The 144,179-nt window shown below is 37.6% G+C and overlaps 2 protein-coding genes across 8 annotated transcripts; both read right to left on the bottom strand.

Annotated features, from left to right (window-relative positions):
• Window positions 1–87,001: 87,001 nt before the first annotated feature.
• On the bottom strand, window positions 87,002–123,154 carry LOC306870113 (ubiquitin-associated and SH3 domain-containing protein B-like). 2 transcript variants are annotated; one of them, XM_079417186.1, is made up of 14 exons: window positions 122,577–123,154; window positions 100,665–100,718; window positions 100,083–100,269; window positions 94,369–94,567; window positions 93,998–94,167; window positions 93,491–93,699; window positions 92,825–92,975; window positions 92,610–92,727; window positions 92,224–92,346; window positions 91,712–91,804; window positions 91,424–91,568; window positions 91,133–91,239; window positions 90,903–91,012; window positions 87,002–90,406 (listed from the first exon to the last, which is right to left on the bottom strand). In XM_079417186.1, exons 1-14 carry the CDS (start codon window positions 122,702–122,704, stop codon window positions 90,269–90,271), a joined length of 1,932 nt encoding a protein of 643 aa, XP_079273312.1. In that variant the 5' UTR covers window positions 122,705–123,154; the 3' UTR covers window positions 87,002–90,268. The 2 variants fall into 2 exon arrangements, with proteins under 2 accessions (XP_079273312.1, XP_079273313.1); XM_079417187.1 differs by having other exon boundaries at window positions 94,369–94,525; window positions 122,577–122,873.
• Window positions 123,155–124,050: 896 nt separating this feature from the next.
• Window positions 124,051–140,207, bottom strand: LOC306870333 (junctional adhesion molecule A-like). Of its 6 annotated transcripts, none has more exons than XM_079417546.1 (10): window positions 139,976–140,181; window positions 131,507–131,554; window positions 129,691–129,753; window positions 128,996–129,112; window positions 128,760–128,900; window positions 128,261–128,463; window positions 126,346–126,448; window positions 125,310–125,421; window positions 125,016–125,076; window positions 124,051–124,850 (listed from the first exon to the last, which is right to left on the bottom strand). In XM_079417546.1, coding segments are annotated over exons 1-10 (885 nt in total). In that variant the 5' UTR covers window positions 139,977–140,181; the 3' UTR covers window positions 124,051–124,814. The 6 variants fall into 6 exon arrangements, with proteins under 6 accessions (XP_079273672.1, XP_079273671.1, XP_079273674.1 ...); XM_079417543.1 differs by having other exon boundaries at window positions 124,058–124,850; window positions 125,314–125,421; XM_079417545.1 differs by lacking the exon at window positions 131,507–131,554 and having other exon boundaries at window positions 125,314–125,421; window positions 139,933–140,207.
• Window positions 140,208–144,179: the final 3,972 nt, after the last annotated feature.

Here is a 144,179-nt window from a genome sequence, read left to right as displayed (position 1 = left end):
AATGTTTAAAAGCAAAATGTGTCCTGTGTCTAGTATTTTCCTCAATATTTCAAATTCTGATATAAGTTTGATGAGGAAATCTTGACGTCATGATCAACCTGCAGAAACGGACAGCAATACATTTCTTGTCCACTAGGGAGCAGCATACACTAATAGCAGGTATGCCTGAGTTTAGTTACAAACCCAATGTAAAAACAACTAAATGCATTCATTCTATACAACGCACTAAATATAGAAATACACCCATTAACAAATAGTGCATTCAGTCAGTTAATATAAAGATATTCAATGTGTGCGCATATGTGCTCTTGCATACAAGTATCTCTGTGGCTCGGCTAAATTGGGAGCTCTCAGATTTCCCCTAATCCCTGCACATCAAACAGCAGGCACAGCAGAGCAGATGCAGACAGACAGAGGCACTGCTCTCCTGTGGTATCTCGACCTGCCGGATCTTCTTTCCCCGTACACAGTGCTGTTATTGTCCCTGTATCTGTATGTGTGTTTGTGTGAGAGACACAGCATAGGTTGTTTGTCCCTGTGTCTCTCCATTCCTCTCTTTTTGGGTTTAAACACTGTTCTGACTGGTAGCAAACAGACAGTGACCTGTGGACACAGATGCTACACATCCACACTTTCTTGGTCAAAAACCGAAATTCAAAAATAACTAAAAATAGAGTAAAAGACTGACTGACTGATTAACTGACTGACTGACTGACTGACTGAATGACTGAATGATGGAAAGCAGCGGCGGGACGTAAACCAATACACTAACCAGGTGGTGGCCACAACAAAGACAGCTGTGTGTGTGTGTGTGTGCGTGCGCCTTGTTGCCCTGCAAATCCCACTCAGACACCTGCACTCAAAGCTTCCCGCTGCAGAACCTCCACTTCAAACAACTACCGACACATCGAGCGGAAACACATATCTATGGAGAAGGGAACAAAAGACTGAGAAAGAAAGTAAAGAATAGTATTTCTGCAAAACTTGCCTAACACTAGAAGCCTAACACTTTTCAGAAGATTGTTACTGCAGGCACATGTACTGAAATGTCTTTATTTATAGCTTTGATGAACAAATGTCCATATGTGTATCATTGCAATGCATCTAACATTTGAAAATGACCTCCATTTGATTAGATGTCACAGACCAAAACACCAGATGTGAAGTACTGTATCAGATCACTCTACAGGACAGTCTTGTCCAGTGGTCCTGTAGATACCTGGTGTTTATGAACCGAAGACTGTAAAATAACTGTTTATTAATTTCTTTGAGAATATAATGCAAAAAGCAAAAGTCCAGAGAGAATGTAATACAATAAATATGATTCAAAGTCATTAAATATATGAATACGAACCAAAAAATGAACTATTTTATTAGAGAAAATTCTAAAATCTGATTCAAAAGTTTATTTGATAGAATCATCATATTCAAAGTAAAAAAAACAAACAAAAAACAATGGCATTCAGCTCCTGTTGATAAAAATTAAGCGTAGCATTAGTTCTGGCAGGTCACGTGAGTCAAGCTTGCATCAGCTGACTCTCAACTGATCATATCTACCTATAGGGATACGACACCTATCGCAGCATTCCTATATAAGCGCTATTCAGTATTATTCAGCAGCTTGCTTGCTCGGGAGCAAATTACCCTCCTCCATCCCCAACTCCTCCTTTCGCCACAGTCAGGATTTGGCTCCTGACATTCCTGTTGAATCAGATTCTCTAATCTTGAGTTATGTGTTACACTAAATATAATTAAGTACATTAATGATATCTGCTTGGTTCTGTTCCGTTAACCCTTGGGGGGTTATTATTATTGCTGCTCTCCCTGCTCATGACAGGCTGCATGGATGGGCAGGTAGTTTTTGCCCAGAACAGAACCATACCGCCAAACCAAACTGTATGCTAAGTGTCTATCATTGACGATAGTGGTCCTGATAGAACTGTTGTTTCACCTCAAACTTTTGGTAAAAATAAAAAATGCATAAGTAAATACATATTGAGGTTAACTTCAAACCAAAGATGGAGTTAAGGAGCTAAATTTTAGTGAAATGCTTCATTGTCTCACTTTGAGGTTGGTAAGATTTTTTTTTCTAAAGAAGACTTTTACGCTCACCAAGGCTATATTTCTTTGATCAAAAATACAATAAAAACATTAATACTATGAAATATTATTTAGTTAGATTAAACATTTTGATTAGATTTACTGTATTTTGATCAAATAAATGTAAATTATTTATTAAAATTCAAAGTTTCATATTTGTTAACATGTCATATATCCCTGTAAAGTCAAAGTTGCATTTTCAGCAGTCGTTACTCCAGTCTTCAGTGTAACACGATCCTTGAGAACTCATTTTAATATTCAAATATTTGGCTGAAGAAACATTTCTTATTATTATTACGAAGATTTACATATACTGTTTATATATATATATATATATATACACACACACACACACACACACACACACACACACACACACAATACATTCATCTAGTATATGTTTTTATAGGCCAGTTTTATACAATGTGTAACTGGGGATCTCTGCTTTATCTCTCATATCCACCAATGGGGTCCTTGGCCAGAAAAAGGTTGAAGACCCCGGGTGTTAAAGACTGAAGATTAGAGAAAAATGCCTCTGTCCTGTGTCTTGTATTATATGCCGAAACATGAGGACAGGAAATGAGGGTGTTTGCAGCTCAATATCCTCCAAATATGTGACCCTGGACCAAAAAACTTTAAGTCGCTGGGGTATATTTGTAGCAATAGCCAAAAATACACTGCATGGGTCAAAATTATTGATTTTTCTTTTATGCCAAAAATCATTAGGACATTAAGATCATGTTCCATGAAGATATTTAGTAAATTTCTTACCGTAAATATATCAAAACTTCATTTTTGATAAGTAATATGCATATGCATAGTCGTGGCCTAATGGTTAGAGAGTCGGACTCGTAATCGAAAGGTTGCGGGTTCGAGTCCCCGGCCGGCAGGAATTGTAGGTGGGGGGAGTGAATGTACAGCGCTCTCTCCACCCTCAATACCACGACTGAGGTGCCCTTGAGCAAGGCACCGAACCCCCAATTGCTCCCCGGGCGCCGCAGCATGGCTGCCCACTGCTCCGGGTGTGTGTTCACGGTGTGTGTGTGTGTGTGTGTGTGTGTGTGCATTTGTTCACTACTCACTGCTGTGTGTGTGCACTTGGATGGGTTAAACGCAGAGCACCAATTTCGAGTATGGGTCACCATACTTGACAATACGTCACGACTTTTTACTTAGCTAAGAACTTAATTTGGACAACTTTAAAGATGATTTTTTCAATATTTAGATTTTTTGCACCCTCAGATTCCAGATTTTCAAATAGTTGTATCTCAGACAAATATTGTCCAATCCTAACAAACCATACATCAATGGAAATATTATTTATTCAGCTTTCATATGATGTATAAATATCAATTTCGAAAAATTGACACTTTGGCACTTGTGGTCCAGGGTCAAATATGAGTGAAGTGACATACTGCCAAGTATGGTGACCCATACTCGGAATTCGTGCTCTGCATTTATCCCATCCAACGTGCACACACACAGCAGTGAACACACACACACCGTGAACACACACCCGGAGCAGTGGGCAGCCATTTATGCTGCGGCCCCCGGGGAGCATTTGGGGGTTCGGTGCCTTGGGCACCTCAGTCGTGGTATTGAGGGTGGAGAGAGCGCTGGACATTCACTACAATCCCTGCCGGCCCGAGACTCGAACCCGCAACCTTTGGATTACGAGTCCGACGCTCTAACCATTAGGCCACGACTTCCCCTTATGTGAATGTATATGTGACCCTTGGGGCATATTACAGAAAGATCCTAACTTTAAAATCTTATCTTATCTGGGCTGCGTTTCCCAAAAGCATCGTAAGCCTAAGAAGTTCGTAAAAATTATCGTACGACTGATCTTAATATGTCTGTTTCCCAAAAGTAACTTAAGTAGCACTTGAAAATCATCGTAGATCTACGAGTGCTCTGGAGTAATCGTAAATTCCTACGTGCATCGTAAGAAATTATGAGGTCACCTGCAGGACAATCGGCAGATTACACCTTTAACTTTATTCAAGTGCAATGAGATTAAAATTAAAGCTTTTGATTCTACTTTATTGTACACTTTAGCACTCGTTTTTTTAATTTATATAAAATTAAATAATTAAAAAGGGCACAAAACAAAACAAAAATACACATCTAAATTAAATGACTGAACAAAAAAAATGAATAAAAGAAACTAATGTCGGAAATATGCTTCAAAGACCGGGAAAAATAGGTATAAACTCATAAAAATCTGTCAATGGCTTGCTGACGTTCACAAAAACCAGCCATGTATTGGACCCGCAAATAACGTCTTGCAGATATTATATACAATAATATATTATTATTATATATTATATTATATTAACATTTAAATTTGTTAACATTTCAATAAATGAGCATGTACTATAATTACGAGCCATTCTATAAATTGACATTTCAGCACTTGACCAACGGATAGCGCCTCCTAAGTAGCACTTAAAGCACGGCTAGTGTAATTGTGTTAAGTGCATTTTTGGGAAACGCACGTGAAACAATAATGAACGTTCGTAAAATGACTCGTAGAAAACGCTCTTAAGTGCTAAGATCAATCGTTATCGAGAAACCCAGCCCTGTTTGGTAACCATGGTAATTTCAGTTAGGAACACATTTAGGACAAAAGCTATTACAGAACAGCATTTCCTAAGTGCGTTATCTTATCTTAACTACAGATAGGAAAGGGGTATTACAGAAACCTCCTAACTTGACAAAACCCCCTAAAAACTGTCTTAACTTCAGGACAACCCCACAGCTGTCCTAACGTCAAAATTATTTGAAAGCTAATGGAAAAAACGCTTACAACTGTGCTGTCCGACAATGGTAGGCTATTACATTTATTAATTATTGAAAATGAAGAACGAAGATGTTTAATGGTAGAAAGACTCTTGGAGGACCCTGAAGATGTGTTATATTTTGATGACAAGTAATTACAGATTGCCGCACAACATATTACAGTTAGCACAGGAACTGCAACCAGCATTATAGAGACCAACAAAAGTGTCACGGAGCATTACTGGTTAGTGCAAGTGACTAATACCTTATGTTTTTTTTTTGCAAAAGGCGATTTTCAAAGTGAAGTAGCTTCTATTATTTTGTTTACCTCATCAACAGCTACGTAGTGTTGGTTGCTTGGTAACAGACCTGAGAGTGGATTGTCGAGCTTGATTAAGATTTCCTAACTAGAGGTAAGATACTATTTTGTAAGATTAAGAATTTAAGAAAAGTTAAGAATCCCAAATCAAGTTAAGATTTGCTTCTGTAATACGAATTTGCGAAAAATCCTAATTTAACATATATCTTAAGTTAAGATCTAAGATAAGAAACTTTCTGTAATACGCCCCCTGGTCCACAAAACCAGTCTTAAGTAGCAGGGGTATGTTTGTAGCAATAGCCAAAAATACATTATATGGGTCAAAATGATAATTTTTTTCTTTTATGACAAAAGTCATTAGGATATTAAGTAAAGATCATGTTCCATGAAGATATTTTGTACATTTGCTGTACATACCGTAAATATATCAAAACTTAATTTTTGATTAGTAATATGCATTGCTATATATGCCTTATAATGACTTCATTTGGACAATTTTAAAGGCGATTTTCTCAATATTTAGATTTTTTTGCAACCTCAGATTCCAGATTTTCAAATAGTTGTATCTCAGCCAAATATTGTCCTAATATACATCAATGGAAAGCTTATTTATTCAGCTTTCAGATGATGTAAAATTTCACAAAATTGACCCTCACATATGTGTTCTTTCTATTTTGTTGACAACAAACATCTTTGATGTCTTCAGTTTCAGGCTCAAACTGGGGAGCGGATACAGCGGAAACGTTTTTAACAGCAGACATAGGAGTTGGTCACTTATCATATTTACACTGATGGCACACATTTACTTGTGTACAATAATACTGGACGCAATTGGATGGATTGGAGTGAGACGACAGTAATATGCTAATGCATAAAGAAGAAAGCTTAAAAAATTATTACAAATAATTTCAAAATTACATATTTCTGTTAATTGTGTGTGTACTCATGATACTCATGATATGTCATAAAAAGAAACACAAGTCCAAAAAAAGATGACAATAAAACGATTTTCCCAGTAGTAGTTAAGCATTTGCCCCTTCAATGTTTATGCAAACTTCTGCTAAAACAAATTTTCACTTTTGTCCACTAATACAATGTAAAGCAATGCATATGCATACAACATGAAATCTAATCTAATTATTTTTCCACAAAAACATTTAGTAAACACTACACATCAGTCCTGCTTGACATTGTAACAACACACTGCTGCTTAATCATATTGTTACAACTATAGAAGTGAACAAGACTCTAGACACAACTACAAAAGCCCTTTACACCTAGATTTGTGACTTAATATACAATGTAGTAAAGAATCATGCTTTTTAACACACCAAAGTCAAGCATGTTAAAAAATATTCTAAAACTAGAAACTGGATATTGCATGCGCTGTTGCTAACACCTAGTAGCTACACACCTTGAAATGACAATGAATTCCCAGGAAAATACAACAAGACTTATAACAAGACATAAACAGCAACATGGACTCTATCCTTACCATTTTTTTTATCAATACATTTTACTCTTCCACTTATTTTAAAACATAAAACATGGTTAACATATTAATCAGGTCTTCTAGTGTGGCCCGCTCTCTCCCTGATACCAGAGCTCTCTGATTGGATAATGGAGCTACTTCTCGTAGCCAATAAGAGAGGCCTGCACCTTTTTTCTCCTAGCAACAACAGCAACTGTTTCCTTTCAGCACGACAAACGAACACCCGTAATATTACAATGCGAATAATGGGAACTGCGCAGCTTTACGGAGGAGAATTTTTCTCTTTTCTGCCATTCCGCTCTGTATTTCAACTCCTGCTGGTTCCTTTCTGATTCCTGCTCATTCTCCGTCATCCCCTTGTTTTTCCTCTCATCTTTGGTTTCTTCCTCTTGCAATCTTTCTCCTCCTTTTTCTACATTACCTTCGTTTCACTCTTGCTGTACCTCTCTATCCTTCCCACCCCTCTCCTCAACTCTTTCTCCACCCCACCCCCCACCTCTCCCTCTCTCTTGGCTGACTGCGTCTCTGGTAGGGGCACACAGCCGGCTCCTGTTTCATGCTCTTAAAGGAGCAGCATGTTTTTCGTTTCACTGAAGGACTATGCTGAGGGATTCTGGGTAAACAGCATGCACTCGCTGACCCTGAGAGAGGTTCTGCACAGGCAGCCGCTATGGAGCAAACATCCCGCCAAACTCTTACACACACACACACACACACACACACACAGTTACCTTACACAAACTGCACACTGCCTGGAACTAGGCACAAAGTTTATAGTCAAAAACATAAATCAGATATACAGCAGTGCAAAAAAGTATTCGGATATTAAAAATGAATGAATGTCAATGCATTCGATTCAAAATATCAGATGAAATATGAAGCTAATGATGACAGAATAAGTTTACTTTTCACTTTTGAAATTAAAAGGTGAACATAAAATTTGAAATCTGCAAACAAACGAAACAACTGCTTAAAAAATAAAAATACTGTGTGCATGTTAGTCACTCTTACAGTTAACTGAGATATATTTTCTTAATATATAGGTAAATGTTTTGAGTAGATGTAGATGATGCAAATTCTATAATTTAACATCTGTAAACCTGATCGCAAATCAAAATATGCAGTAGTAGATTTTTACATGGATTTTTTTTTTACTTCAGTAGTATGGTGGTCAAGCTTAATAGTGATTTCAATCTTGTAGATCATTTCTAATTGGTTAAACTGATTCTTTTACATATCCCTTCTATAGAAATATAACTTTTTAAAGTGTCTTACAGAACTTGTTCATTGTAAGAGTGGCCAACCTAACCTAAATGGAAAAATACAATTACAATATTAATCTTCTCTCAAAAATGATAGTTGTGGCAATATTATAAGCCCCTTATGTTTGAGACTAAATAATTGCATTTCTTCCTGTTAGCATATGCCACTTTACTTTTATCTAAGAAAACAACCATAACATTTTTTTTCTTACATGTTCATTATTTTTTTCTGTCCATGTAAAAATATTAATGTTAAATGTGGAAATGTGTTCATCATGAACTGAAAATAAATAAATAAATAAATTACAAAAAATAAATAAAAATACTGTCAATATCCAAATAAGATTAATTTTCTCAAATGATTAATCATGTATTTACGTTGCAACTCAAATGGAAAATTACTGAATACCAATTAGTCACAAAAGCCCTTTTTAAAAAGGTTATTTTTGGAGGACCCTTGAAATGATTTCTTAATATAGTAAAAAAAAAAAAAGAGAGAGAGGTGAAGATTTACCTTTTACTGGTAATTACAATATTTTTAAAAGTTAATTTGGTATCAATTCCATGTTGATTCATTAATTCCTGCAGCGTGACACCTCCCACATATTAGAAAGGGACATTTTCAGCATTAATATGCATCCAAAAGCCAAATTCTTATTTTTTTGTGTACACGGGAGACTAGCTATTATCAACCAGGTGTGAAAATAGCTTAATAATGTGAAGCGTCCTTCAGTTTGACTGCAGTGTCCTACCATTTGATATGTTACAGTCTAAAATTATTTTTCTAATAATGTTATAACACAAGTTATAATACCAGTTACGAGATTAGATGAAATATGGATCATGGAACTTTTGAAAATTAATAGCTTCACTGGAACATTTAAGCAGACTGATGTTTTTTTTTTTTTTTTAAGTTTCTAAAAATAATTTTTTTGTGGATTTACTAGTCCAAGAAAGAGTAAACTTCAAAAAGTTCAAATGCACCTATTGTCATCTTTCCGCTCCTTGTTTTCATCTCGCGATTGAAACTTACCACCCAACATTAATTGACCTCACTCTCTCCCTCCTTCCAGCTCTTTCACCCTCCTCATCTCTGCTCCAGAGGAATTCTGCCCCTGGGCTTTTTAATATTCCCTGTGCTTCAGTGCGGCTCGGCCAAAGCGAGCTGACACTACAGATTAACCACAGACAGAAGGAATGCCGCGGCGCTTTTGTGCCACGTGGAGAGCCGCCAACTAAACGCCTTTGGCCAGGTCGGACTGTAGGAGATCTCAGAAAACAAAGAGAGCGGGAAGAGAAGAGAGCGAAAGGACCGAGTCTAAGAAAGAGTGACAGTCATGAAGTAAAGATGCTGCAGACAGCCCACAGTCGCCCTGGACGGGAGGCGTTAGCCTAATTTGTCAGCTGCTTAATGATGACCTCAAGCTAGCCACAGGAAGATGCATGGGGAATTTGCTAATAAGCTGCTGGCAAGAGTGAGAACTGATGCCAAAAATTGAATACTGTAATGCCAATCGAAGACAACCTTTGACATCTCATTTTGATTTATCAAAAACATTTTTCTCATTGCAACAAAAATTCCCTTTTCATGAAAAGCAAAGTTCAGTAAGTTAAAAAATCCCTCAGTCCCCTGCCAATGTGCCCTCTCAGAGACAAGGAGGCATCATGGGAAGAGTGTAGAGTGAGACCGCCCATGCAGGGAGGGGCCGGAGACCCAGAGGCGTCAGCAGTATGTCTTCAGACACCTGGCATTTTGTTGGTGGTCAGGGTTACTATGGCAACCCGCCAAGACTTTGCCAGGGCCCCAAAGGCAGTGTTGGACTGCACAGGTGCACACGTCTATTAGTTTTGCATTTTCGGTTTTGTTTAAAATGTAAAGCTCTTTAAAGTCAAACATTTAACATTTCAATTATCAAAGAAAAAACAAAGGATTTGGGATCCCACAATGAATTTAGACATGGTTAAATACAGAAAAAGCGTGTGTGCGAGCAAAATTAAAGCGTAGAATGAAACAAAATAAATATGAGCAATATAATAGAAAGGAAACAATGGAAAAAGAAAGTAAAGAAGAAAAGAAAGCGAATGGACACACAATAGGGGAAAAGCTGTCTCCTGCAGATGAGCACAGTAGAGGACACTGCAGCAATGAACGATTTGGGGGCAACTGAGCAGAAGGAGAAGGAGAAGAGAAGTTAGAGAAAAAGACATACAGATTATGAGAGGATGATGAAGAGATAGAAGGAAAGTAATGGAGGTATTTGGTAAAATTAGAAAGCTGTTCAGTCAACTGTGGTACAAAAAGGATTTTAGGCATATGAGAAAGGGGAGAAAATATGAAGAGAATGAAAAGCTTGCACAAAGGGGCCAGGGAAGGGAGACCTTACTAACAACAACGAAACAACGGCAGATAATTCAGATGAAATTGTGTTGCCCTCATAGAATCATCTTTTTTTGAAAGTTTAAGTTACCATAGTTTGAGTGATTTCTCAACCTGACAAACTGAAGCTAATCAAGTTGAAGGGGATTCCATTACATGTAAGTAATTGTTAATAGATGCAATGCTTTATAGATATAATTTTACAGATATATACACTACCGTCCAAGATTTGAAATTTAATGCTTTTATTTCACTGCATTTATTTGATCTAAACTACAGTAGAAACTGTAATATTATGAAATATTGTTATAATTTAAACTGTTCTAATTTATAACTGTTTTCTATTTGACAAGTGAATCATTCCTGTGATGCAAAGCTGAATTTTCAGCATCATCACTCCAGTCTTCAGTGTCACATCATCCTTCAGAAATCATTCTAATATGCTGATTTGCTGCTCAAGAAATGAAAACTGCTTAATATTTTTGAGGAAACTGTGATATATATGTTTTTCAGGATTCTTTGAAGAGTAGAAAATTCAAAATAACGGCATTTATTTTAAATATTTTGAATCCTTATAAATGTCTTCATGCAAATGTATTTATAATAGAATAATTATTAACTATAGCATTAACCTGACTATAATTACATTTTCAAATAGCTAATAATAATATACTTATTTATATAGACTGTCCAATATAACATAGTGTACAAGATTTACCAGTCTGTAAACACAAGCTTGCAAATAAACACAACAGAATTAAATATGATTTTGTAGTTGCATGTAAATAATGTTTGTCTTTCCCTGTGTAGACACTGTAATCAAACAGATTTACATGTTTATTCAAATCGGTTGTGCTTGTAACAGGTTTATATAGTTTCCATGTCATTTGCAATAAAAGGGCTTTGCTGTGAAGATTTTCATAGCCTGACACACACTCATACACACACACACCGCCATTCTCATTATCACCACAGCCATTTCACCTCTAACAAATGCAAACACTTGCCACAGCACTAACAAATGTAATTGTGTTTCATCTGCCTGTGTTGATCTCTGTCTCACCCCTTCACCCCTCTACTGTATCTTCACTCCACCTCGCTTTTAAATATGCTAATCATTTTACTATTTCAAATGACCACATTTTATAGAGCTAAATGTGACCCTGGACCACAAAAGTGTCAATTTTTCGAAATTGAGATTTATACATCATATGAAAGCTGAATAAATAAGCTTTCCATTGATGTATGGTTTGTTAGGATTGGACAATATTTGATACAGAGATACAGCTATTTGAAAATCTGGAATCTGAGGGTGCAAAAAAATCTAAATATTGAGAAAATCACCTTTAAAGTTGTCCAAATGAAGTTCTTAGCAATGCATATTACTAATCAAAAATTAAGTTTTGATATATTTACGTTAAGAAATTTACTAAATATCTTCATGGAACATGATCTTTACTAATGTCCTAATGATTTTTGGCATAAAAGTAAAATTAATAATTTTGACCCATACAATGTATTTTTGGCTATTGCTACAAATATACCCCAGCGACTTAAGACTGGTTTTGTGGTCCAGGGTCACAAATGTCAGGAGGATTCCTACTTTATGCGGTAAAATTTCATTCCTTGGTATTTTTTTATAGCTTGCGTTAATGACACTATGCCAACTAAGAGATAGTGAATATGGTATAAGATATTAATATTTATTTAAAAGCCGTTTTTTATAAAGGAGAATAGTTTCTGTAGCTCAACTTCTAGCAACTCAAAGGTCATGGGTTCAATTCCCTGGGCAAGCACAGACTGATAAAAAGTACACTTTTTATTCTTTTAGTTACTTTTGATAACACAAATGTAAATATTTGCTTTACAAAGCCATTAATTGAATTTACAATTGAATATTGAAATGGTAAAATAGATTTATGTTTCTCTCAGCTCTGAGAACATGCACAGCATCAACTGTGAGAGTTAGGAATTCGTGAGAACGCTACATTTTTAAAAATGTTCTTTTCATGATATTATTTAGAGACAGTGTTCAAATTCCATTCCAAACGGTGAATGCATTTCACACCACAAAGTATCTGATTAAATGAATCATGCTTAGTATTAAAAAAATAAAAATCATTATTACCTTTTTATATCACCACTCTTTACAGCAGAATGGAAAATGGGGAAATTGTAAATGTTATTAAATAATTATGGTAACACTTTACAATAAGGTGTCATTTATTAACATTAGTTCATGTATTAACTAACATGAACAAACAATGCATTTATTACACTATTTATTAATCTTTGTTAATGTTAGTCATTATTTATTCATGTTTGTTCACAGTGCATTAACTAATGTTCAACTTGTGATTTTAATAATGCATTAGTATAAATGCTGAAATTAACATTAACTAAGATTAATAAATGTTGTAGAAGTATTGTTCATTCTTAGTTCATGTTTACTATAATACTGCGTTAGGCTAACCAAGACTTAAAATAGCACTTGCACGTTGTTGCTCTTTTGTTGCTTCTTATGTCCTCATTTGTAAGTCACTTTGGATAAAAGCGTCTGCTAAATGACTAAATAATAATAATAATACTAATACTATAATGTTGTTAACTAATGAACCTTATTGTAAAGTGTTACCAAAATTATTTATCATGGCAATACAGCCAAAAGAACAAAATGATGCCTAACTGCACATGTATTCCAGAAAGCACCAAATTCAGGACTGATTTTACAGTGCTTGAGTATACGTGTCCTGCAGTCCTATCCAGTGCATTAAACATATGGTCAGAAATGAGTAAGTGTCAAGAGAGCACAGTGACCTCTGACTTCTCCTGAGGCAAGAGCACATAATGTACACCCCTGCCCACCCACTTCACTCCCATGATGCATCTGAACCAACGACCCCACATGAGAAGTACTGTGTGAATGTACCACATTTACCGGAATACCACTGACAAACAACAGACAAGCATACTGTATATACAAACATTTTAAATGTACTTTTATGAGTTATGTCCACGACAAACCATTCAAAATGTGTCATTGTTAAATATCCGTGGTGAAACAAACATTCAGAAAACACCCCTGAGAAATAAGGAATAACGGAATAGGTATAACACAGGCATTTGACAATCTCACAGTATTTGTAATAGGGTTTTATTTAATCTTATAATTATATAATATTTTCTTGACTATTTATGTATACCATATTTTCAGTGTACTGTAAAAAAAATGAAAAGCTTTAGTGTGAGACAAGAATAAAGCAGCGCAACACTTGTTTAAACCTTTCAAATTATCTCAACAGAACAGTTTTTTGATTATGTTTTGAGACTAATGATTAATGTTCTTAGTGTTTATCAGTGGGTGATAGTCATTAAAAGATAACTTCAATAAATGTACAATTAATACAGCTGTGTTAACCATTCAGTGAATTCAGTTAAAGCAAAAGGGTTTTCAATTCAAATAATGCAGAAACATAATAGTTCTGTTCAAGTACGGCATATATAAAATCATTACTATTTAATATCTGGTTCATATACACTCGTACTGAAATGCTTATCTCTTCATATTTCATGTCAAGTGACCACTGGGTGTGTTTTTAAAGGGTGTATATGATGTAAATTGAACAACAATTATTTGATTTTATATAAATATTTATGAAATGTTGTGTTTAGTTAAAATCACTATTCTAAATGAAGCAGGTTCATTCAGTTTCTAACTGAAGCAGGTACTTGTGTAATATCAGTAAAAGATGAATTAATAAAGCCAACAACACTATTTTTGTGACCTCTGTGATTAATGGTTTCAAAAATGGGTTTATGAGTACTGTATTTATCAAAAGTAGAACACATTAATAGAAAAGAGATGTGTCATGTTTGTGTGTGTGTGTGTGTTGAAGTAGAAAAGATGTTAATAGAAGATGTATAGCAATTTTATTAGCTTTTTTCTTTCCAATTATCTCCTCTAACGATGTCTCTCATTTAATGTCTCTTTTCCCTTTCCTCCTTCCTTAACACACACACACACACACACACACACGTTTGTTTTTGTGAAAAGGGGACATTCCATAGGCGTAATGGTTTTTATACTGTACAAACCGTATTTTCTATCACCGTACACACGCTGGGGACGCTTCATTTCCAGCAATATTGCCGACCTTATTGCAAAGACACTATTTAAACTTATTGACACATTATTTTCCTTTTTTTTGATATTGTGCAGTGCTTTGACACAATTTGCATTGTAAAAAGCGCTATATAAATAAAGGTGACTTGACTTGACACACACCCTACACCTAAACTTAGCCCTCGCAGGAAACTGTGCATTTTTACTTTCTCAACAAAAAAACTCACTCTGTATGATTTATAAGCGTTTTGAAAAGTGGGGACATGGGGTAATGTCCTCATAAGTCACCTTCTCCTTGTAATACCTATGTCATACCCATGTCATTATACAACTTTGTTCTTATTTGTCACAAAAATGCGCACACACACCCCCACACACACCTTTTTTTTTATTTTAAAGAGCTTTTATTTGATTTTTTTTATATAGAGCTAGTTATAAATACAACCTAACACTAACTCGAACAAAAAAGCATTTTTACAATTTAAAAGAAAACGATTTTCATGAAACAAAATTCACGAAGTGTAAAGGAGTTGCACACACTCTAGTCATACCATGAATAAATGCAACTCAAAGATAATCTTGACAATCATTTATTTTTAGACAGTTTTAAAGACACAGTTGCAGTATACAGTATCTCATTGCCTTGTTCAAAATGCTTATTAATATTTAAATGGCCTGAATCTCTGAGAGATTACGCTATTTGTCTTAAACTTTGATATTATCATAATTATCATAACAAAATGTTGTTTTAATATACACAAAATATCCCTACAGATTGTGAATTAATGTCGAGTACAGAAGGTGCTGCTGAAAGAGCTTTGTACATGAAAATCAAATTCACTATCATTTCATACCACTCCATTTAAAATCCCACCCTTAATTTTAATATATTTTTTTAAAGCTAACAATTAAAAAATATATATAATGTAGGGGTGTGTGTGTATGTAATAGTTACTTGCATAATTGTGGCAAATGCCGGTCTATACACTGTCCCATTTTTATTTAATCTTTGTTCTGTTCTCTAACATGCATTAACATCACAAATCAAATTACAATTCAGATGGAAAATTTGTTTCTACTTCAGTTTTTTTGTCCTGTAAGTTACAACACTCTCCCATTTCCCCTAAAGATCATTGTAGTCTTAAAGTAATCATTTTTTTTCTGTATTCTGATTTAATGTTTCAACATATGCGATGCATTCTTTGTAATGTTGCTGTTCTGAAGTTATAAAATGAAATGACTTAAGTGCTCTCTTTTAAGTTATTGACCCAAGATTAACAGATTTTGATATGGCAGCATCGCACAGACCAGTTTGTTTTTGTAGCATTGAAGGATCAAGATTAAGCATTGAGAGGGAAAGTCCTCCAATAGGCCACAGTCAAAGCATCAAGATTGAAAGCTGAGACAAACTAAAGCACAGTAATGCAACTATATGATAAACATCACTCTTGTGACATCTGCAGGATAACGGTGCGTTAAGACCTGTTGCTATGGATACAAAACCAGGTCTACATTACACTTGAGAAATATCCTAATGCATTAACTGTCACAGGTTGCAGGCCACATTTATACAGGTCAAAAGTTGAACTATTACTAGCCTCGTAATTGCTCATGTGTTTCATATAAGAAAGATGTGTGATGTTCTGACCTCTCTGCATTATATGTAATATGGCCTCTACCATTTAATTTTACACCTACATATACTGCAATAAATATACATAGATGTTATTGACTGTTAGTACAAGCTACACACATCCCTCATGTAACTCTGGTCTGTCTCACATAACCATAAATGAAACTCAAATCAATAGTTCAACATGCATTTATTTATTTGGTATGTAGTCAGTCTTTGGTGTCACATGATCCTTAAGAAATCATTCTTATATGCTGATCTGGTGCTCAAGAAACATTTTATTATTATTATTATTATCAATGTTAAAAAAAGTTGTAAATATGTCAATAGATCTAAACTATACTTAGTATGAAATAAATATATTTTAAATATATTACTTTTTACTGGGGGTAAGAACAAGATCAAGAGATTAAGCAGCAAGCAGACAAAAACTTCATTCTGAGTAGGTGATACACGGATGCTGAAAAAAACAGATATTACAACAAATCCATAATTTGTTTGGTATGATTTTTAATTAGACCAGATATGACAAACTTAATGGCTTATTTTAAGTGTAAATGTGATATCACTATAGAGACTCATGACTATTGCACTCTTTATCTCTCGCTCTCGCATTGTCTTTCACTCACTCTGTCATGCCATTCAAATTAAACAGGATATGATTCAGTAACAGTCATATTATTGTTCCAAGCAACGCAAGTGACTCTATCATCTGAAGTCTTTGCCTCATTTTTGATCAGCCTCCACACATTTAAACCCTTACTGTCATCTTATTTGAAATGTTCAAACAGCTCATAATCAATATATCACATATTTACTGTATTCAAATTATCATTAAAATAAACAGAGCATGCATTATTATGGTTTTACTATTAAATTTTGCTCTCCACCATGCTACTTCTCTGTGCTCCATTCTGACACTTTTCATAAGAAACACCCTGCCCTATTGTGGTATTGCTATGGAAATTTCCTCAGAAAGAAATGCACATTGAGGGGACACAGACCTACGTGTGGAGAGGATTAGAAACAGCGCCGACTGTGAACAAGTCCTGGATAAAAAGCCACTCAGCCATGATAAGCTTAACTCAGTCCCCAGTCCCATATACACTCATTTTGAAACGAGATGCTGAAAGAAAGTGACCATAAGAAGGGTGTGGAGAGAGTTTTATATAAGGGAAAGGAGTTTATTAACATTTACATGGCTTTTATTGGCAGTAAATGTATATTCATCCACATATTTTCATTTCATGAGCACAAATAAGGCACAAAAACAAAACTGTAAAAAACTGTAAAAACACAACTTTACTATCAGGAGAAGGAGGAAAAGTTTAGCCATACATTTTATATTTATGCATTTTCAGACACTTTCATATACTGTATTATTAGTTCATGTATTTCATTTGAATCAAATCCCAGGTTTGACCATATACAAAATGTAAAAGTTATATTAGCATAGCCAGCTATCATTATCTAACTGTTCAACCAATATTTACTCAACTTTAGAGTTTTGATGAACTCTTAGAGTTAATAATAACCCCTCTAAAGGGAACCTTAAAAATAAGGCTGAAGCTGGAAGCTGAATGACAAGATAAACCACAAGTTAACCACACGAGTCTGCTGGGAAACATATATAATTGGTTTAAGAAAAATACTTCCTTTAGAGGAAGGGAAGAAAACTTTCTTCCATGTTCTGCATGGCCATGTCTAATTCTCTGAAAAATGCCAGAGATTAAATGAGATTGAGAGAGTCCTATGGTTTGACATCTGACTTGGGTTTGAGAAGCTAAAAGGTGATAAAGAGTGATTGAGGTGTAGGGTTGGGAACCAAGAATCACTTCAGTAAAATAACAGAACCAAGTGATTTTCATGACATTCAATTCTGTTAATACTTCCCTAGAATTATTCCATTTCATCTTGCACAAGAAAATACAGTGCACCCAGTGCATTCTGATTCGAAAGTAAACGATTCTTATGATCTGACTCGTTTTAAGTGAAGTGACATCCTGCCAAGTATGGTGACCCATACTCGGAATTCGTGCTCTGCATTTAACCCATCCAACGTGCACACACACAGCAGTGAACACACACACACACCGTGAACACACACCCGGAGCAGTGGGCAGTCATTTATGCTGCGGCGCCCGGGGAGCAGTTGGGGGTTCGGTGCCTTGCTCAAGGGCACCTCAGTCGTGGTATTGAGGGTGGAGAGAGCACTGGACATTCACTCCCCCCACCTACAATCCCTGCCGGCCCGAGACTCGAACCCACAACCTTTGGATTAAGAGTTTTTTGAAAATTATCTTTTTTTTCAGCTTGTTGATGTTTTTTACAGAGTTAAAGACTTATCTCCTGTAGTATATCCCATATATATTTTCTTATGTAGCATGATGCCACAGTGTGCATGAATGGTCACGTAATGCGTTTTCCTTGATCCAGACACATCAAGCATGGTGCATGTTTACTGGTTTACTGACATTGATGAGATTAACCCCAATTTGGTACCAAATGACAAGACATTTTTCAATACTCGATGGTATCAAGGCAATTCGGTCGGTGCCTAAAAAGTTTCGAACTCTAGCGAAAGAGAAAAACTGTGAATACATATTATGTTATTTGTTGTTTTACATTTATTATCTGACCAATCATAACACCTAATCTGCCATTTTTGTCTGACAAACAAACCAGACATGAGAGTAGATTAATGTTGGTGGATTTAAACGTGAAAAATGTTGTGTATTGATGTCTTTCCGCTGTTGAAACAAGATACCTTCTGATGTTCATTCATGTTTATTTCATGCTTTAACTAGTAAATAAAAAAAAAAGTATTGGTTCGTGTCACATGCCGCTTGAACTGAGGTGCTACAGCAATCTGGAACAACACATTAAAGAGGCGCCAAACAGTATTGTTTCAATTTCTTTAAAAAACGACAAAATTTGAAAGCTGAGACTAGCTTGAAATGTGATACTGACAAAACATAATATATTGATGTTTTATGGGATTTTAGTGATAACAATAATTAGATATTTTGCTGAGTGAGAAAAAAACGGCAATCTTTGTGTGATATTGATTGAACTATATGAAATGATATAAATATATAAATTTTCTGTCTCCATATCTTGAATTTTGTGATCATTCTAAATGCATTTTGTTAGACTGAATCATGCAGTGAAAGAACGCACTCTAAATGTGCACTTGCACTAGTCTAGACTTCACATAATGTATGCGTGTGCTCTGTAAAAAATGTTTTGAATGGTTTTTGCAAAATACTCAATGTCAAATCGCGCATCGTTAAAACAACAATTACGATATTATCGCAGACGAGACTAGCTGAGACTGTTTTACACCAGAAGAAACCTGTTCTGTCGCATTGTCAGTCTCTCAGTCTCAGAACATGTGTAGTGCGAGAGCAGCATGGCTTGTCGGACATTGCAACAGTAACAAAGGGGGGGCGTATCTTTGTGAAGACTCAACTGCATTTCTGTTTTCCAAAAAATTTATCAGAATCAGAACCATTCAGAATCATTCAGTTCCTTACAGAGGTATGACTGGCTCTGGAGATGTTGGAAAACAATGTGTGAAGACAAAAACCAAGATACTGTATCCCACTTTCATAATTTCCACTGATTGCAGGTGCACCTCCCTCGTCAGACACGCTCTCTCAATGCAAAGATATTAGCATTACTTGCGCCTAGCATCAGGCCTTATGCTGACAGATCAGCAGTCCTCAGAGTTCGGCCTCCATCCCTCAGTGCTTCCTGGGCAGGTTTTTCCCCTTTTTCTGTCATTAATAAGCTTAAATTTGTCAGGTGCTCAAGTCTGTCTCCAGGGCTGGCCCACACTAATCCTTTCTTTGATGATACATTGAACTGCTGAGGGGGAGGGGAGCGAGAGGCCTTCTAAAGGGCCGCAGGAAGTCTTAGAGCGCGCTGGTCCTCGGGGACATCCAAAGAGTGCTAAGGCCACTATAAGTGCTAAGGCCACGGGCACCATATACCGCTGCCTCTGAACATGTGATCTGTACAGACAAATGGAAACGAGGGCACAGCATTCACATTATAAATGATCAGCACCTTGATAATGTAGACTTTTGCATTTATTTCAAAGTAATTCGTGACACAAATGAAAAATAAATGCCTGCGTTGTGTGTCATGAGTGGACAATAGTTTAGTAGAATTCAATTAGGTTTGATATATCAGTCAAAGCATCGAGGATATTACTCATATAATCAAGTTTGAAATTATTTTATTATAAATGAGATAAATGAGATTTATTTAAGCCATTTATTTATAGATGCACCGATACGAACAGCCATCACATTCTGAGAAATATCTGCAAATTATTTTATTTTTATTAATGTAAACAATTAAAACATATGTATGTTTAATATATATTGTATATGTATATATAAACAAACACACACACACATATATATAATATGTGTGTGTGTGTGTGTGTGTGTGTGTGTGTATGTGTGTGTGTGCGCGCACATTTTTGTGACATATGAGGACACAAATTTGTATAATGACATGGGTATGACATAGATATTACAAGGAGAAGGTGACTTATGAGGACATTACCCCCATAAATCACCTTATAAATCATATAGAATAATTTTTTAGGAGAAAGTAAAAATGCGCAAAGTTTGCTTAAGGGGTAGGTTTAGGTGTAGGGCGATAGAAAATACAGTATAAAAACCATTACGCCTATGGAATGCCCCCACAATTCACAAAAACAAACATGTGTGTGTGTAAACGTGTAATCTGGATTACATAATAAGATTCTAAAAATTAAGTACTTGTAATTAGATTACATTACATTTGATTACATTACAAAATACTTGAAATGAGACTGCAGTAACTTTTTTATAGATTACATAATTACATATTATTTACACAAAAGCAATAATGTATTCAGAATTTATTGATTCTCCCTAATCCCTTTTTAAAATATTTTACTGCTTACAGTATATATACTCAGAAAATCTTCCAGTTCTGTGGATGTTCACACAAAGACCAGTCATCAGGTGGCTATACAGCCTTTGACCACTGGATTTACAAAAATCATTTCAAGAAGTGTTTCAACATTGCATCAACTAATGATGTATACATTATTTTTTATTTGAAGTATCACTCAAAGCACGTATCAAGTGGTTATTTTAACAGATTACTTTTGGTTATCTTTCACCAACTTTTTTGTCATCTAATCCTCTTTCACCTAATATATTTTTTATATGAAGTATTCCTGAGATTTTAAAATAATTATTTTAATAATTAGGTATCACATTTGCATGTTCAAATGACATCTGGTCACATGACATGAAGGCAAACAAATAAAAAGTTAATTTTTTTCAGTATGGCTTTTATTCTGATTCCTTTTAAAAATATTTGTTTTAATTGAACATTTTAATGATTTAATTCATTATAAGCTTTTCATTGAACACATAAACCCCCCGCAGATCCTTCACAAAGCCAGATTGGGAAACCTTGATGTAATATAATGTTTAAAGCTCTTCATGTTGTTGATAACAACAAATGAAATACATTTTCTTACTCTTTGTAATTTTATCATCAACACTGTGCAGGATTATCCTATTTAAATCTAAATCATTGTGAAAAACAAAGATAGGTCAAAAGTAATCTACAAGTAATCAAAAAGTAGTCTGATTATATTATTAATGGATTACATTACTAACTCATGTAATTTGGAATCAGTAACTGATAAAAATTTGTAAGTTATCTACCGAGTTCTGATAACATACAATAACAATACGGAACTGGTTTCTCAGATGAACCTGTTTGTCATATTAAGGATGCAAGGAAGCACAGGCAAATATGAAAGAACATGGGGAATCTGCTGTGAGTGTATGAGAAAGAGAATGAGGGAAAGTGAGAGGGAGGGTTTCGCCTCACATTCCACTGTCATTTGCCCCCTTGGAAAAAAAATAAAGGACAAAAAATACAGCAGGAACAGAGCTCCTGTCTGGTTACTATAGCAACCGAAAGGCTATTATCGTACCTTGCCATTCATTATGAAAGGGCTTTAGTTGACAGAGAGAGGGTTGGGAGGGGGGAGGTAGAGGGAGAAGAGAAAGAGAGAAGGAAGGAATATTCTCAGTGCTTGTAGCTGGGAAATGGAGTGAGAGGCAGGAGGGATGATACAGAGGCCAAACGTAAAATATACATAAGTTGGAAAAAGAAAACCAGAAAAAGATAAACAGGTCAGAAGATGAAACCTTCATAATTTCATAATATTGAAACATAAATAGCTCTGTCAAGACACAGAATGGTGATTTCTAGGCCCACATGCAAAGCAATGTAATGTCTTGCACTAATTATGATTATTCATTGAATACTAATGGAGTATTTTTAGATCAATTTACCGCATTTTACCATGTTTCAATCCATCACAGAATCGCACAGAAAATGAAACTGTGGAAACTGTCGGCAGATTCCATCAAGGCCACCTTACTCAGGGCATTGTGACAGAAATGACAGAAAGATAAACAGAGAAACACAAAGCATAGTTAAGGTGCACTCACACGTACATACAGTATACACACACTTAAAGGGGGCGTTTATCTGGTTCTTGCGCCTGCCTCTGACTGCGAATGCTGACTCCACTTTGCTCTGTTTTCTGTTATAGGAAAGTAGGCTGAAAGCCATCTGAGGACAGAGAGAGAGAGGGAGGGAAAGAGAGAGGGCACATGCAAGAGCCAGAGATTGAAAACAAGAGAATTTACGAACAAGAAAAATTGAAATACACTGCATGCGATTAATCCGCCTCAAATGTAGCACACTGACATAAATATAATCTCCCTGTAGACTACATACATCCACATGCACAGAATCCCAGCGTTTCAGCGGCTGACTGTTGCCGAATGCTCTGTTGGTGCATTGTGCTGGTTTATTTTAGAGAAATCAGCTGGACTGAGGGGGTGAGCTGCAGTCGGGCATGCCTGGAAAAAAACTGCTATACATTCCTGCTGCTTCCCTTTTTAAATGACAAATGAGCTTAAACTGTCGAGCTATTCTTCTCTCTCTCTCCTCTTTCTTGATATTTTTCCACTTTCGTCCAAACGTATTCTTCTTTGTTGCACGTTTAACATCTGACAACTGTAATCCACCATTATAAGTATGTGTTTGTTTTTCTGTTTGTGTGGAAGCACTCAGATGGACAGACTATAGAGAAATATGTAGGATGCTTTATGCCAGCCTTGAACATATGGCCATGTGGGACCACGTCTGTGAGAAAGGGACAACGGTGTCTTCTTACTGCAAAACACACAGACATGCACACATGGCCAGACACAAAACAAGAACATTATGTTTAAAAAAAATGAAACTTCAGAAGAAAAGGTTTTTGACCAACGAATTTCAACGACTTTGCCAAATATATAGACGTCGTTTTATAGCGATAGCTTGGCAGATCTCAAATTGGAGGGAATCTATTTAAATGAACATGCCTTTCAGGTCAAACTTTATTTTAACGTCCAATTCTCTCTATTAACAAACCATTAACTATGACTTTTGTCTCAAACTCCTAAATTGCTGCTAATTAATAGTTAGTAGGGTGGTTGGTAAATTTAGGTATTGAGTAGGATTAGGGATGTAGAACATGGTCATGTAAAATAAATGCTTCATAAGTACTAATAAACAGCCAATATGTTAATAATAGGCATGCTAATAAGCAACTAGTTAATAGTGAGGATTGGTCTCTATATCCCGAAGTGCTACCAAAATGTTTTCAGATAAATCCCTCAATATACAGATTGATGTTTCACACTGGCTTGCAGTCTTGTTTTACTCTATATAAGCACTCAGTATCAAATCAATAAAAAAATTCTGACCAGGGCAAAACTTGACAAATTTCTATTCACTACAGAAATGTATTTAATTATATTCAGTGTATACTACACTAGATAAATCACACTTTTAATACTCCAGGTTTAATATTTCCAGGTTTTCAATGACTGTGTGAACCTTGAAAAATATAAACAAACGATCAAACGATCCAAAAAATGAATTAAACCGGATGGCAGGCGAAAGCACGGTCTTTCCAAATGTATATGAGTGTGAACATTTCAGACATTTTAACTTTGCGCTATACATCAATACGCTACTCTCGGAGCTGATTAGTTCTCATAATCATATTGTGGGTGGAGTGAGTGTATGTGTGTGTGTGAGACTTTGTAATTGTGTGGTACTTTGTGTGTGTGGTACTATGGTACTGCGGTAAAATCTGGGCGTTCCTGGGGCGTGTGCTGGCACTGCAGACCAACTACCATGATTCTGACAGTGAGCGAGAGGAACGGTGTGTGTGTGTGGGAGGAACGGCGTGTGTGCGGATATTATCAGTGGAGTGAGACTTTAAGAAACCTGTAACTTCAGCAGCATTCCTCTACTGCACTACTGCATATGGACAAGAGATGCTGAGAAACACAAGGAGCAAAATTTCCATGCCAAACCCCCACGGTGACTAAAGCAAATATCTTCCATCATAACCGTCCTGCATTTTCACACTGACCTTGCAGCAGTTTCACACAAACACACACATACATACTTGTTTGACGAAGTGGGCTGGTGTGGTGGGTGAGGTGTGGTGCCAGAGGAAGACGAGTGCACCAGAACAATAGTCTTCATCCAGCACTGTGGCACACTGCAGAGGAGAGGAGGGGTGCCTGCAAGCCCTCGCCAAAGCTAAACACCACAATACACACAACATGCCATCCCGAACACTGAGATTGAATGCTGAGCCACTTACTTGAACAAACCCTCATCAATTTTTAGGTTTACTATAACAATCTCTGATAATAGAAAACACTACACTGTCTTAAATTTAGAGGCTTTATGGACCACTAAATGAGCCTTGACAAATCAAAGCAGGTATTTATATAATTGTATAATTTATACATTATTGAAATTCATTTAATTGTTGCATCATAAAATGTGTCCAACAGTTATAATAACTGCAGAGAGGATTACAAGCAGCTATTTTTATGGCTTGCCATTGCAAGTGGCAAAGATTCCTAATGAAATGTAAGATTTCAGCTTTAAAAAACTGAAAGTGCAACAATATAGAGTGAGTATTAAATATGAACTAATTTGGCAAGGCTTTAATAAAATGTTTCCGTGGATACATACAAAGAGTTTGTTTATATATAATATTAGCTCAGTACATAAGATAAGTCTTCATTACATTGGAAGAACATTATTAGTCTATTCTAAACATCAAATAATCTAAAATAAATGTGACCATTTTTATCGCCTTTAATAAATCACTGGCATCACATTAAATTAATAGCTTGAAACATTACCTTTCTGAAAAAAAAAATCACAACTTATATTTAAACTAATATCTTCGCCATAAAGACTATGCTTTAAATGATAGAGTTATTAAAAGACCATATTATCTGAGAAACCCAATACACATTTATTACATCAATGCACTGTATTCTGTCTCTTTGCCTCCCGTGACCCGATGCACTAACATATACAATATGCTCTACAGTGTAATAAGATACTGGAACATTCATCTAAGAACAAACCACACAGAACATACACATACATAAACACATATTCAAACACGATACAAACATTTAAAACATGAATGTGCAATATACTCATGATATGCCACATACTCAGTTATTGTTATCCCAATTAACACTATATATATAATCTACATACATCTTGATTTAGTCAATAAACCAAAAGTATCCTCTTTAGCTGTATTCAAGTATCAGAGAGGAGTTTTATAGATGTGCAACAACACAAACAAAGTATTCCAGTTATAATTCAAATTGAGTTTAATGAGCCACTTAATGATGTCAAAGAATGGGTTGTTCATTGCAACTCCCTTTAAATGACCTTTTTAGCAGCTTAATATGGCAACCAATCTTTGAAAACAAACACATAATTCTGCATCGCTGTATACTGACTGACAAATACCGCCAGGGATGAAGCATGACGCTTAATGTTACTTTTCTTCACTTCATGGGTTCCATGCACAAATATAAGGTAAACTGACATCATAATCCCCACCAGAGTCAGTCTTCCAGATAAAATCTAGTCTGCGGGACTGTTTAAGCCCAGGATGTACTCTTGCTCCCATTGGAAACGGCGTAGCCTCTGTTTGACTCTGAGAACATCAAGCACCATCCAAGAGTGAGGGAGATGAGCGAGATTTGGAGCAGTACCAGAGTGACGGCCAACTGTCTCACTCATGATGCTGCTGCTGTGTACACACACACACACATACACACACGCACAATGCGCTTCTGCTGCAGCCACACTCAAGGTGTCTGTCTATTTTATGTCATTAACATCCTGCGGGCATCACACTAACGAAACATACACTGCTGTAAACAATCGTCCGCTATATTTATACTAACAAATCAGTATGTCGGTCAACAAGTCGCAGTTTGTAACCCCCCCAACGCACACACTCAGGAAAATTTAGCCAATGGTTGAAAATAACAAGAAAACACAAATGCGATTATTTTTTATGTCGATGAAGGTTTGTATGAGGTCAAACACAAGTGTACCGAGCTATCGATGTCACGCTCTCAACAGTACTTTGTGCTGCTCTCAAACTGGTGGATAAAACTCACATGCATGCATAAAGTCACACCGGACACGTACATCTATGAGGACTTCCTGTAAGGAAAGAAATGCACTGACACACAAAAAGACGCACACAAATATGGGTGCGGAACGAGGGCGTAACAGATGCTGTGGCACAGACATGCACGCACACAGCCATTTCAGTGTCCTGACTCACAGTCTAAACATACGCTTTGTTTCGGCCAAACCCTCGATGGCCCAATGTCACCCCAACCTAAAAACCCAGATCCTTCACTCTCTCTTTCTTCATCTTCCATCCTTTCAACTCTCGAATCCACAGGCCCACACTGCGCCACCTTCTCCACACTCATCCCTATCTCGTGTCTCTCTTCCTGTCCGTCCTTCCGTCCCCACTCAATCTGCTTGAACAATCTCTCTCGCCGTGGATCTTCCTGGATGGGCGGATGACTGAGTGCCTCTCACAGCTCCCGAGAACCCAACCCGTGGACATCGAAGCAGAACGTCACAAGTTAGGGTCTCAGGGAAGGAGAGGGGCACGGTGCAGCGCAGAGAACCGAGCGATCGCCATTCTGATGTCCTGTCCGTCGTCTCTAATTCGCCATCCCTTCCACATTTACTGCGATCGGATACTTTAAAGCAACACAACATAGTTACACACACGCCCATCAGCATGGACTGCACACAAAGACATCGGGGCTCACACGCAAAGACACATGCGCACGGCAGACGAGGACATGCGTGGAGAAGCGGCGCCACACGCAGACCTCTCTCTCGCCGGCCACACACACACACATCGCACGTTAGACTAATCGAGCACCTGTCTTTCCGTTCACCGATACGGATTGTTGCAGAAGAGACATTAGCATGTGCGCAATAAGGTTTTAAGTCAATTATAAAGCAGACATGATGGAACCACGAGAACAGTGCAACACATACGGATACTATCGGGTCACGTCGGCTCTCGTATAAATCACACACACGCACTGATAGAAGGGAGTGAACTCACCGAGCTGGCAGCAGTGACTGACTGTACCTCGGGTGCTGCGGTCCTCTGCATGCCTGAGAGGACAGAGAGGGAGAGACAGAGAAAAGAACGAGTTTTACGTTGCTCATCCAAATGATGCAGAGCAAAACATCATTGAATGCAAAAAAAAAAGAGAAAAGAGCAAATAAAAAGACACGATAGAGGACCCTAACAGAATGATGTCTGCCCGCCGTCTGGAGCCGAGGACCGCAGAGTAGAGAGAGAGAGAGGAGGAACGTGAGAGAGAGCGAAAAAAGGTGGGAAATTCAAACGGCTGCAGAGCACTGCTGAAAAAGGAAAACGTGAACAAAGGAAACAAAGAATCTGGGGAGAAAAGGTATCTGGATTAATCAGCCTATAGGACAGAAAACTGAATGGGGGACGAGAGAGAGAAAGAAAAAGAGAGCGAAAAAGAGAGCGAGAGAGGCAGGGCCACGACACCGGCAACACACACCAGACTTCTACCCAGAGGGCTATAAGATGAGAGATCAGCAATAGGGGGTGGGGGCGTTCGCGCACACGCATGCACCGTCTCTCACCCTGTGTCACATGTGCAACGGGTGCATATTCCATCCCGAGGCGGAAAAAACAGGCGGAACATCTGATCTACGGAGTCAAAAAGGGGCGAAAATAAATAGCTGCGAAACGGCTGTTCCTTAGTTCCATTCATCTCTCTGTCTGAGCGGGCCCTTCTCTCTGCCGTGATACGAATCTTTTGAAAAGTCAGGCTCAAAGAGAAAGAGAGAGAGAGAGTGGGAGAGAAAGACTGGGATTGAAGTGATCCCTTCATTTCCTGCAACAGCTGACACCAGTTAAAGCAAGAGGCCCGCTACCCCCTGAGAGAAAGAAGAGAGGGAGAGAAATAAAAGGAATAGAGAGATGGGTAGACGGTGAAAAAGAAGAGATTTTCACCTCACAAATCTCCTTACCCATGATCTTTTCTCTGTTTCGGTGGAAGAAAAAAGTTTCCAAGCTCTGAAATTCCCCTCGTAGGTCACCATTATTCCGCTCACTTTTTCTTTCTTTTTCTTTCTTTCCCTCGCTCACTCCCTCTCTTTCTCTAGCTGAACTGAAGATTGGAGCAGGAGGGAGGGAACTAGAGAAAGAATAGGGAGAGAGGGAGGGAGCAGCAAAGGGAGAGAGAGAGAGAAAGAGAGAGACTGAGAATATAGAGAAAGGGAGGGGAGAGGATAAAAAGAGGCATGAACACATGAAAATATGATGTGCTTTGCTTACATTCGATACCGCCTGGCTAGCACCGCGGCCACAACAGAGGGAGACGAGGAAGAAAACAGAGAGAAAGAAGAACGAGAATGACAGAAGGCAAAGGAATTGGGGAGATGTAAAGTGGAGATGAGAGAAAAGGGGGGACACAGGGAAACTGCGGCAGAGGAGACCTTTGACGGCCCACTTTGATAGGCTCTAATCAGCGACATACAAAATTGTGTGTGCGCTTTACTCTCACACGTCCTGTTCACTCCTGATTGCCTTCACAGTAATTTAATCTCTTGATGTTCTTTATGTAATAAAGAATATCTGCATTAAATTCAGTGTTTGGCACGTTGGCATCCTGATTTGCCCAGAACACATTCATGCTGCAGTCTGTCATGTGGAAATGGTGTTAGACTTCCCTCTCCTGGACACAAGCAGCCATATATCTTACAGTCACCTCAAGATTCATTTTGGCCCATTTTACTTGCCGTACTTCACTAAAAGAAGCTACAGTGCTGTGTTAAGCAGACATACTCCTGCTCTCCTGAATCTATCTATATTCTCATGATTTATATCTGTGTAAATAATACAATAACTCAGGTACCAGTAGTAGCCAACAGGGGGCCCCCAACTGCACTTTCTCATGCAGGTGAGGGTCAAATACACACCCACACACATATCTTAAAAAAAAAAAGAGACATGTCATGTGGATGGTTCATAGTATCTTACTCAAAAGGCATAATAAGGGAAGAACAGGATTGTGACGTCTCAATCCTCATTCATGCACATACACACATACAGTATGTTAACTAATTCAGAATGTGTGGCTGTATTACTGACTAATTTACCAGACAAATTCACAGTAAAATACTCTCTCAATACTCTCAATTAAATATTTTGCATTAGTAAGCACAGTGGGTCAAAACTAAATTCAGACAGATGTCATATACATTACCATTCAAAACAGAATGATAAAAAACACTGTTTTAAATATTAAATTGTTTTAAATAAATGGTGTTCTTTTGAACTTCTATTAATCGAATAATCACGAAACAATAAATATTTATTAGCACAACTGTATTCCATATTGACAACAATAAGAAATGCTTCATAAGCACCAAATCAGCATATTAGTATGATTTCCGAAGAATCGTGTGACACTGAAGGCTGGAGTAATGGCTGCTGAAAATTCAGCTTTACAATCACAGGAACAAAAATAAAATGTTAAAATATACTGAAAAAGAAAGTGTATTTTAATTTGTAAAAATATTTCACAATATTACTGTTTTTATTGTATTTGTGATCAATAAATACAGCCTTGGTAAGCATAATTTAAAGACTAAACTTTTGAACAAAATATGCAATACCAATGCTCTTCAGTGTGTTAACTGTGATCACCCAATGCAAACACCATAAACCATTGCACTGTTTGGCATCTTTCTGATCAGATAGAATAAACCTAGATTTTTTTAAGCTTAGAGAGTGATGTCATCAGCAAAACTTGTTTTTTTGGGTCCCATCTCCTCCTTTAACACAAAAGCATTATTGTTTGCCAAGAGTATAAGCAGCATTAAGGACATGAATGACAGTGAGACAGATATCAAGAGAGAAAGAAAATATATGAATGTTGGTTATTGAGCTTGTAATGTTTTGGGAGTGAAAGGGCTGGAAATTCAGTTGCGTATTATCTAATAATCTGAAATCGCATTAATTTCAATCCACAAAAGTAGAAAGCTATTTTCTTCAAATTTCTTTTAAGCTCATAATATTTCACCATGGGTTTGACCTAGAGAACTTATTCACAAATAAGGACATTTCAGTTTTGAAAAAGTGGTCCACATCCAACACAAAAATCTATCCAAATCCAGATCCGTTATTCCGGAGCATCCTAAACTGTGCTTTAAATGTGGCTTGAGGTTTGGTTCTTTCAGTCTTTTTTAGCTGCATTTCTGGAGCTGTTTTTTCCACATTGACGGCACTGTTTTTTTGGTGAAATGAGGCTGAACTCTGCACACATTTAGCTCCGGTGCATCATTTTCTCTCCCTGAGGCATTCTGGGTGGCAGAGAGCTCATAACATTATTTATCCACTGTGTGTTTCTTAAGCTGCATTAGAAGTTTGCTGACTCACATTGTCAGCAAGGCAGGAAACGGCATATTATGTATAATAAACTGACTTCAAACATTTATTAAGGCTAGGCACTAAACCATATGCAATGTCTGGGCAGGCAGCAAAAACCAGACGTAGTTTATGGTGGAGAGTCTGGGGCCACCATTTTTTGCCATCGCCAATTTTGTCTTCACCACATTATTAAGTAAATTGCAGCAGGACTTCACATACAGATAATACAGATAATTATTTTTTCATAACAAATATTAGCATACATTAGATAATATAATTAATAGTAGCCTATAAAATATCCAATGAGTGGCAATCCAATGCAGTAAAAAATGCGGTTGTCATCAGTAAAGGAAAGTATCACTGTAATGTTCTGTCCAGCATGTCGCTTTCAGACAATCCATTCTATCAATTTTATACGGCGCAATTCTAGTGAAATAGCAACAACGATAAAATGCTAGCAACATAGCTCACTCCTCACATACATTGTCTGTAAGCTGTAATCTTGGTTTATTGAATAAAGTCATATGAGGAAAGTTATGAGGCCTTCATACTTAAAAGTCAAAACGTTACTGCTAGACCAAAGAGTCATACTTCATTTTCACATGCTGATCCATTCATTTATCCACTGACCTACAAAATCCCAGGATCAACCAGTGTAGAAATTAAACTGTCAAATTAAATTAAATTAATTAAAAGTCACAAGTTCATTTGAGCACTTGAATTGGTAAGCAAGATTGATTGCTTCCTCAAATCACTGCGTACCGCAAACTTAGTTATATGTTGAAAATTGCAACTCATTGAGCTGTGCTGAAATTTTTGCCTAAACGATCATCAGACATTTCTAATCTTAATGTTACTATTTAAATTTTAGTTTGGATATTAGCAAATGCAGACCTGACCTCCGAATCAATTTTTTTTTTCAATTCAACTATTTATCAAATCAGAAATAATTTCTGCATGACTACCATCCAAAAGCTTTAATATTTTTGAAGTATTTTATGTTTCACCAAGACTGGAATTACAGAAAAATATGAATTACAGTAAAAAAAAAAAAAAAAGTAATACAAAGTAATATTGACAAATATTATAATCTAAGCTGACTGTTTTCTATTTTAATACATTTTAAAATGTAATTTATTTCTGTGATGACAAAGCTAATTTTTCTGCAGCCATTTACTTCAGACTTCAGAGTCACATAATCCTTCAGAAATCATTCTAATATACTGATATGGTGCTCGAGAAACATTTCTTATTATTAATCAATGTTTAAAAAAAAACAGCTGTGCTGTTTAATATTTTTGTTGAAACCATGAAACATTTATTTTAGGATTCTTCTATGAATAGAAAGTTCAAAAACACATTATAAATGTGACCCTGGAGCACAAAACCAGTCATAAGTAGCACGGGTATATTTAGAGCAGTAGCCAAAAATACACTGTATGGGTCAAAATTATAGATTTTTCTTTTATCCAAAAATCATTAGGATATTAAGTAAAGATCATGTTCCATGAAGATATTTTGTAAATTTCCAACAGTAAATACATCAAAACTTAATTTTTGATTAGTAATATGCGTTGCTGAGGACTTCATTTGGACAACTTTAAAGGTGATTTTCTCAATATTTAGTTTTTTTGCACCCTCAAATTCCAGATTTTCAAATAGCTGTCTCTCAGCCAAATATTGTCCTATACTAACAAGCCATACATCAATGGAAAGCTGTCATCTTACTGGGCCCAAATTCTTAACGGTAGAGTAAATATTCACACATGAAGCCTTCGGCAGACTGCCTTGATAAATATAGACAATTTCTATGCATACAGACATGCTTGCATGTGTACTACTGAATCAAGCAGAAATTTACACTGTACATAACCAAAAACTCAACAAAAAACAACAACCACACTTAAAGCGAGCACAAACACCTAAGTCAAAACTCACAATACAAAGACACTGAGTGTAAAAATACAACACTTTCACGACAGGAGAGTCATTCACAACTATCTGCATACAGGCTGCCATGCGCTCAGATATTTTGTCTGATGCAGAGACTGCAGCTGAACCTGTGGCACACTGCAGATACTGCTTCTTACAAACTCAGTGTTGTACCAGTCACTTTTTTTTTTAATTCAACCTTTTTTTTCTGGTCCTCACTTTATAATTTCCATGTTTAGATATGAATAGCCACATATAAACACAAAAGCAAATATTTTTCCTAAAATAGCCATTGCAACAGTTAATGTCTCAATAGTATGGCATTACGACTCCCAAAGTGCACACGTCGTTGGTATGCACGCTGATAAAATTAAGCAAACTGTAATAGAATACAAACAGGTAGAAAGTTAAACATGTTTGCTAACTAAACTTTAAGTACCAACAGTCTACGGCCAGCACCTGTAAGGTCAAATTTTTACCTGATATCATTGATACCACTTAAGTTAGCGCTTACGCAAAAAAAAAAAAAAGGTTTATCAGTTTTAAATGTATTTTCGAAGCAGTAGAGAGACACAGTACATTCACTGGTCAAATAAAATCCAGAAGAAAATATCAGAGAACATAAGGCTTTCACAGTTTCCATGTGTATTTTAAGACATGGTGGTGTTTGTGGTGCAGAACACTGAAGGATACCATGTTAAAACATATTGTTGCAATAACTGTGTGGTTTTTATGATAGAAATTTAACATTTCTAGTCTCTGTGGGGATACAATGCAGTTTTTCATTAAATGCTGTATGCTTGTAGGGTTGGGCAACTACTTCGATGCTAGGCTACTAGCAGGTTATCAGCAGATTCACCAAATAAAATGATCACAGCTTTGGCATAAAGCTTTAAATTAAACAGCGAGAATTAAACACATTAGGATCAATCTGAATGTTAAATTAAATACAGGTTCTATTGGAACCAAGAAATACAAACATTTAGCAAACACGGTAATTCTGGCTAAAGGTCTGTTCAAACCAAGAACGATATCTATAATACATAAAAACTACAACGATAAATATAAGAGCGTCCACAGCAACGGATGCTAGCACTGTGTTTATTATAAGCATACGCTGTAGTTCTGTCATCCACTGCTTTAAATGCTTCTAACTGGCTGTCAATGTTTTTATTATTCATCAGCTGGGAAAAAAATGGTTCTGAAAGTGATTTCAATTATATTGTTTCCCTGTGTCATTATTGTTAAAGCTGTGGTGTGAATTTCCCCATTCACATAGAATTCAAACAATTATTTGAACTTTACAGTTATAGTTATCCTCCTCTTTGTGAACAGGCTTTAACTGTAGTATGCACTTGCCATAAAAATATCCAAATCAAAATGCTACATCTAAATTCTGTCTGACATTCTGTCAAGACCTTCACACATACGATGCTGAAAGTCACTGTTGTACTCCTCTTAGCACATGCTAGTTACAATGCTAGTTCATTAGCATTAGCAATGCATGTTGTACAGAGAAGGGCGTCTGCTCGAGGAAAGCTAGGAGGCTGTACAGTTATCTCCCATGTTGTAACTCTAAACTATACAACCTACTACCTCATCCCGAGACATCGCTGAAACAGTTGAAGGGGAGGAAATTAGAATGTCACCGCTGCTTGAGTTTGCGCATATGCAAGCATCCAAAACACCGTTACTTAATCTTTAAAATAGGTGCAATCAATTTATGCTCATAATTAGTTGCAAACTTAGATGCTACTGTTTAAAACAACCTTATAAAGTGTCAACGCTGAGCAGAAGTTTTCTAGTCAGCGTCAGTGGCTGCAGGGAAGACTGTTGCGTTCACCTCGCAGACACATACCTATAGACACGAGCTTGTGCACAGAGTCACCACAAGTTCGGATCTACGGGTTTGTGGCAGCTGGCATCACTGCACTGCGTCACAGCTACACCAACTCCACCTTTCACTGGACACCGAAAATAATATCCACTGCATTACGAAATGCTAATTCTTATGACTGTTGAATCGTTTTCCTCATGCACCAGTTTCAAAACAGTTTAACAAAGCAGTTAAAAACAAAAAGACAGATACAGACACACATGTTTGGAAGTTAAGTACTTTTTGGCTTGATATAATGGTCTTGCCAGGTAATACAGAGGAAGAAGATCATTACGTACATCACCTGAAATTCATGAAAAGGATGGATCAAAGATAAGATTAGGAATACAAAAACAGAGGAAGTATTGATGCTGTAAAATTAATTAATGGGGTTATATATCCAAATGGAAACTAAAAAATTAACAAATTTATTTTAGAATATTGCTAACATACAGAATAAGTCATGTTGATTTGATGAGTCAAACAACAAAATCCTAAATATCACTGCAACTTCAACTCTGATCAGTAACTGATCAAATAATTGGATGCAGAATTATTGGGTGTGGTTCAACGAAAAATTACTTTTCAGTATATCGTTTAATAACTAATAAGATAAACGATTAAGGTTAAGCTCTGACTAACATTTTTCACCTTAAAATCCTTGCATTTTGAATCACTACTGGTTTAAAACACATCCTTCAAAGTGAAGGTCAGTTTGAAAGACACAGGTGGTGTTTGCTGTGCCCGGATCAGACAACACCGCTACTGTTGGATCAAATATACTGCAGTGACTGACATTTGAGAATGCAGCAATAGCAGAAACGCTTTATTTATTTTTTAATATCTACACACTTAAAGTGCACAGTACACGCAACTTGAGCGGGAGTATAGAAATATCAAGTATCGAAATAATAGTAATAAATCAAACTTTTAAATTGATTTAGTGACTTTTAGTTAAATATATATTCTGTGCATCAAATATATTTTTGGTTTACCCATTACAGCCATTTAATACACAGAAATAATAAATCCCAAACTCTGCATAAAGGGCTTTCCCAGTGTGCACTACAAGTTGTAGGTGCAACAAGCTGCAATTAGAAATGCCATGATTCATGGTACAGTGCCACTCCCTAAGGGAAATCAAAGGTTATTCCAGAACAATAGAGTAAATGTTAAAGATATCTACATTATAATTTGACCTATTTCTACACGGAGACACAGTGTATTATATAATGACAACTGCCAGACAGAAAGAAAATAAGTTGTTGGTGGAACAAATCTTGAACATGCATACAGTACAGTCTCACATTTCAAATGTGTTTCCATGGCATCGTACGACCACTCAGAACCAGAATTGCTGTTATTTGCTTGCTGATTTTTTTAGCCACTAGAAACGAATGAATTGTGACTCGCCAAATATCTGACAACATCCGAACCAGCAAAATAACTTTTTTTTTTTAAATTACGTTAAATGTTTGACCGCAGTTGACCTACATCTATTTCGGAAATGACCTGAATGTAGTGGTCTTGTATTTCTTACTTCAAATCAAAAAGTAAAATATTACAAAATATTTGCTTATGAAGCGAAACAGAATGTGGGCAACTGTGATTTCGGAGCTTATTTTTACAGCAATGTGGACAGCTATCGCGACTTTTAAACTAAGAAGAAATGACACGACCCGATTTTAAATAAAATGCAGTCTAAAAACACGTTCTGAAAAAGTTCTAACTGAAAAAGAACTAAATGAGCGGACAGAAGAAAAAAGGGCATAGGAAAGCAGCGTACCGGTGGAGGACGTCTGTCTATGGTGCTGACCAGTTCGATGTCCATACCGGAGTCAGCCTATACCTGGCGGCAATATGGAGTCAGGCTTAGGGTGCAGACTAGGCCAATTCCGTTGCCCACAAAAAATCTGAAGCAGAAAAGAAAGACAGCACGTTAGAAGGAAGTACAAAAGTGCTCATTCACACGATTGAACCATTAATACACAAACACGTCCTGACATGAAGGAAGAACACATACAGCACCTACAAACTCAAAAAAGAAGCCAAAACGGCATCCCTGGTTCAACCAGAGTAAATCGCCAAGTCATCGGCAGACAACATTGAAACAGCCCCTGTCCCCTCTTTCGCCCTCCTGTGCGGCCGGTCCTATCCGTATTTACTGTGGGAAAAAAAGCGAAAACCCTCAAAAAATGGGTCAGAAAAGGTTCCGTGGAAGACTGAGAAAAGAAGGCGGAAAGGTCGAATGCGGTGAGATGTGGTCGAGGAGGAGCTGCGGCACTGCCCTGGCTACAGGGAGAGTGGAATTTGTGACCATGCAAAGGAAAGGGTGGTGTTTTCTTTTTTTCTTTTTTTTTTTTTTTGGCGCTTCGCTGTGCTAGGGTTTTTTGGATCTCAGCAGGGTCCTTGGCTGCAGTTCTGACTCCCCTTAGTGGTGCAAAAATGTGGACGTTTCCCTTTGTCTTTAACTCCCATGAATAAAACTAACTGAGGGGCGATTCAAAACAAGCAAGGAGCGGATTGAAACAGAAACAAACTAAGAGAGCAATGAAATAAAGCTATAAAAACGTTCAGAAAAAAGTTTATAACGAAGATAAGCAGACACTGAAAGAGAAGTAGAGCGTAGTGCAGAAAAGAAAAAGCAGCTTTACGGACGACAGAACAGTCTAAAGAGTGAAGACTGAAAAGGACTGCTTTCACACCACATTTCTCTTTCTGCAAATATGCCATCTCTCCGTCTACGCGAGCAGCACGCTCTCTCTCGCTCCTACTCCTCCCTCCTTCCTTCCAGTCAGCGTCCAATCCACGCCATGTAGTGAGAGAGAAAAGGAGATACACTTTTTTTCAATCTCATCAAAATGGCAGAGACAGAAAGTTACAAGCAAGAGAGAGAAAGAGAGCGAGCGAGAGACAGCATGGCTCACTGTCCTCTTCTGGAAAAAGCCATGGGAAGCGGTCCGAGCGCTGTATAGTTTCTTTCTTTTTTAGCCGCAAACTCACTCGGATTAACGAAATGACAGCGAAAAATATTTTCGTTATGCCCGACGATCAAATATAGTGCCCGCTGCAGATAGGGAGCTATGCCCACCATGATAAACGGATGCAATTAATAGCATTTTGTATCTGTCTCTCTGCCTGGGTCTGTCTGCTTGTCTCCATATCTATTTGCTTGTTTACATGGCTACCTAATCCAGGCATTGGCACAGTCTCTTCAATGCTCCCTGTGTGTGAGTCAGTGTGTCAGTTGGTCACAGTCTGGCTGGCGGTCCGCCTCTCCCCAGACAGTCAAACATATTTGAGTGCTATTACCTCACTATCAGAGAGACCCTTTCCACCAAAAAATATATATATATTTGTGTCCTTCTCTTTATGAATAAAACACTTTAGATTTCGTTATTTTGCAACCTGACGAAAATATTTTCATTGCCGAATGCTTTTCTACATGAAGAAAAGTGTATCCGCCCTCTGAAGTTGCAGAATCACATGAGAATTGCTCATGAAATGGTTCATGAGATCTCAATATGGCTTCCCTTTTATCCTGCAATGCAGCCCAACTCATCTATGGTGTGCAACATGGCAGGAGGGGAATAATTTCAGGGGTGCACATTCTGCAGCCAGCATGTGGTGCAACATTATATTCGTTCCCCACATTTTTTACTTTCCAAAGGTGCCAACGTGTTCTGATAATGAGACACAGAAAAGATAGTATCCTTTCCAGTAAAAAAAAAACTAATAAACGTGAATTTAGATCATGTTCGAAGATAAATAGATAAACAAAAGATTTCTATTTCAAATAAATACTGGTATTTTGAACTCTCTATTCAAATATCCTCATAGTAATAACCATGTGGGTAGCAATTCAGCATAGAATAATTTCTGAAAGATCATGTGACACTGAAGACTGTGGTAATGGCTGCTGAAAATTCAGCTTTGCCATCACAGGAATAAATTACATTTGAAAATATCTTAAAATAGAAAACCATTTTATATTATGATCTATATTTTACTGTATTTCTGATCAAATAAATGTAGCCTTGGTGAGGCTTTTTTCAAAACATTTGAAAAGTCTTGTCTTACCAACAGTATAATATTAAATACATATTTAATATTAAATAAACTAATGCTAATAAATATTTGAATTATTCTGGGTTAAATGTCAATACATTAGGTTAACATCTGCTCGCAAACAACTGCAACATAATGAAATTGTCTGTAGGAGCTTATAAGGGGGAAGAGGGGGGTACAAAGAGGCTTTTTAAGTCTCTTCCACATCCTGCTCCTCTTGAATCTAAATGAGCAGATTTGACTTTCAGGTGTCTGCCAAGCCCCCTTGTCTGCCCCTTGTTTGCCCTGTGCCCGCTCTTCTTCTCTCCCCCCTCAACCCTCTCGCCTGCCTTAGCCCATGCCAAGCTTTAAGAGTGGGCCTCCAACATAAGGTTGAACAAAGAGGGCATTAGGATAGGGGGTAGTGTCCGTCGCTGCTGGTTCCAACATAGGGAACAAAGAGGGAGATGAGACAGATACGAAAAGAGAAAGAATAAGCCATTTGAAACATTAACTAAGTGTACATAAAAGATTAATTGTTTAAAAAAGTTATTTTATTATTATTATTTTTTTTAAACTGTCATAAATTAGATTTATTTTCAGCAATGTGTGTTCAAATGTCCTGCACAATCTGCTAAAAAAAGATCAGTTTGAAATGGACCTTGTTAAAAATAAATGGCTTGTTTCTAATACTGGGATTCTTCAGAAGCATTTGCAGAGCGGCAGGTGATACACCAGCCTGGAAAAGCACAAGGTTTGACAGACAGATAGGTATAGTATATATATATATATATAGCTACAGATTAAACGCATTCACAGTGCTTGCCATATCACTTTTCACTGCGCTTGTTAAGTGCCACTATGGTTGTTTTATGTTTCAGCGAGACAGAGGTGCAACAAGATCTTATGACAGGGGTATGCAAGATGCCTTAGTTCTATCATCCCTTTGTGAAGGCTAACATTTTTATTTAGTCTGCTATATTTAAACTGTTATGCTTATGTGCATGACATTTTCCAAATTGGGTCAACTACTGAAAGATTCTTTAATTTTTGCATTTTTTTCCTCTTTTATCTTAATTTCCTTTACAACAGTAAGTAAAATAGGAGTACAAACCTTGTATACTCTTAATAATAAAGGATCCACAAGATGGTTTTCGCATTCATGCCATAGAAGAACAATTTTCCTCAACAAAAAAAAAACCTTTCAGTGAACAGTTCTTAAAAGAACCTTTTTTTTTCTTAGCGCGAAGAACATTGAAAATCTAAAGAACCTTTTTTCACTATAAAGAACCTTTTGTGGAATGAAAAGGTTTCATTGATGTTAAAGTTTCTTTGTGGAACCATAGATGCCATTCAAGAAAGTGTATACAAAATTTGCACACGCTGGCCATGAAAAAAAAAACCCGCCATGACAGAACAACAAGTAACTTAATTACACAATGAAATTAATTGCTCACAAAAACAAATCACCAGTGAAAACTAGACATAGACAGGTTTACAGAAAAGTGTCATGAAATCACCTGAGGTACCCTAATCTATGGGAGTTCACCAGTGGCAAAAGCTTTGGGACATTATGGGTAAATGTTATTAAAAATCTTTTGAGACTATATATTCCCAACAAGAGGGCAGGTCTTAGACGTACTAAGCAGCACTCGAAAGCACAACTGCCTATAACGACTCCATAGGGCACCATCAACCTCAACAGGAAGAACAATGTAGTCTTGTGCTCAATGGTTCCGAGCCTGTTTATGGTGACATACCGGTGAGGTCTTAATGGTTTTCAAAGAAAGAGCCTTGGCAGTGGTTCTGAGGAGTCAAATCCTCTGAAGCCATAAGAGAGCAATATAAGAGGGAACACCCACTCAGCACAAACACAGTAAGGACACAGATTAAGTGATAAAGAACAAAAATTATGAATCAGCCCATGAGAAGCATAAGCAATGACTTGGGTGACCACTTGAGTCATTAAAACCTTCTCAATCGGCTGCCTGGTCAGCAGGCAAACAACAAGCAGTGTCTAGTTTTGAACAGGTTAAACCTGTTTTGCATTCTTTTTCTTTCCCTCTCTGTCAAAAAAATTATTTGAAGAGGCAGAATTATTATGTAATTCACAAAATCGAATTATTTATATATCATAGCCATTAAACTCAAGTTATTCACTATTAAGTACAGAAACCTACAACAATTAACTAAATACGTAACATTACATTTTAATTATGCATTCAGAAAACAAACTGCTCCTGCTTTAATTACCAAAAAACAGATGTTCATTCAGAGGAAAGAAAATTACTGAGCCAAAGTGGGAAACTAGCGTATAAAAAAGATCTTTACATAAAGTTGCTAGTTTCCAAGACATCTATCTAAATATCAGATCTTTGCTTCTGCAAGACAGTCCAGCAATTATGTTTCAAATGGAAGTTTTGCTCAGGCCAAAAGTAACGTATGTGCAATCTAGTATTGAGTTAACAACAAATTTAGGCCAGTTTCTAGTTAAAATAAATAAATAAAATAAAATAAAATAAAAACGTACATTAAAAAATGTCAAATAGAAATGGAAATAAATCCTGATGCACCATCCATAGTAAAAGTCAGGCAACTTTAATTTATATTTTATAGAAATGATATCAACCTGACTGTCATTTTAAATTTACTGGATTAGATCAGGTAGCTTCTTCAATTTTCCAATTAATTTTCCTGTTTTTATCTCCTTTTTCTCTTTAAAACAACAGTATAAAGAGAGTGATTAAACAGCTAAAGCTTCTAATATAATACAAGCACTTTTGAAGAGGGTTGTAATTGTGTGCTGGTACTGAATTTTTTTTCTTTTTTCTTTCCCGTTCTAGGTCTCTCTCGTCTCTGATATTCTCCTCATGTGCTACTGCGGCACCCACACTCCAGTCCTCCCTATTAATCTACCACTCCGACACAGCGTTGTCACTGTCTTCCATTCCCAGGACGCACTGCCACAGAACATGAGTTAACGGCTAGAGATTACCAGAATCTTTACTGGAGAAAAGACAGTGCCATTGCAGACGGCTAATCTCATCACATTGTCATTTCAGTACATAAGCACTGTCTTTGGTCGATGAATGGTAGTTGCACTTCATATCAATGCTGTGCCATGAAACTCTGTAACTGACAACAGATTAGATCAGCAGCAAAGATGTTACAGCACTGATCTGATTAGAGCTGGTTAACCTCCTATTATTACCTTTTCTGTAATAAACCTTTAGGACAGAGAACATTCCAACAACTCAACAAAAAATTACAGTGGCCATTATAAAATAAATACAATATATTCCATAAAGTAAAGAAAAAAAATGGCAGCAACTAAATTTGCAATCAGCACTGCAGTGCATGAAACTGTAGCTCTGTACCAAAATTTAGTAAGCTCAATCTTCCATTGAATCTACCAGATTTCTCTCTAGTGACGTATTGCAGACTTCTCCAATCATTTAACGTAGTCAGCATAAACTCCACCCCTTTCTTACAGATCTGCCTCCATCCAATCATCACCTGATGGGTAAAAGAAATTCCCGCAATACATTTTTTTTTGTCAATAATACGTTTCACTAGGATGCACATTACAAAATGGAAGATATGAACTGTCACTATTTCAATTATATTCCAACTTTAAGCAACTAAATTGCTTTAATTTTTTCTTAATTCATTCTGGGATTGCATTCTTCTTGATGGATACATATTACACTGCCTTAAATTTTGGCTAAAATTTGTTAATTTCAGGATGAGGGATGCACCCTCATATATCAGCGCCATATCAATTTGGTTGATTGCCAACATTAGATATTTGGTATTTTTGACCAGTATTAGATATTTAATTACTTGAATCTTAATATTTAAGATTTAGATCATCATCTAGAACTAACTTAAAGTGACAGTGATAAATTATGACAACGATTTAACCAGCATCCCAGAGTTCCCTTAATTATTATGAGGGATTATTATTTTTACTAATTCAAACAGTATGCTCTAATTTATAATTTCAGGGTAACAGCCTTTGCTCGGTAATGTGCTTGTAACATCTTAAAATGTTGCCTATTAAGACAGTTCCCTAGATCACATAACTGTTCTTCACAGCCATGTAATGCAATATTTTCTCAATATCTAGTGGGTCAATATAATCAAACGGCATGAAAACAACAATAACAATCAAATTGGTTAATAAAATCTTCCAAAGTGGCATAAATAGCTAAATCCCTGTTAGACTGAAGCAGGCAGGTGGCTAAAGAGACACAAAAATAGAGACAAAGAAAGAAAACAGCCAGCGACCTTCTTAGAAAGGCGTGAGGTTGGACCAGGAAGAAATGGGAGGGAGGGGGGAACCTAATTATGATATTAATCAAGCTTTAATTTCAATTCATCTCCAGTAACCGTCACATGCGCTCACTAATCAGTGGAGCAACGCAGCCAACTACACAGTATTAACACATCTCAAGCCCTCGGCAGGATAGAAAGAAAGGGAGAAAGGGGCTGATGAAGAAATGCACACTGTCTCAGTGAAATCAAACTGACTGATGCCTCTCATCCAACCAGAAAATCAGCACAGCACTGACAGAGAAAAGGGGGGGGGGGGGGGGGGGGGGATCGGATTTATGGCGTGTGCCATAGTGGGGAAGGGGTTGGTTGTATATGGTGGTGAATATTTCAAAAGGATGCATCTTAAAGAGGGACTCTGAGTGCATTATTCAACAGACATTTATCTTCAAAACCACTAAAGCTGAAGGAAAACCTTTTTGATTACATCTCCATTGAATTCTGAAACTGTTGAATCAGTCTTTATAACAGCGGAGACTGTAAGAGCTTTTATTCAGTGCTATTTCATCCTTTTGCTACACCACTGACATTATTATTGCACAATTATACACATAAGCAATTATCTTGTGATTGTACCTGCGCTTTGGCAATAAATAACATAGCTTGAATTGAAATAAAAAGAAAATTGAGAGAAAAGGGGTTAGAGGCAAACAGAGAGAGCTGAGTAGGTGGTTGCTGGGACTCAAGGGGACACAATCTACTAATTCATCTCATGCCAGTTCCTTTTCCAGGGGCTGTAAAAAAGATGTCTCAGTAAATTTTAATAATAATATAAAAGCCCCTCTGGCCTCAAACTTTGGCCTCCCTTCTCCCCTCTCTCTTTTGAGCCGGGGCTTGAGTTCAGCTCAGATTTGGAGAGAAAAAGACTTCAGGAATGCTCATTGTCTGAGGTAAGTGCCTCTCTCTGTTGCTTGCTTGCGTTCTTACTCTCTCTAGTTCTGTTTTCCCTTGTCGCTTAATGTTTCCTTCTCTTTACCTTCTCTCTAACACTTTATCGGTGCCCCATCTCTCTTTTTTTGGGCTCTCTCTTTCGATTTCTTTTGTCTGCATCTCCGTCTCATCCTTCTCTCTTTCTCTCATTCTCTGTGTCATTCTCAGAAACGAACTCACTTTCTCTCCATGCTCTTTTCCTCTTTAATTTACTCCGGAGGAGAGCGGAGGGGGCAGCGCCATGGTTACCTGGCGTCGTGCCATCTCATTACACCGCCAATTGATTCTGGAGCACCGCCACGTCCGTTACCCCTTTTCCCTCCCCTCCTTCGGCCCTCATTCACCACCTCCCCCCTCTTCTCCTCTCCCCCAACAGTCAACCTCCCATTATGCTGCTGAGACTGTCTGCAGTGTGGTCTGAATACTGAGCACCATCTCACATAGATGCAGACACACATACTCAGAAAAACGAGGCTATCGGACCACTTTTCTAATTGAGCATGTTGGAATCTGTTATATCGTTTAATCTACTGAGTCACACACGTGAAGTGCCATGTACACATCTACCTGCGGTAATGCCACATGGTGTTTAGTTCAAAACATGTTCTGCAGAGCCAATAGGCCACTTCTTTTAGGTTAACATTGGATTTTGCTGTCTCGTCCAATCAAAGAGAAGCTAACCGATCATGTGACCGCTGGTCTGGTAATATATAGATGAAGCAAAATGAACATCAACCTATCAAGCACTCTCACTCTCTCCAGCTGAGTCTCAGGTACCACACAGCGCTTTGTCAGCTCTGCCAATGCGATATTTCGTAACTAAAGTGAAAATGGATATGCAACATATGACATAAATGTTTTTTTATGCCTTCATACTTATTTAAAATATAATCATTTTAAATGACAACAATATAATAATAATGATAAATAATAAATATGTCATACTCTAAAAACCAGAAACAAGTAATTAATTTAAAAATCTAACAAAAATGCAATGAAAAATACATAGATATACCTACATAATTTAAATATTTTCTATATAATTCTAATAATAATGAATATAAAAAATACCTGAGACTAGTCATTATTTAAAATAAAAAACAAAAGCTGAAATGTATTATATACTGTATTTATTACCGGATGCATGGATAAAGAGACTGAGAGAAGAAGAGTTTTAATACGGGGCAGATAATTGATTAAATACGAGCAAAAGTGCTTTTTATTTCTGTATATGTATATAATGACTTTGAATTTATTAAATGTATAAATATTTAATATATAACAAACACTTTAAATATATAATAATACTACTATATCCAAATTTCCTGAGACTATAGATATGCTGCTAGGAAATAAGTTTCACAATCCCAAAAACATGCATCTTTCTGTATTGCTGTGCTCCCATCAGAGGCCCTAAACTATATAACTATATTGTGGCTGCTCGGAGAGAAAGCGGTAGAGCTATAGAGCCCGGCTGAAGCTGAGGTGGGCCTCCCCCAGATCGTGGCCCCTTTCCTGTGCTCAGCTTGGGTTGTCTGAGGACACGGTGAACCGGGCCACCCGATATGAAGGAGAGGGCCCAGCTAAGGGGCCTGTGTGGGACGCAACGCCGCATCTGGAACTCTAGGAATCGGTATGCTCGGTATGATGGAAAGGGGAGGGAGGATGGGGCACTAGCTGATGTCCAAAGGAGAAAGATTGGGTAGTTTGGATGGATGGGGGGGGGGGGGATTTATAGAGATGAGAAGGGGAAATAGAGACAGAAGAACAATGAATTAGAAGGTAACGTTACAATGGACAAGCTCATTTGAGACTAAATAATAAAAGTACTATGTATCCCAACACATGCTAAGTAGGGTACTGGGATAGCTGGATGATAATTATACTTTTAATAGCAAGTCTGCAGTCTGGGCTTAATTCACACCCATTTTTGCTGATTAGTCATTCATAACGGTAATATGAATGTTTGATGTTTAAGCCTCCACAATCTCAGTTTGATCCCCTGTGCCTCTTTCTCTCACACTTTCCCTCCCTCCCTCTGTCTCTTTTGTCAATGCTAGGAGTATATGAATACCCTCACTGTGAGACTTTCTCTCTTTCTGTTCACACTGCTCTGCTCCGCACAGGGATGCCTGAGCGGTGAGGTAAGAGGGCACTATACCTCAGTGAGCCAGAACACACACTCACTTACACACACAAAATCGCACAATGCTTCTCATGGTAAATCACTTGCACACACAAAAAGATGTCTACATTTTCCCTTTCTTCAGCTCCAGGATTATTTACACATTGCTGCAATATGGTAAATGTTATCCCTAACACCAAAAATGAAACCAAAAATGCCAAGGAAACACATTTTGGTATACATGATTGGGCATTAGAATACTATGCATGTGCACACACACACAGACACACAAAGAATGAGTCATGCAGTGATGAAAAGGCAGTCTTTTCAGAATGAACCCTCTGACCCATTCTTCATGTCCAGGAGCCCATTCTCTTTTATCAGGCTCTGACAGATTTCCTTTTCAATAAAACCCATTTAGACACCCAGCAAACTTCTTAAACAAAACTGCCTCTTTTGCGGTGATCCTGGACCAGATGCCTCAACGCAAATCTTAGCCTCCACCTTCAAGATAGGTATATAAAACAAAAAGCTTAAAAGAGATTAAAGGGGGAACAAAACATGGAGAGGAGAGGCTACAATAAAGAAAAAGATGTTGCAGCAACCATAACTTTAATGACAGAGTAACGCACGCTCTTGTGGTCTGATTGATAAATGACAAGTTATGATTGACAAGCGGAGAAGTTAGTCCCAAGACAAAATAGTCGACTGATTATGTGCATGTCTCGAAATGAATCGGTGCTTAAATGGAGAGAAAAAGGTTTCAGAGAAAAGCCAATCATTTCATGTACTGAGGCAATCCACTGCAAACCCCAGAATAATAAACAAACTTTGACCCATTTCCACAGAGTTTTCTCACTCACGATCAACTGGCTAAAAGGACATGTGTGAAAATTCTTGTGATTCAGATCTAATCACAGCATCCAACAATGTAAATTAAATAATTTACACTTTGTTTTCCCCTTGGCAGTTACAAACTTACAAACTGGATGTTGTGATTATTTAGCAAAACCTCCCTGCCAGATATTGACAAATCTCTTTCAAATTTATCTCCAGAAAAGGTAAAAAATAAAGAAAAGCACAAACGGAAACATGGAGTAAATGAATGAACAAATTGGAACATCTCCCAACATCTTAAAAAACACCAGAACAAGAGGGACTGTTGAAGTGCTTCTTAAAGGAGTCTTTCATCCAAAATTAAAACTCTGTCATTATTTACTCATCCTCATGTCATTCCAAACCCATATGCTGTTTTTCCATGGAGGACACAAAGGAGAGATTTGAGGGCAGTTCATCAAGACCACAACTGTCAAAGTTTAGCGAAAACAAAACAAAAACAAATGCAACATACTATTTGCCTATGACTCATACACTATATTTCTCGAGACATATGATAAGTGAGTGAAGTGAGTGAAGTGACATACGGCCAAGTATAGTGAACCATACTCGGAATTCGTGCTCTGCATTTAACCCATCCAACGTGCACACACACAGCAGTGAACACACATACCGTGGACACACACCCGGAGCAGTGGGCAGCCATTTATGCTGCGGCGCCCGGGGAGAAGTTGGGGGTTCGGTGCCTTGCTCAAGTACACCTTAACATTGAGCACTACTCACAAGTGAGAGGACTTTACATCCTGAGGCGCTCTGCATTTACCACGGTACATGTTTTGGTGGTTGTAACTAAGAACAACTATGGAAAAGAACAAAACAGGATGACGTGAGTTTTGAAGCGACACTGTAGTGCACTACAAAGAGCTTCAGTGAAAATAGAGGTCAGTGACACACCATTTCCCAACACTTTGGAATACATTAAGAAACCTATATTTGTAAACACATTTAACATTTCTGGGACGGTGATTAAATCACCAGTGTGGTCAGTGTTTACAGTACCACTCTGAGATCCTAGAGAGTAGGGGTTTTGACCAGAGAGAAGAGTCAAACTTAGAGTGTGTTTACACAGGCTAAAGAGCTCTGATGTTTCAGCTGAGATGGGGCAGAAGTGCCTGCCGTCCCCCTAATGGGCCTCGGAATAATATCAGACAGAAAGTGCCTAATTATGACAGGACCACGATCCCTCAGCAACAGAACAGATATGTACACTCAAGATGGTGCCGCTGATGGCAGCCTCCGTAGTGTGCTCCGCAGTTGTCTTTATGTTTTTGTTAGTTTGTCCTGTCTTTAGTTCTATCCCTGCAATCAGTTTCACCAGAGATGAATTGCTGGACATTCGGCAGTACACACCACCCAATATTTCACCGCTTTTCGACTATTCTGATGTTTTGCTGGGCATTGTAGTTGGTGAAGCAGCAGCACTGATCACACGCTTCGGGATGCGCAGACGGGGGAAGAGAGCTGGTGCGCTCGTGAAGCTCAGACAGCACGGATTCCGAACAGCGCTGCCTAGCATCCATCTGGCGAATCTTCGCTCTCTACTCAACAAAACGGACAAACTCCTTCTGCTCTCCTGGACAAATAAAGATTTTTCAAACTCTGCTGTTCTGTGTTTGGAAACCTAGCTAAATGACACCATTCCGGACAGCGCATTAAGTCTGCCGGGCTTTTAGCTGTTCAGAGCGGATCGCGACGCAGAATCAACGGGGAAATCGCGTGGTAGCGGCACATGCTTTTGCATCAATGAGAGGTGGTCTACAGATGTAACAGTGTTAAAGAAGATGTGCTGTCCCAATCTAGAAGCGCTCTTCATTAACTGTAAGCCATTCTATTTGATGCGGTAGTTTTGCTCGTTCATTCTCGTAAGTGTTTACATTCCTCCGCAAGCGCATGTGAGCTCAGCTTTACAGAAACTCGCTGATCAGATCACAGACACAGAACAACAATACCCGGACTCTGTTTTAATCATTCTCAGGGACTTCAATAAGGAAAATCTCTCCTGTGAACTGCCAAAATACAGACAGAGACCAGAGACAGTAATATATTGGATCACTGTTACACAGTACATTCCAATACAATAAAAGATGCATATCACTATGTCCCAATGGCAGCTTTAGGACTCTATGATCACTGTTTGGTTCATCTTATACCGACTTACAGGCAGAAACTAAAATCAGCTAAACCTGTATTAAGGACTGTAAATAGATGGACTAATGAAACAGAGCAGGTTTTACAAGCCTGTTTCGACCTCACTGATTGGAAGTGTTTTTGAAGCTGCTACAAATGATCTGGACGAGCTTACAGAGACTGTAACATCTTATATCAGTTTCTGTGAAGATATGTGCATTCCTACCAGGACTCATTTAACTTACAACAATGACAAACCATGGTTCACGGTAAAACACAGCTCCGTCAGGCCAAAGAAGATGCTTACAGGAAGGGGGACAGAGTCTTGTATAAACAGGCCAAATACACACTGGAATAGGAGATCAGAGTGGCAAAGAGGAATTATTCTGAAAAGCTAAGGATTCAGTTCTCTTCCAGTGACTTCAGCATCAGTGTGGAAAGGTCTGAAAGACATTACTGACTACAAGACACTATCCCCCAGCACTGTGGAGAATCAACAACTGGCAGACGATCTGAATGAGTTCTATTGCAGGTTTGAAAAAGCACCCCACACCCGCTCTGAACACCTCTCCACACAACCATTAACACCTCCTGCAACCCCCCTCTCCCCCACACCTGCACCTCAGATCAGTGAAGACGATGTGCGACAGGTCTTCCGGAAGCAGAAAAGGAAAAAAGCACCAGGCCCAGACGGTGTCACACCAACCTGCCTGAAATCCTGTGCTGACCAGCTGGCCCCCATCTTCACACAGATCCTCAACAGATCACTGGAGCTGTGCAAAGTCCCTTCATTCCTCAAACGCTCCACCATCATCCCCATCCCAAAGAAATCCAAAATTACAGGACTAAATGAATACAGGCCTGTGGCTCTAACGTCTGTGGTCATGAGGTCATTTGAAAAACTAGTGCTGGCCCACCTGAAGGACATTACTGGACCCTTGCTGGATCCTCTTCAGTTTGCTTACAGAGCAAACAGGTCTGTGGACGATGCAGTCAACACGGGACTGCATTATGTTCCGCAACATCTAGACAGACCAGGGACTTATGTGAGGATCCTCTTTGTAGACTTCAGCTCGGCTTTTAACACTATCATCCCAAACCTCCTCCTGCCCAAACTAACTCAGCTCTCCGTGCCCACCTCCGTCTGTCAGTGGATCACCAGCTTCTTGACAGACAGGCAGCAGCTAGTGAGGCTGGGAAAATACACATCCAGCATCCGTACAATCAGCACTGGAGCTCCTCAGGGCTGCATTCTCTCCCCACTGCTCTTCTCCCTCTACACCAGCGACTGCACTTCAAAGGACCCCTCTGTCAAGCTCCTAAAGTTTACAGACGACACCACACTGATCGGCCTCATTCAGGATGGTGACGAATCTGCTTACAGACAGGAGGGTAAGGAGCTGGCTGTCTGGTGCAGTCTTAACAACCTGGAGCTCAACACGCTCAAAACAGAGGAGATGACCGTGGACTTCAGGAGAAACCCCCCTGTACTCCCCCCACTCACCATCATGAACAGCACTGTAATGACAGTGGATTCATTCAGGTTCCTAGGCACCATCATCTCCCAGGACCTGAAGTGGGACACTCACATTGACTCCATTGTGAAGAAGGCCCAGCAAAGGTTGTACTTCCTTCGCCAGCTAAGGAAGTTCAACTTGCCACAGGAGCTGCTGAAACAGTTCTACCATAATTGAATCCGTCCTCTGCACTTAAATAACTGTCTGGTTCAGCTCAGCTACCAAAACTGACCTCAGAAGACTACAGAGGGTAGTCCGGACTGCTGAGCGAATCATTGGTACAGCCCTCCCCACTCTCCAAGAACTGTACTTATCCAGAGTGAGAAAAAGGGCTGGTAAAATCGCCCTGAACCCCTCACATCCAGCACACTCCCTCTTTGAACTGTTGCCGTCTGGTCGACTCTACAGAGCTCTGAGCACCAGAACGACCAGACACAGGAACAGTTTCTTCCCTCAGGCAATCCATCTCATGAACACTTGACAATAAATGTGGAACACACAACACTATTTATACACTTATTTATCTAACACACATACTTAGTACACATTTCAAATTTGCACATAATATAGATGTACACAGAGATGGGCACAAATACATCAAAATGTATTTAAAATAAAAACACAAAATACTGTGTGGAAAAATTTATTTAAATACAATTACAAAATACTGTGTGGGAAAATGTATTTAAATACAAATACAGTATTTGGCCATCCAGTGAAGTAACACTATTAAGCCCTGTTTACACCAAGAACGATAATTATATAGATAACTATATTAGTGTATTCTAAGTATACAAAGCAGTTGTGTCATCTGTCACTTTAAATGCTTAAGCTCTTTAAAGCAGAAATGATTCCGATTCACTTAGATTTATGATGTACTAACACTAGGGGATCTGATCCATGCTTGAGCGTAATTGACCCCCAAAGTCCAGTTCATTTCACAAGTGTGACTGCTCAGTACCGTGTCCAGTAATGTTCGTTTAACCGTGCCCTGGCCCGCTTGAAGAGGTGGCTCGGGTGCGGTAAATGCGGTGGATATCACACTTTTCAATTAATTTAATTTGAGTACATTTAGATTTATAATGGGTCTGGATCTCATCTTATTGATTAACTATTGTATTGTATTGTATGGTATTGTAGTTTGTGAGTAAAGCTGCAAATTCCACCTGTAATAATCCTGAGATATCTGTCTGTTAGCTTGGGCTTTAGTACAAGGCAACTGTGCCTAGTGTGAGTACAATTTTTTTTTAAATATATATCTTCATTATTAGCATTATATTTATCTTTGTCTTGGGGTACACATACACAGAAATCTGCTTATTACTCATTTATTCATGTTTCTTCATCGCCGACATATATATTGTCATATCGCCATAGCAAGCAGTAATGATTAAATTTGACCAAAATCTACACCAAAAAAAACCTAACAAGATTGACTAGTGCTAATGGTATGTTCCCCTTGCTAGTGCTCTTTTTTACTTGCTGGGACAGGTATGCTTTTTTTTCTCACAGAAGCAAGATCACCTTGTTTTAATGTTAAAGTCATGCAGATAGTAGTTCAATAACCATTTCAAGCATTTTGTATGGTTTATACACAGCAAAACAGCATGTATTTGACTGAAAATCCAGAATCATCAACAAGCTAACTGTAAAGATAGCACTGTGAATGATGATATTGTTGTCAACAAATGGGATGCTACATTTTATTAAAAATTAAATATCGCCAATTTTGGCACTTGAATGCGACATGCTCTTGAATGCGACATGCTTGAAATCAGGACTTCTGAAATTGGAAATAGGACATTTTGATAGCACACGAAGGCAGTATTATTCCTCATTTCCTTACAGGAATCCAGAAAATTTAATTACCCAATTCTAGATGGAGTCATACAGCTGCAATTCACATGCATGAAAATGGCATGTTTGAACTAGTTGATACAGGAAATCAGCAGTCTAATAAAGAGGTTGATTGGCAAAAAGTGTTTTATGTATTTTGAAAATACAATATTACTAAGATTAAATGTATTTAAATACAAAATACATTTGATTTTTTCCAAAGGTATTTAAAAACAAAATACAAAATAGTATTTTGTATTTCAAATACGTATTTTAAATACATGTACTGTATTTAAAATACTCCCCATCCCTGCCTGTACATACAAAACATACCTGTACATTGTCAATTTGTATATTGTTATTCCTTATTTACTTGTTCTATTTTTTATTCTATTTTTGTTCTGTCACTGTCATTCTGTTGCACTGTGGAAGCTTCTGTCATGAAAACAAATTCCTCGTATGTGTAAACTCGCGTGTAAGCCCATTCTGATTCTGATTCTGAACAGGAGAGGAAAAAAGGAAGAGAGACTAAGTGGGACAAGATAAAGGGGAAAAAAGAATGAAAGAAAGAACAAAAGAATTAAAGAAAAATGAAAGATCGAAAGAAAGAGATGTTTTTACTTTTTTATTTTATGTAAAACTTTGTTTAATGTGTTTTGCTATATAACAAACTTGCCTTAAAACCTAAAAGCAGTCCGTCACCATCATTCAAATCAAAACAGAAAGACAAAGTTGGTTAGATGGCATGCTTTCAAATAATCATTTCTGAAGTCCCGATTTCAAAAATTTAAAAACTGAATAAAAGAATAGATACAGCAATTACACACTGATGAAATAAAAAAATGAACTCTTGGCTTTTTTTTTTTTTTGCATTGCATTGTATGGTACTGTCTGATAAACTAATGAACTCCACTAGCTGATTCGATTTGGGGCTGTCACACCTTCCAATGTTTTTGCTAAATTCTCACTCTCTTCTTCCAGGTCTGGCACATTCACCAATTAAGAATGGAGGAGGGGTGACAGACTAAACAGCTGCACTAAATTGATTTACATTTTGGCAGCAAATCAACTTGAAGCTAGCTGAAATATGCAAAAGTGCATCCTGCAAACATAAACAATATACAAAATTAGTTGCAATTCATGAGCAACTTAACAGCGTAAAAACGTCTCGGTTACGTATGTAACCCTCGTTCCCCGAAGGAGGGAACGGAGATGTCACGTCGGGTGACCAACGAATTGGGATCTCGCTTAAAGCGACCAATCTACTTTGAGTGTAACTAAACGAGCCAATGCACATTGGCATGCGATTACTGCATCCAGCTGCCGCTGATCACAGCGTGAGTATAAGTAGGCAGCAGGTGCAGCGCATATTCAGGTTTTCGCCGAGGAGCTGAGCCGGTGACCCGGTCGCTCAGCGGTTGTACAGCAGCCATGGTGACGGGACATGACATGACGACATGAGGGTTACATACTTAACCGAGACGTTCCCTTTCAGTCGGTCACTCCAAGTCACATCGGGTGACAGACGAATTGGGATCCCTACCAAAGGGCTACGGATACTGCCCCTTTCAGTGTCCTGTGGAAGCCTCCTGCGCCCCTACATTTTGGCGCCGGTCAGGGCTTACCACAAGAAGACCAGCTACTGTGCTATGGCACTACCCACTCAGTAAGATTGGATAACACTGGGAAAACGTACCCACTCCACTTGGAACAGGAACGCTGTGGAAGCCCGGAAGTCCGGACTCTCTGGAGCAGTTTTAGCAAGCCGACCCGAAACCAGAGCCTCCAAATCAGCTGAACCATCTGGGGATGGAGTCTCCACTCTCCGGGGAGCGCAGCTCGTGACAGCTCGTCGGCTGCCCGGTTAAGCAAACCTGGAATGTGAATGGCACGACCGACCTCAGATGCTTCTGACTCCAGAGGAGTAGTCCCACATTGTTTCAGTGGGACTGCTGTCCTGCTCTTGAACTTATTCAAGCAGTCCAACACTGACTGAGCACGTTCCTGCATGAGGTGTGCTGTCTGATCGACCGAATCCAACTCCATACCGAGAAAAGAGATCCTCTGCATCGGGGAGAGTTTGCTCTTTTCCCAGTTGACCCGAAGGCCTGAGTTCCTGTGTTCGCACAACTGATCCTGAGACTGAGCCAGTATGAACCAGTCGTCAAGGTAGTTGAGAATGCGAACACCCTGTTCTCTCAGGGGAACAAGGGCTGCCTCCGCAACTTTCATGAAGACACAGGGCGACAGGGACAGCCCGAAGGGCAGGAATTTGTACTGATATGCCCGTCCTTCGAATGCAAACCGCAGGAAAGGCCTGTGGCGCGGAAGGATTGACACATGGAAGTACACGTCCTTCAGGTCGATCGCTGCAAACCAATCTCGGGGAAGGATGCACCTGAAGATGCGTTTCTGCGTGAGCATCTTGAACTGAAGCTTGTGAAGGGCCCGGTTCAAGACATGCAGATCCAAGATTGGTCTCAACCCACCGCCTTTCTTGGGTACAATGAAGTAAGGGCTGTAAAACCCCGTCCTCATATCGACTGGAGGAACCGGCTCTATCGCATCCTTCACCAGGAGGACTGCGATCTCTGCACGCAAGACAGGAGCATCTGCCGCCTTCACTGAAGTGAAGTGGACGCCCCTGAACTTGGGAGGACGCTGGGCGAACTGAATCGCGTAGCCGAGTCTGATGGTCTGACAGACCCAACGAGACTCCAAGAAACCGCACAAGTGGCACCAACAAAACCACTGACGTACCCACGGGGGGGCAGCGAAGGGGAACACAGGGACCTGGCTCGGGCGGCTCGTTGACGGTGAGAAGCGGGGTCAACATGTGTGCAACACCAACCTGCGTTCTGGCAGAGGGTGCTTGAGTAGTACGATTGATCGCACTCTCGGTTTTGGTTACCACTGACTGTGAGGCCAGTGGCGGGGAAAAAAGAAAAAGAGATTCTCTGCCCGGCCCTCCTCCGGGGGAGGAAGTGGTGCGTTCACCATCTCCCGAAGAGCATCCTCCTCCATCTCCAGGTCGCCCGTCTCAGGGCCTCTTGCTGTTCCGCTTGCGACCAGTTTTGGCGGGGGTCTGGACGGGCGGGGCGGCTGCCCTGCGACCGGCTCCACGGCGCTGCTTTGATGGAGGCTGCTCCGTTTGCTGCGCGGGAGCGGTGGCAGAGGGCCACCCTCGGTGACGAGTAGACTGAGGTGCTTGCTGCCGGTGGCCGGGTTGAGGCAACAGCTGCACGCCGGGGTAGGATGTGCCTGATGGCCTCAGTCTGCTTCTGTGCAGCGAAGAACTGCTGGGTGAAGTTCTCCACTGCGTCGCCGAAATGGCCGGTCTGGGACATAGGGGCAATTATTATTCAAGAACCGCATCTTGTCAGACTCCCTCATGTCAGCTAGAGATGGCGTTCCTGGACCACCATAGTGGACATCGCATGGCCTAGAGACCGTGACTTTTGTCGCTCGTAGCGTGAGGTAAGCGTGAGGTAAGTAGCTCTTTGAGAACTTCTGGGTCGTTCCCACCCTCGTGCAGGTCCTTCAGTGCCTTGGCCTGATGGACCTGCAAAAACGCCATAGCGTGTAAGATGGAAGCAGCTTCCCCACAGGCTGCATAAGCACTGCCGGTCAGGGCCGACGAGTACCTACAGGCCCGGGAGGGGAGCGGTGGCAGCGGTATTTGGACACAATTGCATCGCAACCAACCGCTCCAGCAACGGGATCTCCATATACCCCCACGCTGCCCCACCGTCAAGGGTGGTGAGGGAGGACGAGCCACCGGGATGGTTTCAGGCAGTGAAAGGTGCCGTCCACCACCCAGTGAGCTCATCATGCACCTCCGGGAAGAAAGGTGGGGCCCTGAGAACCAGCGCGAGCCACCCCGAGAAACCAATCTTCCAAACTTGAGGGTTCGGGACGCGGTGCAGGTTTCCACTCGAGCCTGATCCCAATTCGTCAGTCACCTGACATGACTCGGAGTGACCGACTGAAAGGGAACTGAGTCACCAAGGGTAATGTTCTCAAACAGGTTTCCTGAATGTTCCACACCCCCCCCCCCCATTTTAAACTGGCTTGACAAACAGAGCTGTGTTGAGTCGGTGAACAGTCACACTGTTTATACTTTTCAGAGGAATCAACCCTCTGCATATTACACTGTGAAAAGAAACAGTATGCTCCTCAGCTTTAATTAAAGGTTTCCACACTCTTTTACTAATGATTTTCCATTACTTTTCTAACCCTGGAAAGCGCAATTTTAAAATGCTCTGTTATTTTCATGACCATGGGGGAAAAATAATCACCATCTTTGAAAGTATTAATAAAATCCAAGATCATTTAGAGAGAGACATTCCACCACTTCACAGATGGCCTGTCCTGTTTTAATCATATCTTGGCATGAATCTCATGTCTAAAAGCCACTTGTGTTTCTGTTTTCAAGAGAAGTAGTCAAGAAATGTTGTAAGGTTCTACATTTTGGCACATTTTAGGACCTCAACAAAACACTAATCCAGCCAAGAGTACTATATCATTTAAACATTATCACACATTACTATAAGGATTTATATCACACCTGTCACCTATTTAATGTCAGCTGCAAAATCATTTTATATAAATGTCTGAACAACGCTAGTAACAGTTTATATAAATGAAAAATCATATATATATATATATATATATGAAAAGTGTACCAGCAGTTATGGATGTGTCAAATACTGACTAGTTAAATACAACTGTAATTTTAAGTCCATCTGTTCCCTCCACGTATTACATTCAATTTTGGTTAGTCTCTGCATATAAGACAGAGAAGACAAGTGCAGGCTAAAATCTGTGCGAGAATGGGAAGTACTCTTTTTTTTATCAGCTCTTTTTTAATCTCTGAATAATGCAAATGTTATTTGCATTATATTTAAGCATTTGAATTGTCAAACTTTTGTGTATGCACAATGAGGCAACGCAAATGTACAATAAATTTGCAATCACGTCGGAATTTCGACAATATGCTAATGCCTCTAGTCTTCAGACTCGGTGCTTGTTGCCCACCTGAATTTCTCTGTGCGCATATCATCTCATATATAGAGTCTCATCAACTGTAAATGTAAGCTCTTTCTGGCAAGACATCACAAAATATGATTAAACTTAATATTAAAATAAATTTTACATGCATGATTTTTCCTAAATTTCTTGTTATCATTTGTTTTCTATTTGGATGTTCAATCTCTTCTCTTGTGAGTGAAAATGCTCTTTTATGACTACATTTCGGTACATATTTAAATTGTCAAGCCTGTCAAAAAGTTATTAAACAACTGTCAGTCCTCTGTTGTGTGTCATGTGTTCCCGCCTCTTGTGTCCATATTTGGTTTGTTTCCTGTCCTCGTCTAGTGTGATTATGAGTTAATTCTTGTCCAGCTGTGTTTGTCTCGTTATCTATGATTATCCTGTGTATATATAGTCCTGTCTAGTCAGTTTGACTTGGTGTGGTCTACTCATTACTCCCCGGTGTTCCTGTCTGTGTCAGCCTTGCCTTGTCTTGCCCTGCTTTGATGTCGTCATTAAAGACTATTATTTTGAGTTACAGTCTTGTCTGTGTGTTCCTGTATCCTCCTCGTCTGTGCACCGTGACAGAAACATTGTCAGCTAACAGTTTACTGAAAACCTCTGCTTATTAGGGCTGGGCTTTGACACAAATGTCACGATTCGATTCAGAAGCTTGCGATTCGATTTGATATTTTGGATATATATCAGGTACAGCACATGCCAAATTTTCTCAAGGAAAAAATCTCAACTATGCTGAGTCAGCTGGTAATACATTACCATAATATTGAAGGTTAAAATTAAACTATTTGTATACAAATGCTTAAATTACACTCAATTAAGTTTTTATAATAAAATTACAATTACATAATTATTTCTAATCCAATTGGTTTTTTGAAATAAACATTTAAATGGTGGCTGTCATAAACACTTTACAGATTTATTCAAACAAATTAAACCCTCCAGAACAGTAAAAATTATAATGAATGTGTTATATGGTGCATTTAGCAAAATGCTCCTCTCAAGTTAATTTTTCTAGCTGACTAATGAGTTTATCGTCACTGAATATGTTTTTTGTTTTTTTTCTGATGTAGGCTAAATGTGACAAGCTGTTACACTGACGTCTTTGCTCGATTGAAACACTGCGCTGTAAAAAATTTACATTTTGAAAACTTGCGGGAACTGACAAATAAATATTGACTCAACAAATTGCTTCCCAATAATTCTCCCAAAACAAAAAAATGCATTGTAGTAATTTTAGCTGATGGTCTTAAGTTAAATTTAAAAATATACATTCACCGAACTTATTAAATTGTGCTCAGCCAATCTCTCAAGCAGAAGCGAAAAATCTGTGTTAGCCAAACAAGCTTTGCAGCAAAAAACACGTGTACGCACGCGCCTGAGAGAAACCATTGCTGTAGTGAATTCAAATTCCTGTGCGCGACAGAAGGGCGACATAACATCATTTACAAACGTATTTTATATCATTAAAGTTATGGTGAGTATACTGAGTTTTGTATTTATTAAGTCATGTTTCACATACTACGTTGTATTTTGCAGAATAACAGTGAATTTACACCTTTATTGGTGTCATGTTGGCGTTTATAACTTAGTTTAGCCCATACTGATATCTGGTAGGGGTGTGCGATATATCGTCTGTGATAATATTGCAATTGTTGTTTTAACGATGTGGGATTTGACATTATCCTGTATATCGCAAAAACCAAATAAAACACACCTAACTTACAGAGTGCACGAATACATTAATGTTATGTGATAAAGATTAGACTAATGCGCGTGCACATTTACAGTGCGTTTTCCCTCTGCATTATTCAGTCTTCACAACAGTTCAATAAACAAGATGCGTTTTAGACACATTATTGCCTATTTTTGCTCTATTTCGACAACAAAAATCATTCATACCAAAGTCTTTAGGAGTCGGCTGTCCACGGTCGTCCTTAAGATACCAGCACAATAACACACGCAGCAAAATATTGTCTATTTATTATTATCGATAAAATCCCAAAAAATATTGAGATATAATTTTTGTCAATATGCACACCCCCATCTCTTAGTTACCTAAAGTTATTGAACTAAATTATTTTTATCTCACTTTATGATGAATATATGAAATGCATGAGACACGAGGAATATGTTTCTGCAATAACTATTTTTTTGTTCCCATTAGTTTAAGACCACCATGTTAGGTCTGAGCTCACGAGGCACCATTTGGTGTAGAAAATGAACCACTACGAATTTCACTGTGAGTATTTAACAGTAGTTTTTATTGGATATATGTGCAATAGTTCAACGTCACGTTTCACCCCAAAATCAAAAGGGGGGAAAAAAATTATATTTTGCTTTATGGCATTATGATGTCATATACTATTTAGCTCTTAGATGTAATTTGTGAGGAGTTGCTTTATTGAGTGTTGCCATGAAACATGGCTCAGCGTAATGTAGGCTGCTAATTCTAATGTAGACTTAGTATTGACATTGCTATTTTATACTTTTATTTATTTATTTATTTTTACAGAGTACAGAGCCATTGGAGAACCACACAACTGTAATGAAAACGGGACTTCTTGAAATAGTAAGCAGCAGCAGTTGCACTCCAAGGGCCCTGTCAAGTGAGCTGAATGTCACCGTTGTCCTGGAAGAGGAGGTGGTGCTTGACAACTTAGGACACTTTGTAAATGCATTTATTGTACTTTTTTGGATTATTGTATGTCCTCATCCTGGAGTACAAGAAGGACTTTTTTGATGAAATACGATGATGAAATGTGTTTGACTAAATTTTTGATGTGGAACGACATGAGGGTAATTAATGACAGAATTTAACCTCAAAGAACCTCTTATGAGTTTTTTTGGCAAACATTTGTAAGATGCAGTTTCATGAGCTCAAAGTACCTCTTGTGAGAATGGTAGAGTTCATGTGAAATTACTCTAAACACTGGGTGAAGTAACCTCCCCATTACTTAAATTTGATGGTGTTTTTGACATTTTAATATGTAAATGTATTTGATGTTTAATGTTGTAAATAGTTAAGATGCAGATTCATGAGCTCAGAGTACCTTTTGTGAGAATGGTAATATTCAGTGACATTAACCTAAACACTGTCTGAAGTAACCTATTAATAATAACTATTAATACATTATTACCATTATTAATAACATTATTATTATTTTATGGTGTTTGACATTTTTTTGCATGTTTGTGAACGTATCAATGTATAAGGTGCAATTCATCAGCTTTGTGTATCTTATGAGAATTAAAATGCATGATTTTGTAAGGTATACTGTGTAGAAAAGTTCAATGTATTTATAATTTTAAGGTATTTTCACAATATTGTTGTATATTTCATTAAAAAGTATTAAAATGTGGCAGTGTTTAGTGTATCATCATTTAATCATTTTTTTCCCTTTTCTTTTGGGACAACAGGGAATAAACAATTTAGTAAGGCTGCTTTAGTAATATACATTTACCAATATACATTTTTAAGTTAGGTAAAACACAAAATGTATGCTACTACTATTTAAAATATTTAATTGGGCCAATAACATGGTTTGGTAGACTTCTTTTTTCCAAAATGGCTGCAAATATTATTTCTCATTGAGCCAATGTTAACAGACTGTTGCCACAGTTGATAAAATTCAGTTAACAGAAATCCAATTGGGCCAATGGAAAAATTTAGATGTAATCAGTCACTAGAAAATTTTGAGTTGGGGAGGTCTGAAATTTTTTGCAGTGTAATTGAGCAATTACATGAGACAGGATATGGATTTTAGTAATTTGAACTCTTTGTTTTAAAGGGTCATGAACTTGACATATAAGAGGTCATTGTACTATTAAAGCATCCTGTTAGAGCTCAAAACTTTGTCGTTAGTCTAAAAACAGCTTATATTGAAGGCAGTCTGCCAAAACGACAGCTTTTGGAATGTTCTACTCTATGATGTAATAGTGTGGATAGGCACCGCCTTCGCAGAAGAAGATCGACATCACTGCCTGTTTAGCCCTGCCCACCATTCGCGCATGTAGGTGAACGCGCAGGTCTACACAGAAACCGGTAAAGATGGCTCTGAAGACAAGACACTGTACAGTGCCAAGATGCGGAAAAAAAACTGTCCTTGCCTTCCTTCTGATCCCAACATTAGGAAAGACTGGATGAACTTTATTTTTAACGAAGATTCAGACCACGTCAGTAAGAACTCGGTCCTTTGTTCACTTCATTTTACAGCGGACTCGTTTACAAACAAGGCACAATGACTGGATTTTCAAAAATATTGAAAGTAAAAGACGATGCTGTACCGACTATATTGGCATAAAATAGCTTAATACTTCTAAATTATGTTTGATGATGTAAAAATCTTGATAACATTACAAGTGGACCTAAGAGAACAGTACAAAATAAAAAACTTTCAAATACCATACACTAGTCTGAAAAAACACTATAATTTGACAGCCCAAAATCTCAAAATTGACAGGTGCATGAAAAACAGCCTAGACTAATCGATTCTTGGAATTTAAGGATCAGTATTGTTTCGTAAAAATGAGAACTGATTAAAATTGATAAAAAATACTGCTTATGCACCTTGAGATCATTAAACTAATTTCAACTTAAGTTTACTTTAATGTAAATGAAATTTCATAGTCAGAATAATGTTATGAATATATTACCATCTAATACTGATGGAATAAAAGGGCTGTTTTAAATCATAGTAAATATGCTTACTAATGAGATTTGGGTGAGGTCTCAGAGTTCACTAAAATAATTATATAAAACACTTCAGCACTGACCAAAACACTAGGAAATGTATATACACAGCCAAAATGGTTTCATTAGTTTGTCACAACATTTTGCGTACGTTACATATGAGTAGGCTTATGTTAGCATCTTTTGGGAATGAGTGGACCTTAACTTCAATTAACTCATTTCACAGATGAAAGAAACTATTTCGAAAAACAAACAATCCCGTTAGGCTTTTTCCCTCTGAATTATCTCATGTTTATAGCAAATTATCTTGCGTTCAGTGAATGATGGCCCTTGGGGTTATATTGTTTGTGTGTGTGTGTGTGTGGCTTCATCCTGCCTTTCTGTACGAGTCACAGAGCACTTTCACTGCTGGCTCAGACTACTGAACAATGCGATTACTCCAGTTGTCATTAGAACACCCAATGCATGTCTCCTGAGTCACATCCTCTATTTGAACCCACACACATACCTCATGCCTGCTCATATCCAACACTGAGTCATACCTACAACGCACACATTTTTACAAGAACACACCCATACAATCTGAACCACACACACACACACATCGGTTAAAGAGTAATTCGTTACTCACTCAAACACTTTTGCAAAATCATACCAACGGATCAAATCAGCACACCTGTCGTTCATCACTTAAATCTCCTATCTTACCACTCACATATGCTTGGATTAACAGTACTGTCTCTTTCTCTCAATTTCTATCACCACTTTTCCTTTGCATTCGGTGAAAAAGTCAGTCAGAGGGATATAGCTGGGTGGAGGGTGAAGGATGTGCTGCATTCTTCAGCAGGCATTCTTCAGTGGGATAATGTGTTGGTATGGGCAGTATGTGGCGATCTGCCCGATCTTCCAGTGCAGCCTTAAAGAATCATAAAGTAATAATAAAAACGCTGATACAGATAAGAACAAAGATATGGGTATATAGACATTCAGAACTATCCAAACAAACAGATATGTGCATAGTCCAACAGTAAATACTGTGTGCTCTGCTACTATGAATTATTGTGCATTACATGATAACAGTAAAACAGTGCCTGGCATATAGAAGCATGACATTATGGTCATACAAGCGGAAACATTCAAAATACCATCAAAGGCAGTGGTTCTCAACAGGAGTGCCTCAGCAAACTTCCACAGGATGACTTGAAATTAATTTTATTATTAAAAATGTAAATACTACAAACTAACAGAAAATTGAGATGTAAACAGAAATAACATCCTAGTTTTTTTCTTATAAAGAAAATACAAAATCAGAATCTTTTATTTTAACAGAAACTTCAGGGGAATTATATTACCTTTCTTTACATTTTAAGACCTTATTTGTTACCTTAAAGCTGTAAATATGTAAACTATGAGTAGGTAATAGCTTTGCAAGCTACCATTTCAAGGTGGCATCTCAACAGTGATCTAATGAAAGTTGCACCAAACAAAAATCAATCAAACAAATATTGTAAAACAGTACAATAAAAAAAAATATTGCATGTTCTAAGATGTGTATTTTTGCTTGATGCCAAGTACTTTTATACCAACTCAATCTAAAACATCTGCTAATCCTATGATGTAGACAGTCCTACTGAATTTACATATAAACACAACATTTTGATCCATCTTGTACAGACCTTGTAACTACATTTTACTAAAAATTCAACATGCCGTGAACCTCATAACCTTTGACTGGAAGTCTCTGAATTTGCCAAAGTTCTCATTATAACAACCCAGTAACATGTAAACATAACTTTGTTTCCTGGCAAGCCTAAAAAAATTGGTGCATCATGATGGAAATAGCATGAGCACAGTGATTCAAACTGGAATCTGTGAATCTAGGAACGCGTTTGCCACGAAGACAATCGTCACTAAAGACAGTCAACAAATATTTTTTTGTATTTGATCACGTCCATCTTGAGATCTTCTTTAACATAGACAAGATGAAGACTGCATATGTATTGCAAAGTGCACCAAAGTGCAACACAATGAGAAATATCAAAGTCTATATACACAAAGGATATAATGCTATGACATAAATTCAGGCAAGACTGCGTTTCTCAAGAGGACCCCTGAGTTGGCCGAAAAATATTAGGCACACTGTACTTTTAGGGGTCTAAAAGCTTGTCACTGGGATGATAACCTCAAAGGTGCTTTATCCACTTCTAAGTGGTGCATATTAGTAGTACCTTAAAGATTGCATATTACTAAGGTACCAAATGCACCAGGTATAGAAAGGGTACAGCTCCAGTGACAAGCTAAAGGTGCAATTCTTAATCTGTGAAACACTAGTTACTACCTGACCTTCTGCTTTGTATAATGTTGCACCAATGGATGTTTGTGAATTTTAAGTCTGTGTTCCTGAATGTGTTCTGTTTGTGTGGTGTCTGAGAGGACTCTTGAGAAGATAAAATAGTAGCCAGAGAATGTAAGGAGGACAGAAGGCAGAAGGATTCTGCCGTTGTGAAGCAGAATGCAAAGCACTGCAGCTGAACTCATTCAATCACCCCTTCGCTTCCTCTATGGAAACAGACAGAAGGATAGATAGACTCTGAGTGTGTGTGGGAGCTCTACTCTCTGCCCATTCCTCCATCACCTCCGCTCTGCCTGGGTCATCCGTCTATTGATGGCTGGAAAAGGATGAGCGATATGAAGCGGAGGAGTCGGCCTGCTACACTAACCAATTTCTCACTGGTGAGTGAACTTGGTGAATCTTGGCAGGAAGATGCATTGAGTGTGTCTGTCTCCTGCCCTGAGGTCCAGAAATCATAATGTGGGTGTTCCTATTCAAAGAACAGTTATGATTGTTACAAAAATTGTATGTCTGCACAGCGTTTGAGTGAATCAGATAAACGTCTCTGTGATTGTGCCGGACAAACAGCGTTTGAGAGCGATCAATAAGTGCAGCAACAGTCGATACTCGTTGCTTCCTATCCGAAAAACTACATGTTCCTTTATCCTCGGTCTACCTCGATCCCTACTTTTCTCCCTCGTGCCAAGTCAATCCCTCCATCTTCCGTTTCTTTTGTCTTTTGCCTTGTCTCTCTATTTTCCACCCCACCTGCTTGCTCTACTGCAGTGTGCTCTGATTGGATGAAAGCTCGTCTCGAACCACTTTAACTTTGTCCGAGTTGGTTATACCATTGGCTATCTCAACCAGACCTGGGTGAGAGAAAAAGGGAGGGCAGGGGGCATTCCCCTCGGTCCTGTACCCACTGCGGGGTGGGCATGACTTCGCAAGCTAGGACTGGCGGCCTGCCTGGATAGGACTGGATGGAGCCGGACCAGCTTGTTTGGCCTGGAGGCCTTTAGAGATTAAGGTTTATTTGATCAGGCACATCCATGGACAGCTATCCCACAACAAAGATGGGCCCTAAGAGGGTGCCAGGAGACTGCTGAGTCATGTTTTCTTTCTCTCGCTTCAACACAATTACTATTGTTTCAGAAAGCAAATATTTTGGCAGGTTTATTAAACTCTCAATATTTTATATAAGCCTGTTTCCTCAAAGTAAACTGAAACTTTATTCTCATAACTGCAACTTTTTATTTCAAAATGTGCCTGCAAAATTTACTATTGACTTTTTATCCCACTCTATTGCAGTATCTCACAACTGTAAGTTTGTTTCTCGTAACAGCAACTTTATTTCTACCAAATTATAATTTTACAGTTGTGACTTTGTGTCTTGTAATTGCAACTTTATATTTCAAAATGTTACTGAATACTTAATTTTTTTTACCAAATTGTGACTTGATATCACAATATACTAAGCTGCATCTTGGTTTCCAATAATTACAACTTTGCATTTCAAAATATATACAGTCATGGCCAAAAATATCGGCACCCTTGGTAAATATGATCAAAGAAGGCAATGATCAACGAAAATTAATCTGCATTGTTAATCCTTTTGATCTTTTATTTAAAAAATTCCCAAAAATCTAACCTTTCATTGGATAATAAGAAATTAAAATGGGAGGAAATATCATTATGAAATAAATGTATTTCTCAAATACACGTTGGACACAATTATTGGCACCCCTAGAAATTAGTCTAATATAAAATATAAAATAATATAAAAATGAAAATGAGTAAAATATCTCTGAAGTATATTCCCATTCATATTCACAATTTTAAGCACTCCAGGGTGATTATGAACATGAAATTATCCAGCCATGGCTGTTTATAAATAGGAATATAAATAGGAGGGAAAACAAAGCCCAAATTCCCTTAATCATCCATCACAATGAGAAAAACCAAAGAATATATCTGATGTGCAGCAAAAGATAATTGAGCTTCACAAATTAGTGAAGTGGGTTTAAGAAAAGAGCTAGAGCAGTGAAAATTCCCATTTAATTCCCAATATTTAAGAATTTCCAATCAACATAAAATGTTACGAAACTGCCTGGAAGAGGACGTGTGTCTATATCTTCCTAATGCATGGTGAGAAGGAGAGTTTGAGTGGCTAAAGACTCTCCAAGGACCACAGCTGGAGAATTGCAGAAAATGGGACTGGCTTCTATGGTCAGATGAATCTAAAAAATTAGCTTTTTAGCAGCTAACACTCAAGATGGGTTTGATGAACACAGGGATAAAAAAAGTACCCCATGTGTACAATGTAATATACTGCTGTTTTTTGATGTTGTGGGCCTATATTTCTGCTGGAGGTCCTGGACATCTTGTTTAGACACATGGCATCATGGATTCTATCAAATACCAACAGATAAAAAATCAAGAAGTGACTGACTCTGTTAGAAATCTTATAATGGGCCATGTTTGGATCTTCCAACCGGACAATAATCCAAACACAAACCTCAAAAACAACACAAAAATGGGTCACTGAGCACAAAACCAAGCTTCTGCTCTGGCCATTCCAGTCTTCTAACCTGAACCCTGTAGAAAATGAGTGAGGTGAACAGAAGAGAAGAAGCACCAACATGGAGCTGGGAATCTAAAGGATCTGGAGTGATTCTGGATGAAGGAATGGTCTCTGATCTCTTGTCAGGTGTTCTCTAACCTCATCAGGCATTATAGGAGAACATTTAGAGCTGTTAAACTGGCCAATGGAGGGTGCCGTTAATTGTGGAAATTTGTGTTAGAGAAAATAATTTCATAATGATATTTCCCCCCATTTTAAATTCTTATTATCCAATGAAAGGTTAGATTTTTGTGAATTTTTTAAATAAAAGATCAAAGGGATTAACAATGCAGATTAATTTTCACAGCCTTCTTTGATCATATTTACCAAGGGTGCCAATATTTTTGGCCATGACTGTTTCTTTATTTCTACCATTTGTGACGTTATATCACATAATGCTGCAACTGCAACTTTCTATTAACTGTGACATTATATTTTGTAAAGTTACTTTGTAATGTGACCATATCTCACAATTTGCTATATATTGCATTTCTCGTTATTGCAACTTTATTGCAATGTGATTCTCCCAACGTGATGTCATTTGACATAACTTCCAATTGCGACTTTGTGGGATAAAAAAACTCAAGAGAAAAAGAAAGTCGAAGTTACAAGATATATTGTCATATTGTGTTTTGTGACATTTTATGCTATCTTGCTATCAGACTATATCTTATTTTAAACTTTCTCACTTTCTTTTTTTTATTTACTTTTTTGGAAACAAGCTTCCATAATATTTAGCAAATTTTTACGTACAGTAACTAAATGCGCTTTCATGCTGTCCACAGTAAGAGCTGGACAGCACACATAAAAGAAAGACTAGAGTATGTGGATGGCTTTTCCAACTATAGAATCACACTGGACACTCAGAAATGAACAGCCGCTGTTCTTCTACCCAAATTATGATGATGATATCTGGTTGACTCATGGATTGTGACTACAGAGGGGTGGTGCCACCAACCACTCCCTTTTATAACACTGTTCTGCTGGGTCATGTTTTGAAGACTGTTGAACAGACAGCTACAACAGGACACTGGTGTGACAGTGTACCACCTGCAGGTTCACTACTGTACTGCAACCATACATATGAATGGACATATCACATCACTCTTACCTCTATGTGAGAAATATTCAATTCACTTTTGAACTTGCAGATTCATCTGTAAGGGAAATACAAAAACATACCTTAGTTAATATTACAGTCAAACCTTAAAAGAAATGTAAAAGTAAAGTGACGTTTTAAGCGGCTTGTCTCATGTCTGAATGCCTTTGTAAGCAAGTTTACTCTACCCCTTCCCCCCATCTCTTACTCTGCAATAATCTATCTTTATCCCTTCATTTATTTCTCTGTGTACTGTGGAATTATTATTTTCTCTTGTTCTAAATCTACCTTAGTCCCTCCCCCTGCTTTTCTCCCTCCCACGTTGTCCTCAGATGCCCCAGCCTGGCGCCCTGCTGTTTAGCTCATGCTGGTGCTTTTCCTGTCTGTCTGTCTGTCTTTGTATGTGTGTGTGTGTGTGTCTTCATGTTTCAATGTTTCATTCAGCTTCATTGAATGGCAAATATTTACATTTTATAGAAAAAGAAAAAGTGGGTAAGGCATTCATTATTATTCCAGAAAACATATAAAAGATAGAAAATAAGAAAGTAATATATTTTTCCCTGCTTGTAAAATGAAGTTTTAGTTTAATTATGTTGGACCTCTTTTCACGTACTTCATTCAACTTGTCGCAAACAGAGAAGAAATACGGATTCATCTCATTTCCGTTTTGTTTGCATTGTAGGCAAAGTCTAACCTTTTATCTTGTAGAAGCCATGGCCCCACCTACCCCCCGGTTATTCGCGGCTATTCCCTGCTTCCATTTTAATTAACGTTCTATCGCTCTCTCTCTCTCTCTATCTGATGAGGAAGGGGGTAGGAATTGGGGTGGATATCCGCATTGGTTGCTATGGCACCAGACAGCTCCATTTCTACCAATGCACATGAGTAAAGTGTGTGTGTGTGTGTGTGTGTGTGTGTGACTATGAGATGCTGTGAAAATTGTGAATGTCTGTGTCTTAGTCTGTCATTCAGCTCAGCTGTACTGAGACTAATTCATGAGCTACAGTTAGTTTTTTGTTTCCTAAAACAATCAAAAGTTCAGTGCCAGATACAAAAAGGCAATCAAAAATCGCCTGCGCCTTACAAGTGTGCAGAAGAGGGGGAAGTTAGGGGGAAGTCGTGGCCTAATGGTTAGAGAGTTGGACTCGTGATCCAAAGGTTGCGGGTTAGAGTCTCCGGCCGGCAGGAATTGTAGGTGGGGGGAGTGAATGTCCAGCGCTCTCTCCACCCTCAATACCACGACTGAGGTGCCCTTGAGCAAGGCACCGAACCCCCAACTGCTCCCCGGCGCTGCAGCATAAAATGGCTGCCCACTGCTCCGGGTGTGTGTTCACGGTGTGTGTGTGTTCACGGTGTGTGTGTGTATGTGCACATTGGATGGGTTAAATGCAGAGCACGAATTCCGAGTATACTTGGCTGAATGTCACTTCACTTCACTTCAAGAGGGTGGGGATGATGATGTCAATTTCGTGTTACTTTCCTGAAGATGGATTTAACCTATTTGGATTTCACTATTTTGGTTTCACTTCCATTAGAGGCTATTATAAGAGCACATCTGTTGCAAAGCTTTCTATTCCCCTTAGAGCAGCGTCTCTGATCTGTTGCTGGCCCTTTCTGCTATTTTTTCTCCTCTCTCTTTCCAGAAGAGGGCAGTATTGTTTCGCAGACTCCCCTCACCCAGAATTCTGAACTATGACCATGGATCTGAGGTCTTCAGGTTCAGCGTTATTGATAATGTGGTTCGTGTCACTCCGAGCTGAGAGTAATAATTACAGTGAGAAATGAAAAGGGTTTTTGGTTACTAGTCCTGTGCAAGAAAACAAGCAGAAATAGTTTTTCGGCTTTTTGGGAAGAAGCAACAAACTACGAAAAACTCTTCATGGGATCCATATTTAACATAAATTTTATAAAGGTGGGACATAAAACTGCGAAAAATACATTAGTCATGTTTTCATGCATTTTTGTAAATTTAGGGACACTACATTAAAAAAACATTTTTGGAAATACCAAAATGCACAAAGATTAATATGCTTGCTTCATGGTTAAAGTATTTTTCAGTGAGAAGATCAAATATGACTTCAAATATGATGAAAACACATTTACCAAAAACAAGTCCTAGAAGCATCGCAAAAGTCTCTGCCTCAACAAATCTGTGTAATTCTCAGAGAACAAGAAGAAAATATGTATTATAAAAATATGTATTCAAAATATTCATTCTGAAATGTTGGAGCCAATGGCTGTGTCAGAAAATGATTGCCAAACAGTTCTGAAAGGAAGCAGCCAATTTCCACAGAAGTGATGATATTTTTTTCCTCTTGAACATGAATTAGAAATGTCTTTTTTCCCATAAAATGTTTTTGCCACATTCCATTTTTCCGCCTAAATTAATTTCGCAACTTGCATGTAAACAGCTAATAACTGTAATAACTGAGCAGAGCCACTTCACTGCTTGCTGTTTCCTTGGAGCGTAGGCACTGAACAAACAGAGACACACCGTAACATTCATACACACACACACAATCTCTTACAAGCACATACATTGACTACACCACAGTGTAAACCTACAGTACTGTTGAAGGCCTTCACTTTGAGGATGATCCTCGTCACTAAGTTAAACAAAAGGGCCTCTCCAGCAGCCTGTAAGACAAACACTCTTCCTAGAGAAAACACTGACACAGTTACACTGTAACCCATACTGCGTAAGAGGACGCCTGCGCATGCACACACACAGCTGTGCAAAGGCCCCACGGAGAGGTACAACTATGCGGATGTCTTGAGCCCAGAGCAAAATAAAGACAATAGAGCCTTTGACAGTTCGACTGTTTCTGTATTTCACCACAGTCAAAATGTCTGTATTCCTGTAGTTGTCCTTTGTTTTTCTCTTTGGTCTCAAACTTTCAAATTATTTATGTTTCATAAAACTTATTTTATAATAAAAATATGTGTAATAATTAGATTTCAGTTCAAAAAATTTCAAAAAGTCAAGAGGTTCAAAATCATTGGACAGATTTATAAGTACTTGAGAATTTTATTGATCCATTTGTTCGATCCTTCTATTTTTGGCTTTACTATAGACAGTTCAGAAAGTTTGCTACAGGTAGGTTTTAAGGTATATTCTGTGCTCGGTAGTTAAGCTCAATCAACAGAAATTATAGCATAATTGTCGATTGTTGATTATCACACAAAAAAAAAATCCACATTGAAATACTTTCAATAGTACAGCCACAAGACATAAGCAATGGGTGTTAACATCATTTCAGTTTGAAAAAACTTATCTTCCATTACAACATACAAAGCCTAAAAGGACAAGTAAAGCTCAAATAATACACAGTATCAACTAAAGAATTGCTTTTATAAAACTAAGCATCACCTTTTGTGCTTTTAAAATCTCAAAAAATTTACCCCATTTACTTCTATTGTAAGTTTCTAAATGTAAAAGTGGAACAAAAAAGTTGACTTTTTTATGTGGTATTTAATTAGTCATTGCTAAACAAACACTGCATTGAACCCAGAATATTCTGGCCAACACAAGGAATCAAACCGCACAAAACAGCCGCGGGTTGGTTTCCACGCTAAGAGGCCTCTCTGGGTAGGTGAGTGTGTTAATGTATGTCTCTCTCAATGTATGTGCATGAGCACTGTAAACATACAGTGCTGCTCTGAAAACGCTGCACCCTGTGACCCTGGAAACTGCAGTGCAACAAGTTCATTCATATACATGCGTACACACATACACTCAGCAGAGGCCTCTCTGGGAGGAAACACACATGCCTTCTCCATCTGACACCGCCAGCAAACACACACATGTTTGGCTCCTTCCTTTCTTCAGCGGCAGATAAATGCAGGGAAAACACTGAACCCCTGCTAATTATTGTGCTCGTAAACACATAATTTCTGTCCATTACAATGAAGTCACATGTCCATTAACACTGATCATGCTGTACGTGGACTACATCTGAATTTAGAACAAACACACAAAACCATCTCGAAGGCCATTAAGGTACAGATCTAAATGAAAACACATAAACAGTCCCAGACACTGTTTGTTCTCAAAAATATTCATTTGGTCAAATAAGAGACATTCTGTGGTTCTAGATGACCAGTGAACGGCAAAAAAAGGAATGAAGAAAAATACCCCTCAACGAGTTTGGACTGTGGCCAGAAGTTCTGAAACTGTATCAACATACATGTTGCCTGTCAAACTACATTCCAGACCTGTTTTTTTTCTTTCTGGCTTGAGAACGGACACCTCAGTCATTTACCTTTTCAAGGGAACTCATAACTCTTTCATTGTTACTGGTATTTTGGCTTCTCAGTTTCCACAAAAATGGATGTCATAAGGGGAGTTGGGTTTCCAGTCTCACAACATTTTCTTATTTTCTGACAAAGATACAAGCCATTCCAAGATTTCTCTTTAACCAGATGCATTAAAGGTCTAAATCTGGCCAGAATAGCATTTAAAGTCAAGCAAAATGTATTCTATTTAGTATTTTATTGCATGCTCATGGTCTTATTATGATCAGTTTATCAGCACGTTTTTCAAAAGAAAAAAAAAACGGTTTGTTTTTGTAATATTTAACCAAAATACAGAACAACTTTCTTTTCTTCTAAAGCAACTTTAAACAACTCCCTTTCCGCAGATGTCACTAAGGCCTAGCGGGTAATGTTAATAAACAATTTATGCAAGTTATCTTAGGGATTATTTTAGCAAAATTAACTAAAATCCACATTTTTCTGATTGAGTATTATGTGTTTCTCTCAGAAATACACACAATACACACTGAACTGTTAAAATAAACCTGAAATCTTGTTATTTCTATAATGAGATATACATTATAGAAGTAATATGTTGTGAACAGCACTTCATGTTGTGTTTTGTGTGAGCACTGGTCCATTGGTGGATTTACCACATGCTTCTCTGGACTTTTACATAAGAAAGTATAATAAACACAGCGGTCGCTTAGCTTTCTTCAACTGCCCTGGCTGACTTTCATACACACAGTCTCATTCTGTCATGTGTAATGTACACAGAGAGGCACTCTCATGTTTTCCTGAGACATGCTGGAAGTCTAATGATGTGTTAGGAGACATTTCTGCTGCATAAAGTGAACAAACACAAGGTGACTGTTTCAGATCTGCAACATAAGTCTGCATAACAAAGGGAGGACGAAAGACTTGCACAAGAATGTTATAAACAGATGTTTCTGAAAAACATTAGACTGTGCTCTGACATTTAAGAGAGAGTTTACTTCATCTAAATGAATCTGTGAATTAACACTGGAATGTGATTTCTCTCTGCAGTTGGATTTACTGCTCAGAAAAACATATGGAACGTGTTCTGTGGCACCTCCCTAAAGCAGTGCTGCAGGAAGCTGAAAGAAACCGGGAGTGTGCTATTTCCAATTCGGTTCGCTGCTCTTTTTGCGTTTTTCTCAAGAAAAAATTAATTAGATCTCTTTATTATGTACGTACACAGAACAGTGTATATAACAATATTATATAAGAATATAACAGATGTTTCTATGAGACAGCAATGAGATAAAATTTAGTTTGCTTAAGTTTTCTCTGATTTTACTCCGTTGAAAATACACTAGTAATCTCATATAAATTTCAGAAAATAGTTACACACTGCAAAAATTTGTCAAAATATTAGAAGTCAGTCATTTCAGTGATTATGAACCATTCTCGTCATATTTTCCAAGGCCTAATTATCAAATTATCTTCTCCTAAGGAATCTTTATTTTCCCTGAGAAAAATACACGTGCACAGTGTAGTCCTTAAATGTAAAAGCTGAGGTTTTAATAAAACATCACAGATATTACAAATCTGCCCGATATGATAATCATCCTAAATAAATTAGAAATATACTAAAAACTACAATCAGTACTTTTTAATGCTTCATGTTCATTTAGACATTAGTCTAAAAAATGATATTAATTTTAAGATTTATATTTAATAGTGTTTATAAAGACAACTTTAACTGAGTGTTATATGACAGCACAGCTAATCCTAATATAAAATATGGGAAATGAGCATATTGTTGTGTCACTGAGTATTGAAAGGAAAAAAACACACATATAGGGGAACGTTTTACAATACAAAATACTCATTTGCGTGACTGTCAGACTGTATTTTCATATGTGAGAATTTGCATCACTAACGCTTATAATGCACAACCATAAACACACGAGTTCTGTGAGCAAAAGCAGTAGAGCAGAACTTTCTGTCCTTGTCACACCATTTGTCAAATGTCCCTCAAGAATCTGTGTGTACCAGTGCAAGCTGCTCAGTCTCTAGTCACACATACAGTTGACCCTGCCTGACCCCTGCAACCGTAGAAACCCACTTCCTGTCATTCTTTGGACTATTCTGGGATGCATGTGGATGCACTACTCTAATCCCTGTAGCACCATTAACAATCATCAACTAGAATAATTGTTGCAGGGGCAAATCCTTTTGTTATCCTAGCAGCCCTCCTCTCAATACCCATGTAACCCAATAAAAAACCCAGCCAAACCTATAAGAACACTGTCAGGACTCTATAGCGTAATTTATAGCACACTACTTCTGATCTATTTCTGGATGGAGAATTGTGTCCCTGTTTTGGTTGGAGGCACAGGGAGATAAACAGTATCTTTAATAGATGAGAGTGTGTGTGAGTGTAAGAAGAAATAGATGGTATTTTTACACAGCTGGGTCAGACTTAGCCCTAGGCATCTCTGTCTCACTCTCTCTTTCCTCCTCTACCACACGGCTAACAGTGTCAGATTCGAATTCAGAGTCTCTCTCGCTGTTTATCTGTCCTGTTTTCTTCTGAATTCTCCTCTGATCTTACAGCTCTTACATCTGTCAGCTACTTGCGTCAATAATTTTAATGTTTAGCCAATTATAATGAGGTCTACTTCTGTTTAGTGCGTCAAATGTAAACAGAGAAATCTTTCAAGATTTTCCATACTTATATTTAACATTACGTTCTTATGGTATGTGGTACTTAATATGTTGTGCTATTTTAGCTTCTGTTATAAGAATACTATCTTTGATTACTATACAGTAATAATTTAAGATAAACTACCATTCAAAAATCATCAGAGGCAATAAGATTTTTTTTGCATTATTTTTTTTTATAGAACAAATGAATATTTTATTCAGCAAGAATGCATTAAATTGATCAGTAAAGACATTTATAATGTTACTAAAGATTTCCATTTCATGCTGTTCTTTTGAACAGTTTCCACAAAAAACTTAAGCTTTCAGCTGATTTCAACACTCATAATGTTCATATTAGAATGATTTCTGAAAGATTATGTATCACAGAAGACCACAGTAAAGGCTGCTGAAAACTCTTTGCCATCACAGAAATAAATTACATTTTAAAATATATTAAAATTAAGCGTTATTTTAAATTGCAAAAATATTTCACAATACTACTGTTTTAATTTTTTAATTAAATAAATCACTTCTATAGCTTTAAGGTTAAACCTAAGATTCTTATTTCAAAAAATGTTATAACATTTTTATCAACCCCAACTTTTGAATGGTGTTCATACAAACATTTCGAAGCTGAACACATCTGGGATCATTCATATTGGCAAATCGAAAACCAGTCCTCGATATATTTCCTGCATCGCTGCTGTTCTAGCCACCACGCACTATATTTAAATACAGACTGTCAGACTTCATCAGGCTCAAACAATCTTATATGCTCCTTTGCATGAATTTTAATGCTTAGGACAGTCAACTTTGCACATGCGGCTAGCTGAGCTTCATTTGGCACATTCTTCTCTTCTGAATTTAGCATGCAAAATGCAAAGCACTTGCTAATTATGGATCGAGCAACTTGATGCTTGTTTTTTTCATAAAAGAAAGTGCTGAAGCGCTGCTTTGTATTCTATTACTCACATATGACAAAAGCAATTACGATAAGCGATTATAACATTTACTACTGGTATTATCTAAATAATAATATAGCCTAATTCTACTTTTATACTACTAAACAAGTTAAGAATACAGATCCTCAAGGGACTATAAAAGTGAATGACAACATTCAGTTGAGCTGACAATAACAAAAAACTATGTATTTTGTTCAAAGCAAATACAACTGGGAATACATGTGCCCACACAAAAGAGCTTTGTCCACAGGTGCAATTCTTTTCTTTCTCTTCCTATGAACTAACAAGAGAAAAAAGCAGAAAAAGAGTAGAGAATACAAGTAAGAGTGAGAGAGCGAGGTGGGAAAAGGCAATTTCGGTCAGTTCATATGATGACGGTTTTGGCAGTTGCTCTGGGCAACATGCCATTGTTTACATGTGGGAGGGATTATAGCAGTTCTGAGCGACGCCATTGGCCGTTGTCAAGCTACACTCTATCAACAATGATTTTGAAATTTTGTGGTGAACCCAGCAGTGCTTCCAATTCACCTCACAGAGCCTGCAATGTAAATGAAATAACTTTACTAAATGAACACTATGGCCATGAAATGACCAGTGTTGGAAAAAACTAACATAAACGAGTTCATACACCTCAGCAGATGTACATGTGTCGCTATTAAGATAGCTGCAGTTCATATATGCACCTTAGATGATTTCTCATTAATTATACACAAACACTGTGGTTTAAATAATTTATTCTTTTCAAGGTAGTGTGAAAACTTCAGACATTGCGCAACAGCGCAGGAAGACAGAAGTGGAGCAAAGGTAAGAAGGGGAGGAGAGTACTTACAAAAATCCCACGGACACTGACAACAAATAAAACACACTTTCTACAACATCTGCGAACACCCATCACTCATTCATCAAGAAAAAATGCAGGACATTCACAGATCTGCAAGAAATACCCACAGTAATTCTAATCTAATCTGATGGGTTCTCCAGTTGTCATCTAATTCAGTTTACCCACCAAGAGCACAGCCTGCCCGTAATCTGAACTTTGACCAAAGTCCCTCATGACCTCATCGTCTCCTTTGACACACACAATGGGAGTCATCATGACCTCTCGCTCCTTGGTTTGAGCCAGCTGAGCCAGCAGAGCAAAAATGTGAGAACTAATCAGATGTTGAAGTGTTGAAAGTCCACTATATGACCAGTGGTGTGTGTGCGTGCGTGTGTGAGCGGTCAGCATGTGGGGAGGATGATGACTGGATGACCTTCACATGTGCCTGTTGTTACTTTCCATAGGGGTCAGCCACTAAGAATTCAAGGCATACAAAGACCGCATGAATCTCTTTTCTTAGTAAGCCCTTTTCTCTCCCTCATTCTCAATCTATATCACCACCTCCCTTTTCTTTCCCTCGTTTATCAGTTTCTCTGCCATGGATTCTTTCATTCTCCATAACCACAAAACTTGTGATAAGAGATCGAAACCAAGTTAAAAAAGTGTGGCTATTTTAGGTGGTTTCCTCTCAGGATATCCTTTTGATCCGCTTGTGCAGAAAGTTACCCGGCAACTTTTGCAGGCTGTGCACACATGACGCTAATGCAGCATGAGCATAAACAATTCAAAGCCCTTTAGCAAGTAACTGATGAGCGACTGTATGGATTAAGAGCGAGAGTAGAACGAATCTTGCATCGCTTGGCTTATCAATCAACCGGCAGCACATGCAGACAGCTGTGAGGAACTGCTTTGATGCCGTCTGAAACTGTGTCTCTGTGTGTGTGCCCCCTCAAAACACCAGGGAGAGAAAGAGAGAGAGAAAGTCTCTATTTCTGGATGCAGTAGATGTCTGGATGTCTGAACAAAGGAGACACAGACGAGACAGAGGAGAAAGACGGCAGCTGAGTCCATCATACACTGTAGCAGTGAGCAGACCCTACGTCAGGATTAATACAAATCCGCTAACACACATACGAACGCTCCAGATGAGTATCCTGGCACACACACACACACACATGCATACAGAATATCATACATACATATATTCATACAAGTATGTAGTAACACCACTGTAAATGGGACACAATATTTCTCACTAATTTTACAGCAGACATAATGTCAACAAATACTTTTATCAAATATGTATGTGCAAATCGAACACAACTGCACAAACATGGTCCTCTAAACAGATTCTAAGCCCAGAAAAGTGGAATATTGTTACATTTTTGCAGATAAACATTTAAATCGTCATGTGTTTAGATGAAGAAATCCTGTGTGCTAACTTTAGACCCTCCCATGAAGTGAAAAACTGTACTGAAAAAAACATGCTTATGGTACCCAAACTTAACCTCACAAACACGCTCACACACACGGCATGCAGCCAGACTCCAGAAATCTACTTACCTACAACTTCACAACTTCATCTGTTCGTTCCGTGACCATTCTTTATATGCATACAGAGATATCTAAAAAACATATACAACACATGCAATGCTATGCTACTCTATTCCACGTTACTTTCTTTCGTTAAACGTCAGTTAAATCCAGTTTCAACCTCCACCCTAAGCAACAATGAGAGCGAGAGCGAGAGAAAGAGAGAGAGAGAGAGAGTGGTAAATGCTAGTGAACGCTCCAGAAACGAACGCTCAGTGAAAAGACCACTGCCACTTTTCTGCATACTCTTCCACCCCCCACCCTCCTCTGCTCCGCTTCGCTCTCCTGCCCTCCCCTCTCAGAGACTCAGTCCTGTAGCAGAGCAGAAGCCATCTGGTACAGTCCAAAGTCCACTGCAACTCCAGCGTGTGTGCGTGTGTGAAACAGAGGAAGAAATAAAAGTTACTGTTTGCACTGTATTGAGTTTGCATCCCCATAGTGTGTGGAGTTATGCGAGTATATGTCTGATATGTCTGTTTTTTTGAGAAAGGACTAATGGCAGTCCTGGCTTACTTGGTGCTGTAGTCGAGAAAAGAAATTGGGGAAGAAGAAAAAATAAAACCCGTTTTAACAACTTAGTACTATATACAGTATGAGTTAAGTTTAGTCGTACAGCACAGATTTAATTTAATGTGCATGGGGCATGATAATTCTGCATTTATTTGTTAATCTTCTTACGTTACATACGCACATATAACATGTTAATCTTCATTTTAGGTACGACTGACAGTCATAAAAGTATAAAAATAGCATCAAACTCACCATTCAAGCACAGCATAACATCTGAAAAAAGGGAAAATCTGAGCTTTATTCAAATGAGCTTTATTTCAGAAAGAGTTTATTGGTTTATTCCACAAAGATAGATCATATACAGTATAAATCAGTATACAGTATATAATATATTATATACTTCAAAAGATCATAATCATGTTCTGACCATGCTCTGATTGAAAGGATTAGATTAAACTTTCATTTAAAACTCACAAAATGTGAAAAATCATTTGAATCTGATTTGAGACTGAAATATTTCAACTTGCATATATCCACAAGGAACATAGCGCCAATAAAGAGAACTTACCAACAGAATATTGAACATTTTGGTCCATGCAGGTCACAAATGTCTCTGTGTTACACTTTTTGCTATATGTATGTGGCAAATGTGTCAAAATGCTCGCTTGTTTTTTTTTGCTCTTATCAAAGAATTTCCCTTTTCAATACAGATTTCAATCATTATTTTAAAGACTCCAAACTTTTTGTGAGAACACTGATAACAGTCAAACCTAAGAACCTGCATATGAGTAAGTGAGAGATTTCATACTCACCCCAATCAATCAGGGACCATCTTTGTCTTCAAATAGCATTATCATCTTCCATCACATCCTCTCAGATCCAAATTATAATAGCTATGCCTAAAGAAGAAAAATAGTCAGTAGTCTGTGTTGCTAAACTTCTAAATTAGTAAGAAGCAGTTAAATGTTGGACACACATGGCTGAATCTTCAACAACTTCTTTTTTCTCCCCCCCTCAAAAAAAAAAAAAAGAAAAGTCCAGAATATGTGGAAACTCCTTGAATGCAGTGGAAAATGCATCAAAAGAGGTACCTCCTGAAACTGGTTTAGCTAATGAATGTCCAGATTGCTCAATACTTTAATTTATGCAAATTGTAGCTACTTTTAAGCAGCAAAATCATGAGATAGTTTTGATCTGTTCAACATTTTTGGTCACTACATAATTCCCACTCTTCATTAAAGTTTTCATGAATATATTATTTTTCTAAAATGTGATCAAAATGTAGAGTTAGTCAGTAGCTATGTTTCTAGCCACCTATTTTGGAATATCGCATAAAAAATAAATAAATGCCGGATGGAAACATTTTTATTCTAAAAATGGGCATAAAAAACACACAACTGAGTAGGATAAACTTTTTATCCGATTAAAAAAAATGTGCATAAACTATGATGGGAAAACATTTACCGAATAAATTCCACCTTGCGCATCAAAAAAGTCATGTGACTTTGCACGATTGGATGGGATAGCTTGACTAACCAGCAGACCGATCTCGTTGCACAATATCTGAAATGTTGTTTTGGTCGTTCTGAAATGCCTGAGCAAAGTCTGTCATCAAAGTAGCCAATTTCTGTATAACGGTCTTAAACGACTGCGTTCCCAAACAGTAGGCATCCACCTCTGAAAGCATTAACCGCATTTGTGTTCAGTCTGCTCGCTCTGAGGTGCAAGTAATTCATCATATATTAAAATTAATATATTAAGTGGCTTGTCCAATTTTTCTTAGTTAGAGCCAGTTTATCAGGAAGTGAGTGGCTTCTCGAACTTTTCTTAGTTAGAGGCAGTTTATCAGGAAGTGATGATTTTGTTCTCTTTGACACACTGGATGGAAATGGTGCTCTATTCACAAATGTTTTATGCGATTGTTACGGAACTCCAAGGAGGAAGATAGGATCAGGCGAGATTATCCAAAATAACAGTCTTTAATGACAGATCACTCAATACGTGTAACAAAGACAATAACTGGCAACTGAAATGGGGAAAACTCAAGACTAATGGGATAATTAATTAAACAACAGGTGGCGATGATGAACTTAACAAGACAGGCAAAACTAGGTCAACAACAGAAACTTAAACACAGACTTGTAACAGCGATATTCCAGTTTTGTGGAATAAGTTCAATTTGATTATTTGGATGGAAACATAGCTAGTAGTGTGCCTAAAATTTTAATTGATACTGCAGATTACTAAACTGCACCTGCACTAGTGTCAGGACAAAGCATCATAACACATAAAGCAATGTAAGTGTGTTGCATATGGAGAATGAATGAGGACATCCTGAACTGTGTGTGTGTGTGTGTGTGTGTGTGTGGTTGAGGGCAATCTGAATGTTCTCTGTTGTCTGTCCTAGAAATCCCTCAATCTAATATATCCCACAGCACTGACACCAAGAGCCGATCTGTCTGCACATAATCTCCTCTTTTTTTCCTGACCCACATTTAAACATTTACATACTGTGTGAGTCTATATATACACATATATAGCATACAAGCTAACTAAATGACAGCATATAAGGCACATAACATCCCACAGTCAAACACAGCAAACATGGTCACACCCAGAGCTTATGTCAAGACCATCTCTGAACACAGTGCTGCCATTCACAGTTCTTTTGATCTGATAGGGTCTTTCATCGGGGCTGAATGGATCATGTTTGCTGTATGCATAAAGCATCAGAATCCAGCACACAATAGAAATATTACAGCAATCTAGGATCTAAGAATTCATGCATCCCAAGACTGGCCCGCACTTCTGTATTTATAGACATATACGAAGCCATCATAGCTTTCACACATGAATGTATAGGAGCCATGGCTCAGTGAGCCTCATTCAGAGAGGCACAGCTATCCCCAGAGGCAGGCCGCCCTTAAAAACCTTGTATGCGTGTATGTGTGGCAGAAAGAAAACTACAGAGTGCTATCTGGAAATAGCTCCAGTAATCCAGCGAGCAGACAGAACATTCTGTCTGTGTTTTATGCTATGCTCTGCTGGCTTTGCTGATTCATAGCAATGAGCCGAGTACTGAGGACAGCTGGGATGACACTCTATGGGTAATGCTAAAATATGGTCGGCCAGTCAAGCGGAGTCCAATGTGATGATTTGGGTATATATAGATGATATATGGGTATGTATTATGTACATATGAACAGAATACACATTGATGCTCAAACGTTTGGGGTCAGTAAGTTTAGTTCAAGTCTCTTAAGTTCAGCAAGGCTCCATTTACATGATTCAAATACAGTAAAAACAGTAATATTGTATTATTACAATTTAAAATAACTGTTTTCTATTTATTTTACAAAGTAATTTATTCCTGTAATTTTTAAACAGCCATTACTCCAGTCTTCAGTGTCACATGATCCTTAAAATCATTCTATTACGCAGATTCGGAGCTCAAGTAACAAATGATATTAGTAATGTTGAAAACAGTTGGAAAGCATAATACATTTCTATTCAGGATTCTTTCAAAATAAAAGCACTATTTTTGAACAGCACTTATTTTGTAACATTATGAATGCTTTTAATCTCACTTTCGATAAAATGAACGCATCCTTGCTGAATAAAAGTACTAATTTCTTTAAAAATAAAAATCTAACAAAATATTAACATTAAAATTTCAATATTATATTGATTCAGAAATAATAAACATAATATTGTATCGCCATGTCCATGTTGATTCCCACCCTCAGACGGCAGAGCCGTTTAATTTTCTCATAAATAACGAGGGAATATGAGGTTCGTACAAGTATAGTGAAGGAAAAATAAATTCTGTCACTCTGGAAAGCACTTGCTTGCTGATGTTTGCAGCCAGACAAGGTCGGATAGATCCAGGTCAGTAAGATCCTGACTTGAGGATAGTCTCCCTGCAACGTAAACCGCAGCCCACGCACAATGTTCCAGCTCACTAAAATGTCACTTTAATTTAAATTACAGATACTTTCGATTCTTTCCCCAAAAAACATTTCTTCAGTTGCTGAATTGTTCAGGTTTCATTTTCAGACAACACAGGAAAAAGAAGATTAGTGTCAATAATATTTTCAGAGAGATTGCTATCCGTTCTTGCTATTTCTCTAGTTCTTTGTCAGGGTTTGTACTTGCGAATAAGAGACACACACAGTAGGGAACACCTCTTAGACCCCAATGGGCACCCGACTGATACCTAAGGTCAAAGGTCATGAGAAACATACAGAACAAAAGAGCTCTTGTGCGCAGTGTGAGAGAAGCGAGTGCACTGAGTGTGTAAGTCTGTGTGTGTGGTACTAGAGATGGAGGATTGACAGAGTTTGTGCACAGAGACATGGACTTAGACATGTTCCCTTCAGAAGAACAGCTGAACTAATGAAAGGTGGCAAAGAAGGACTAAGGTAAGAAACTATTTTCTGAAGGTAACACTATCCTGCCTCCCTAAGGCCATTGACCTACAAAGAAATCACCATTTAATCATTTTCAACCCAAAAAGTGGCTGATGGAAAAAATGCGTGCGCTATATGAATAGAGATGGTCCTAGAAATTGGTCATTTCTGATTAAACATCAGGACTGACAAATTGGTCTGAATGACCAATCACTTCATTAGCAAATTAATCTGAAGTTGAATTTATTTACTATTTACTATAGCTACTGAATTAATTATTAGCTAATCATTTAGAATTTTAATGATTTTAAAAAATCATTTAAATTCAGATCAGTTCACTAATTAATCATTCGAGCTTATCTGTGAATCAGTTCAAAATTATTTTTTAAATTGATTTAAAGTCAAATCGATATATGAATTATTTAGACTGATTTGTGAATTATTTAAAAATCATTTAAAATCATTCAAAAGATCAACTTTTTTATTCGTTCAAACATCAGACATCACAGTTGACTTGCAAGCAAACTTCACAGTAACATTTTACGATAAGGTTCATTAGCTAATGTTAATTAATGCATTAATAATAACTAACAATAAGCAATACATTTGTTACAGTATTTATTAATCTTTGATAATGTTATTTAATAAAAGTACAGCTATTCATTGTTCATTTTAGCTCAGGTCCATTAATTAATATTAGTCAGATAAAACTTTGGATTTTAATATTTTATTAGTAAATGTTGAAATTAATATAAACCGAGATTAATAAATGCTTTACAAGTATTTTTCATTTTAGTTCATGTTAACTAATGTAGTTAAGTTACTAATGTTAACAAATGGAACCTTATTGTAAAGTGTTACCAGCTTTACAATACACAGCAGCAGTTTTAGCCAATTTAATCATTCAGAGCCAATAAAACCAGAAAAATGCATATTCATAATAAAAATTCTATCAGATTTTAATAATCACCATAACTTTTTTGTGTCTGGAAAACACATTTAAAATTCCGGAGATTTCCATATTTTGGAGAAACCCTGTGCAGCAGAACAAAGCAGACAGTGTAGGTGTGCTGAACATGAAACCTAGACATAAAGTATAATGACCAGAACAACAAAAAATGCACAGCCAAAGCATTTTCCTTCCAATCTTATTATTACTACCACATACACATTCATACAGCCTGAGAACGGAGGCGTACTCTACAGCACTCTCAGTGCGGCATGTTGACCCTGAGATGTCTCGAGGCAGCGGGGCCACTTGAGCAACTGAGAGAAGTTCACCTTTGATTGCCTAAGCTACCCATAAACACAGGCAACTGTCACTGTTTCATTCACCCAGTGTTACCTGATGCGCTTGTATTGTTGAGATTTGCGTTAAGTACCTAACAGAAAGGAATTAAGTACGTCAGCCCCCTGCACCACCCCATCACCTTCCCCAACTCTTATATAGCTAACCATAAGTCCTTTTGTCCTACAGCTGACCTGTATTACAGAACAACTCAACTTCCTGGTGATAAAAACAAGAGTACATATACTATAAGCTATCAATTAGATGGTCCAGAACATCTGAAATATACATAAACGCACATGAACATTGACTAAAACAAGTTCTAGTAAATATCAATTTTATTAATACCTCTTAGTAGCAGAATTTTTCTACATTTTTCTAGCGTTATCAATCATCTTAGATTTGTTTTAATGAGCTTGACTCAATGCATGGAATTATAGAATTAAGATGGGGGTATTTTGTAGCATGCTAACTAATAAAAGATCATCACTGGGCTAAACTTCCATCTGTGCCACTCCTTTTTTAAAAAGTGTATTAATTAGAAAGTGTTTTAAGCACTGGAAAGGTGCTATTTCAAATAAACTTCACCGCAAACTGATGTTACTAGAGACTTGTAACATATGAATATAATCTTATTTTAAGCATAATTATTTATGTAATATATTTAAAAAATATTATGGAGTGCAAAAATAACTTGCAGGAGAAAACATCTGACTGGTGCATTCAGGCAACACAGAAACTGGAGTCACAGCATGCCATCTAGTGGCTATTAGGAGTATTTCAGGCATCTGCTGTTGTAATGGAATAGTTTATAAATTAAAAAGTATCGCGAAAATGTCTTCCATTCTTTAAAACCCTTTAATTTATGTATTTATTTAATTTTATTCTATATAATTTAAATAAAAAATATTTAAAGAATTTTCACGCAGCTTGTTCGACACAACCTCGTGTGTCAGGGAACGACAAGAAAGCACCCACAAAAGTATAATAAAAGTAACGTTAGTCCATAAGACCCCTGTGTATATAATGGCAAGATATTTAATTTTGGGTGAACTATACCTTTCAAAGACCCTTGAAGCACATTAGTCCAAATTTTGAGAAATCTCACTGACCTCCAACAACCCGCTGGACGTTTTTTTTAAATAATAAGGCAATATCTTAGTTAAAGTGCAAAAGTATGATTCATAGATAAAGTAGCATAGTTCAGCTCAGCCTCAGTGAAAATGACAAGGTGTGTACATATATAATGAGTGACGTTAGCAAGCAATATATCTCAACGCATTTCATATTCAAAACAGCATGCTTTCTTTATTCTGAAGCGGAACTGATATTACTGATTACATTATGCAAGTTTTGTGCTTATCTTTCTGAAGACTTGACACAACAGCACCATTCAATGGGTTTATTATATTTATATTGTAGCACATTATGTGAAAAGAAGGATTTACCTGTTTGATGGTAGAAATTAATATTCGGATACTGTCCGTCAGTCAGTCGATTTAAAAGTCCACTTTCTTGTTGTGTTAGGGTTTCTTTGACAAATTTTACATTCCAAGCGTTACTGATTGCAGAGGCTAACATTGCGATTACTTCACGAACGCGCGCGCGCACACAAACCTATCACGTTCCGCGAGATTAGTTTTTTCTCTGAACGTCAAAAAAAACATTATGGAACAAAAATATGAAAAATGTAAACAAATGTGTACACGCCATTATTATTATAAAGAAAAAAGCACGCATTAATTTGGAGGGAGAGCACATCTTTTACGCAAAAAACTGATGTGTGACTGAAAACAACCTCATACTAGGCCCTATATGTTGGATTGTTGATAACGATTATTTAAAAAATATGAAATCATTTATTTTAGAAATCATATAAGCTTTAGATTCAAAATCACTATGCTTGCAAAGGGTCCTACTCACACTTAAGAGCAAGCACCCTTTAAATTCAATCTGTATAGAGACCCTTAGTCATTTGTATTTAGGAATGTTATTGCAGTGATAATATTGCAGTAAAATGTAAAGTGTAACACAAAGACAGAACTCTTCAATGCAGGATGACAAAAGATTTATTTGCAAACATGCTTTACGAACATTGCGCATTAAAACAAGTCAATTAACAAAAATCAACAATCATACTTAAAAAGGTAGCTTCGTGGCGCAATGCCACATATGATTTTGGAATATCTACTCAAATTTTTGAGCACTGAACTATAATGTATGTTTTGTGCAGTCATTTCATGTTCACTATGGAGGTGTTACATTTGCATTTTCTTCTTGGGCATGCAAGGATAATTTTCAAGCTGCTAAAATGCCCCCAAGGTAAAACTTGAATAACTTTAAATATATTAGATGACCTGAATGAAAGCATAAAGTTGTATATACACTAAACATGACTCATTTCAGGGAGGACCAAACAACAATTAAAATAACAACAGCTAAAATAGCAATCTGTAATACACTGGTTTTATATTTCTTGCTATTTTGTATTTAGATTTTGTATATTTATTGATTTCCCCAGTCACTGATCAGAAGGGTATATAAAACATCTCATGATCCCCAAGAGCATCAGGACAAACACAAACCCTCATCATGGCCAAAATGGTCATTTTTGGTCAGAATATGCTTAAAGTATACGCATTAAAAATGATTCATTCTGCCTCTGAAAAAAACAAAAAAAATCAATCAAGCACTTTGGCTCATATTCCACCCCCCTTCCGTTTCAAACGATCAGAAGAAGTTGCACACATAGCATGCTTCTGAAAACATACAGTGACAATATTACCTCTCAGTGAATCAAACAGTTATGAATCAGCTTTTGTCAAGCTGTACTCAGTCAACCCTCTGTGGTAATACACACTGATACACATGATGCTTGTGTGTTGCCATATTTGGAAGAACAAGGATCTATTCACGGTAGACATGTTGTAATAGCAGACGAGGATGATTTAATAAGGTAATTATTTTTTATGGTAGAACAGAATTTTATCTTCTAGCACATGAACAAACACTCAACCACACCCACACACACTTACACTAGCTCGTCTAATTATAAATCTCCACATAAAGTCATATGTGCTGTCTCGTTTAAATTCATGAATAGGAAGCATTTAGAAGGCTGTTACTGTTGAGCTTGAAAATGCCAAATTAATGAAGACAGATTTGTCTGTGACTCTCTTTAATCTGAAACGTTTGAAAGGGATAGTACACCCAAACCGAAAATTGTGTCATAATTTGCTCACACCAATGTTGGTCCAAACCATGGAACCATGGAACGCAAAAAAAAAAAGAAAAATAGGAGAAAGCAATTATAGTGAATAGTGACTTGATGCACAAGCACTATAAAAGTGTCATAAAATAGGCTTATGTATTATTTCAACATGATGGTTTTGTGTATTCCTTCTCTTTGAGTGGGCTGTTAACTATGAATGCAGCTGGATCATTAAGTTGAGGTCATTTCTATGAACTTTTATGATTTATTGAAACTATCTCAAAATAAAAAAAAGTATAGTAGTCATACGCAGGCACACAAGTTCTCATTTGCTTTCAGTATATTGAAAAGTGTGGCCTGAATATATACAAAATAGATTTATACCACGGCTAAGGATACATAGCCTTGTCACACACAACTTAACATGGCAAAACCAGCAAGAGAAAAATGTATAAAAAAAATGCACACACACGAAAAGCTAAATCTGACTATTGATCTGGTGTATCTGTTGCTTTACTTTTACTTATTAATTCATATTGTCTGCTTTTTCTATGTTTGAAATGCAATAAACAAGTTTGGAAAGACATTTTGGGTAAAACTACCCCTTTCATCTCCTGACAGGAACCATTTAGGCAAGAGATCAACTCATAAGCTCATTAAAAAAAGTAAAAACATAACATCTACATTTATATTTAAGTAAATGCACTACATGAGCACAGATTGAAAACTATAGCAAAAAATCCCATATACCTCTTTTGCTTGTGCAGTGCATTGCACATCTCATTATGCATGCCTCCTCCTTATCATCATTAAATGTCAAACAATAGGTGGGCTAAAATAGCTATGAAGTTCAGGGAACACAGATGGCATATAACAGTAATCGTAACAGATATGCTTATGTAAGTGTTCGGAGTGGAGAGAAACACTGCATTATATAGTGATTTATATCATCATTTGCTATGGCTTGATTTCTCTATTCCAATAACAGGAAATAACTAACAAAAAAACAAACCTGAAGCACCAACATATTCTCTTTACAACTATCTTATGAATACATAAATAAATGCAATTATATTTTTTCCATTTAAAGGTGAAACACATCAAATGGATTTTACTATGTTACTTAGTATATACAGACACATTATGCATTAATGTACAATTCTTTACATTGTTGAAGCATTCTTTCCTGTTTGGTTCGATTTTTCAAGTGCTCAGAAATTAAAGCTCACCACTCAGCGTAACAGCTGCACATAACATTATTTAAGCTGCTGCTTAAAAAGTTGAAACCATTTGTGGCACGTCCTTACTGGGTTTATCATCTCCCTCTTTTAAAATCGACCCTACATGCGAAAAGCGTGACTACATCTTTAAATACTGTCTCCAAGTAAACCCTAACTAACAGTCCTCCCAAAGTGTTTAACAGCAGCAGCATGACAGCAAGGCACAGGATGAATGTGCTGTCCACCAAATCCATTTCTAAACTACTTTAAAGCTGCTTGGTCTCAGTCTATCTGATTGCCAGATTATATTCTTGTGCTTTCAGGAGGTTGGTGAGCGGGCTTGTAGCAGGTGTAATTGGGAAATCTTGATGCAATAGGTTGTGCATGTCTATTTGATTCACAGTGTAATAGGGAGAATCTCATTCCCCTACAGAGTCTAGGAAAATGGAGTTTACAAAGGGTTCAGAGACCCAGCTCGAATCCAGCGGCATCCATTTTGGAAGTGTTGGATGATGACTCGTCAACTTTGCGCACTATTTCCTCCTTACTGAGGCAGGAAACCTGAGTTTATCGCTGTGCATGTGTGTATTTGAAGCGCTCAGATTTTTAGTTTCGCCAGGGCTACAGTTGGATGCAAGGGTTCTGCTGCAGTCTATAGGCCTGAAATGGTGTTTGAGCACGCTATGGAAATCTATCGCAAATATTACTGCTCTTATGCTTTATATATTAAGACAGGGTCAATGAGGTGTATTGCAGCAATGCAAGAACGTGGCTATGGAAGCATGAGCCGTTTATAGTGCTATAATGCAGATCTGTGATAGTGTGACTGTAAGCACGTCTCTGTTGCCTTTGGAGGAAGAGCAGTGAGGGTAAATGTTGCAGAGCCTCTCAGTCCTGCAGCAGTGTTTCTCTCCAGTTAAAGCTGTGATTGGGCCCATGGGTGAGGGGTAGGATGGGTGGATCCACAAGCTGCCAAACGCCTGTCTCACCCATCTCCTCACAAGCACAAAAGCCTAAGTAAGGTATCTGTGAGAGAGAAAGGAAAAAATTGAAGGAAAGAGAATATCTACAGTAATTTGTATACATCAAACATCAAATATGACACAACGTTCCAAAATAAATACATGAAAATACACATGATCACTCAGAAAACATTCTAATATGCTGATTTGCTGCTCAAGAAAAATGTCTTATCAATGTTGAAAAAGTGTGTGCTACTTGATATTTTGTTAGATTTGTGTTACATTTGACTTTGACAAATAAATTCAAAAGAACAGTACTTATTTGAAATAGACATCTTTTGTAACAATGTAAAAGTTTTTTGAATGATTATTTACACATTTCATTTCTGTATAAATTAAATATCAGTTGTAATTTACATGCATACCTTTTTATAAGAATGTACCGTATATATGTACAGTATGTATATAGAGATTACATTAGTCAATTTTCACATCCCAAACATATTTATGAAAAAAAAGAGAAAAAAAAATATTTGGAAAAGATGCACAAGAGATCTGACCTTTCTGACCACTTGCACAAAGTCTTTAGAGTTCTGTGGGGTCAGTCCCTGTATCTGCCTCGTACAAGCCTCCAGAGAGGAAGCATGGGCCACAATCAGCACTGTATTTCCTGTTGGACACCACATGGAAAGATGGTAAACATAAAATGTCTGAAAGCATAAACTTTTGAATCAGTATTGATTTAGACCAAATAAATAAAAAATCAATTGTACCAGCACTCATGACCTACCCAGATTATTGCACTCTGACAGTATTTCACGCGTCACTTGGAAGCTGCGACTGATGTATGTTTCATAGGACTCAGACACGGCCAGTTTACTGACAGGAATATGAGGTCTAGAGGGGAACAAGATTACTTAATAATAATTAATCATTCGTTTCACTGCAAGAAGATATTTGTGAAATCAAAAGGAACCATAAACAAAAAAATAAACAACAAACAATGCTATGATAAAAAAAAACAGCTAAAAAGTGTATCAAAAAGTATGTACAGTTCATCATTGAATGCCTAATAAAATACCTGTATGTTGTATCCACACTAAGGTTTGCAGCCGCTAGGTCTGCAGGAGGAATCCAGGCAGGTAATGAGGTTCCCGACACCCATTTAGTCCACTCAAACAAACCCGGCTCAACTCTGATCTTAGTCTTCCCGTCCTTTTGAAGACCTGAGACATACAATCCATAACAGAGAAAGAAACACATGGGAAGAAATTGATTTAGGGGTGTAAATGGGCATGGCTAATGCAGTAAAAACTGACTTGTGAATGAACAGAAGAAAGATGAAAGAGCAGAGGAGGTGCTGTTTTACCTTTGAGGATATTATGAGCTGTTTGCACGCAGCGCAGAGATGGAGAACAGTATACAAAGTCTACCACTGTATGACTTTCCAGGAGAGCCTCCCCTGTAAAACGAATTACAGTATACACATGCTAGTGCCAATAGCAAAGCAGAAATGACACACTTCATATTAAATGTAATTAATATGTAAAACCATGAGGAATTAATGTGATCTTGCTGTCAAAGGGATAGTTCTCCCAAAAATGAACCTTTAGTCATCTTTTACTCACCCTCAAATTGTTGCAAACCTGTATGAAATGCTTTCAAGCTGTTGAACACAAGTGAAGATATTCTGAAGAATGCGGCTAACCAAACAGTTGAAGGTAGCCATTGACTTTTATAGAATGGGGAAAAAAATACTAGTGAAGTCAATGGTTACCAACATTCTTCAAAATATTGTCTTTTGTGTCAAATGATGACAGAATTTTAATTTTTAGGTGAACTATCCCTTTAATGTGGATTTAACGGTGGTGAGGGACTGACCGACTAGACGAGCCTGTGTGGATCCGAACACAGTGATAGAACAGTCCTTATCATAGTCCCTGTACCCCCCACTCCTCGCTGGGAGACTCGTTGGCATATTGAGGTTTGACCGCACATACCGACCTGTTAAAGACAGAGCAAATATACACAAATGAACACACATCAGGAAATTAAACCAACACAGTTCTCACACATTTGGGCCAATAAATTCATTAGTTGATTTACTGGATACAGTTACTTCATTTTTGGATTTATAGCTGATGAAATATTTTAGAGCTTAATATAACAGTTAAGTTTTGAAACTTGCTGATAAATCCAGATTTGTCCCGGTCATGGGAACAACTACAAAGAGGTTAAAGAACTGATTTGGAAAGTTGAGCTCAGACCTTTGGCATCAAAGCACTGATTGATCCAGTGTTTCCCAAACACTACATCCATTCTCTCACCATGGCGACACACAAACAACGTTCTCTTAGGCAAATGAGACTGATTGGGTCGTAGGATCTAAAACAAATCATAAATATTTGGGAAAAAACAATTATCCATAAAAAGCTTTTACATTCTGTCACACCAACACAAGATTCCCACTCTACAGTTTTACCTGCATAGGTTGACATAAAACGCTCAGACTGGGGGGATCCAATGGCATGGGGTCATCAAGGAGACGACCATCCAAGTGTGGGTCAAGAAAAATCCCACCCATTGCACCCCTGATATTGGTTGGGGGGGTTCCATTAAGGAAAGAGAAAGACCTAAAATAAGAGGTAAAGAGATGAGGAGATTTAAATATATGTTACTTACTGCTTTTAGTTCTAACATACTGTCACCACAGACCCGTAAGAGACTCCACACTACCATTCAAAATAAAAACAGTAATAGTGTGATGAATGATTATAATTTAAAATAACTGTTTTCTATTTTAATCTAAATTACTGAGCAGCCATTCAGCAGCCATTACTCCAGTCTTCAGTGTCACATAGTCCTTCAGATAGCAATTTAATAAGCTGATTTGGTGTTTCACAAACATTTCTTGTTATTTCAATATTAAAAACTGCCATACTATGTAATATTTTTGTGGAAAGCATGATACATTATTCAGGATTTTTTGGTAAACAGAAATGTAAAAATAACAGTTTATTTAAAATATAAATCTTTTGTAACCTTACAAATGTCTCTATTGTCACTTTTGATCAATTTAATGCATCCTGAATAAAAGGATTAATTTCTTTAAAAATAGCAGCTTTAGTCACTTCATGACCCATCTTACCCATGATAGACCCAAGTGTCACACTCGTCTGCCCTGTTGACGTAGTTTTCTGGCAGTAGCCCAGATAACCCTGTGCTCATCGAGGTCCCGTAGACCCAACCCTCACTTGCAGTGGCCTGTTCTATAGACGACATGAAGATGAAGTCACCGGGAACCAGCTCCAGTTCATCATCATTCTGAGGCACATAAGGGTACATCACCCGCAGGGTCTTAAAACAGAGAGACACAGTTAATAAGCCACCAAAGCCAAAAAGTCAGTATATGATATGAAAACTTATTAGTAATCTTTCAGTATTATTGAAAAGGGCATTTTAATTAAATACATTCAGTGATCCATAGTAGGTCTTTTACTTAGACTTATTTTATTTAGACTTAAGATAGCAAATATTTGGCATCAGCAATGGTAAATTCTATACTAAATTATGATAAATGATATGAGAATAATTACTTAAAACATTATAATATTTAGGATGTTGAAGAATCGATTGATGACAACAATTTGACTACCTCATGGTTGGCAAATCGGATGTCCCGTGACAAGAGTACAGCCTGCCAATCACAGCCTTGGGTTATGTCTACACCTTTGGCAAGTTTTTCTAATGACGCAAGATGATTGGATTGGAAGTGGTAGGCCAGAGTTACATGAAGCTGCTTCTTATGGGGCTCCACATGAACATCTGGATAGAGAGAGAAAAAAATTATTTAATTTTACATTTAAAGAGCCATTTTGCCAATACAAATGCCGGTAGAGCACACTAAAATTGAATTGAAAGAGGTAGGAAGGCAGCTCCAAAGACAGACAATTAAGACTATTGCTCCACTGTGTCATCATCAGGTATAGACAGGCATGCCAATAACAAACACACACACAAACACACCTGATTTGGAAGCTGCATCAGTGGCAAAGTCTGCTGCAAAGCTCTTGATCACCTCAGCCACCTTCTCTTCCACAAAGAGGCCGATGAAATTTGAGGATGAGTAGAATTCTAGGGGGAGTGGGGAGGGGAAGCGACCTCTCCACTGACCCACCACTGCCTGCAGAGCTTCACAGAGGGCATCTACCTTACTATCTGCACACTACAGTGACAGAGAGAGAGATACAGTCTTATAGAGAGACAGTCCTATATACACAAAAATTCATAAACATTTCAAAAACTTTTTTAAAAAGATTCCTGAAAAAAGTAGCACGATTTCCACGAAAACATAACGCAGAACAACTGTTTTTTAACACTGTTGATAATAAGAAATGTTTCTTGAACACCAAATCAGCATATCACACGGATTTCTAAAGGGTCATGTGACACCAAATACTGCTATAAATACAGCTTTGCCATCACAGAAATACATTTTAAAACATGTTAAAATAGAAAACAATATTTTAAATTGTGAAAATATTCCACAGCCTTACTATTTATATTTATTAACTTTTTATAGTTTCTAAGGGTACGGTGGCCCAGTAGTGCACAACACAACAAAATCACCAAAACACAATACATAAGACTAATTTCACTGTGTTGCGGCTTGTGTCCGTTGTGTTGTGCTAATTTCTTTGTGTTGCAACTTGTTCCCGCTGTGTTGTGGCTTGTTTCCGTTGTTTCCATTTTATTGTGGCTTGTTTCCATTGTTTCTGTTGTGTTGCGGCTTGTTTCCGTTGTCTGTTGTGTTGCGGTTTGTTTCTGTTGTGTTGTGGTTTGTTTCCATTGTTTCCATTGTGTTGTGGCTTGTTTCCATTGTGTTGTGACTTGTTTCCGTTGTTTCCGTTGTGTTGTGGCTTGTTTCCGTTGTTTCTGTTGTGTTGTGGCTTGTTTCCATTGTTTCCATTGTGTTGTGGCTTGTTTCCATTGTGTTGTGACTTGTTTCCGTTGTTTCCGTTGTGTTGTGGCTTGTTTCCATTGTTTCCGTTGTGTTATGGCTTGTTTCCATTGTGTTGCAGCTTGTTTCCATTGTGTTGTGGCTTGTTTCTGTTGTGTTGCGGCTTGTTTCCGTTATGTTGCTGCTTGTTTCCGTTGTGTTGCAATTTGTTTTCCGTTGTGTTGTGGCTTGTTTCCATTGTTTCCGTTGTGTTGCGGTTTGTTTCTGTTGTGTTGCGGTTTGTTTCTGTTGTGGCTTGTTTCCATTGTTTCCGTTGTGTTGCGGTTTGTTTCTGTTGTGTTGTGGCTTGTTTCCATTGTTTCCGTTGTGTTGCGGTTTGTTTCTGTTGTGTTGTGGCTTGTTTCTGTTGTGTTGTGGCTTGTTTCCATTGTTTCCGTTGTGTTGTGGCTTGTTTCTGTTGTGTTGTGGCTTGTTTCTGTTGTGTTGTGGCTTGTGTCCATTGTTTCCGTTGTGTTGCGGTTTGTTTCTGTTGTGTTGCGGTTTGTTTCTGTTGTGTTGTGGCTTGTTTCTGTTGTGTTGTGGCTTGTTTCCATTGTTTCCATTGTGTTGCGGTTTGTTTCTGTTGTGTTGTGGCTTGTTTCTGTTGTGTTGTGGCTTGTTTCCATTGTTTCCGTTGTGTTGCGGTTTGTTTCTGTTGTGTTGTGGCTTGTTTCCATTGTTTCCGTTGTGTTGCGGTTTGTTTCTGTTGTGTTGTGGCTTGTTTCCATTGTTTTTCCGTTGTGTTGTGGTTTGTTTCCATTGTGTTGTGGCTTGTTTCCGTTGTGTAGTGGCTTGTTTCCATTGTTTCTGTTGTGTTGTGGCTTGTTTCCTTTGTTTCTGTTGTGTTGCGGCTTGTTTCCGTTGTGTTGTTGCTTGTTTCCGTTGTGTTGTGGCTTGTTTCTGTTGTGTTGCGGCTTGTTTCCGTTGTGTTGTGGCTTGTTTCCGTTGTTTCTGTTGTGTTGCGGCTTGTTTCCGTTGTTTCTGTTGTGTTGTGGCTTGTTTCCATTGTGTTGTGGGTTGTTTCCGTTGTTTTTGTTGTGTTGTGGCTTGTTTCCATTGTGTTGTGGGTTGTTTCCGTTGTTTTTGTTGTGGGTTGTTTCCGTTGTTTTTGTTGTGTTGTGGCTTGTTTCCATTGTGTTGTGGGTTGTTTCCGTTGTGTTGTGGCTTGTTTCCGTTGTTTTTGTTGTGTTGTGGCTTGTTTCCATTGTGTTGTGGGTTGTTTCCGTTGTGTTGTGGCTTGTTTCCGTTGTTTTTGTTGTGTTGTGGCTTGTTTCCATTGTGTTGTGGGTTGTTTCCGTTGTGTTGTGGCTTGTTTCCATTGTGTTGTGGCTTGTTTCCGTTGTTTTTGTTGTGTTGTGGCTTGTTTCCATTGTGTTGTGGGTTGTTTCCGTTGTGTTGTGGCTTGTTTCCGTTGTTTTTGTTGTGTTGTGGCTTGTTTCCATTGTGTTGTGGATTGTTTCCGTTGTTTTTGTTGTGTTGTGGCTTGTTTCCATTGTGTTGTGGGTTGTTTCCGTTGTGTTGTGGCTTGTTTCCGTTATTTTCATTGTGCTGTGACTTGTTTCTGTTGTTTCCATTGTGTTGTGCTTGTTTCCGTTGTTTCCTTTGTGTTGCGGCTCGTTTCCGTTGTGTTGCAGCTTGTTTCCGTTGTTTCCATTGTGTTGCGGCTTGTTTCCGTTGTTTCCTTTGTGTTGCGGCTCGTTTCCGTTGTTTCTGTTGTGTTGTGGGTTGTTTCCGTTGTGTTGTGGCTTATTTCCATTGTTTCTGTTGTGTTGTGGCTTGTTTCCGTTGTGTTGTGGGTTGTTTCCGTTGTTTTTGTTGTGTTGTGGCTTGTTTCCATTGTGTTGTGGGTTGTTTCCGTTGTTTTTGTTGTGTTGTGGCTTGTTTCTGTTGTGTTGTGGCTTGTTTCTGTTGTGTTGTGGCTTGTTTCCATTGTTTCCGTTGTGTTGCGGTTTGTTTCTGTTGTGTTGTGGCTTGTTTCTGTTGTGTTGTGGCTTGTTTCCATTGTTTCCGTTGTGTTGCGGTTTGTTTCTGTTGTGTTGTGGCTTGTTTCCATTGTTTCCGTTGTGTTGCGGTTTGTTTCTGTTGTGTTGTGGCTTGTTTCCATTGTTTCCGTTGTGTTGTGGTTTGTTTCCATTGTGTTGTGGCTTGTTTCCGTTGTGTAGTGGCTTGTTTCCATTGTTTCTGTTGTGTTGTGGCTTGTTTCCTTTGTTTCTGTTGTGTTGCGGCTTGTTTCCGTTGTGTTGTTGCTTGTTTCCGTTGTGTTGTGGCTTGTTTCCATTGTTTCTGTTGTGTTGCGGCTTGTTTCCGTTGTGTTGTGGCTTGTTTCCGTTGTTTCTGTTGTGTTGCGGCTTGTTTCCGTTGTTTCTGTTGTGTTGTGGCTTGTTTCCATTGTGTTGTGGGTTGTTTCCGTTGTTTTTGTTGTGTTGTGGCTTGTTTCCATTGTGTTGTGGGTTGTTTCCGTTGTTTTTGTTGTGTTGTGGCTTGTTTCCATTGTGTTGTGGGTTGTTTCCGTTGTTTTTGTTGTGTTGTGGCTTGTTTCCATTGTGTTGTGGGTTGTTTCCGTTGTGTTGTGGCTTGTTTCCGTTGTTTTTGTTGTGTTGTGGCTTGTTTCCATTGTGTTGTGGGTTGTTTCCGTTGTGTTGTGGCTTGTTTCCGTTGTTTTTGTTGTGTTGTGGCTTGTTTCCATTGTGTTGTGGGTTGTTTCCGTTGTGTTGTGGCTTGTTTCCATTGTGTTGTGGCTTGTTTCCGTTGTTTTTGTTGTGTTGTGGCTTGTTTCCATTGTGTTGTGGGTTGTTTCCGTTGTGTTGTGGCTTGTTTCCGTTGTTTTTGTTGTGTTGTGGCTTGTTTCCATTGTGTTGTGGATTGTTTCCGTTGTTTTTGTTGTGTTGTGGCTTGTTTCCATTGTGTTGTGGGTTGTTTCCGTTGTGTTGTGGCTTGTTTCCGTTATTTTCATTGTGCTGTGACTTGTTTCTGTTGTTTCCATTGTGTTGTGCTTGTTTCCGTTGTTTCCTTTGTGTTGCGGCTCGTTTCCGTTGTGTTGCAGCTTGTTTCCGTTGTTTCCATTGTGTTGCGGCTTGTTTCCGTTGTTTCCTTTGTGTTGCGGCTCGTTTCCGTTGTTTCTGTCGTGTTGTGGGTTGTTTCCGTTGTGTTGTGGCTTGTTTCCATTGTTTCTGTTGTGTTGTGGCTTGTTTCCGTTGTGTTGTGGGTTGTTTCCGTTGTTTTTGTTGTGTTGTGGCTTGTTTCCATTGTGTTGTGGGTTGTTTCCGTTGTTTTTGTTGTGTTGTGGCTTGTTTCCATTGTGTTGTGGGTTGTTTCCGTTGTGTTGTGGCTTGTTTCCGTTGTTTTTGTTGTGTTGTGGCTTGTTTCCATTGTGTTGTGGCTTGTTTCCGTTGTTTTTGTTGTGTTGTGGCTTGTTTCCATTGTGTTGTGAGTTGTTTCTGTTGTGTTGTGGCTTGTTTCCGTTATTTTCATTGTGCTGTGACTTGTTTCTGTTGTTTCCATTGTGTTGCTGCTTGTTTCCGTTGTTTCCTTTGTGTTGCGGCTCGTTTCCATTGTGTTGCGGCTTGTTTCCGTTGTATTGTGGCTTGTTTCCGTTGTCTCCGTTGTGTTGCAGCTTGTTTACGTTGTTTCCAATGTGTTGCGGCTCGTTTCCATTGTGTTGTGGCTCGTTTCCATTGTGTCGCGGCTTGTTTCAGTTGTGTTGTGGTAATTTCATTTTGTTGCGAGTTGTTTCCATTGTGTTGTGCTAATTTCATTGTGTTGTGGCTCGTTTCCATTGTGTTGCAGCTTGTTTCCGTTGTGTTGCGGCTCGTTTCCGTTGTGTTGCGGCTTGTTTCCGTTGTGTTGCTGCTTGTTTCCGTTGTGTTGTGGCTTGTTTCCATTGTTTCTGTTGTGTTGTGGCTTGTTTCCGTTGTTTCTGTTGTGTTGCGGCTTGTTTCCGTTGTTTCTGTTGTGTTGCGGCTTGTTTCCGTTGTTTCTGTTGTGTTGTGGGTTGTTTCCGTTGTTTTTGTTGTGTTGTGGCTTGTTTCCATTGTGTTGTGGGTTGTTTCCGTTGTTTTTGTTGTGTTGTGGCTTGTTTCCATTGTGTTGTGGGTTGTTTCCGTTGTGTTGTGGCTTGTTTCCGTTGTTTTTGTTGTGTTGTGGCTTGTTTCCGTTGTTTTTGTTGTGTTGTGGCTTGTTTCCATTGTGTTGTGGGTTGTTTCCGTTGTGTTGTGGCTTGTTTCCGTTATTTTCATTGTGCTGTGACTTGTTTCTGTTGTTTCCATTGTGTTGCTGCTTGTTTCCGTTGTTTCCTTTGTGTTGCGGCTCGTTTCCATTGTGTTGCGGCTTGTTTCCGTTGTATTGTGGCTTGTTTCCGTTGTCTCCGTTGTGTTGCAGCTTGTTTACATTGTTTCCAATGTGTTGCGGCTCGTTTCCATTGTGTCGCGGCTTGTTTCAGTTGTGTTGTGGTAATTTCATTTTGTTGCGAGTTGTTTCCATTGTGTTGTGCTAATTTCATTGTGTTGTGGCTCGTTTCCATTGTGTTGCAGCTTGTTTCCGTTGTGTCGCGGCTTGTTTCAGTTGTGTTGTGGTAATTTCATTTTGTTGCAGCTTGTTTCCATTGTGTTGTGCTAATTTCATTGTGTTGCGGCTTGTTTCAGTTGTGTCGTGGATATTTTGTTGTGTTGTGTACTACTGGGTCACCGTAACCATGCAAAAAACTTTAAAGATATGGTTGGATATATAGATGAAGTGCTCTAACCATGAAGAACTGGCAAAGGGTTATGTGAGGGAAGATGTTGTGGGCTTTGTTCTTGCCACATGTGATGCGACTCTGCTGCCAGAAGTTGGAAAGTTGGTTGAGGAGAGGACCGCTGGGTTTCAAGTACAACACATACTCCCTGGGTAAAGGATCGTCCAGGAACGGGTCATCCACATGAGAGAACAACCTGCAAAATAGATATTCGTGTCATGTTTGATAAGACATTATGAACAGGTGAGCAGTTTTCACACTTGTTTAGGATTGAGATTAAGGACAATAAGTTTTATTTAATTTTTTAAAGTAAGAACATTTCAATGATAAAATAATTCTGACTCCCTGCCAACAGAGGGCAGCAGTAAACCATAAAAGGTAAAGTGCACATGAAGCTGAGTTTACAATTATATGTGAGCCCACCTGATAGTGTAATGTTTCTTTCAGTGGGTGTGTCCGTGCGGGAGTTAAAATGCAACATTATTATTTCAAAGCTTAAAGTGTGTCTGTGGCTCAGCACGGTTCAACTGAAATGAACGGCAGTCAAAAACGACATGGGTCATGGCGCATGTGTGTGGGCTGGGCACTCACCAGTCACAGGCTGCTTGTACATTTCTGCCCCCAGTCGAAACCAGAGCTTTTAGCCTGTAACAGAAAAGACAGAGGGGGAGACATCAGCTCAATTGCTGTACTGGTCACAAAATCAATGGCCTCCTTTCCGGAGGATGTTTATCAGTACATTAGCGCTGAGGAGTTTTCTCAGAGATCTAAATTTGATATCACAAAGATGTTCCTCTATTGTTTCTATCTCTGTATGTGAAACATATCATTTATCGTGCATGAAATCACACGTAGGCTAAACAAACTCAGTGATAATGCTCTAAAACCATGCCTTGTTCCCCAGAGCAACACTGGGAAAGCTGGATAATCACTTGTTTACTGACATTTATGAATATTGAGGAGGCTTAATTCTCCGGATTAGTTTAAAGAGGGTCATGTGTGCCAAAGCCCCCTACAAGAAGTGCTGAAACACATGCAGTGAGGCACAAAAGACAACACAGAGGTCACTAATTAAATAAGCAAATTTGTGTCATTTACTATGTGACTTAATCTAAGATCCAATTTCACTAACTTGTGGAGTTCTAGAAGCAAGAGTGATGCTCTCGTTAAAACAAATACTTTAAATATCATATATTAATTATTATGAAACTTTTTTTTTTCTCAAAATACTAAAGACAATTCAATAAGTAAGTAAGTAAGTAAGTCGTGACGTATTGTCAAGTATGGTGACCCATACTCGAAATTGGTGCTCTGCGTTTAACCCATCCAAGTGCACACACACAGCAGTGAGTAGTGAACAAATGCACACACACACACACACCGTGAACACACACCCGGAGCAGTGAGCAGCCATGCTGCGGCGCCCGGGGAGCAGTTGGGGGTTCGGTGCCTTGCTCAAGGGCACCTCAGTCGTGGTATTGAGGGTGGAGAGAGCGCTGGACATTCACTCCCCCCACCTACAATCCCTGCCGGCCGGAGACTCGAACCCGCAACCTTTCGATTACGAGTCCGACTCTCTAACCATTAGGCCACGACTTCCCCAATTATAATTATAATTCCCCAATAGACAATTATACAGACATTCTTAACAGTGGTCTCAGACTTTTGGACCCAACTTTATCTATATACAAATAATAACAAGTGATATATAATATACAGTTCAGTGGAATACTTATAGTCTAACCCATCAAATATTTTTTGCATAAACACAAAACCATATAAGCTGTCGTTTATGTTTTTCCTATCACTCTGCAGTCTCTTTTTATTGTCAGATACTAAAAATAATTAGTTAAATTGTTACACATTATATATATAAGGGTAGTTGACAAATAAAAAATTGGACTGTGTCCTATGGTGTGACATAGCAAAAATGTAGGAAAAAAAAAACTTAACATACAAATTACATGAGAAAAATCTATCTTCATTCATAGAGTTACAAATAGCATGAGAGAGGTTTATCTTCAATGTTACAGTTTTTTTTTTTTTTTACACATTTTTCTGTCACACCATTGGACACATTGATAGGTCAACTATCCATATCTATATCTATATCTATATATATACAGGTCCTTTTCAAAAAATTAGCATATTGTGATAAAGTTCATTATTTTCTGTAATGTACTGATAAACATTAGACTTTCATATATTTTAGATTCATTACAACACAACTGAAGTAGTTCAAGCCTTTTATTGTTTTAATATTGATGATTTTGGCATACAGCTCATGAAAACCCAAAATTCCTATCTCAAAAAATTAGCATATCATGAAAAGGTTCTCTAAACGAGCTATTAACCTAATCATCTGAATCAACTAATTAACTCTAAACACCTGCAAAAGATTCCTGAGGCTTTTAAAAACTCCCAGCCTGGTTCATTACTCAAAACCGCAATCATGGGTAAGACTGCCGACCTGACTGCTGTCCAGAAGGCCATCATTGACACCCTCAAGCAAGAGGGTAAGACACAGAAAGAAATTTCTGAACGAATAGGCTGTTCCCAGAGTGCTGTATCAAGGCACCTCAGTGGGAAGTCTGTGGGAAGGAAAAAGTGTGGCAGAAAACGCAGCACAACGAGAAGAGGTGACCGGACCCTGAGGAAGATTGTGGAGAAGGACCGATTCCAGACCTTGGGGGACCTGCGGAAGCAGTGGACTGAGTCTGGAGTAGAAACATCCAGAGCCACCGTGTACAGGCGTGTGCAGGAAATGGGCTACAGGTGCCGCATTCCCCAGGTCAAGCCACTTTTGAACCAGAAACAGCGGCAGAAGCGCCTGACCTGGGCTACAGAGAAGCAGGACTGGACTGTTGATCAGTGGTCCAAAGTACTTTTTTCGGATGAAAGCAAATTTTGCATGTCATTCGGAAATCAAGGTGCCAGAGTCTGGAGGAAGACTGGGGAGAGGGAAATGCCAAAATGCCTGAAGTCCAGTGTCAAGTACCCACAGTCAGTGATGCTGGTGTTGGTCCACTGTGTTTTATCAAGGGCAGGGTCAATGCAGCTAGCTATCAGGAGATTTTGGAGCACTTCATGCTTCCATCTGCTGAAAAGCTTTATGGAGATGAAGATTTCATTTTTCAGCACGACCTGGCACCTGCTCACAGTGCCAAAACCACTGGTAAATGGTTTACTGACCATGGTATTACTGTGCTCAATTGGCCTGCCAACTCTCCTGACCTGAACCCCATAGAGAATCTGTGGGATATTGTGAAGAGAAAGTTGAGAGACGCAAGACCCAACACTCTGGATGAGCTTAAGGCCGCTATCGAAGCATCCTGGGCCTCCATAACACCTCAGCAGTGCCACAGGCTGATTGCCTCCATGCCACGCCGCATTGAAGCAGTCATTTCTGCAAAAGGATTCCCGACCAAGTATTGAGTGCAGAACTGAACATAATTATTTGAAGGTTGACTTTTTTTTGTATTAAAAACACTTTTCTGTTATTGGTCAGATGAAATATGCTAATTTTTTTAGATAGGAATTTTGGGTTTTCATGAGCTGTATGCCAAAATCATCAATATTAAAACAATAAAAGGCTTGAACTACTTCAGTTGTGTTGTAATGAATCTAAAATATATGAAAGTCTAATGTTTATCAGTACATTACAGAAAATAATGAACTTTATCACAATATGCTAATTTTTTGAAAAGGACCTGTGTATATATATATATATATATATCTATATTCAATTGTTGAAAAGTGACAGCAAAGAATTACATAGTTACACAAATTCAAATTTATGCTGTTATTTGAACTAGAAAAATGTATAATGATTTCCACAAAAAAAAAATTATGTAGGACAACTGTTTTCAACATTGATAATAATAAATTTCTTGAGCAGCAAATCAGCATATCAAATTGATTTCTGAAGAATCATGTGAAATAATTTACAGTTAATATATTTAAAATGCTGTGATTAAAAAAAAAAAAGACACTTCAAACCATTTTTTATATATATATATATATATATATATATATATATATATATATATATATATATATATATATATATATATATATATATATATATATACAAACGGTAGTGTATATTTTAAACGTTTTGATTTGTATGCATAAAGAGCAACCCCTGAATTTATCAACAAACTAAACATCTCACAAATGCTCTGTCTGACTCATTTAGCAGGTGTCTGGCTTAAAAAGATCATAGTGGAAAATAATATCACTTGGTCTGTGGTTTAAACAACTGGGATGAAAAAGGAAATGTGTGCTATCTCTCTCAGTTCATAAAACACTCGCCACAGCCTCCTCTCTGCCTCTAGTTCTCTTTATTCTTTTTATCACATAGAACTAAAAGGTGTAATTATAAGCTATTTTACACGACTAGGTACAATAATTTAAGGTCACAGACCCACTTATTTGTTCAAGGCCATTTCTAATACAGGCACACACATTCACAGTTAGTGCAAGTACATTACTTGGTACAGATAATTGCACATAATGTTCTCATGTGTAGGATGATATTTCCTCAGCTCGCAGCTATACCGTAAAACGACAGATAATCCAATCTAAGGTCACGCTAAACTCACTATGTCATTTCCTCATGTGTCAGCTGACATCTCAAAGGCTTTTTTCCGGAGCCGATTAAATTATCTTCTAAATCTAATTAGTGTCTTTTTATAAAAGCTCTAAAAATCACACACTGTCTAACTCTCAGGAGGGAAATGGGGTGTTGTGCAGCGTGAATCGGTTTGAAACCTCAGAGTAAAACTGAAAACGCAGTCTGAGGTTTGAACAAAGCTCACTAAAAGACAACAGAAAGGTCTTGTCTGCTGATCAGCAATGAGCAATCAGTGGAAATATGATTAATCTTGCAGTACATTCAATCTCATGTGACCACAGACATTCAATTTCCACTAACTTAGAATCAGTAAAACTTACTCAGTGACGGATTAATGAAACAAAACCAATAAACCAGAGCAACATTTCACTATAAGTCATATAGACATGCTTCCCTCACACCTCACAAGAAAAACCATGACAAGACACAAGAACAGAGAAGTCACACGTCAGAGATGAGGGAAATTATACAGATTATGCAGACTGTTGAAAGTACAGGAAGCCTTTGGTGATCGGCACTCCACAATGCGTATGTCACAATGCATATATGCGCATTATAAGCAAATTAACAACAAACATTTACATTTATGTTCACTGCAGATGCAGCAAAGTGATGTACAATAGATCCTCCACCATTTGCGACAACAAAGTATAAAGTAAAAACAATAATATCGTGAAATATTACTACAATTTAAAGTAAAAGTTTTCTATTTGAATATATTTTAAGATTGAATTAATTCCTCTGAAGGCAAAGCTGAAATTCTAGCAGCGACTATGCCAGTTCCCAGTGTCAAATTATCCTTCAGAAATCATTTTAAATTGCTGACGTATGCAATGTTGAAACTTCGATGAATGGACAGCTGAAAAGAACAGCATTTATTTGTAGCAAAATTTTTATAACAATATAAATGTGCTGCCACATTTGATTAATATAATTATTAAAATAATTTCTAAATAACTTTAAAAAAAAATGTTTATACACAAATGTATTTATTTGATGCATTTATTTTCCTAAGTTACATTTAAATTGAAAGATTATTATAGAAGTCACTAGTGTTGTATAGTGTTGTTTGTATGTGGTAATCCAGTTCACAGTCTATGCACACCGCTCAATTACTCTATATTTAGTTGGCTTCCCAGAGAAAATGGTCATCATGCCAACTAACCCTCAGGGCCCAAAACCACAATGCATGCTGGGAAGGGGAAGCCCATGATACACGGCCATATGTCCATTAGTGTATAAACATATATGCACAATTACCCTGAAAAACATTGCAAAGATGTATGCATGTATACATTCCCCAGCTAAACCCGCATTAAGAAATGCAATCATGTACGTAGTGCCAAATTATGTTCAAAGTTAGTGTGCATATTCACACACACACACACACACACACAAACAAACTCCGGACACGACACACTCACCATATGGCATGGTTTATGACATCCAAGCATGGTGAGACACATATTCAGACTTTCATACATGCACAATCAAGTTCAGATGCCTGTGCAGTCAGACATACACAAATGTGTCGTTATTGGTGAGCTATTCTGTCATGAATGGAAATAAAACAAAGACGGTTCCTTAAAAAAAAAACCTAGCCAAGGATGAGTTTTACAGTTAATGACAAAAGCCCTGTTGTATAAAAAAGCACAAGCGGGTGTCACTGTACAAGGTGTTTATTGTTGGAGCATAAAAATCCCTATACGACTGCAGAAACACCACACTGAAACTTCAACCATCTGTTTTGTTCTGAAGTTAATATGTAAAAGAACTATAACAGAAGCTTTTGTAGAGAAAATATTTCCCACTCAACGTTGGCCTGAAGCTGCAGAATAGGGTAAACCAGTAGTCACATATAAACCCGTATTAATCAAAGGGATTTACAGAGGTTTCCAAGCAGCATTTGAACAAACTCCACAGTTGCACTTTGAAGACTTCTTCACACCCTAAATCTTACACTCCACCCACACACTTAAACTTTCATCACACATACATCCACAGAAACACACAAGTGAGGCCACACTCACACACACACACACACACACACGCGCATGACTCCTATAGAGCCCATATGTTAAACAGCAGGAATATTTAGTCTACCTAATGCACATGTGAAATCAGAAGTGAAAAACATTCCGCATCCGGGATCTCACACACACGCGCAAACGCACTTTACTTGTTTGATTGCCCATCAACTTCTATATATATATATATATGTGTGTGTCTGTATTGTGTTACAGGTCATCTCCTCCTCCCTTCCCCTCTGGTCAGTGCTCCAGGCAGGAACTCAATGATTTATTTATAACCTGTATTTCCTGTGCAGCATTTGAGAGGGATGAAGAGGCTGGTCCAGGGAGTACATTTGTCTGGGTGTGCTTTTGTGTGTGGGTTGGGTTGAATATGACTATTCATACATGAAAAAATATGCACTCTTATCTAGTTTTTTTTTTTTATCCTTCTGCCTGTTATTAATCAGCCCTTGTAACATTTTCTTGAGAGGTGGAGTTCAAAATGTATAACACATGTACTGAGAATTGGTTCTAAGTCAGTGTTTGTGCGTATTTGCGCCATCTTTTTTGCTGCTTTGGCCCAATCTCCAAACTCTATGGGGAAATGGTCACTTCCTGTTTACAGAGGAGTAAGTTAGCATGTATTCCCATTCAGCACAACACAACGCAACACCCACCCACACAGACACACACAAAACCACAGATATAAAAGGGTGTCCTCAGTACAAATTAGCATGTGAAACATCAGTGATAAAAAATAATGAGGGGATTTCATCAGACAATGATGCCCATTTCAGTTCCTGGACACTTTTGTCTCAAACTTTCATTACACAAACCAGTTGTGAAAGTTATGAAAAACTCAAACACTTAAGGCATCCCACTTAACATTACATAATAGTGATGTAAACTTTAGGGATGCAACGATACACTTTTTTCAGAACCGATCCGATCCTGACAATTCTGAGTATTTGCAGATACCAATCCAATCCGATACAGCACAGTTTTTTTTAAATCGATGTAGAATTTCTATACTTCTGTGTGTTTTACTCTTTTGTGTGTTAAACACAATCTACTACATATAGATAACTTCATTTTAATGAAAAATAACAAATGAAAAAATGGGTGCACAATAATTTTATAAAACCTATTGAAACATTTTTATTTACAAATAAAAGTGAATAAGTGTAGGACTAAATCTGGTGAAATTATATGCATTGCTCTTTGAATTATTGCAAAATACATTCATGAAAAAAACAAGCAAATACATTTATATATAAATATATAGGCTACTATAAAATTAAAAGACATTTCTTTTAAATCTATAGCACAGTAATGAAGGCAGCAACATATGATAGATAGGACAGAACAAGAAAGACTGTTAATAATCTTTCATTGCGCAAAAGTATTATAATAAGTAAGGCTCCAATATAGAGCAGCAGAAAGCGCTTATGCACATCCCGTGCGCAGAATGATGTGCTTGAAGCGACACGGAGTCAGCGCGCAGCCCTCTGTGTCCGCACTCCGCATAGAAACGTTCAAAGCACAAAGTGAAAAGATATTGACGCATAGTGTATTAAATCTGTGTGTAAGTTTATTAAGCCTTTTCTTTTAACAGTTTTAAACCTCGGTAACTGTGCGCTCTTGAAGAGAGTTTGACTGTAGTAACCGACCGTAACTCTCTCGTAAACACTACATGCGCGAATTGGTAGGCGGGGCTAAACAGGCAGTGACGTTGATCTCCTTGCGAAGGTGGTGCTTATCATCACTATTACATCATAGAGTAGAAAATTCCACGAGCTGTTGTTTTGGCAAACTGCCTTAAATATAAGCTGTTTTTAGACTAACGAGAAAGTTTAGAGTTCTGAAACTTACAGGATGTTTTTATAGTGCAATGACCTCTTATATGTGAAAAGATCTAGGGAATTTTGGTTTCTCAGTTCATGTCCCCTTTAAACAAGTTTAACAGCAAGAGCTTACAATTTTAAGTTGTCCATACTAAATGGCCTATTACATTTTTAAGCAATGTCATGGTTTACTCTATTCGATTAAAACAGTCTGTCTGACAGAATGGAAGTTGCATTTGGTAGGGAGTTTGGAGTACAAAAACCTCTAAAACATTTTCCACTGAGGTAAAAGTTGCACACAACACTTACCTCAGTGAGGGTCAGACGATCATTTCGATTTAAACCATGTATTTTATTGCGGCTTCCAAATTAGTTACCGGCCAACTGGCGAGCAACTCCATTTCACTTGCCAGAACCAATTTGTACTCGCATTTGGCGCTCGAAGGGTGTTAACTTTGGATCTATCACACCATCTCTCTTTCTCTTCCATTCTTTTTAGTTCTCCTCCATCCCACACAGAGAAAATGAGAGGAAAGAATAACAAATGCAGCGTGTGATGTCTCTGATTGTTCTGCTCTCTCCCTCCGTGCAGATATCCTCATGCACAATTGTTATCCTCTGACAATAAGCCCTTCTGCCTCTGTAAGTAACAGGGCTGGCTGGCCGTGAAGATCTTTTCACGCTCCTCTCGTGTTCTCAGCCCCGCTAGTTAACAGCTTATTATGTTAAAACTACAGGGAAGACACTCGCAGCTTTTGTGAGTGTTCTCTCGCTTGGTTAGGGTGCATGAGACGGGGCAGATGGTGACACTGTTCCTGTAGACAGACACAGAAAGGACCAAAAGGGCATAAAAGGAAGAAGAATCACAAGATTCATAAAGTGGGATTGAAACTCAGGCAGTAACAAAAAAACAGCTTCTTATATCAGTGAATTACTGTTGAACAAGTACGCAAATGGAATTCACTGAAACCTATAAAACAGTTGAGCTAGAAACTCTTTGAGATAAAGACTGTGTGTGTATGGTGTTTAGGTGTGACCATGGGTTTGAACATGCGTGTGCATGACTAAAACATGATTCATTCTGACTGAACAATTAACAGCAATTTCTGCCATTTAGAAATGTCACGACAGACAGAACGAGATGTATGAAGGTCTCGATTCCACAGGCACAATCAGAATCACACTGCTGCTCCTTCCATTACAGCTCATCATCCGGAAACTTTGAGCTTGACCCTGTAATGTTTCGTTCTCATATTCTCAGATTAAATGTTCGGTTCGGTTCAAATATAATCAGCACAAGGGTTTTACCAGAAGAGACGTAACTCTAACTGTAAAAACAATTCAAAATGCTTGTCTGTGTGTAGTGTGAAGGAAAACCGACACTGACAAAATAAAAATAAAAAGTACTCTGGTAAGGTCATGGTACTGGATTACCATGCAAATTCTTTGGTACATTTATTGAGTACTAAATATATCGAAGTACCATGGTATTCCTGTCTGATATATCATGACTTTACCATGGAACTTGCACAGTAATTAAAAAAAAAAGTATTTTTTTTGTAAGGGGTTCAATACAGAAACCACGCATTACACTGTAAAAAAAAAAAAAAAAAAAAAAAAAAACTGTTAACTGCAAGTTACCTTACCATATATGATTATAACCTGTGAATGGTTTAGCATTGCATTACACATAATTTACTGCAAAATGTTTTTGCAAATAAAATCTATAAATTACCATAAAGTTTACAATGAAAAAGGTCAAAAGGACATTCCCAGAGGTTCCAGCATGATACATCACATATATTATATTTTTATATTTTACTATCAGTAATGTACATTATTTATTGCATTATTTTAGAGTTAAATGTGTTACCCTGATGGTGTTTGGTACTTCAAATAGATTGGTATATTACAATTCTATCACTTAAAGAAATATAAGTTGTTAAATATATCTTTTCTTCAGCCAATTTAACAGTGTAGTTACAGTTACTTATTTAGCTGGAGTTACACAGCACACATTTCCGATAATTATGCAAAATTAACTACAGCTAATACACAAGTTAATCGTGGTTATGGCCTCTGGTTTCTGCCAAAGTGCCACAGTTACAACAGTTGTTTTTTCTATAACAGAACTGAATAAATACAATGAGTTTTAGAAGCTACAGTACATTATGTCCCAAACATTTTTGATTATTCAAAATGATTTATTCATGTCTGCTCTGTGATTTATTCAGCATTAGTTTATTCATAGCCAGAAGAGACAGTGCAAATGAGAAGAGAAACATCTTTTCACAGAACTGCAAAAATTGAATGTTAATTTGAACATTTACTAATACATCATTAAAATCAAAAATTGCATCTGTTAATATTATTTAATTGACCTGAGCTGACATGAACTAATAATGAGAAGCCTATTTTTTTTAACTATTGTTAAATTTATAAATACTGTTGATGTTGGAAATCACAGTTAGCATGGTAAATTTAAAGGTCTATTTAAGTTCACTATAGGGAAATGAATTTTAATTGGAGAATAAATGCGAGGACAGAATATCAAGAGATGCATTTCTGCCTGTTTGTTCTTTCAGTGCGCAGTACACCTGACACTACACACTTCAGTCCAATATATGGTTATACATATATCGGTTCATATTTGCTGTGACTACAAGAGGAGGCTGTGTACACATCTCTCACGTATTTCTTTTGATTCAGTTTCTGTGAACTTTTGCCATGGTATTTTAGAATATGCACATATGTCTATGCATGTACTGTACCTCAATACATTTGAAGCTTTGAGCGTGCATGTGTCTTTCCACCCCCACATCTCTGTGTCTCAGCACATATGGGTTCCTTTATGTCCCAGCAGCCACGGCGCTCTCTAAAGGTCACAAACCACTTCCTGAAATGGGGCACTTCCTCTTAGCGGACAAACTTTGCACTGTGAGTTTACTAGGAGTCTGCAAGCGTAGGAGTAATGTTCATAAACATGAAATTGTATTTTTTGAAGACATCCTATAAATTGAAAATTAATTACATTATTTAAAATACAACTTCAAAAACTCTACTTCCAATGAGAACTGAGTGTTTTTATTCAGTAAGTCCATTTAACTAAATCAATAACAAAGTCACCAAGTAACCTTGGTAATCCTTCTAAAACCTGTGCTGAGGAAAGAGAGATCTGGAGCTGGGATTTCATGTATTTGCATTCTTAGGAAACAATAACCAAAGGTGATAGACTGAGACGAAACACACAGTAGGAGAAAATTTCACTAGGAAAATATTACTTCTCAGTGATTGCTCTTGTATAGCTCAGGAAACTTACTGAAGTTCTCATTTATCTTTTTAAGAAACAATTTTTTTTCCAGATTCTATTCCTCAAAAGAACCATAGGAGAAGTAAACAGAAAATATAAATATGTACACTACCATTCAGATTTTGGATCTTTATGATTTTTTAATGTTTTCTAAAGAAGTATCTTAAGAATACACAGGCTGTTTATTTGATATATATATATTAATATAAAATTGTTAAAAAAATATATAAAATGGTTATATTTTTCTATATTTGAATGCATGTTTTATTTACTTTTACTTACTTTACTTTTGTCATTTAGCAGACGCTTTTGTCCAAAGCGACTTACAAATAAGAAAAAGTAACTAAAACTAAAAAGTTACAACTCTATAAATACTATCTACCCACATATTTAAGAAAATAAAGAAATTAAATAAAATTAACACATGCATATAACAACAACATTTCAATAATAAACATATCAATGAAAAAATTAAATAAAAAGCTACTACTATCCCTTGCCGGTGTCCCTGCCCGGTGGAGTCGCACGGTAGAGTCGATGGTCTTTACACTCTTTGGTCTTCACACTAAGAGGGCTTCACACGACGACTGCCGCGACCGCTGACGCGGTATAATAACCTTTATTATACCAATCTAACAAATGATCATTTCAATTCAGCTGGACCCACTTTCCTGTTTATCAACTACAAATGGCCAAGCAAGTGCACACACTGACAAGATACACGATACAGTACGAGACCAAACGATTTTTCAGCAGCCATTAATCCAGTTTCAGTGTCACATGATCCTAACATGGTGCAGAAATCATTCTAATATGCTGTTTTGGTGCTTAAAAAAAATTATAATCTTATTATTATCAACGCTGGAAATACTTGTGCTGCTTAATATTTTTGTAGTACCAAGATATATTTTTTCATGATTTTTATGGTACATTAATTTTTCATTAACTGACACTTCATTCTGACACTTTTAATAAATTTTTACTAATAACAGTAACAATTTCTTTCAAAAGATCTTTTGAGCAGCATAGTCAGTATAAATATATATAGAGACAGAGAAATCGAGACTGATACAGATAAAGATAAAGATTTAGCTATGCAAAAAAGGAACATCACAGCGAAGCTAATATACACACCCACACACACACATATACATACATAGACGCACGCGCACACACATACACACATAAGTCTGATAAGCAACAGATGTCAGAAAAAGATTCCATTTGCTCTTCATTTAATCTCACTGATGTATAGGAAAAAACAAATGAGAGTGATCTTGTTTGCGATTTTTCCGTTCTAAAGTCAAGCACAAACATTAGCCTTCATGTAAAAAAGTCTGTAGTTACAGACATCTTCATTCAGGTTTAGCTGACATAAATACTTTACATCAGGGATAAACAGACTGTGTTTTTTAAGCCGAATAAACCTAAACATTACATTTTGAAACTTTTTTTTGAATATCCAACTGCCAGTTGTTTGCAATAATTTGGTGGGACAGTAAGCCTTGACTGTTTTCTGTTGAGCTCAAGCCTCTAGATACCCATGGCCTTCCTACTTCCCATATTTCCTCTGAGAGAAGCTCATCATGTGATGACTCCACACACACAAAGCAGAGGCTTTGTTGTCATTAAAAGACATTGAGTCATAGATTATTACTGAATATCCGAGAATGGACAAATATGTACTGCAATATAATGGAGATCAGACAGCTTTGTTGAGACGATGCAACAGAATTAAAAACTGAGAGCAGATGCAAATCTACACACCCCACAGGTGATGGACAGCCAGAATACATGACTCATGTACAAATACGTGCACACCAACACCCGGCCAAACCCAGAACACAAAGCGTTTGGCTTTCATTCTTACAAAGCCCATGAGTACGTTGTGCACACAAACCATATACATGTATCAAAAAAATACTGTTTGTATCAAAGATCTACTGCAGTCCTTTAAACATGCTTGCTTTTACTTAAACCAATCGTCTTAAAGGGCTGGTTCACCCAAAAAAAAAAAAAAAGTTCTTCCAAACCTGAATGTCTTACATTCTTCCAATTAACACAAAAGCAGAAATTCTTTCTTCCATGCTCTTCATCATGTATTTACAAAGAAAGAACAATGAAACTGTCTTGATTCATAAAAATGGCCCACATGACTTGTGTGCATTATTCCAAATCTTTTAAAGCCATAGTTTTGTTTGAGATACATAATCAGTATTGTTATTTAAAAACATGTCAAAGTCAGGTCTCATTGGTGAGTTCATGAGAGGAGTAGTGACATTTGATTTGTAAATGATCGTTCTTTTTAATCAGACCTTCTCAATGAATCCGCTGATTTGTTTCACTAAAAAAGATCTTAATGATTTGTTTGAGAATTTGACTCATTTGCTTCTTGAGTTGGGTACAATCTTCACCAGAGGATCATGATCATATGGGTTTGGAATGACATGAAGTCGAGTAAATAGCCTAAAGACACAATTTTCATTTTTTGGTAAAATATCCATTTAACTATGATTTTCTTTATCTTCAGTATCGCCAATATTAAATACCACCATCTGCTTTTTGAAACCCTTGCCTAGCACAATAACTGAACTTTTTCAAATACAAAGCAGCTTTGAATTTCGTCACAATGCGGTGTTCTTTGAACTGAATGTTTCCACCTCAAGACAGACTCACACTCTCCTTTAAAAACTCATTGCATACCCCCTCTCTGTTCTCCTTCAGCCTTTCTCAAGCGGAAAATTTGTGCAACTCCTGCATCATCAGGCGAAACTGGAAAGAGTCCCTAAGCAGCCGGGACACAGAAACATCAGTGTTTCCACCCAATGTATGAGAGCTTCCCACTCTAACTGACCTTAACACACACACACACACACACACACAGCCTGCTGATAAGTTTGGCCTCCACAGACTCACACTGAAACCTCCCAAAAAAACGCAGTTTCAAAACTTGTACACATTTGGTTACAACACAGTTGTGGCAAAATACCTAGATAGTAACATACAAATCTGTATCATTCTCACAGAAAACTGTATATTTCTGACTTCACAGAAATTAAATTGGGTTTAAGGGGCAAAAAATACAGTCCAAATGTTTGATCACCACACTGAAAATGTGGGATTTTTTTGGGGAACAAAAAGAAAATTAGTAAGCTAATAATTATTTTCTGTTTATTATGAATAATCTATAAACATTACAATTCTATACTGTTGACAAAATAAAAGTTAATACAAGTTAATATAAACAGCGTTATAATGTGCAGTATGAAAATTGACATTTATTCTGAGATTTATTTCACTTAAAATGCAGCAGTGTTATTCAATTTGAACTGTTTTTAAAGAATAACTTTAAGGGAGTGTTAGATTGTAAAAAAGTAATATAAATGTGAAAACAGTGGAAATGAGCATGGATAATTACTATCCGATATAAATTCAATCTGCGTGTATATACAGGTCCTTTTCAAAAAATTAGCATATTGTGATAAAGTTCATTATTTTCTGTAATGTACTGATAAACATTAGACTTTCATATATTTTAGATTCATTACAACACAACTGAAGTAGTTCAAGCCTTTTATTGTTTTAATATTGATGATTTTGGCATACAGCTCATGAAAACCCAAAATTCCTATCTCAAAAAATTAGCATATTTCATCCGACCAATAAAAGAAAAGTGTTTTTAATACAAAAAAAGTCAACCTTCAAATAATTATGTTCAGTTATGCACTCAATACTTGGTCGGGAATCCTTTTGCAGAAATGACTGCTTCAATGCGGCGTGGCATGGAGGCAATCAGCCTGTGGCACTGCTGAGGTGTTATGGAGGCCCAGGATGCTTCGATAGCGGCCTTAAGCTCATCCAGAGTGTTGGGTCTTGCGTCTCTCAACTTTCTCTTCACAATATCCCACAGATTCTCTATGGGGTTCAGGTCAGGAGAGTTGGCAGGCCAATTGAGCACAGTAATACCATGGTCAGTAAACCATTTACCAGTGGTTTTGGCACTGTGAGCAGGTGCCAGGTCGTGCTGAAAAATGAAATCTTCATCTCCATAAAGCTTTTCAGCAGATGGAAGCATGAAGTGCTCCAAAATCTCCTGATAGCTAGCTGCATTGACCCTGCCCTTGATAAAACACAGTGGACCAACACCAGCATCACTGACTGTGGGTACTTGACACTGGACTTCAGGCATTTTGGCATTTCCCTCTCCCCAGTCTTCCTCCAGACTCTGGCACCTTGATTTCCGAATGACATGCAAAATTTGCTTTCATCCGAAAAAAGTACTTTGGACCACTGAGCAACAGTCCAGTGCTGCTTCTCTGTAGCCCAGGTCAGGCGCTTCTGCCGCTGTTTCTGGTTCAAAAGTGGCTTGACCTGGGGAATGCGGCACCTGTAGCCCATTTCCTGCACACGCCTGTACACGGTGGCTCTGGATGTTTCTACTCCAGACTCAGTCCACTGCTTCCGCAGGTCCCCCAAGGTCTGGAATCGGTCCTTCTCCACAATCTTCCTCAGGGTCCGGTCACCTCTTCTCGTTGTGCTGCGTTTTCTGCCACACTTTTTCCTTCCCACAGACTTCCCACTGAGGTGCCTTGATACAGCACTCTGGGAACAGCCTATTCGTTCAGAAATTTCTTTCTGTGTCTTACCCTCTTGCTTGAGGGTGTCAATGATGGCCTTCTGGACAGCAGTCAGGTCGGCAGTCTTACCCATGATTGCGGTTTTGAGTAATGAACCAGGCTGGGAGTTTTTAAAAGCCTCAGGAATCTTTTGCAGGTGTTTAGAGTTAATTAGTTGATTCAGATGATTAGGTTAATAGCTCGTTTAGAGAACCTTTTCATGATATGCTAATTTTTTGAGATAGGAATTTTGGGTTTTCATGAGCTGTATGCCAAAATCATCAATATTAAAACAATAAAAGGCTTGAACTACTTCAGTTGTGTTGTAATGAATCTAAAATATATGAAAGTCTAATGTTCATCAGTACATTACAGAAAATAATGAACTTTATCACAATATGCTAATTGTTTGAAAAGGACCTGTATATATGCTTTGGACCCCAAATAAGTATTGGATTCACTGACGATTTTTCAAGTTTTCCCACTTACAAAGAATGGAGAGATCTGTAATTTTCATCGTAGGTACACCTCAACTGTGAGAGACCAGAAAATCACATTATATGATTTTGGAATAATTAATTCCCATTTTATTGCATGAAATAAGTATTTGATACAATAGAAAAATAGAACTTAATATTTGGTACAGAAACCTTGGTTTACAATTACAGAGGTTGGACGTTTCCTGTAGTTCTTGACCAGGTTTGCACACACTGCAGAAGAGATTTTGGCCCACTCCTCCATACAGGTCTTCTCAATTTTTCAGGTTTTGGGGATGTCGCTGGGCAACACAGAGTTTCAGCTCCCTCCATAGATTTTCTATCGGGTTCAGGTCTGGAGACTGGCTAGGCCACTCCAGGACCTTGAAATGCTTCTTATGATGCCACTCCTTAGTTGCCCTTGCTGTGTGTTTGGAGTCATTGTCATGCTGGAAGACTCTTACTGATGGAAGGAGGTTGTTGCCCAAAATCTCGCGATACATGACCCATCCATCCTCCCCTCAATACGGTGCCGTCGTCCTGTCCCCTTTGCAGAAAAGCACCCCCAAAGCATGATGCTTCCACCCCCATGCTTCACGGTTGGGATGGTGTTCTTGGGATTGTGCTCATCCTTCTTCCTCCAAACACGGCGAGTGGAGTTTATACCAAAAAGTTGTATTTGGGTCTCATCTGACCACATGACCTTCCCCCATGCCTCCTCTGGATCATCCAGATGGTCTTTGGCAAACTACAGACGGGCCTGGACATGTGCTGGCTTGAGCAGGGGGACCTTGCGCGCGCTGCAGGATTTTAATCCATGACGGTGTAGCGTGTTACTAATGGTAACCGTTGAAACTGTGGTCCCAGCTCTCTTCAGGTCATTGACCAGGTCCTCCCGTGTAGCTCTAGGCTGATCCCTCACCTTTCTCAGGATCATTGATACTCCACGAGGCGAGATCTTGCATGGAGCCCCAGTCTGAGGGAGATTGACAGTCATCTTGAATTTCTTCCATTTTCTAATAATTGCACCAATAGTTGTTGCCTTCTCACCAAGTTTTTTGCCTATTGTCCTGTAGCCCATCCCAGCCTTGTGCAGATCTACAATTGTGTCCCTAGTGTCCTTAGACAGCTCTTTAGTCTTTCCCATAGTGGAGAGGTTGGAGTCTGATTGATTGAGTGTGTTAACAGGTGTCTTTTATACAAGTAACGAGTTCAAACAGGTGCAATTAATACAGGTAATGAGTGGAGGATAGGAGGGCTTCTTAAAGACAAACTAACAGGTCTGTGAAAGAGAATTCTTGCTGGTTGATAGGTGATTAAATACTTATTTCATGCAATAAAATGGAAATTATTTATTAAAAAAATCATACAATGTGATTTTCTGGATTTTTTTATATTCTGTCTCTCACAGTTGAGTGTACCTACGATGAAAATTACAGATCTCTCCATTCTTTGAAAGTGGGAAAACTTGAAAAATCGGCAGTGTATCAAATACTTATTTGCCCCACTGTGTGTGTGTGTGTATATATATATATATATATATATATATATATATATATATATATATATGTATATCACACACAGTGGTATTTTATCTATCTATCGATCGATCGATCGATAGATAGATAAAATGTTAGAAGATTATCACATTTTTAAATGTCAAAATGTAACAGGTCTTGCTCTAACTAAAGGTAAAACCATTTACCCACAGCATCTTACCTTACTGCTTTAGCTGATGCAATAAAGAGGGTGAGCAGTGAGGGAGATGTCTTATTTTGTCTCAGTGGTTTAATTTACATGTTGGCGTCTTAACTCATCATTTCATTTCACAGAAACGTCCAGCCCAATTGTTGCACATCACTGGGCACTAAGCATCAATGTCACATTTGAGTCTCTTGTCCAGAACAAATATTAAAATATAGAGCTAGCGCTTGTAAAACAACGCTTAAAGGGCTTCAAAGTACACTTCAAAGAGCACACTGCAGTACAATTTATATACTTGTGATCGGACAGATTATTCGTATGATGTAAAATACAGAATACTCAGTGTTGAAACAGAAGTCAAACATCATGTTAAGGTAAAACTAAACTTATTTAGATTTAAACAAACGTAACATTATGGAATGTAACAGCGACAGAAAAAAAAAACTCCTCTACAAAAATGTTCTAATAAAACAACTAATCATCGAAACATTTCACTTATCTCCCCACTGAAAACAAAGTCTTCCACCCATCTATCTCAATGACAAATCCAGCTGGTCTACTTATGTCCAGCAAGACTGATGGGGTCTCCTGGCATGTGTAGCCGCGTTTAGGCTATTACGTATCAGAACAGGGAAAGTATGATGCAAATGTCAAATATCTGAATTCTCAGTTTGTCCTTTCAAGACCCTTCAATGCTGAAACTGTTGTAATCTGTTATATTCGACCTATTCAAAATAAATGGTCCCAGTTGACTTCGTTCTGTTCAGAGACAAACGCAGTAATCGTTATATCACGATCTTAACCAGATTACCGGTGTTAATACCTTTTCAATGTGGGTTACAGTTACATGTGGGTTGGCAATTAAGCATGAAAAGTGAGAAACGGTGGAGGAAAAAAAAATAAAACAAGGCATGAATATCATATAAAAAAACCTGCTTTTTATATTATGACTTAATTTTGTCCCAACGGTAATATTGCATGGCAGATGATGTATAAAAATGTAAAAAGGAAACAATTACTGAAATAAATATAACATGCTAATGTATTCTTTTTTTTTTTGGTCTACAGAAATCAAACCTTTAATTGGTGATATAAATTAGTGTTTAACAACTGTTAACTAAATTTCAACTATCTGAACTACAGAGCTTCTTTTTCCTTTGATCACGACATCATTTTCAAATCTTCACAAATTTTTAACGTCAAAAACCACATCATTAATTTTGATGTCAGACTAAATGATTCTGCCGCCCCAGAGGATAAATCAGAATAATGCAGTTACAAACATGATATGCAAAAACAAAAAAACAGACATGCAACATATGATAATGTCAACATTAAAAACAACACATGATTATCCAAATGTAAGGGAGAACCATTAAATGCGCTTGATTAAAGTACTATCGCTAGTATATTGTACACATTTTCTATACTTTATTTACTTTCTCCTTCTCCTCTTAAAGGCACGGTCAACTGCTTTCTATCCATCTATCCAAATCTATACACTATGGCTAATCACTATCTTTTAATCTATATATATATATATATATATATATATATATATGACACTCATCACATTTAAAAGCATGTTATGCCAACCACCCATATACATACTACTTGATATCTAACATTTAAGCAAACTCTTGAATGTCGTCAGAAGCAGACGGACTAACCATAGAAGGCTAGAAAACTAGCATACCACTGCTTCCAATGTCAGCAAATGATAAACATTTGGCAAATATTTGAGTTCTCATGTTAAGTGCAATGACCAGCTTAACCCACTGACCGCATACATTCACAATCATCATCAACAGTATCCACAGAGACAAAGATTTGGTCTGCATCGAAGCTGAGATTCATCTACAACACACAATAAAGACATCTTGTCCCATTCACCTTTGCTCACTCTCCTTGGATTACACATGAATGCAACATTTGGACTGTACAATCCCAATCTCAACACAAAACCGTAATAACACAGAGGCAAGGAGGATTCCGCACAGATTATGGAAAGTGCAGGATTAAGCCCAAACTAGATGTAAATGCATGAGAGAGGGACCGAGAGAGAAGAGGAGAGAGAAAATGTCTGTGGTTAAAAGAGGAAGAGATGAACTGTAATATTGATGAATGAGAATCTAGCTCCTCACTGACAGCAACCTAATGCAGCCTTCATGGTTGGTTGAAGATACCTCACTCCAACCATCCTCTTCAGTGTAATACAGTGATGGAAAGCACAGATGTTCAGCTTTGGCGACTTCACTGTATCGAGAAGAGGTATGGTGCCACATGGTATTACATCACTTTTTGTAAAGAGCTGAATTGTATTAATTGTATTGATCTCTTTCCGAACCACTTCCATTAACAAAATATTACTGGAGCACAAGGACTTGCAAACAGTGCATTCTTATGCCAATAGTGTACTGAAATGCCAAAAAAAAAGTCTCTTAAGTGTTTCCTGAATCGCTATTCTGTGGCTCTGGCAATGCCTACCATATCAACACAAACACAGCACAAACAGTGTGGTACATTTCCCGAACAAATGACTGGTTCATTTTACATTCACGCATGAATCAGTCAGAGTGGTTACCGAATTGATTTGACTCAATTAAACTGAATGTTACTATTATGCTGTGTATAAAGTTCATTCAGTGCCCATTAGCGAGCGACCCACTCCACATAGACTACGATAAAATTACTTTTCTAGAAGACTATAAAGTTCATTCAGTGCCCATTGGAGAGTATAAATCGTGATATTTCTCAACAGTTCTATTTTTATAAGCAAAGAAAATAAAATTCACTGCAGTTTTAAGGCTTTTGTTGTGACTGATGGTAGTTTTAACAAACAAGCTAATAAATAAATGTCCATTTGTGGTTAATTAACTACATTAGTTAACATGAACTAACAATGAAAAATTATTTTAAAGCACTTCATTTCAACATTTACTACATTTTAATCTTTCTTATGCATCTATTGTGATAATTTTATGATTATTTGAATTAATTTTTATGTAAAGCACTTTGAAATACACATGTATGAAATGTGCTATAAATAAAATTGCCTAAAATTACTAATACGTTATTACAATCAAAAGTTGTATCGTTTAACATTGTTTATTATACCTGAACTAACAACCAACAGCTGTATTTTATTAACTAACGTTAATAAAGATTAATCAATACTGCAACATGAATTGCTCATTGTTAATTAAAGTTGTTGACTGACGTTAACTCTATATAGGCCTTGTTGTAAAGTGTCACCACATGTTATTTTAAGTTATGCTTGTTTAAAAATGTTATATAACAGTTAGGACCCATTATTAGATCGTATGTGTGCCAAACAACAGCTCTGTGAAAGAGCAATTAAAAGTCTGTGCAAACACACCATCTCTGTTATTTCTGATTTGCTAAAGGGACTGAACAGTTGTTTGATTCTTTACGAATGCATGTTCAAGTGCCATGATGCCACGAAAATAACTGTTTAAAAAAAAAAAAAAAAAAAAAAAAAACAGGCAGCAATTATGGGTGCGCTGACACAACGCCAATACGATGGACAGCGGTGCTCTGACCTCCAGCTCTGCTAACCTCATCCGCTCGAGGAAGCGCTGGTAGCAGAACACTGTCCTGTGTGGACAGATGCAGACCAGAACATGTAAGACGAGTTTATAAGAACGGCTTACTGAGGCAACAGGAAAATAACTTTACGCTCAGTAACCCGTTGGCGATTGAGCCCATTTCATGTTAATCAATAACACAACCAGACCGACGCCATCACAAAAGCAACTTGCACTACATGTTTTAAATATCTGCCGTATTTCCAAGAGGGTTGGCAGCGCTCTTGCGTTTGTGTTCTTAACGTTTCCAGCTGCGTGATGCCTGAGATCTGGGAGAGATGAAACTCTGGTACTTACGCCCTGGTTTTAGGGAAGCCCATTGACAGCAAAACATCCAGACTATTTCCATGTTTGACAGTTCCTGGCCGGTTCTGCCGCTGCATCCGCGGAGCGACTTTGGCATATAGGTCCTCTTTTGCTGCCATGGTTCAGCTTTCCATTTGGCTTCAAAACAGCGATTTGCTTACTTTTGATGCGTCCGAATGGACGGACACGACACACATTTAAAACATCGGATCGAGCGCTACAGTATCTGCGTTAAAGGCTGGTTCAAAAACGCTCCATTATCCCCCACAGTCTTGGCGGTCGCGCTACAATGTTTCTAAACACAAAATGATTTGAGCTTCCTGCTGGAGCGCTCATGTCATTACAGTTTGAGAAAGGGGTCACCAGTCGGAAGTCAATCTCATTTGCTCCGCGTATCGACGAACACCGCTGTCGCTGTCCGCCACGGGAAGAAATATAATTCGCCGGAGCCACGCGCGGCTCGGAGTATAGTTAGAAATGTTTTAGCGGGCGCGTCGCGAGCGAAATCTATCAATACTTGTTACATTGGTTCCTCCTAAACATGACTTATTTATGAATGGGGCTTGACTGAAAGCGGAAGCAGCCTATCAGCAGACGGAGTCGGCCAGGCCCCGCCCCCTTACCCTTAAAGTCGCAGTTCTGAGCAGATGCGCAGTTCAGTGAGAAGCATCATCATCGTCATTGACGCTCGCTCACATTCAGTCGAGCGCTTATGTAACCGCGCGCAGGTAGAACACATCACGAGAAGGATAAGCACTTGCAGGGGCTGTACGTGGCCAGCCCCCAAAAAGAGAGCAAAGTCAAATCTTGAAAAATCATACATGTAAATCGGTGAATGAACTGTAATCAAAGCTGCAAATAATGCATTAAGTTAAAGTAGCCTAAAGCCGACATGCTCTTTATTTTCTGATATATACTCCATTATTCTACTGTATTAAACATTTTTCTGTGAGCCTTTAAGGTTTGTAATATTTTGTTCTAATACTACCATCTTTCTATATCAATACTGAGACAATTCAACTGAGAAGTAATTTAGAATTTTTGGCCAAAGAGCAAAAAAACTTGTGAAAACTTTTTTCCTGACCTAGTGGCACTGCATTTACACACATGAAATGTAATTATTTAACCTCAACCTTGCATTGATGATTTCAACCTATTAAAACCATCAATGCAATCAAAACAATGCATTTCACATCAATGCATTTTATGACAATTTCAATAGTATTGAAAGCTTTGCAAAATGTATTGTCCTACACTGCCGCCTAGCGGTCATATTCAGAACATTGTAGATCGCCTCAGATTATTTAGACAAGTTTAGATATAATGTAAAATAAACACTAATTCAAAATGTCATCCTACGTGATAAAGAATTGATATTTCCCAGAATCAGAGTCATATTGTTCCGCTGAGACAACCACAAATAACATTCACTATAGGTTTTCTGCATGAAAGACAAAAACCAGAGGAATGTCAACATCCTATATATTCCTTAAGTCATATTCAGTAAATTTAATTTATTAGAAGAATGGGATCAAGTCACACATTAAAATTTCAATCAAACAAAAGGGGTTAGTAATTTGTTCCCAGATTAATAATTCAGAGAGGTCAATGAAGAATAATTTCAAATCTCAAAAAATCCAATAAAAAGACAAAGATCTATTTACATAAACTATAAACACATAAAAACACAAGGTACGCTATCATAAAAATGCCAGTGAAGTAAACAAACAACATATCAACGACTATAATGTACAGCAAATGTTTATATAAAAGAGAGGGGACATTATTTCCTGAATGGGTTTACATAGTACCTTCTTTTCCCCAAGAAGTTTCCATCTCATAGTGCAGTCATGTAAAAATAGCATTGGACAACTTAGTCCACACATAACTAAACAACTACTTATAATCAGAGCAAATTCTATTAATAGAGAATTGATCTTAATCTCTTTAGGTTTTGTTCCACTCAGATTAATTATAGTTCAATAAATTACATTTCTGTTCATTTCTACAAAACAGAGACAGGTTTAGAAATTATTCAATCTAAATCTGCAATCTGCACATTTACGATGACTGCTTTAAAGCTTTTGGATATTTTTATGGTCAACCAGCATGGTAAGCTAAAAAGGAAGGCATTTCTCGTCACATACACACTGATTTCTATAAACTTCTTAAACGGAAAAAAATTGGTCTAGACACTGAATCGCCACATTTCATGCAGAGTAGCACAGACTACACAACAAAAGATGATTTCTGCTTGAATTCCCCCTGAAAAAGACAAACAAAACAGTGTAAATAGAATTATTTTATCATTACCACTAGTCTGTTGGTAGAAAAGGGCACAATTAGAAAAGGACATTCAAAATCAACTATTGAAAAGAAAAATCCTGATTAATATAATTTACACAACTGAGCAAGATATGTTGTACTTACATCCCCATCATCCATATCATCTGTTCTGGGCTGTGTATAAACAGCTTGTTGTTTTGGCTTGCTGCAAGAGATCATTTATATATATTTATTACATTAGAACATTTTTAATAATATCATATGTCAGAAATTAGGTTATATGTGCCACAAATAAGAAAAACAACTCTTACCTTTCTGCTTTTTCGGTGGAAAAAACAAGAAAAATAAATCAATCATTTTGAGTTTCTGATTATTATAGTTAACCTATCTCTCTCTTTCATTCTCTCTCAAACACACACACACTTATGCAGTGAGAACTTACTTGGCAGATATCCCTTTTTACTGGCATACCAGAGACCAAAGAGGAGCAATCCAACTGCCAGCAAAGCCACAATAACCCCCGCAACAATGCCACCAACATTTAGATCATCTATAACAAAGAAAAACATCAAAACAAAGTAAATCAAGACATCTGTTAGAGACGTAAACACCAGGAATATTAAAAATCATACTTGATTCTCTCTCTTTAGAAAGTCATAAAAGGCCAAAATGTTGTTTTCTAAATAATTGATCATTTTCAATCCAAGCCAAAGAGTGGGATTTAAGGCTTGTTTGAGTCAAGTCTAAAGATAATTACATCAGAATTCATTCAAGTGTACAATAATGTTTTTTGTTGTAAGCAGCATGCACTGCAGTTATGCTATCTGCTGCTTTAAATGCTTGAGTGATTTTTATTGGCCGTCAATGATCTTATCGTTCCTCACCTTGAAAAAAATCTTCAAGTGATTTCTGTCATGTGTATTTTTATAGAATTAGAATGATTATTAAAACTTTACAGTTATAAAACACAGGGTATTCTGCAGGATTTTTAAAATCCAATTTTAGGGGTTTTCCAACCTTTTTTTTAAGACACAGTATGAGTGGGATAGGGCACTATATATGGTAACATATGTAACCAAACAATGACTGTAAAAACATGATTTACTGTTAAAATACAGGTTTTCAATGAGTCAAAAGTATCTATTTCATTTAAAACGTAGTTATATCTTACTGTAAAATGTATTGGTTCTTGGTACCGTAGCGCTAAATAAAACTCTATAACTTCAAACAATATTGAGTGGATTCTCTCTAACTACACATCTAATTGGACACGGTGTTCACGCACTCAACAGACATGTCTGTGATTGGCTACAATGCTCAACGCTTCAAAAACATGTTGCAAACTGAAACCGTCAATGCCCGTTGCAGAATATTTAAGACAACAGAATAGGGGCAGTAGTCTGGTAACACAATTTTTCCATACCCTTAAAAAACTAAAAATCAAATTGCATAATGTGTAAGAACCCTGACTTACGGACTTCCATGCGCACAACATCTCCACGTTGAGGGGCGCCTTCTCCATTACTGGCCTCACAGGAATATGAACCGATATCCAGCTTAGACACACTCGCAAACTCCTGATCACACAAAGAAATAGATTTTACAAATATAATCTATAATCTTCCAAAACAATAAACTAATGACAAGTTCAAAGTGACATTTAAATTCTAGAAATATATGGTTCTGAATTTTAATGTTTCAGTCATTTGTTGTGAATATATATTATGGAAGCCCGTTTCTATGACAGTATATAAAAATAAAGGTAATTGAGACCTTTCTCTGAATTGCGATATAAACTCAAAATTCAGATTTTTTTTTCTATTTCAAATTTTTAGTTCTGAATTCTGATTTTTTTTTTTCTTGCAAGTCCATTGCTAAAGTCAGAATTCCAAGACAAAGTCAAAAAATTCAAGAATGTCGAGACGTTAATTCTTCTTGACTTCTGACTTCGAATTCTGAGTTTATATCTTGTAATTGTGAGTTTACATCAGAATTGTGAGGGGGGGGGGAAGATTTGTGAGATATAAATTCTGAAATGCAAGAAAAATTTCTGATTTGTGAGATAAATATTCTAAATTATGCTTTTTCATTTTTTTCCTTTGGCAAAAAAAAACTTCTATAATTTATACACAGACATTCACTATATATGCTTGCTATTCTTTATTTTTTAATATTGTAGATGAAAACTCTAGGGCTGGTCCGAATACCATTTTTTGAGCTTCGAAGCTTCGGTAGTAATCAACACCGAATATTCGAAGTTTCAGAGGGAGGGGGGTGAACATATTCTTCTCTCTAATAAATGCAGGAATCTCTGTGCGTCTGTTTGCATTTTTATTATGTCGAGAACCGTTCATCCAATCGACTTCACGTGTGGCGGGTGTGTTGCTGCGGACCCAAGGGAGTGCAGTGTCACATTTTGGTGCAATATGGACAAGTGACACGTTCAGAATTAATACACTTAATAAACTACAGAACAGCGCGAGCCGGAAGCGGCGCGCCTCAAGCGGGCAGGGCTTATACGCTCCAAGAACGGACACTGCAGAGGTACAAAACACACAGGTGTTAAGACGAAGATCAATACTTTTAATAATGTACCCTAACATTTTTCTAACAAACAAATCACTCCCAAATCAGAAATTAGCAGCATAGTAATTACTGACACCGTAAAGGGTAGGCTATTTAAATAAGAACGAAAAATAAAATGAACGAAGTTCAACGAACTGTAATAAATAAAGTACATGGTAGCATACTTTAATAAGAGCATCACACATTTTAATTAACGAAAAGTTGAAATAAAATTAAATGAATTGCCTTGTATAGAATAAAACAAACTGTAATAGGCTAAACAGAACAACGTAACGTTAGGCTGGCTAGACAGCTCATATTTCTAAATTAATGGGTCTCATATCCATAGCGATGAACTCCACTATGGCATCTGTTCTCTCTCTCTTTCTTTTCTCCGTTATTCGCAAGTATTTTCCAAGCAAATTAAGTGCACGCTTTTATCATGTGTAAAATTACTGATTAACATGGCGGATAAAAGCAGCTCGTTTTTACACCAACAATATAGGCTACTATAGGTGTACTACTTACAGTACTCAAACTTGATGTGCTGTTGTGGTAACTTAGGCCAGTTTCAAATCGCATATTTGGCACACTGCCTTTGTCTTGTCAATTTAAAGAGCTCCCACACAGCTGAGATCTTTGGCATTTTTTGTCTTCTCTTCCAGACGAACTGAATCATGACGTTCATGTCATGGGCGATTCATATTCAAGCGCGAATGAGAAACGTTTCGCGGGGGATGAATATTCGAATTTCGAATTTGAAAATCGAATGTCAACGAATATTCGAATAATTTATTATTATGGTCCAGCCCTAGAACACTCACCAGGGTACCATTGTAAACGTTCATCTTGTAGGTGAGGTTCTTAAAATTGGGGAATTTGGTTGGATCCACAGGGAGGGGAGTGTTGTCTTTGTACCACCTATAGGTGGATGGAGGGGAGCCATCTGCGTCGAAGCAGGTCAGGCGGGCATAATTGCCTGTAGTGACTGAAGGAGGAATTCTGGATACAGGCTTGGAAGGAGGCACTGTAGTGGAGGGAATTACAGTGGGAATGACAAGGCTGTTTTGTGTATTACAACATTCATCAAAGCAATATTCTATGCTATCCATTGTTAAATATAAACAACACCAAACCCCACTGACTTTCATAATATGTATAATTTTTTCTAAATATCTTGTGTTCCAGAGAAAAAAGGTTTGGAACGACATGAGGATGAGACAGAAGTTTTTGTTGTTAAACAAGCTAGTATGTGACTTATGATGACGTATATCAGTAACAGTTCTCAGGTAGTTTTCATGTATATCACACAACATGATTTACCAAGGACTGTGAGTTTGATGGTCTTCTCGTCATATCCATTATTGCCAGACACCTCACAGTCATAATCTCCGGTATCTGCTCGTGTCACCTTGTTAAATCTCAGTCCTCCATTATAGAAAGTGACACGGCTTTCATAGTTACCTAATGAAAGAAAGAAATAATGCACAATGCTATATATTTTTCTCCATTCACGTTAATAATAAACTGGATGACAACAGTAAAGTTTTTATCCATACCAGTTGGCTTGTTATCAAAGTAGACCAATGTTTGAGAGCCCTTGAGATCCTTGAACTTCCATTCTACTCTGGCTGTTGAGCCAAAGTCACTACTGTAGGAACATTTCAAGTCAACTCCTAAAAAAAAAGTAATACTTTTAATATTTGTAATAGAAAAAATGTGCATAAATGTTTTTCACATCAAAAATTGAATGCTTAAACCAGGACCACCCAAAACAGGCAGACCTGTCCTTAGGCCAGCCAGTAGAAAGAGGCTCCCCAGTATATTGTAACACCTCACAAATTCTTCTTCTTCAATTACTATTCAAACCTATGTAGACACTAGGGGTGTAACGATACACGTATTCGTATTGAACCGTTCAGTACAAGGCATTCGGTTCGGTACGCATTACAAACCGAATGATTCGTTGGACTAAAGTGTGGGAAATATCAGTGCCACTGTGCTCAAAAATGCAGCCCAAATGACATAACAGGCAACGTGCTGTCTGTCCAGTGATAACCTCCCCTTGCTGGGGTGTGTCAAATATATATTGCGATATAATAGCGATATCGTCTGGACAGTGGAAAATATTGTGATATGAATTTTAGCTCATATCGCCCACCCCTAATAGGAGTAACAGGACTGTAAAATAAAGTGCTACCAAAATAATTATACTTTAAAAACAAACAAACAGAAAAAGCAAAATGAAACTTACCATCATTCTCTTTCACTTTTATTGAGGGATTATCAACAGTAACTGTAAAAGCGGCATGCAGGCCTGTAGACAGAAAGAGAGGGACTCAATCCTCAATACATCAATAAAAAATAATTCTTAAAATCACATTAAACACATAAATTGCATTAACAGCTGTATCCAGAAGTGGAATGATGCTCAGACATCATCTTCATCTAGGCTGGCCACAACATAAACGTCAGGACAAACACAACCAAACTAATACAACATGTGACCTAGAACCCTGTTCATTTAGAGAGCTCAGAAAAAGAAAAGTCATTTGTGAAACTATGCAAATGATGAACATTTCAGCATCAAAAGGAAACCTATTATTCTTCAACTGTATTTTAAAGTAAGCTATGTTTACACATAATCTTGTAATGTGTTCTATAGACCCTTTGGACACCCTATCCAGGTTGGCACAACTGTAAATGTTTCAGATTGATATCAAATGTGTTTTAAATCTTTTTAAACAAGATAAAGCAACATCTCAAAATGTACCCCTTTCAAATAACTTTCAAACATGTCAGCAATGGACATGTTTGCACATATGTTAGATCACCTAGACCAGGGCTGTCCTGCAGAGTTTAGCTCAAACCCTAATTAAACACACCTGAAGCAGCTAATCAAGCTCTTACTAGGCATACTAGAAACTTCCATGCAGGTGCTGAGGCAAGTTGGAGCAGCCCTGACCTAAACCAAGAAGATAAACAATTATAGGTCTATTATAAAGGTCCATCGTCCATTTAAAAAAGCCCACCAGACTTGCTAAAACAGTAAATGTGCGAGGTTTCATCAAAAAACTGAACCCTTTTTTTTAACCACAAATGTATGCAACAGATGAAAGACAGAAACGTTGACATTAGGGCAGTTACAACTGCTTTCCCAACAGCTATTCTGGGGGGTGGAAACCGGATAAACTGGTCAACCATATGATAACCAGCCAATATACCACAAATTCACATTCATTGACAAACATTGCTTGTCGCTCTAACAATTACTTCAATCACCATTATTAAATTTTCCAGATTATTTGCCATTCTGAAACAGTTTCCCCCGTGTGAACATGAGCACGATACTCAAATACTCTGAATCGATGATTACACAGTTTCTGTCTGCTCAATAATATGTTGTGTGTGCCCTGCGCAGTTAATGCTATCAACAACTAGCCTAGAAGTTTCAGCATTACTGTCGACTACTAAAAACATTCAAAATTATAAACAATACTTTTAAAATATTACAATACTCCGGCTTTACTGTTAATTGTTTCTTTCTTTCTTTTGGTTACGCATCCTAGATTGCGTTTCAGCTGTTACAATGTCCTGGTTGTGGAGCTCGGGTTTCGGATGGGGGATGGGAAAGAAAGGTGGATACAGGTGACACCGTCGAGCCGTGAAAGGCCTTCTTTCATATTCGAGTCATTGCTTAAGAATGAAAATGATAGAACCGGTTTCTATAGTTCTCAACAAGAGCCGATTCAATAAGAAACTGGTTAAACAAGGCCACACTTGACAAATACACAGTAATGTTTTCTCTGTTTGCAGACCTAACTAAACTCAAATGTAAACGCTAAATTCCACTTTGAGCAAATAATAATGCATTTTTTATTTAATAAAATGAGAAATCACCGATTAAATATTTTAGTATTATAATATTTTAATATCGGTTTATAACAGGTTTTTTATATGCATTAAAAGTTTTCTATATTATATAAGATATATAAGATAGCGGTCAATGACACGACGTAATAAAAATGAAATGTAAACATGATTCAAACACTGAAGACATGGATTCCTACCTGTGATTGAGATAGAGAGGCACACAAAGACGAAGGTCAACATATCCACTTTGAAATGCAACAAAGTCTTCCAAAATATTCCTTTTAAAAGATAAAAATAAATAAAAAAAATACCTGGTTTTATATTACGCTACGAGAAGTTTTAGGGAGTTGTGTATTTGCTATGCTGAGTCAAGATAAACTGAAAGGTTGAAAGCAAACGCCCTTCCGAGTGATACTGTGTTACCTGCACCGCGTGCGATTGGTTGTACACACCAGAGCCATAGAGAGACGGAGTTTTTTTTTTTTTTAATTGCAGATTTTATAACAAAGAACATAGAATATACAAGGGCAATAACATTTAAATTAAATCAAAACAAATTATTACAAATTATTCAAAAAAAGATTTAAGGCTTTAAAGTAATTTACATTTTTTAATTTTTTTCTGCTTTGTTATTTCTTGTTTCTTTTAACGTATACAGGTATTGACCTATTTCTGTTTTAAAATGAGTTAAATAAGGGTTTTCACTGCCCATTTACATTTGTAAATAATTTTCCATGAGTAAATTCACAATATACCATATTTTGAAATCGACACTCATAAAAAAATAAAACATCGTTTTCTTTGAGTTGCAGTTCAATATTAGTACTATGTTTAACAAACAAAAAAAATCACACCAAAATATTTTTGTATATTTACAATCATAAAGTAAATGGACAATTCTCTCATTTTCCTCTTTACAGAAAACACACTTCAAGTCAATGTCTTTACAAAACTTTGCTGTCAGCTGTTTTACAGGATAAATACGATGAACAATCTTGTATGATACTTCTCTAATTTTATTTGTGATACAAAAACGTCTGGAGATCTTTCCAGTTGACATCTTGAAATTGTGATCTCCAAAATAGACAGGAAGTCCAAAACGCTCGATCGTCACGTGATTCAACTCGAAAAAGTTCCAGGAAGTGCTTCAATTCAAATATATACAACTAGAGACAGAACTGGGAATTAGTACTCAATACATGATTTAATTTACAATTTGTACATACTAAGTTAAATACACATGTTGTTGTATTATATGTATGTAGTTGCAGCATTGTTGTTTTTTTAAATAGAAAAACCTGCTAATATTTTAAGATTAATTTTATGTTCTTACACTTGTATGTTAATCAAGTCATGTCCATTGTGGTTTAAGTAATTTAATGATAACTGAGGGCCAAAGTGGAATATTGATGACTGATTTAATCTTTATTACTTTCAGAAAAGACAGGAGAGTGACAGGTTTTTTTACATTTTATTATTTTGTTTCTTTAGTATCTCTTAGTGTTGAGCCCTTCTGCTATTAAAGGCACAGCTAAATCTGACATTTATGATAATGTTTATGTGCAGATTGTTTTAAGTTCATTTAACCTGTTACCCTGCGCCCCTATTTTTGAGCATTTTGTAAAAAACGATATAACCAAATAAAAATGTCTGTAGCTCTTGAACCCTAAGGTCTATATTTAAAAATCTGGTGTTGTTTGAAACTAGACACTTGATCCTTTGTTACTCTAGAGTCATAATAACTCAAAATTAGTATAGCAATAGAGTAAAACAAGGTAAAATATACATGAAATTGACTCGCGATATGTTTTAATGAAGCTCACTAAGGGAAAAATGGATGAGACTTTCATGCCAAAGGCCTGAAAACACCATAAAGATAAAGCTGAACATCTGACCATGTTTTGATTCAAATTTGAGGATGATACTCCCAAAAATGTAGTTTCTGTAAGCTTTTATTTAAAAAAAATCTAGGCGTCCTTTCAAAAAAGCCATTTGGAGACCCCAAATAGACACTTTGTAAACAAATGTCCAAATGAGTCAAAACTACATAATACATATATGTATATCAATTCAGAACTGCTCTGCCCACCAAAACACACAATAAAAAACTATTTCTGAACAGCATTTGTAGTGCTGACTCATTTAGTCATTTGGTTAGTCTACAAATGGCATTTTTGAAAAAAAACGCCTAAATATTTCCTGAAATAAAATATGAAATAATAAATTTTTTATAGGTAAAGACTTACAGAAAGTACATCTTTATGGTATTTCATTTCAAGAAAAGCTTTGGAAAAGTCATTTGGATATTTTATTTCAAGAAAAGTCTAGGAATCCTTTCAAAAATGCTATTTAGAGACTCCATAAGACACTGCATACTACATATGTATATCAATTCAGAACTGCTCTACCAATGAAACCACAAAAAAACACAAAACTATTTCAGAATTTGAACATAACTAAACAGTCTTTATTCTGAACAATTCCAATAATGAAAACAGTGAACCAAAACAGATTTGATCATTTTTGAACTAGTGAAAACACAAAACATGCAAAATACATTGTTTTTACAACATTTGTATTTTTTATTTATTTTATATGGTGAATATTATGAATATTACTATTTTACTAATATAGTAATAGATTACTATTACTAATATTACTAAATAATAGAAAAAAAAAAACTATTTACAGTATTTACAGTGGAGGAAGACGCTCTAGCAGCCACTAAAATGTTTTTTTTTCTGACCATCTGGATTCACCAGACCTCTGAAAAGACAGGGAAGAGTGAGAGAAAAAGAGTGAGAAAGTGTGTAAGCAAAACAAATCAAACTTGCAACACTGTTTACATTTTGTACACACACACACACGCGCGCACGCACACACACACAATAACCGGGACATACCCACAAACAAACACACCCACCCACCCACACGAACAAAACTCATGTAATCCCCTCATATTATCCCTCTCCGTTGTCATTTTTAGAATCTAAAACAGCTAACATGAAACAAAAGCTGCAAATACATGATAAAGACACATAAACATTCAAGAGGAGGGTGGAGACACTTACGTGCTAATGCTATCCACGCTTCCCAGCGATCTCAGCGCGTATTCGGCTACTAAATTAGCCATTTTTCTCCCCACGTCCTCCAAAACACCACCAAACGCCACAGAAACTCTTCTCAAGTCGAAGATCCACGATGGAGAGATTCAGATGTGAGCTTTGGACAACATCTGTTCGCTGATAGCCAGTCTGTGTAGCGCTGCGACGCCATTATGTGTACGCTTCATGCGTAACCCGAGAGCGCACGAAAACACACGGACAATACGCCGAGCTATTCTCTAAACAATCTTACGTAAACTATTCAAACTGTCAATCACTTTAAACGTCCTTGTGGTTGGCTAACACTTCCATCCATCAAAACTGTGCTGGCGAGGCATTGGCTGGGTTCAAACACCCCTATTGTGATGTGTCCGGATTGACACCTCGCTGACCCATTCACGGACGCGCTTACTGTCCCGGGTTATAACAGCTCCTGCGATTGAAGGAGAGAGACGAGGGAGGGCTATTCTTACTCGGAAGAGACGATTCTGCTGGAAATAGATGGCGTTTCAAAGCTGGAATACGAATTATAATCGATATTTATTGGAAAATGGACGCTATCGATAACTATAACTCGAATCGCTTATGTAAACAAAGGAGGATCTATCGTGTTTTCCCCTATTTTTTCGTTGTTTTGGATTAAAAAGTGGATGCATTTTGAAGAGTGGACCCTTCTCTTGAAATGTATGCTGGTGTGTCTTGGAATAGTCTGAGCTGACCAGCGCTATTGGCGATCAAACGTGAGTACTGCGGTTCGCTTTGTTCATTTTAAATGGCCGGTCTTTCAGCATTTCTGTTAACCCTTTCCTCTCTGGTGTATTGATTTCAAAAACAAGCTCACATCGTTAATCTTGAGTGTTTTAGCTTTCAAATGATATATAGTTAATGATAATTGATTGAATATTGTTCTAAAACAAAGGTAATAAAAAGTCCGACCACGCCCGACCACGCCCTTCCGGCCCGCCCGCGGGCCGATGCGGGTTAACAGGTTAAAGCCTATTAAATGTTTTTTTTTTTTTTTTTATCAAAGATACTGTAATGTTGAATGGCTATAATTAATTTCCCAGAAACAGAAAATAATTAAGAGACATCAGTAGCAATATTGGTGATACTGGCCTTCATTCATAGTACTTAGCAAAAGACTAAAGACTATTAAAATATTATAAAAATATAATTATGTTGTTTCTACATTAATTTTGGGATTCAATATGAAATTGTCTATTAAAAGATGTACTAAAAAGTCCCACTTAAGTGTTAAAAAAAATCACTCAAAAGTTCAACTTATTGCATTTAATGTCACTTTAAAATGTGATACATTTGAAGTTAATTACAAAAACAATGTATTTAAGCGTCGAAAATAACATTTAATTTAATTTGCACTGATGTGTGTTCTTTTGAAGTGTATTATTTCTGCAATAAGTACTTTATTAAAAGTATACTTAAGTGCACTTCTTTTTCACAAGGGTGATAAAGGCACAGAGAAACGATATCGTTGGAATCACTTTCAGAACGATTTTTTTCCAGCTGATAAACGATACAAACATTGACAGCCAATCAGAATCCAACCTGCTATGACGAGCTCGAGAATTAAAAAAAAAAAGAATAAATATGCACTTAGAATAAATATTCGATATCGTTCGCTGGTGAGGACGCTAATATCGTTATCTTAGTTATCGTTCTTTGTGTGAACGTACTTTGGTAATGTGTGTAAAATAATTTAATTGTCAAAACCTTTTTATTTTTATAAAATTATTTATATTATTAATTATTTTGTTTTTATTTTTACTTTTATTTTTAACTTTTTATTTTTATTTTAGTTTTTCCATTTATTTGTTTATTATTGAAATGTTATATGCATTTGTCAATTTTATTTAATTTCTTTATTTTCTTAAATATGTAGGTATATAGTATTTATAGAGTTGTAACTTTTAGTTTTAGTTACTTTTTCTTATTTGTAAGTCGCTTTGGACAAAAGCGTCTGCTAAATGACAAAAGTAAGTAAGTAAAAGTAAAACCTAACTTTGTTGAAATGATATTCGATATCGCATTTTAAAGGTCTCATTTGTACAAATTTGTGTCATGAACCAGTTTTATACCATTACAGTACATGAATAAAACTGATCTTGTCCCTGCATCTGTGTTTAGCTGAGAAAGATTTAGCTGGGCCTCATAAAGAACCCATAAGAAATATGCTAGGAATGGAAAATGAGATTACATATCTGAGAGTATACAGTATACCTGTGGAAACCTGTGGAGCCGGAGAAAATGAAGTTGAAAATGAGTTAAGTTGACAGTGAATGTTTTGAAAAATGCACAGGTGCTGAAAGATGAAAGAAAATAGCCTATATCTGTTTGTTCTTTTTATTTTTTAGATTTGCTTTTTTTTTACAGACAGAAAAGCTACAAAAAATGTCATAGCTGTGGAGCAGAACAACATGACAACAGCAGCACTCTTCTCCCTGACTAAAATTGACTAACCACAGTATGTAAATGTGGTGTAGCATTTCTCATAGGGGTGGGCCGAGATATTATCACATCAGCTGTGTGGAGACTGGTTACCATTGTAACCAGACACAAACAGAGACATGCTTTCTGCCTTTTAAAAAAATGAGTACATATTGTGAGCATTCATTTCAGCAACATCTTATACAAATGAATATACACAAAGATGTTTTGTTAATCACCATTGAGTTATTTTGCATTTTATATTCATATACAAAGCATAAACACAAACTTTACAACAAAAAAACCTATACTTGTATGGAGGCCTACACTATAAAGATGTATGTGTAGGTGAATTTATGGATATGTTTTGACACTTGACTTTCTTTACTTGTTGAACTAATACAGAAATGGAGCCCATCATTTCTTTACTGCCACTGAGTCCATTTTTTCAACTTAAAATGTAAATTCACTGAAACAATATTCATTCCATCCATCATGTGTTATAGGAGGAACTTATTGTTAGTTATATGTCATCAAAACATAATAAAGCTTCATGTGTTTAGGAATAACAGTTTCTGTCTCACTTCCCCCTCCCTCGTGTAAATGTGGATGTTCATATATAATATGTTTGATTTTCTGATTATAGACATCTAACCATTTTGGAATGAGCTGTTGTTGCAGGATATTTCGTTTTTGTGCTGAGGAGGAAGTTTTTATTTATGATGTTGAACTATTTCATTTCCAATTATCAAAGAATATAATCCTGATTTATCCTTGAATATTAATTCATGTTTTTACTGTTTTACTGTAGGCCAGGTGAGGAGGGAGCTCTGCTGTGAAATGCACACAACTCATTTGGATCTTCTTAAGCGGTGTATTTCAACATTGCCAGACACCTCACATCCATAATCTCTAGTGTCTGCTTGTGTCACCTCGGTAAACCTCAGTCCTCAATTACACCGTGATTTGGCCTTCATATTGAGCTGATGAAAGAAAAAAGATTATCGCCAATATCGCAATTGGAAAATTAATAACTACTTCTCATACAGTACTTATCTATGTTGTGTACATATCAAACACGATGAAAAGTCAATGCTTCTGCAAAGTTATAATGATAAACTGAAAGACAACAGAATTATTAACAACAGTATAGTTTAATCCATACTATGGATTCAAATGTTTTAAGGTAAAGGTCTTGCATTGTGCATTTTCAGACCCAGAGGTGCTTGAAGAACCAGCTTTAATGTTTAGAAGCAGGAGATGAAAATAGATCTGAATGCTTTGTTTGACAAATGATTGATAAAAAAAAACATTGTAGTTGATAATAGTGAACATAGCACTAAAAATACCCAGTTTCTCCTCAACATTACACAACAACTCACCGTTAGGATCTAGCAGGTATGCAGCTTCTCCTCCTGCGCCAGGGTGAGCGTTCCCTTGAGGACCACACCCGTGAGTTTTTGGACTTAGCATACCACACTCACTTTACCTTCTTCCTTACTGGATTCAATGAAACATTTAAAATCACGACTACTCAGTTATGGTCCTCAAGGGACCTTCTGCAAGTTTGTGGAGCTAGCTCTCTAACAGATCCTCCTTCACTGTTCTACTTCACAAACATTTCAAAAGTTTTTTGTTTTAATTTTAGTGATTAGAGCTTACAGCTCATGAAAGTCAAAAATCCAGTACCTCAAAATATTAGAACATTTCGTAAGATCAATCAAAAAAGGATTTGCAAAACAGAAAAGTTCAAGTTCTTTAAAGTATGTTGATTTCTGCACTCAATATTTGTTCAGGGCTGCTTTAGCACAAACTCCAGCATCAGTGAGGAGTGGCATGGAAGCGATCAGCCTGTGGCTCTGCTGAGGCACTATTGAGCCTTCAGCTCGTCTGGATTGTTGGATCCACTATTTCTCATCTTCCTCTTGAAAATATCCCATAGATTCCAAATGGGGTTCAGGTCAGGCATGTTGGCTGGCCAATCAAGCACAGTAATATCATGGTCGTTGGAACTTTATGTCTTAAGAGACCCCTTTAGCCTTTTGACATTTGCATATAATTCACAGACCTGGCCCCACATTCGACATTTATATTGGGTGCTAAATTGCCAATGGTTGCCCCCCACTGTCAAAAAGACTTATAAGAATTATAGACTACTATCTGTTCTCTCCATCGGACTTCAAACACATTCCAGAGAACTAAATGACCCTCGATATCAGACACCAGCAGCCTGGCTGACCAGTGGACTACCTCCACGAGTACGACACACACAACACACACACATTGAGACATTTCCTTTATTTAGACCATAATTAATCAGCTACAAAGGTATCTGGTATAGGCATGTGTTGTTTGTATGTTTCCTTATTATATTATCCTAGTGACCACTCGTTATTTGTATTAGTAAGCTCTAAACACTCATATTCAGGTGAATGAATGTATCTCTGGTTTAATATCTTTTAGATGTCTCTTTCTTTATATCAAGATGATCTGCTCTTTATTTCTCAAACAATGATGTACACGGTGACATCGTGAAATGCATCATACTATTCTTACGGTACTGTGGGAAGAATTACACGCGGACGAACAAATCATTTTATTGTACTATTAATGCTACAGTTAATTCCTGAAGATGAATATATAATTGATAACAACCCATTATGATTAATTATGTTCAGCTCACTTTGAGCTAATTTGCTACAACTGTTCATCTCAACAAGAACCGATTCAAAATAACGATTCGATACGAAACTGGTTAAATAAGGCCACAATTGACGGATACAGTAATGTTTTCTCTGTTTGCAGACCTATACTAAATAAACTCTAATGTAAACGCTAAATTCCACTTTAGGCAAATAATAATGCATTTTTTTATATAATAAAATTAGAAATAACTGATTAAATGTTTTAGCAATATAGGCCTACACTTTATATGTATAAAGTGTAGGCCTATATAATATAAATTTATATTAAAATTTTAGTTTGAATATTTCATAGAAGACATCAGTCAATGACAGGACGTAATAAAAATGAAATGTAAACATGATTCAAACACTGAAGACATGGATTCCTACCTGTGATTGAGACGCATACAAAGACGAAGGTCAACATATCCACTTTGAAATGCTCCAAAGTCTTCCAAATATCCCTCTTTTTAGAAAATAATTAAATTAAAAATCCCTATTTCTTTTCTATTACGTTACGAGAACTTTTAGGGAGTTGTGTATTTGCTATGCCCTTGGAAAGCTCAGCTGAGTCAAGATAAGCTGAAAGGTTGAAAACAAACACCCTTCCGAGTGGACCGCGTGTGATTGGTTGTACACGCCACATTAAGACACACCTGCTGCGTGACGTCATGAAAGTAACGCAGGTTCAAGAAAGACAAACTACTTACTGTTGTGAGATGTATATGTTTGTATTAATATCTGCATAATTGCACAATAATAATAATAAAAAAGACAAACTACTTATCAGAATAAACCCAGTTTGGGAGTTCAAACCGTAGTTCACAGATCCTTATTGTGAATTCTATATGCATATAGTAAGATAGACGATAAGGTCTTCAGGAACAAACCTATCAGGGGAGAGTGAAGAGTTATGGGTCTTGTCAAATGAGACTTTGGTAATGTATTTAATGTCATGTATAAAATAATTTAATAGTCAAAACCTAATACACTTTGCTGATATGATATTCAATATCGCATTTTAAAGGTCTAATTTTTATAAATTTGTGTCATGAACCATGGAGTTTTATGGCATTACAGTATCCCTGCATCTGTGTTTAGCTGAGAAAAATCTAGCTGGAACTCATAAAGAGCACATATGAAATATGCTAGGAATGGAAAATGAGATTATTTATCCGAGAGTCTTGCATGACATCTCTTGGGGAAAGGTTGTGGTGCCTGGGAAAATGAAGTTGAAGTTGAGTGAATGTTTTGAAAAATGCACAGGTGCTGGAAGATGAAAGAAAAAAAGATGTATATACATTTGTTCTTTTTAATTTTTTTAGATTTGTTTTTTACAGACAGAAAAGCTACAAAAAATTTATAGCTGTGGAGCAGAACAACATGACACCAGCAGCACTCTTCTCCCCGACAAAAATTGACTAACCACAGTTGTGTCTGTGATAGCGATGGGCTTCAGAGGTGTTTTTTTTACCTTAAAAACAGAGACATGCTTTCTGCTTTAAAAAACTGAGAACATGTTGTGAGCAACATCTTATACAAATGAATATACACACAGATGTTTTGTTTATCACCATTGAGTTCTTTTGCATAGATATATTTTTTTTGTTAACAACCGTTTATTGTTTTTTTCCAAGAACAGTAGCCCAAAACAAAAAGCAGCTGTACAAATCCAGAATCCAACCCACCCCCCGGCAGACCCCCAAAATATAATAAAATAAATAAATAACAAAATAATTTTTACAAAGATTTTAGAAAAGATGACACAACATCAAAAGCCGAATGCCACAAATCCACAGCCTTCACACTAGATCCATGTATACAAGAAGTTGAGAGTTCCATCGAGATAATGTCCAAAAGATACACAGTCCAGGTTCGTCTGTCCATTGTGTGAGGAGGATTCCAACAGTTGACTAGCAATTTTTTGCTGCTGTGAGAGCAGCTAACAGTAAACATCTTTGTTGGACGGACAAGGTGAAGTCCCACAAGTCAATCATAAAAAAATGGCAAGTCAGGTAAACCCTATGTAGCAATTTCCAATGAATCATTTGACGATTAGGGTTTTTAGAAGACAATTTAAACATACCCCATACCTGATCCGAAAATAAAACATGCACATCCTCATTAAGATTCAAGAGATAGTTTGACAAAACAGAGAAAAAAGTAGGGTCAGGAGTACAAGGGGCATAAACTGAAAGAAATACAATATTTCTATTCTCCACCATTGTTTTTATGTGTGTTATTCTACCGTCTGTATCACAAACTTTATCTAAAATAGTAATATTTAACGTCCTCCGCACCAATATTAGGACACCCTTGATTTTAGTATCCGAAGATGAGTGAGATACCACTTCATAAATCTTATTATTACACCTGTGTATATCCTCCTCTTTCAAATGGGATTCTTGAACTAACACTATATCATTCTTTCTTCTTCGTAAAAAATCCAGAAAACCTGTACGTTTGTGAGGGCCATTTAGCCCATTAATATTACAACTCAGAATATTAAGGTCAGTTATAGGTATCAAACAGAATTACTGCATAATAAGACAAAATAGTTTGAAAATAAAACCAGTTGAGTCTGCCATTAAACCACCCCCCACCCTCCCTGTTACCATTCAAAAAAATCAGAATCAGAATGAGCTTTATTGCCAGGTATGTATTGCATATACAAGGAATTTGTTTTAGTGACAGTAGCTCCACAGTGCGACGGAATGACAGCAACAGGACAGGACACAGATAATAAAAAATAAAAATAAAATAAATAATGTAGAAATATACAAAAATGGACAATGTGCCAAATAGCACAAACACAATATACAAAATGTTAGGTGCAAATTTGAAATGTAATAAGTATGTGTGTAAAATAAAATAAAATAAAAAGTATGATAGTGTTGTGTGTTTCATGTTTATTGTTAAGAGTTCAAGTGTTCATGAGATGGATAGCCTGAGGGAAGAAACTCTTTCTGTGTCTGGTCGTTCTGGTGCTCAGAGCTCTGTAGCGTCGACCAGACGGCAACAGTTCAAAGAGGGAGTGTGCTGGATGTGAGGGGTCCAGAGTGATTTTACCAGCCCTTTTTCTCACTCTGGATAAGTACAGTTCTTGGAGAGTGGGGAGGGTTGTACCAATGATTCGCTCAGCAGTCCGAACTACCCTCTGTAGTCTTCTGAGGTTAGATTTGGTAGCTGAGCTGAACCAGACAGTTATTGAAGTGCAGAGGATGGATTCAATGATGGCAGAGTAGAACTGTTTCAGCAGCTCCTGTGGTAGGTTGAACTTCCTCAGCTGGCGAAAGAAGTACAACCTCTGCAGAGCCTTTTTCACAGTAGAGTCAGTCCCACTTCAGGTCCTGAGAAATTGTGGTGCCCAGGACCCTGAATGACTCCACTGCAGTCACAGTGCTGTTCATAAAGGTGAGTGGGGGGAGAGCAGGGGGGTTTCTCCAGAAGTCCACAATCATCTCGACAGTTTTGAGCGTGTTGAGCTCCAGGTTGTTAAGAGTGCACCAGACAGCCAGCTCCTTAACCTCCTGTCTGCAAGCAGACTCGTCACCGTCCTGAATGAGGCCAATCAGTATGGTGTCATCTGCAAACTTCAGGAGCTTGACAGAGGGGTCTTTAGATGTGCAGTCGTTGGTGTAGAGGGAGAAGAGTAGTGGGGAGTTCCAGTGCTGATGGTGCGATGGTTCTGGATGAGAATTTTCCCAGCCTCACTAGCTGCTGCCTGTCTGTCAGGAAGCTGTTGATCCACTGACAGACAGAGGTGGGCACGGAGGAGGTCTGGAATGATAGAGTTAAAGGCCGAGCTAAAGTCCACAAACAGGATCCTCATAAGTCCTTGGTCTGTCTAGGTGTTGCAGTGTGTAATGCAGTACCATGCTGACTGCATCATCCACAGACCTGTTTGCTCTGTAGACAAACTGCAGAGGGTCCAGTAACGGTCCAGTGATGTCCTTCAGATAAGCCAAAACCAGTTTTTCAAATGACTTCATGACCACAGATGTTAGAGCCACAGGTCTGTAGTTGTTAAGTCCTGTAATTCTGGGTTTCTTTGGGACGGGGATTATGGTGGAGCGTTTGAAGCATGAGGGGACTTCACACAGCTCCAGTGATCTGTTGAAGATCTGTGTGAAGATGGGGGCCAGGTGGTCAGCACAGGATTTCAGACAGGCTGGTGTCACAACCTCTGGGCCTGGTGCCTTCCTTCTCTTGTTCTTTTTGAAGACCTGGCGCACGTCATATTCTGTTATCTGCAGTTCAGATGTGGGGGAGAGGGGGGTTGCAAGAGGTGTGAATGGTGTTTTTTTCAAACCTACCATAGAACTTATTAAGATCGTCTGCCAGTTGTTGATTCTCCACAGTGCTGGGGGATGGTGTCTTGTAATTGGTGATGTCTTTCAGACCTTTCCACACTGAAGCCGTGTCACTGGAAGAGAACTGGATCCTTAACTTATCGGAATAATTCCTCTTTGCCACTCTGATCTCCTTTTCCAGTGTGTATTTGGCCTGTTTATACAAGACTCTGTCCCCATTCCTGTAAGCATCTTCTTTGGCCTGACGGAGCTGTCTGAGTTTTACCGTAAACCATGGTTTGTCGTTATAAGTTAGATGAGTCCTGGTAGGAATGCACATATCCT

Source organism: Barbus barbus, assembly GCF_936440315.1.
Source record: "Barbus barbus genome assembly, chromosome: 5".
In the NCBI taxonomy this organism is placed as follows: domain Eukaryota; kingdom Metazoa; phylum Chordata; class Actinopteri; order Cypriniformes; family Cyprinidae; genus Barbus; species Barbus barbus.
This window is presented reverse-complemented; position numbering and strand designations above follow the sequence as displayed.

Bases quoted from the DNA above. Each gene is read 5' to 3' on its own strand.
- LOC306870113 (XM_079417186.1), bottom strand. From the start codon at position 122,704: ATGGCAGCAAAAGAGGACCTATATGCCAAAGTCGCTCCGCGGATGCAG. The intron at 100,719-122,576 runs GTAAGTACCAGA...TTTCTGTTACAG, and splicing joins GGCTTCCCTAAAACCAGGGC to GCTAAAAGCTCTGGTTTCGA. The intron at 94,168-94,368 runs GTGTGTTTGTGT...CTCTCTATCCAG, and splicing joins TGATGCAGCTTCCAAATCAG to ATGTTCATGTGGAGCCCCAT.
- LOC306870333 (XM_079417543.1), bottom strand. The intron at 125,077-125,313 runs GTAAGTTCTCAC...GATCTCTTGCAG, and splicing joins TAAAAAGGGATATCTGCCAA to CAAGCCAAAACAACAAGCTG. The intron at 124,851-125,015 runs GTAAGTACAACA...TGTCTTTTTCAG, and splicing joins ATGATATGGATGATGGGGAT to GGGGAATTCAAGCAGAAATC.